Source organism: Oryctolagus cuniculus, chromosome 8 (genome assembly GCF_051225735.1).
Source record: "Oryctolagus cuniculus isolate XC-2025 breed Fujian yellow rabbit chromosome 8, ASM5122573v1, whole genome shotgun sequence".
NCBI classification, from domain to species: Eukaryota; Metazoa; Chordata; class Mammalia; order Lagomorpha; family Leporidae; genus Oryctolagus; species Oryctolagus cuniculus.
The window spans coordinates 62,300,496-62,444,674 of record NC_142874.1 but is presented as its reverse complement, the minus strand read 5'-3'; the positions used below and the strand labels follow the sequence as shown (position 1 = coordinate 62,444,674).

At 37.0% G+C, this 144,179-nt stretch overlaps 2 pseudogenes; both read right to left on the bottom strand.

The window, feature by feature from the left end:
- Positions 1 to 49,845: 49,845 nt before the first annotated feature.
- On the bottom strand, positions 49,846 to 50,953 carry LOC138843308 (large ribosomal subunit protein uL4 pseudogene; annotated as a pseudogene).
- Positions 50,954 to 51,217: 264 nt separating this feature from the next.
- LOC100348503 (large ribosomal subunit protein uL4 pseudogene) lies at positions 51,218 to 141,516 on the bottom strand (annotated as a pseudogene).
- Positions 141,517 to 144,179: the final 2,663 nt, after the last annotated feature.

Here is a 144,179-nt window from a genome sequence, read left to right as displayed (position 1 = left end):
ATATTCATTAAATAAAAGTTTAGAAAAAAGAAAAGAAAAGAAAAAAGGTATCCCATGTTAATGGAAAGCAAAAAATGAACATATGTAGCCATTCTAATATCTGACAAAATAGACTTTAACAAAAAAGCTGTTAAAAGAGACAATAAAAGGCATTATGTTATGATTAAGAGATCAATTCAAGAGAAAGATGTGATTATAAAAAACGCAAATACACTCAAATCTGGACATCTGGCTATTTAAAACAAATATTAATGAATTTAATTGCTCTAAAGCAATAATAATGGGAAACTTAAACACCCCACTTTCATCAATGGACAGATCAACTAGACAGAAAATGAGCAAAGAAACAACAGAGCTAATCTACACTATGTACCAAATGGACCTAACTGGTATCTACAGAACCTTTGATCCCACAGTTTCAATATACACATTCTTTACATTAGTACATGGAACATTCTCTAGGAAAGACAATATGCTAGGTCATAATGCAAGCCTCAGCATATTAAAAAAGTTAAATCATACCATGCATCTGTTTTGATTGCAATAGAATGAAGCTGCAAATTAACAATTCAAGAATCTTTAGAACACATGCAAACACATGGATACTGAACATCTTGCTCCTGAATGAACAGGGGCTCATAGATGAAATCAAAAAAGAATTAAAAAAATTTCTGGAAATGAATGAAGATGACAGTATAACATATTAAAACTTATGGGATACAACTAAAGCAGTGTTAAGAGGGAATTTTTTGGCAATTGGTGCCCACATCACAAAATTGGAAAGACATAAAGTAATTGAGCTATCAATGTATCTCAAGACTCTAGAACAACAAAAACAAACCAAACCCGAAATTAGTAGAAGGAAAGGAATAATTAAAATTAGTGAAAAAAAACACAATTGAAGCAAAAAAATTAAGTTAGAAAAGATGAGTGACTTGTAGAGCTACATTTTTAAAAAATAAACAAAATTGATATACCATAGGCCCAATCAACCAAAAAGATAACAGAGGGAGAAACCCAAATTAATAAAATCACACATGAAAAAGAGTTGTAAAAATGGATAGCAGAAATACAAGAAGAGTCATAAGGAGGTACTTCAAACAGCTATATGTCAACAAATTGGAAAATATTAAAGAAATTGATGGATTCTTGGACACATACAATGTATTAAAATTGAGTCATGAAGACATAGAAAACCTAAATCAACTTGGAGATTGAATCAGTAATAAAGACCCTCCCAACAAGTCAAAGCACAGTACCCAATGAAGTCTCTGCTGAATTCTACCTGAATTTAAAGAAGAAATAATACCAATTATTCTCAAACAATCCAAAACAATCGAAAGTGAGTTCTCTTCCCAAACTCCTTCTATGAGGCAAACATCACCTTCATTCCAAAACCAGCGAATTACACAGCAGAGAAAGAGAATTACGTATCAATATCCCTGATTAGCGCAGATGCAAAAATCCTCAAAAACCCAGCAACACATCAGAAAGATCACTCACCTGAACCAAGTGGCATTTTTTCCTGGTATGCAGGAATGATTCAAGATAGGCAAATCAATGAATGTGATACATCACATTAACAAACTGAAGAATAAAAATCATATAATTACCACAATAGATACAGAGAAAGCATTTGATAAAGTACAACATCCTTTCATGATGAAAACCTCTAGCAAATTGGGTATAGAATGAACATTCCTTATCACTATCAAAAAATTTATGACAATGTCACAGCCAGCATCTTATTGAATGGGGAAAAGTTGGAAGGATTTCTACAAATATCTGTAAACATGCAAGGATGCCCACTTTCACCATTGCTATTAAATATGCACCTAGAAATTTTAGTCAGAGCCATTAGGCAACAAAAAATAAAAAGGACTTAACATGGGAAGGAGGAAATCAAATTATCCCTATTTGCAGATCATATGATTCCTATAGAGGGAATCCAAACAGACTCCACTGAGAGACTACTGGAACTCATGAAAGCATTTGGTACACTGGAAGCATACAAAATTAACACACAAAAGTCAACAGACTTTGTATTCACAGAAAATGTTATGGCTGAAAAAGATCAACCCCATTAACAATAATTACAAAAAGAAATTAAGTAACAGCCGGCCCTGTGGCTCACTAGGCTAATCCTCTGCCTGCGACACTGGCACCCTGGGTTCTAGTCCTGCTTGGGGTGCCGGATTCTGTCCCAATTGCTCCTCTTCCAGTCCAGCTCCCTGCTGTGGCCCGGGAAGGCAGTGGAGGATGGCCCAAGTGCTTGGGCCCCAGGACCAGCATGAGAGACCAGGAGGAAGCACCTGGCTCCTGGCTTCGGATCAGTGCAGCACACTGGCTGTACTGGCCATTTGGGGGGGTGAACCAACGGAAGGAAGACCTTTCTGTCTGTCTCTCTCTCTCACTGTCTAATTCTGCCTGTCCAAAAAAAAAAAAAAAAAAAAAAGAAATTAAGTAACAAAATAAATTTAATAAAGGAGGTAAATGATCTCCACCATGAAAATTAAAAAGCATTAAATAAACAAATAGAAAAAGACAAAAAATCAAAAAATTTTCCATGTTCATGGATTAGAAAAATTAATGTCATCAGATGTTTGTACTACTGAAAGCAATTTACAGTTTCAATGATTTCCCAGTCAAGATACCAGTGACATTCTTTTCTGATCTACAAAACAAAGTGATGCTAAAATTTATATGGAAACACAAAATATCCTAATCAGCTAAAGCAATATTAAACAACAAAACCAAAGTCAGAGGCTTCACAATAACAGATATCAAGACATACCACAATGTAGTTATTATCAAAATAGTCTGGTACTAGAATAAAATTAGACATGTAGACCAATGGAACAGAATAGAAACTTCAGAAATCAATCCACATCTCTACAACTAATATTTGACAAAAGGGCTAAAATCAATACCTAGGGAAGGCACATTCTCTTCAATAGATGGTACGAAACAAGACCATTACCTCACACTTTATACAGAAATCATCTCAAAATGTATCAAGAATGTTAATCAATTACCTGATACCATAAAGTTACCAGAGGAGCATATTTGGGAAACTGCAAGACATTGCCATAGACAGACTTCTTGGAAATGGACCCCAAAAGCACAGACAACCAAAGCCCAAATAGACAAATGGGATTAAATCAAGCTAAGAAGCTTCTGCAATGCAAAGGTAGCATGCAACATACTAAAGAGGAAACCAGCAGAATGGGAGAAAGTACTTACAAACTATGCAACTCATATAGAATTAATATTCATAATCTATAAAGAGCACAAGAGATTCAACAATAACAAAACAAACAATCCAATTAAGAAATAGACAAATGACTTAAACAGGCATTTTTCTTTTGTTTTTATTTGACAGGTAGAGTTATAGACAGTGAGAGAGAGACAAAGAGAAAGGTCTTCCTTTCGTTGGTTCACCACGCAAACGACCACTATGGCTGGGACTGCACCGATCCGAAGCCAGGAGCCAGGTGCTTCTCCTGGTCTCCCATGCAGGTGCAGGGCCCAAGCACTTGGACCATCCTCCACTGCCTTCCTGGTCACAGCAGAGAGCTGGACTGGAAAAGGAGTGACCAGGACAGCATAAGGCACCCCAACCAGGACTAGAACCTGGAGTACCTGCACCACAGGCAGAGGATTAGCCAGGTGAGCCATGGCGCAGGCCTGTTTATCTTAATTTCAAAACGTGCCCCTCATAAAGAAATCTACATGGCTAATTCCTTATTAATTTTCAGGCTTGCTAAAATGCTGCCCATCAAGTATTCTAACTCAACTGTTTGTTTCTTGTAATATCCTCATTAGATAATCATTAAGAAATGATTATACAGAATTAACACAATAGATTTTTCCTTGCCTTCTTAGTATTAGCAATTGACAGTAATAACAAACATAAACAAGTAAGTACTTGAATTATCTTCAATGCTTTTCTAAAGAAAATATTTTAAAGTCTATATTTGGAAATGATCATTATGCATCAATACATGATGTCATGATTTAAAGTAATGTGATATTAGATTCCATCTTTTTAAATTTACAATAAGATTCACTTTAGTTCAAAGGAACATACCCAAGCTTAATAATAACACAATGATAGATTTAAAATGATTATAGCAAACACCAGCTACTCTTATTCCCATAGTTGAGTGTTCTTATGAAAAATATTGACCACACAATAATAATAATTTATTATGATTTTTTAAAAGAATAAATGAGAGGAGATATGAATGCTGTAGTCCATTTAGGAAGGCGTGAGCTAGAAGTATGTAGAAACATTAGTTATCGAGTATTCTATAAGTCCTACGCACATGAAGAGAGTTCCAAGATGGCGGAATAGGGAGGGAGCACACCGATGGTCCGGGAAGGGAAGGTTCAAAGAGGGGTGAGAATTTGTAGTTTCGGGGAAAGGGAAGCTCTTCTGAAATGGGGGAGACAGGGTGGACCTGCGAGGAGGACGCGGACGCCTGAAGAGAAGGACACCAGCAGGAGTGTGTACACACCAGCACTGGAAGCTGAGGTGAGACAGGGCACAAGCCCAGCACCACTGTAACAGCCACCGCCGCCCCTCCCCCAACCCACCCTGGGACAGACACTGAGACACGCATGACTGAGTGGGGGAGGAAATAGAAAACAGAACAGAGTGAGTAGCGCCTGTGGAAAGAATGCGTGATTCAGGGGGTCTAATTGAGGGACTGAACAATCCAGGATCCCTCCCCCAAGTCAGAGCTGCAGCGGGTGAGAAGCAGCCATCTTGTTTGTTTACATTTGGGCTTAAAGGAGAACTGCCTCGGACTCCTCACTAACCTTCAGAGGTGGAGCCCAAAGGTGGAGTGGAGCGACACGACACTCCTTGCGCAGGGGCAGGCAGAGAGGGAGGGCAGCTCAAAGCCCTGACACCAGTCTACTCAAGTTACCAGAAGAAAAAAAAAATGAATAGCGCCCGCGGGAAGAGAGCAGGATCCAGGGGGACAAACTGAGGGATCAAAAACACCAGGATCCTTAGGAGCCGCCCAACCCACAATCAGAGCTGCAGCGGGCAGAGTACAGCCATCTTGTTTGTTTACATTCAGGCTTAAAGGAGGCTGGCCTCTGCTCCAAAGGAGGAAGCAGCAGGGGTGGAGTCCAAAGGTGGTCTGGAACTACTTGACACTCCTCACGCAGGAGATGCTGTGAAAAAGAGTGGCTGACCAATGAACCCAAAGCACAGACACGTAAGGGCGAAAATAGGAACAAGGAAACTGGCCCCCAAGGGGCGGAGATTGGCACCTCAAAGCCCTGACACCAGCCCACCCAATTTACAAAAAATAAATAAATAAATAAGTAAAAAATAAACAAACTCTAGAAGGCAGAGCAGCCTGCTTACACTGGATATTGGTACAGACTCACAGCAGCCCATTGCAGAGGGAAATCAACCTGAAAAACCACCCATATGGAATGCCAAAAAACAAAACAAAAACCCACAATAAGAATATAGAAGAACATATAAACTCGCCAATGGAGCAGGCTAAACCAACCATAACAGAGGCTGAAGAAGAAGAATTTGAAACCATGCCAGAAAAAGAATTCAGAAAATTAATAATCAGATTATTTAGAAATAATGAGAAATAGTGTCGAGAGCTGAACGAAAAACAAGCCCAAGGATTAGAGATCCTAAAGAGAAGCCAGAATGAAATACTAGAAATGAAAAACTCAATTGACAATATAAAAAACACCGTGGAATCCTTCAGAAATCGAACAGATGAAAAAGAAGACTGAATATCAGAATTCGAAGACAAACTTCCAGAAATAATACAGTCAGTTCAAACGCAGGAAGAAGAAATTAAAAAAATTAAAAAATATGGTCGGAGACCTACAAGATTCAATCACACAGTGTAATGTTCGGATAATAGGAGTCCCTGAGGGGGTGGAAAGATAGAATGGATTGGAAGGTGTTTTCAATTAAATAAAAACAGGGCATACCAGAAGAGAAATTCACTGCGACACATTGTGGCAACACTCAGCTCAGTGACTCACAAAGAACAAATCCTAAAATGTGCCAGAGAAAAATGACAAATCACATTCAGGGGCAAGTTAATCAGACTTACCCCAGACTTCTCATCACAAACACTACAGGCAAGGAGACAATGGCATGATATATTTCAAGTTTTAAAAGACAAACAATGCCAACCTAGAATACTATACCTTACAAAGCTATCATTTATGAATGAAGGGGAAAAAAAGATCTTCCAAGACAAACAGAAACTGAAAGAATTTGTATCCACGTGTCCTACCCTACAACACTTGCTCAAAGACATGCTGCACACAGAAATACAAAAACAAGAACTTCACTACAAAAAAAAGCAAATGTAGAGTAACCTACAAACAAAGTTCAAAAATATATAAACAGCTCATTTAGGAAACATTAATGGGAAAAGACAGAACTTAACAATAATCACACTGAATGTGATGGTCTTAATTCTACTACCAAAAGACATAGACTAGCTGATTGGATCAAGAAAGAGAATCCATTTATATGTTGCCTTCAGGAGACACACCTTATCAGCAAAGATGCATGCAGACTGAAAGTGAAAGGATGGAAAAAGATACTCCAAGCTAACAGAAATCAAAAAAGAGCTGGTGTCGCCATCCTGATATCAGACAAAATAGACTTTAACATAAAAACTATTAAAAGAGACAGAGAAGGGCACTATATAATGATTAAAGGATGTATCCAACAGGAAGACATTACTATTATAAATGTATACGCACCTAATTACAGGGTTTCTGGCTACCTGAAAGAATTACTAAAGGATTTAAAGGGAGATATAGATTCAAATACAATAGTAACAGGGGACTTCAACACCCCACTCTCACCAATGGACAGATCAACCAGACAGAAATTCAACAAGGTAACAACAGAGTTAATTGACGCTATAGACCAAATAGACCTAATAGATATCTTCAGAACCTTCCACTCCACAGCCACAGAGTTCAGGTATTTCTCCCCAGTACATGGAATGTTCTCTAGGATTGACCATATGCTAGGCCATAAAGGGAGCCTCAACAAATTCAAAAAAATTGAAACTATACCATGCAGCTTCTCAGACCATAGTGCAGTGAAACTCGAAATCAACAACCCAAGAATCTCTACACCATATGCAAATATATGGAGAATGGACAACATGATCCTAAACAAACAGTGGGTAATCAAAGAAATTAAAAGAGAAATCAAAAGATTTCTAGAAACAAATGAAAATGATAACACAACCTATCAAAACCTGTGGGACACAGCAAAAGCAGTGCTAAGAGGAAAGTTTATAGCAATTGGTGCCTACATCAAGAAGCTGGAAAGGAACCAAACAAATGAACTCTCCGTGCACCTCAAGGATTTAGAAAAACAGCAGCAAATCAAGCCCAAATCCAGAAGGAGGAAAGAAATACTAAAGATCAGAGAAGAAATAAACAGAATTGAAACCAAAAAAACATACAAAAGATCAACAAAACCAGGAGCTGGTTCTTTGAAAAAATAAACGAAATCGACACACCATTGGCCCAACTAACCAAAAAAGGAGAGAGAAGACCCAAATCTGTAAAATCAAAGACAGTAATGGAAACGTAACAACAGACACAACAGAAATAAAAAGAATCATCAGAAACCACTACAAAGTAATGTATGCTAACAAATTGGGGAACCTGGAAGAAATGGATAGATTCCTGGACACATACCAGCTTCCGAAACTGAGCCAAAAGATATAGAAAATCTAAACAGACACATAACCATGGAAGAAATTGAATCAGTAATGAACACACTACCGAGAAAGAAGAGCCCAGGACCAGATGGCTTCACTGCTGAATTTTACCAGACATTTAGAGAACAACTAACCCCCGTCCTTCTCAAGGTATTCAAAACAATTGGAAGGGAGGGAATCCTCCCAAATTCTTTCTACGAAGCCAATATCACCTTAATTCCTAAGCCCTGAAAAGACACAACAGAGAAGAAAAACTACAGACCTATCTCCCTGATGAACAAAGATGCAAAAATACTCAACAAAATTCTGGCAAACCAAATCCAACTGCACATCAGAAAGATCATTCACCCGGACCAAGTGGAATTTTGGTATGCAGGGATGGTTCAATATTCGAAAGTCAATCAATGTAATACATCACATTAATAAATTGAGAAACAAAAATCATATGATTATCTCAATAGATGCAGAAAAAGCATTTGACAAAATACAACACCTTTTCATGATGAAAAACCTAAGCAAATTGGGGTTAGAAGGAACATTCCTCAACACAATTAAGGCAGTCTATGATAAACCAATGGCCAGCATCATATTGAATGGGGAAAAGTTGGAGGCATTTCCATTGAAAACTGGCACCAGACAGGGATGCCCACTCTCACCATTGCTATTCAATATAGTCCTAGAAGTGTTAGCCAGGGCCATCAGGCAAGAAAAAGAAATTAAAGGGATACAAATGGGAAAGAAGGAAGTTAAACTATCCCTATTTGCAGATGACATGATACTATATATAGGGGACCTGATAAACTCCTATAAGAGACTATTGGAACTCATAGAAGAGTTTTGTAAAGTAGCAGGATAAAAAATCAACGCTCAGAAATCAACAGCCTTTGTATACACAGATAATGTCAGAGCCGAGGAAGAACTTCTAAGATCAAATCCATTCACGATAGCCACAAAAACAATAAAGTACCTTGGAATAAATTTAACCAAGGATGTCAAAGACCTCTATGATGAAAATTATAAAACACTAAAGAAAGAAATAGAAGACGACACAAAAAAATGGAAAAACCTGCCATGTTCATGGATTGGAAGAACCAATATCATCAAAATGTCCATTCTCCCAAAAGCAATTTACAAGTTCAATGCAATACCAATCAAAATACCAAAGTCATTCTTCAAAGACCTAGAAAAAACGAGGCTGAAATTCATATGGAGAAACAGGAGACCGAGAATAGCTAAAGCAATCCTTTACAATAAAAACAAGGCCAGAGGCATCACAATTCCAGACTTCAAGACATACTACAGGGCAGTTATAATCAAAACAGCCTGGTACTGGTACAAAAACAGATGGATAGACCAATGGAACAGAATAGAAACACCAGAGATCAATCCAAACATCTATAACCAACTCATATTCGACAAAGGACCTAAAACCAACCCCTGGAACAAGGACAGCCTCTTCAACAAATGGTGCTGGGAAAACTGGATCTCCACATGTTGAAGCATGAAGCAAGACCCCTACCTTACACCTTATACAAAAATCCACTCAACATGGATCAAAGAACTAGAGATGCGCCACGACACCATGAAACTAATTGAGAGCATAGGGGAAACCCTTCAAGATATTGGAACAGGCGAAGAATTCCTGGAGAAGACCCCAGAGGCACGATTAATCAAAGATAAAATAAACAAATGGGATTACCTCAAATTGAAGAGTTTCTTTACAGCAAAGGAAACAGTCAGGAAAATGAAGAGGCAACCAACAGAATGGGAGACGTTATTTGCAAGCTACACAACAGATAAAGGATTAACAACCAGAATCTATAAAATGATCAAAAAACACCACAAAATCAAAACAAACAACCCAATAAAAAATGGGCCAAGGAACTCAATAGACATTTTTCAAAAGAGGAAATCCAAATGGCCAACAGACACATGAAAAAATGCTCAGGATCCCTAGCCATCAGGGAAATGCAAATCAAAACCACAATGAGGTTTCACCTCACTCCAGTTAGATTGGCTTACATACAGAAATCAACCAACAACACATGCTGGCGAGGATGTGGGGAAAAAGGGACACTAACCCACTGCTGGTGGGAATGCAAACTGGTAAAGCCACTATGGAAGACAGTTTGGAGAGTCCTCAGAAACCTGAATATAGCACTACCACAGGACCCAGCCATCCCACTCCTTGGAATTTACCCAAATGGAATTAAAGGGGAGAAAAAAAAAGAGCCATTTGCACCTCAATATTTGTTGCAGCTCAATTCACAATAGCTAAGACATGGAAACAACCTAAATGTCCATCAACGGATGACTGGATAAAGAAACTATGGGATATGTACTCTATGGAACACTATACAGCAGTAAAAAACAGTGAAATCCGGGCATTTACAACAAAATGGAGGAAGCTGGAAAACATCATGCTGAGTGAATTAAGCCAGTCCAAAAGGGACAAATATCATATGTTCTCCCTGATCGATGGCAACTAAACCAGCATCTAAAATGATACCTATTGAAGTGAAAGGGACACTGAGAGACAATGACATGATCAGCCCTTGTCTAGACTGTTGTGGAAAAACTTATTATTTTATTCCTTTTAGTATTTTTGTCGTTGTTGTTGTTGTTGCTCTGTTTGTTCTACATAAGACCACTGGTTGAACTCTGTAATCAATGCACAATCATTTTTTGGTGTTTAAAATTAACAGAAAAGTGATCTCTGTTAAACATAGGAGTGGGAATAAGAGAGGGAGGAGATATATAGGTTGGCACATGCTCACTCGGACTTACCTCCAATGGTGGAACTAGAAATGTGCCAGGGGATTTCAACTCAGTCTTACCAAGGAGGCAGGTACTAATGCCAGCACACTTGGTAAAGTGATAAGTATAAATACACAACTGATCAAAAAGATAGGGTATGTGTCGATGAGATTTCACAAATAAGACCAGTGTAAGCAAATATTGAAGGATAGAATTAAAAGGGAGAGAATGATCCTGTTGGGGAAACAGGACACACAGCAGACTCATAGAATGGCAGCAGTCCTGCCTCAGAATCAACCCTTGGGACATTCGGATCTGGCTAAAAGGTCCATGAGACTCTCACAGGCATGGAAAGCCATGACACGGTGGCAAAAACAATCTAAATGAAAGATCCTGGTGAACAAGACCCCAGCAGAAGGAACAGGCCATCAGCGAGGGAGGTGCCTTTCTCTGAAGGGAGGAAGGAACCTTCACTGTGATACGGCCTTGACTAAACAAGTTCAGAGTCGGTGAATTCAAGGGGTTTCCATAGCCTAGACAGCTCATAGCAAGAGTCTCGGGTGATTTCTGACGTCATAAATAAGAGTGCCAATTGTTAAATCAACAACGGGAGTCACTGGGTACATACTCTCCATGTAGGATCTCTGTCCTTAATGTGTTCTACTATGAAACTTAAAAACAACACTACTAGTCGAACAATACCCTATACCTTGTGTGGTTGTGTGAGTACAGCCTGTTGAAATCCTTGCTTAGTATATACTAAGTTGATCTTCAGTATATGAAGGTAATTTGAAATCCTTGCTTAGTATACACTAAGTTGATCTTCAGTATATGAAGGTAATTGAAAATGAAACTCGATGAAGGGTGGGATGGGAGAGGGAGTGAGAGACGGGAGGGCCACAGGAGGGAGGGAGGTTGGGGGGGAAGCCACAGCAATACCCAAGTTTCACTTTGTAAATTCACATTTATTAAATAAAAAAATAACTATATAACAAACAAAAAAAAAGATACAGAAAAAAAAGAACTTAATACTTTACCCTTTTAGTATTTTTTATGTTCTACTTAAAACTATTTGTTGAACTCTGTAATTAATACACAATTACTCTTAGGTGTTTAATTAATGCTATAACTAGTACTCAAATAGTATTTTACACTTTGTGTTTCTGTGTGGGTGCAAACTGTTGAAATCTTTACTTAATATATGCTAAATTGATCTTCTGTATATAAAGATAATTGAAAATTAATCTTGATGTGAATGGAAGGGGAGAGGCAGTGGGAGAGGAGAGTGTTGTGGGTGGGAGGGAAGTTATGGGGGGGGGAGCTATTGTAATCCATAAGCTGTACTTTGGAAATTTACGTTCATAAAATAAAATAAAATATAAAAAAAAATCCTATGCGCAAGGCAAGTAAGTTATTACATTAAATTGTGTTTTTGTTTTCTCGGAAGTACACATAGATTAAGTTTTTGTTTTGTTTTAATTTATAAAATAAAAAAAAATCTTTGAAAGTTAGAGAGAATGAGAGAGGGAGAAGGAGAAGGAGAGAGAGAGATAAAATGAGGTCTTCAATCTGCTTGTTCTTTCTTCTAATGCCCACAACACATGGCCAGGGCCATGGCCAACCCAGGAGCCCAGTTATCAATCTGATTCTCTCACATGTGTGGAAAGGATCCAATTACTGAGGCTGTCACCTCTTGATTCCCACAGTATGCATAGCCAGGAAAGTGTAAATGTGACAAGAGTTGTGCTGAAAAACAGCAAGCAGCCAGTTAGTTACATTAAGGACCAACTGTTCTACATTATTAATGTGCCCAGAGAGCTCCAATATTAGCTACTTATTGATAGTAATTTAGGTACAACATTTGGTAGACAGTACCTAATTTTGGCAGAAGCCTCAACAACTATGTGGCAGATTATTTCAGGGCATGTTGTTGAAGGAGTTGGATGTCAGCTACCTGTTTCTTATCTCACTTCCCTACCCAACAAAAGTAAAGAACATACAGCATACTCTACAAACGTGTGGCATGCTCAAACCTTAGCACAGTATCAAGAGGATACTTCGTGAATAACAGTAAATAAATGGCGCCGTGGCTCACTAGGCTAATCCTCCGCCTGTGGCGCTGGCACCTCGGGTTCTAGTCCTGGTTGGGGCACCGGATTCTGTCCTGGTTGCTGTTCTTCCAGTCCAGCTCTCTGCTGTGGCCCTGGAAGGCAGTGGAGGATGGCCCACGTGCTTGGGCCCTGCACCTGCATGGGAGACCAGGAGAAGCACCTGGCTCTTGGCTTTGGATTGGCGCAGTGCCGGCCATGGCAGCCATTTGGGGGGTGAACCAACGAAAGGAAGACCTTTCTCTCTGTCTCTCTCTCACTGTCTAACTCTGCCTGTCAAAAACAAACAAACAAACAAACGGTACACTTCTTCAAATATATATATATATAAATATATATACACACATATATTTTACATATATGTACAAATAGAGTTTACACATATTTTATGAAATGCCCATATCCTAAGCAGCAGCTAAACCACTGTCCATAATGTTTCCTTATAGATAACAAGTATTTAAAGGGGTGTCTGTTCTGATTTTGATTTTCTCCCTTAAACAGATAAAATGTAACAATGAAACTAATATTTCAGATACAGAATTGAGAATTTGAGTGTAAGCTAACACTTTCCATTTCTGGCTCAAGTTCTAATTCTCAAAATACAGAAGATCAAATTGCTTTATCACTTCTTGAATTGTAATTACAAAATTTGCGTTCATGACTCTTTATAATGATAATGTTAAAAGGTTAATGTGCTACCTACAATACCTTGAGATGCCAAATGGACAAATCATACACTAGAAAGGAGTCACTCATCTTCAAGTTCAAACTTTCCAGCCAAACACAAAGTTTTTTTGTTATAGAGAGCATTTTGTTGTAGAGAACACATTAGAAAATAACTGGATGGCACCATATGTAAAACATAACAACAACAACAATAACCAAATAGTCCCAGCGCTGTGGCTCAGTGGGTTAATGCCCTGGCCTGAAGTGCCGGCATCCCATATGGGCAATGGTTCTGGTCCCGACTGCTCCTCTTCCAATCCAGCTCTCTGCTATGTCCTGGGAAAGCAGTAGAGGGTGGCGCAAGTCCTTGGGTCTCTGCCCCTGCATTGGAGACCTTCGAAGAAGCTCCTGGCTCCTGGCTTCCGATCCGCGTGGCTCTGGCTATTGCGGCCAACTTGGGAGTGAACCATCGGATGGAAGACCTCTCTCTCTCTCTCTCTCTCTCTCTCTCTGACTCTCCCCTCTCCATGTAACTCTGACTTTCAAATAAATAAATAAAGCTTTAAAAAAAGACTGTAAAAACCAAAGAATTTCCTATGCATGGCAGCTTATTCAATATGCTACGTATTTAAAAATACTTAAAAAGATGTTATATATGGGTTCTCTGCAAATGGAGTCCACAAACATGAAAATGGAACCCTACAAATCATATCTAAATGCTACTTTTTGATAAAAAAAATAACCAAAATAGTCAGAAAACTAAAACTAAGTGAAGAGGGTCTTATGTTTGCCTTATCCATAAGCTATTTCAGAGGTCATATCTGCAAACTAGAAAGAGACTATAAAGTGTTGGAGCCCTAAGTGAAATAACTTTAATAATCACTATCACAGGTGACCATGAAGGATGGCAGAGAAGGCACGTCACCCTATAAATAAAACTATGAATGATGGAAGCTGATATATTGTCATCTTTTCTCAAAGTCATCTATTTCTTTTGAAGAAGCTCCAAAGAACTCCAAATAGGAGGATATTCTTAGAGTTATTTTTAGTTATATATCTCTCTTCAGATTAGTTACCAGTACTCAAATAATTCAAAAATTATTTTTGATAAATTGATTTATTGGAAAGGCAGAGTGACAGAAAGATGGAGAGAGAGGGAGGGAGAGAGAGAATCTTCCAGCTTCAGTTTCACCTTCCAAATGTCTGTAATCTGTAATGTCTAGGCTTGGTCCAGATGAAAACCAGAAGCCCAGAACTCCTTCTGAGTTTCCCATTTTGGTGGCAGAGGCCTTTGTAATTAGGGTGCATTCTGCTGCTTCTTCAGGTGCATTACCATGGTGCTGGACTGGAAGTGGTGCAGCTGTGATAACTAACACTCTGATGGGATCTCAGTGTCACAACGGACATCTTAACCTGCTGTGCCATAGTGCTGAAGCCACCGAAATTATAGAATGTATGATGTATGCATTTCATTTTATTAGGTGAAGTTATTTGAGAAGTTGACACCAAGAAGTTATGCTATACAAATAGTTATGGGTGGTACTCTGTGAAGGATTAGGAGAGATCAGGTGGTAGTGCAGAATCTTCAGACAGGACACAGAGCTGACCTTTGTGACAGAAAATTCAGAGCCTGCTGCATAGTTTTAGTAAATGTTGACCAAATAGGAGTTCTCAATTCAAATTCACATTTCTCCAATAACCCCAACAATTAGTCACTGGCCAAGAGCAACCTGAGAAAGTGTGGCCCACATGCTGCCATCTGGGCTCGCTGATGCAGTTCTGATTCAAGACCATTAGCAAAGCAAGAACTGAACAACAAATGAAAACCTAGAAATCACCTTAACTCTTAAGATACATTTATTAAGTTTGATATTTTCTTAAATATTAAATCAATACATACATGTACATGTATGCATCATTTTCTTTTTAATTTCAACAATTCAATCATATTACCATCGTATTTTACATAATTATGATTATTCTTTTAAAAATCAGCTAGAAAGACAAGCTAAAATATCCAGATTCAATTTCACCAGTAGATTCTTAATTTTGAAATCACAATGTTTAATTTGTGCTGTTCTTAGAACTTTAATTATAAAGTTAAATCATACTAATACTCATTTGGTACTTCTTAATTGAAGTCACATCATATGTCTGATGTGGCAGTACTAATTGGTATAATTAAATTCTAATATGCATCAGTAGCCTGATTTTAAAAAGTGAATAAAAAGCAGTCAGGAATAAGTTAGTTCTGGAAGCTGCATAAATGTAAAATACACATACAACCACATTCACATTTGTATCATACACAAACAACCCATCAATTGTTTTTCAAGATTATTTCACCAGATAACTTGAAATAAATATTAACACTGATTGTTAAGGTAAACACATGCATAAGACTTCATGATGAGCAATCAAATAATACAGCCAGAGATAAAGCTTTACTCTTTTACACATTTTTATGTTGGTCCAACCATGTGTGAGTCACTGCATTCCTTATTGCAATGTGATTTTTGTGAAGTTACAATTGGGTTACAAATCATATTACTGGATTGTCTGAGTAGATGTGGGTCAGTCCTGAGCTCCCACCTGGCTAAACAGGTTCAGATAAAAGCAAGAAAAGATGTTTTTTCCATGTATACAGATGTTCAAAATATCTGTTCTGAGATCTTTTGTTAAATGCTATACAGGTAAATTAAAAATGCATAATCTTGATTATGTATTTTATTTTGTTCTTTCTACTTAAGTTTTATGGGTTTCTCAAATATTGTATTTTAAATTGTATCAGACTAAAATATCAAATTAAATTACAAATCATTATAAAATCCTTCTTAGAAATATCTTAGGTTTTATTTCTAAACAATTTATATAGAAATTGTATTCAGATATAAATTATTATTTGAGCATAAATGCTAATGCCAATATCAATTCAATTCAAAATTTGCTTATGCAGACATGAAATGCATTTCCTCTCTTATGCAAATTTAAGAATCTGTGTGATTAGTCTCTGGATACAGCTTCAAGAATGGCTTCATGTTTTTGAGAGTTCTGCAACCATACCAGATCCCATACATATGATGCCCTCATACTTACTTTAATTCTCTTCTGCCTGCATCTTGAAATTTGTAACATTTCTGAGCAAAGCATTTCCTTATTTTCATTTTGCACTGAGTCTCTCAAATCATGTAGCTAGCCATGTATGAGCCCAGTATTTTTCATACAAACAGGTAGTGTAATGTACTAAAGATGTATAAAACTAATGTTTTTTGTTTTTGTTTTTGTTTTTGTTTTTGTTTTTTAATTTTTGACAGGCAGAGTGGACAGTGAGAGAGAGAGAGAGAGATAGAGAGAAAGGTCTTCCTTCTGCCACTGGTTCACCCATCAATGGCCGCTGCGGCCAGTGCGCTGCGGCCAGCGCGCCGCATCAATCCGAAGCCGGGAGCCAGGTGCCTCTCCTGGTCTCCCATGCCGGTGCAGGGCCCAAGGACTTGGGCCATCCTCCACTGCACTCCCGGGCCATAGCAGAGAGCTGGCCTGGAAGAGGGGCAACCAGGACAGAATCCGGTATGCCGGCGCTGCAAGGTGGAGGATTAGCCTAGTGAGCCAAGGCGCCGGCCAAAACTAATGGTTTAAAGCCTAAGAGAAGAATGGTCAGATCATTTTCTTTTCAAATAGTAATAATGAGATTGAATGATAATGTAGCCATTCTTAGAACTGCTTAATATTGCTAACTTTAGAAATGTGACATTTCAGTTTCATGTTTGCATGGAGAAGCACTGTCCATTTAATTTGCTACTGTACTTTGATTATTTGGTAATTATTCATTTTAAATGAATATTTTTAACTAGCTTATGGATATTAAAAGTTATTTTTTCATAACTTTATGGAATAAGTAAATATTTTTGGATTTATAAACAATTTAAATTTTTCTAAAGTTTTAGTGTTTTGACTTTAATCTGAGAACATATTGACAGGCAGAGTTGGTGAGCGACAGAGAGAGAGACAGAGAGAAAGGTCTTCCTTCCGTTGGTTCACTCCTCAAATGGCCACTACGGCCAGCGCACTGCACCGATCCGAAGCCAGGAGCCAGGTGCTTCCTCCTGGTCTCCCATGCAGGTGCAGGACCCAAGCACTTGGGCCATCCTCCACTGCTTTACCAGGCCACAGCAGAGAGCTGGACTGGAAGAGGAGCAACCGGGACAGAATCTGGCGCCCCAACTGGGACTAGAATCCGGGGTGCCAGTGCTGCAGGCAAAGGATTAGCCTAGTGAGCCACAGCGCAGGCCACAAAAAATAGTTTTCTAAGAGCATAACTATTTTTAATGATATGTGAAGTTCTGTAAAAACAAAATCACTAACAATGATCAAGATACATATTTGAAAATACAGGAAACAAAGAAAAAAATTCTTACCATTATAATTTACTGAATATTAAACATATTAAATACCATAATCAATATAGTGTCTACATAGAAATTTCTTGGTTGACTGTGTTTTTCAAAGAAATGAAGATAAGACTTGCAAGGAAAACAACTTGAGTTTAGTAATCCAGTCTACGAATATGTCAGTCCACTGAAGTTCGAGCAATGATAAAAAAAAAAAAAAAAATTGATGGAAAAAGAAGTTAGGACAGAAGAAAAATTAAATCTAGATAATATAATTTAACTTGGGGGTTTCTTTAAATTTTAAAAAGTGTTTCAGAAGCTGTTTTGATTTAAAAGAAAAACTCTTTATCAGAGTTCTCTATGGAAGTTGGAGATAGTTTCCACATCTTTTTAAATAGAGCACATTTTTCGACGTTCCAGTCATTTTTATCATTTCCAAATTTTCTAACACATTTTTTTCAAAATGTGTTTAACCTACAGGCAGAAACAAGAGAAAGCAAATTAGAACTAATGTTGTTGAAATTAATTTGGCTCCACAGAACACAGTTAAAATGATTTCGTTAAGTTGTACATATGCAGTGTACAAATTTCAGTGCAGTAGAACAAATCTGTAACTTATGTGAAACAAATATTAACATGTTAAGGGCATTATAAATTCATTACCTCTAATTAGCTTTCTAGTTCTCTAGTCCTTTGATTGCAGTAAGATTTCCCTTTAAAAATTGCTGTAGGGCATACCTTGGTAATCAGTTTAAGGTGGTCGTTAGAATATAGGTGTCCCATATTGAACTCCCTGAAGCTGATTCTCAGTTTTAACTCTGGATTCCAACTTTTGCCAATGCAAGACTGCAGGAGGCAACAGGTGATTGCTTACGTATTGGGTTTCATCCATCCGCATGAAAGGCCTGGATTGATTCCCCAACCCTGGCTTTGACCTGGCATAGCCACAATAATTGTGGGAATTTAGGGAATGAGGCAGCAGAGGGGAACTACATCTATCCCTCTGTCTCTCTGCTTGTTAACTAAAAACAAATCACTTTATAAAAGCGATATATTTCATTAAGTACAAATTACAAATGTAGGAAAAACTTGCAGCCAGCTATACCAATTTTAGTTCACAATACTGCTTTTATAATACTGGTTTATAATATAATTTTACAGATGTCCAAGCTCTGAGAGATTTTCATTGAAAAAAAAAAATCATTAGAAGCACATTAACTTCAATGACATCCCAGGGAGTGGCAACTATTGAAGTCATCAGAATGATATCTGAAGTCATTAAAACTGAGGAAGTGTGTTCAAGGTCTCAAGTGCAAGCATTTTTTTCCCTCACCAAAGCAACTATCAATTGAAACTCTGTGTCTCACGTTCTTGATTTATCGGTCATCTCAAACCCTCTACTATTATTCTTTCATCTCACAGCTCTATTTCTGCACCAGAACCAATTTCAGAAGCTTCATCCCACATGTTTTTATGTCTTCCTGGAGGCCCTAGCTCTGATGAGCAAACTCTTCTGTAGTTTTAGTGAAAAGTGGAACCCATGAGTTAGCTGGCAAATACTCCTCAATATGCTTTTCACTGAGCTGCTACTTTTTTGATCACTCCCACTTTACATATCTAATGATCAGCTGTTTGGGATTTTATTTTTAAATTTGTAGCTGCTATGCTATTACTGTCTTTTCACTCTGCAAACAAACAAGTAAACAAGTAAACAAGTCAATAGACATCACCAGTAAACTTTTCCCACTTATTGTTCATAACACATCTGTATAGTTTTCTACTTCCTATGGGTTTTCTAACCAGTTGTTTCTCTATGCCCCAGGACAATTTTTGCTTTTGGCTTGTAAAAACTTTCTATCCACAGAAAACCCTATTATTATTATGTATTTCTTAGACCTCAGACTGATAACTCTTCAAAATTTTATCCAAAAGTTTATTGACCACCACAATTGAAATTACTTTCTTTCTATTTTAGATAATTGCTCTCAATTTTTTAGAAGTATACTACTTTTTGATTATCTATAACTCCCATTCTGTATATCATCATTTATTCAAGACTTGCACACATACAGGTTTTTGACATCTTGAGGTTGCCAGTCTATGAATTCTACTATCTTCTCTTTCCCTATTATTAGCCTTCTCAATACTTCTCTTCCCTATTGGCCAGGAAAAAAAAAATGCATGTTCCATCATTATAGTAACTCCCCCTTTTTTTTTCTTAAGATTTATTTATTTATTTACTTGAAAGTCAGAGTTACACAGAGAGGAGAGGCAGAGAGGAGAGGCAGAGAGAGAGAGAGAGGTCTTGGGCCATTTTCTACTGCTTTCCCAGGCCATAGCATAGAGCTGGATTGGAAGAGGAGCAGCCGGGACTAGAACCAGCACCCACATGGGATGCCGGCACTTCAGGCCAGGCATTAACCCACTGAACCACAGCGCCGGCCCCTGGTTTTTTTTTTTTTTTTTTAAGTTTTATGTTTTTATATTATTTGTTTATTTGAATGCCGAATTACTGAGAGAGAATCTTCCATCTGCTGGTTCACTCCCCAGATGATGACAATGACCATGCAGATGCCAGGAGCCAGGAGCCTCATCTGGGACTCCCACATGAGTGCAGGACCCCAAGCAATTGAATCAGCCTCTGCCACTTTCTCAGGCACATTAATAGGGCACTAGATCAAAAAATGGAGCGGCTGGGAAGTGAACCAATAACCTTATGAGATGATGGCAAGGCATATGGTTGTTTAACCTATTGAACCACAGCACCAGCTACAGTTATTTCCTTTCAAGTGGTCTGTATTTCAAACATCCTGTTGTATAATCTCTTTGTGTCATGATTTGGTCCCCAAATTTATCACAATGGAAATTCTACAGTTATTTTTGTCACTATGTGATTAAAATTTATTTATCCATTCCACAATAAACCCAGAAAGAATAGATAATTGATTAATTTTTGTTTATCATAGCATGACTGGTGCTTAAAACATTTTGGCACATTGTTAGAATAAAATAATAGGATGATATTAAATTATTGAATGATTTCTGAAAATGATCTTTAAGTCCAATGGTGTTATTTTCTGCTAAGAATAGAGCTTTTACATATGTTCCTTTATAGTAATTCTAAATCTCATGGAAAAGAATACATTTACCTTTTGCTGTTCATATTCAATTCCTACTTATAATAATATATATTTAATGTAATGAATTTTAAGTTCTTATTACTCATTATTACAGATAAATAATGGAAGTTTTTCTCAGGCCTAGGAAAATGAAAAACTAAATAATAAATTCTTTAAGGGTTTAGTAAAACTACCTCAAAGTTAGTACACACTTCTTATAGTAAAGTTCTGTAATTTAGAATTTTGATTTGTCTTCACTGAAGTAAAAATCAAGGGGTTGGCAGTGTTGGTATTTTCTTGAGGCTCTGTGGAGACAATCCCTTCCCTTTGTTTTTATATTTTCTCTTTATTATATAGTAAGACTTTTTCCTATTTTTGGATTTTAGCTTTCACCATCCTTTAAAATTTACCATTTGTATGCCCGCTACTATCTTGGGAATACACAGGCTGTGACACCCTTCCTGTAGTACCATCTGGGAACTGTTTTATAAATATGAGATTTCTGAATGTTTTATTTCATTTTAGTTAAAAAAATTATGTATTTTAAGTACAATATAAAATAGAATCAAAGAACCTGGACAAAATCTTTAGCACAGGTAAAGCTTTATTTCTATTATTTGTAACATTGACACAATAAAATCAGGTAAATAAATTGTGTTTTCTCCTCAATTTCAAATCTAAAATTATAAAAAGAGTATAACTGCATTCAACTCTACTTATTATTAACTCAAAGGTAATTCCCTGGTTTCATGTTGACATCATTCAAGTCTCTACATTACTTATCTAACAGGAAGATATTTTTTTAACTTTTATTTAATGAATATAAATTTCCAAAGTACAGAATATTGATTACAGTGGCTTCCCCCCCATAACGTCCCTCCAACCCACAACCCTCCCCTTATCCACTCCCTCTCCCCTTCCATTCACATCAAGATTCATTTTCGATTCTCTTTAGATACAGAAGATCAGTTTAGCATACATTAAGTAAAGATATTTTTAATACAAATTGAGAATGATTAAGATCTTTGCTATTGCTGTGGTTTGAAAAGTGGACCAGTGGATCAAATACTCTCTCACTCTTGAATGAATAAAAAATTAAAACAAAATTATAATTTTTATATAATTAAAATTATAATTTCTGATTCCAAGTATGTTTTCAGAGATGCATCTTATTTAAGTAAGAGCAACTTAAAACTAAACTGATATATTATCCCTAAAGTCCAGATTTTTCTTCCATTACGAAAGTAAAACAAAGCAAATATTGCTAGACAAACATAAACCCTTGAATCTCCAAAGTAAATCACCAGAAATGGCTAAAATGCAGCATGTTTTCAATAGAATAAGGAAACCTAGGTAAAAAACATATTACATAATTTATATAAATGAAGATATGCAAGAATATATGAATACTTAATTCTTCTAGCTATAATGAGATTTTTTGTAGAATATGTGTGTCCATTGAGAAAATTATGTTAAATACATTGGTGTAAGTTAAAAATTGTTACTGTAACTTCTCCAAAGCAAATCTAAATAATATTTAGCTTCCATAACATATAGTGTCCTGATTTAGATATCATATTTTTCACTAATTCTCAGATGCAAATAGATCTTCTAATTTTTCTCTGAGGATGGGAGCTAAATCAGAAATCAGGATAAAACATATTGTTTCACAAATGCAGTCATCAGATAATTGTATTTAGAGAAAATATTCCTATTATCATTTATACCTGAATTCTCTAGCAACAAGAAATATCAAAATTAACTGTTTTCATATGCAGTCTCAGATATCTTAAATCAAACACAAAATTCGGTGTAATAAATAGCATGGTAATGGTTTAGAAGTAAAGATAGAATGGTGTTGTTCTCAAGAGAGACAACAAATCAGTAGAAGAAAGTAGGAAATCTCTAAATCAATTCACGCATGTTGCTAATTTTTTAAAACAATGCACATCAATTCAGTAGAGAAAGCATCAACTTTAAAGAAATAGAAGAGTTCCTAAAGAAACGTAGAACAATTGAAAAGAGAAGCCACAGATTTTGCAAACATTTTAAAGCATGTATCTGATTGGACATGCAAGGATTTAACTCAGTAACCTAACTTCCTCAAAAGCCAGAACATTCCAAAGAAAGGACTACCAATAAGATTAATTTGGCTGGATAATTATGACCTCAGAGTTTATGAAATATTCTACCTGAAGAAAGTGATTTTGTATATTTTAGACACTAGACCATATGGAAATTTTTATGAACAGCTATCTGAATGCCTGAGGCCTAGAGCCATGCTGTGCCCATTTGAACAGGTATGTTTACCCTAGCAATATTACTTACAGTGAGTGCTGTTTGCTCTGTGGAATGCTGATGTCTGAGCAGCTGAGATCAGTCCTGTTGGCCCCACATACTTCTCTTTTACTCGATAAAAACTTGATCCCAAAGCATGGACTAATTTACCTGATTGACAGAACTTCATTGTTGTGTCATATTACTGCCAGAAAATTGTGTCCTTGTGAGATTCCATTCAGAGGAGATACATGGAAGCTTATACCTAGTTTTTTTCTGGCTTTCTCCCCATGAACCTCTTGGTTCTACCTCAGGTAGTTAAATATACCTCTCAGCATGACAGCTTTTCAGAATCCTTTTTTATTCCAGGAAATCATTTAAGCCAGCAAGTAGTCTTCAGGAGAGTTAACACACATTCTTTATACATGACTTGTATAAAGCATACATATAGAATGGGTCTATGGTTCTTGATCTAAGTGGAAATGATTCTAGTTTTTCCACATTCAACATGATGCTGCCTGTGGGTTTATGATTATTTGCCTTGATTGTGTAGAGGTATTTTCCTTCCATACTCAACTTTATAAAATATTTTATAATGAATTCATGTTGTATTTTTTCAAATACTATGCATGTTTTGAGATAGTCATGTTGTTTTTATTCTTCATTTTTTGATGTTATGTTTCATGTTGATTCATTTCCATATATGGAACCATCTCTGCATATAAGGAATATATCTCACTTGGTCAGGATGGATGATCTTGTTATGTTGTTGGATTCATTTAGCTAGTGCTTTGTTGAGGATTTTTGAAATCTGAAAATAGATCTATCATACGAATAAACCATTCCATTTCTAGGAACATATCCCAACAAAATTAATTTTGAAAGATTTACCTGTCTCTGCGTGTTTATAGTAGCTCAGTTCTCAATAGCTAAGATACAGAATCAAAAGATTTCTAATGGCAGGTGCCGCGGCTCACTAGGCTTATCCTCCACCTGCGGCGCCGGCACCCTGGATTCTAGTCCCAGTTGGAGCACCAGATTCTATCCCCGTTGCTCCTCTTCCAGTCCAGCTCTCTCTGTGGCCTGGGAGTGCAGTGGAGGATGGCCCAAGTGCTTGGGCCCTGCACCAGCATGGGAGACCAGGAGGAAGCATCTGGCTCCTGGCTTCAGATCAGCAGCAGCGGCTGCTTGGGGGGTGAACCTACAGAAAAAGGAAGACCTTTCTCTCTGTCTCTCTCACTGTCTAACTCTATTTGTAACACACACACACACACACACTCAACCCTCTTAATTGAAGAGAATCAGTAGGATTAGAGTAATGAAAATAGGAGAATAAAAAAAAAAGATTTCTACTGACTGTTGACTGAATAAAGAGAAATGAGGTATATATGACGGAATATTACTAAAACATGAAAAAGAAATCCTATATTTTATATCAAAATTAAAGCTGTTCATTATACTGGGTGAAATAAGCCAGACCCTAAAACACTGACATCATATTTTTTTTCTTATTTGTGGTAGTCATTATATGGAGTATACAAAATTAATATATTTAATTGAAATTGATATTTTGGGATTAGATGGTTAATAGTCCTTGTTTATATTCTTGCTGAAAATTGGTCTTTCTACATGTTATTTTTTGAACTCTTTATTTCCTGGAGCATTAAGCCTGTGATTATAGTAAAAATTAAATATTAAAAAAGGAAAGAGGATGGAGGAAGGGATACAGGAAAGAAAGTATCATTATATTCCTACAATGTATATATGAACTGCATGAAAGCTCTTCTCTTTAAATAAATAATTTAAAAAAGAGAATATTTAAACGGCTTTCAAAAGTGAAAATATATATCACCTAATTTTTGAAAAGGCAAACTACCTAAATAGAAGGTAGAATGTCATGGTAGAAGATAAGGCAAATAAGAGCATGAAAATTTTTCAACATCCTTAGTTATCAGGGACTGTAAATTAAAAATGACAATGAAAAACTGTTAATACTTGTTAGAATCTTTAAAATGAAAGAAGAGGAAGAAGAAAGAGGAATATGAGGCAGAGGAAGAAGGAAGGAAAGGAGGAAGGGAGGAAGGGAGGAAAGGAGGGAGGGAGGGAGGGAGGGAGGGAGGAAAGGAGGGAGGGAGGTGTCGCTCCCCCTCTTCGTGGAGGAACGACACAGGACCCTGCGCTGTTCTTTCGTCTGCTCGGCCCTCCCCGGGTTTGCTGCTGGTTCTTCCCGGGTTGGCTACTATCCCTTCCACCTCCGTGGAAGGGCAGTTCCCCCTGGCCACATTCCCCACTTCCGCAGGGGAGCGGCACACCGCCGGCCGGCTCTTCTCGGGGGCTGCACGGGTTCCCTTAGATGTTCCCCATAGATGTTCCCGGTGCATGCCGTCTCTCTCCTCCTTTATAGTCCTTCTCTGCCAATCCCAACTCGGCTGCCCACACGCCGAGTACGCTGCTCTCCAATCAGGAGCAAGTCCTACAGTTAATTGGTTGAACTGGAGGCAGCTGTGCGGAAGCTGTTTACTTCTCTCCCAGCGCCATATTGTGGGAGAGCAGATGCATAGAATAAGTCTTAATTCCAGTAACAGTCTAGTCCGGTTTGCTCCCCACAGGGAGGGAGGGAGGGAGGGAGGGAGGGAGGAAAGGAGGGAGGGAGGGAGGGAGGAGAAAAACAACAAAAACAAAAAACCTGACCTAAGCAGATATTGTCAAGAATGTGGAGAAACTGGAACTGTAATTTAATTTTGGTGGACAACCGATATGTAAAACAGCTTGGCAATTTCTGAATAAGGCAAATATAGTCCAATGACGAAATCTAGTCATTTGTCTTTTGTGTATTACTGTCACTACTGCCTCCCCAATGGTCATAGTTGTTTTCTTTGTGATAGTTAAAAGTTGGACATAGCCTAAATATCCATTAACTAGTAAATTAAAAAAACAAATGTTATTGTGTAAATTAAATGGAGTTCTAATCAGCAATGAAAACATGAGTTATGTATAAATCCAACAACATAGATGAATTTTAAATAATTATGTTAGATAAAATAGGCTATGTGTAAAAACAGTACATGCTATCTATTCTATTTGCATCAAATTTTTGACTGCCAACTAATCTGTAGTACTGGACAGATATTCAGCAATTATATAGATATGATGGTAAGAGGGAAGTAGAGTTTTAAGAGTGAATGACATAAAATTATAGTGATATATCTTTTTGTTTGTTTGTTTGTTTGTTTGTTGACAGGCAGAGTGGACAGTAGAGAGAGAGACAGAGAGAAAGGTCTTCCTTTGCCGTTGGTTGACCCTCCAATGGCCGCCGTGGCCAGCGCGCTGTGACCATGCACACGGCGCCTATCTGAAGGCAGGAGCCAGGTGCTTATCCTGGTCTCCCAGGGGTGCAGGGCCCAAGCACTTGGGCCATCCTTCACTGCACTCCCTGGCCACAGCAGAGAGCTGGCCTGGAAGAGGGGCAACCGGGACAGAATCTGGTGCCCTGACAGGGACTAGAACCCATTGTGCCGGCGCCGCAAGGTGGAGAATTAGCCTACAGAGCCATGGCGCCGGCGTGATATATCTTAAAGTACAAGTTTTTATATTCTAGCTTACATGTAGCAATGATTTTGTGAATGTGTAAATATCTCAAGACATATCTTAAAATATACTCCAAAGCACTGCAGAACATATATGTCAATTATAGCTCAATAAATCTCTTAAAACAAAAACTCATTGAATACTTGAAATACAATATGGTAATAAAGGAGTTTGAAATAATAATTTTTCTTCTCATTAAAATTATCATTATTACTCAGTAAAATATCATAGTGAAATTCAATACTATATGCTTTTATAATTAAAAATGAAGTAAGCAAGTACGGTTCTTTCAGAAACAAATGTAAAAATATTACAAATAATTTCTTTCAATTTGGAATGCTTCACATGAATTACCACTTAAGCTTCTAGAATTATGATATAGTTGTACAAATCACCAGGAGAATAGTCTAAATCTGGCTTAATATTTAATTTAGTCACAATTCCTTAGAGATTTATATATTTATTTAAAAGGCATAGTGACAGTGAAGGAGAATGATAGAGGGAGTGAGAGATTTTCCATCCTCTGGTTCACTCCCCAAATGGTAGCAACAGCCAGGTCTGGGCCATGCTGCAGTCAGTCGTACAGAATTCTATCTCATTGTCCCATGTGAGTGGTAGGGGTCTGTCGCTCCCCCTCTTCGTGGAGGAACGACACAGGACCCTGCGCTGTTCTTTTGTCTGCTCGGCCCTCCCCGGGTTTGCTGCTGGTTCTTCCCGGGTTGGCTACTATCCCTTCCACCTCCGTGGAAGGGCAGTTCCCCCTGCCACATTCCCCACTTCCGCGGGGGAGCGGCACACCGCCGGCCGGCTTTCTCGGGGGCTGCACGGGTGTTCCTTCAGCTAGATGTTCCCCTTAGATGTTCCTGGTGCATGCCGTCTCTCTCCTCCTTTATATTCCTCCTCCGCCAATCCTAACTCGGCTGCCCACACGCCGAGTACGCTGCCCTCCAATCAGGAGCAAGTCCTACAGTTTATTGGTTGAACTGGAGGCAGCTGTGCGGAAGCTGTTTACTTCTCTCCCAGCACCACATTGTGGGGGAGCAGATGCATAGAATAAGTCTTAATTCCAGTAACTTAGTCCAAGTCCGGATTGCTCCCCACAGGGGTCCAGGTGGTAGAGCTGTCATCCCCTGCCTTCCCAGACACAGGCAAGACTCCAAGCAACACTCCAGAATGGGATGCAGGCATCACAAACTGCAGCTAAACCAGTTGTGCCTCAACACTGGGCCTCATTCACACTTCTTTCATAAAGATTAATTTACTTAATTGAAAGGCAGAGTTACAGAGAGATGGAGAGAAAGAGAGAGGTCTTCCATCCACTGGTGCACTCCCCAAATGACCATAAGCAGGGGCTGGGCCAGATTGAAACCAGGAGCCAGGAGCTGCTTCCTGGCTTGTCACATGAAGCAGGGACCCAAAGCTTTGGGCTGTCCTCCACTGCTTTCCCCAGGTGCATTAGCAAAGAGCTAGATTGAAAGTGGAAGCTGATAGGAGTCAAACCTATGCTAATATGTGGCATCGCAGACTGCTGTTTTACTAGCTGTGCTACAGCATTGGACTCATAGGCGTTAAAAAGGTCCTATGAATGCCATTAGGGGTATGTGTATGTGTGTGTGTGTGTGTGTGTGTGTGTAATATATTATGTTTTTAAAATAATTTAAAACTTTGCATAATTGTTCTTTGGATATTTTTAATCCATACCAAATTTATGGGGAAAATGAGTTTAAGTTAAGTTGTTTTAAAATGATACTTTGGTAATTATGCTAAAAAATTTGAGTAGTCACATGCATTTAGAAAAATTTCAGTCTATATATATGTGATATTATAAGTATCTACTTTACTAAAATTATATTTTTGTTTATAACTCTTTAATCCACCTTTCATCAAAATAACCAGCTATCCCATGGAAATATTTAACATAAAATTTTTCGGTCTAATATTTATTTAAAACAGGAGAATGTATGGTAGCAATCTGATTAAAATATGTTGAAAAATATATATACACATATTTTAATGAAACAACTATTATTCAAATATGTCACAGGAAATTTGAATAAATTAAATTTTTTTTATTGTTTTCATTTCACTTGAAAGAGAGACAGAGAGAAAAGAGAGCTACCTTCCACCTATTGGTTCACTCCCTAAATGTCCAAAGCCAGAAGCCTGTACAACACACAGGAGGGGGTATTGATTGCTCAGGGGTTCAACTACTTGAGCCTCTTCTGCCAACTCTCAGGGTACTTGTTAGCAGGAAACTGGGTCAGAAGCAGAGGAGCCAGGTCTAGAGCCAGACACTCTGATATGAGAAGTGGGCATCTCAAGTGATGATATAACCACTACACCAATGCAAATCCCATTTTAGGAAATTATATGGAGTTTAATATTAAAATAAAAACACATGAAAATATGGTACATCTAGTAAAATTTCCAAGGCCCAGAATTATGTCGTGATATGTGTCCTTATTTTTGCTTTATTTAGAGTTAAATACCATAACCAAGACAATAAATATTATTAAAGTAAGTATCACTCGCAAAGGCTTTTAGTGAAGACATTTTTGTTTCATTCAGGCTGGTAGCATTTATGACAGCATGTATTTACAGTGGATCTCAATACTCAAGTTGACTTACCCAATCTCACAGTCATGACTAACTCCATCTTGCACAGAATATTTGGTATATGACTATATCAAATACATATACTTCTTGAGAATTGTTTTGGAAAATAAAGACAAAAGTTTTATAAGAACACTAAATAAATCATAATAAAGTAATAAGATTTTCTGTAGAATTTGTATTATGTATTCTTATAAACTAAATTGAGTTGATCAGTTAAAAATTGTAGTCTCTAAAATTTTTGTTACAATATGAAATATAGTCTTCTGCAGCTAATATATACCCCAAATCAGTTTTAGACTCTTTATTACCATCTTATTGCTATATTTTAATAGGTTGTAAACTGTTATCATTATTTCTGTTTTAATTTCATGTTGTGTATTTAGTTTATTTTTGTGTTTTCCCCAAACATCTTACATTTTTATGCAAAAGTGGAGAAGGTAGACTCCTGCAACCCTAGAATTAAGGTAGAAAAATAAGTGTTTGGTTGTTCAAGTATTTTTTATGCTGACCTATTAGGGCATAAAAAATGGAAAAAATTACAAAATGAATTTAAGACTCTGAAGAAAAGTATTATAACTTTCTAGTTGGCTAGCCCTTCAGTGTACAGGGCCAAACAAGGCCAGGAGCTGGGAGAAGATGTGAACTTCAAACAAACTTAAGCCATGAAGTCTTTTGTTTCCAGACTCAAGTCTGGGCGCACAGACAGGCTTGATTTGAAGAACCAGGGTGAATCATATGGATATTAGCTTACATAACTGTAAGTTTATTGCCCATGTGTAGGAGCTAAAGGATCAAATTTGTAGGAAGAAGTTCTTGGCAAAATATGTGAGTCTAGACACAGACCCAGTATGACAATCAAAAATAAAAACAATAACCAGAATTACCTAATTCTGATTATTGTTTAGAATAGATCCAACTCCCTTTGAATTTAGGACACCAGATTTTGAAATTATCACATAGATACATACATCTCAAGAAACAGATGATGTGGAATTTATGACTCAAAAAGGAAATCATGAAGAATTAGTGTATGAGGGAAAACAGACCCAACTTTCTAATTAGATTTTTTAATATTTATTTATTTACTTACTTGATGGGAAGAGAGAGAGAATTTCCGTCTCCTGGTGTACTCCTCAAAGGCTCCAATATCCAGATCTGGTCCAGACTGAAGCCAGGTGTTAGGAGCACATCCAGGTCTCCCACATGGGTGGCTGCGACCCAAATATTGTGATCAACTTAGGAGATAAACAATCGTGTTGGGAAATATTATAAGAACATCTTCATTTTTTATGTGCAAACTCTGAATAGGATACAAGTCCACATGCAAATCTAACATCATGTTTAGCTATTATTTGTCCAAGAAAATATTTTAATAGATGATTACTTTTTCTTTTCTCTCATTGCTTTTAGATGGGCTCTTCTAAAATTCTGGGACTAGTACGGCCAGCTCGTTCTTACTGCTTGTCTTTAGGGTTTATAAATAATTCATTATATATCCAGTATATTTAACTTTCCTCCTTCCATTACATTTATAATAATAAAGTCAGTGTTTGCTTTAAATAAAGAAATGCATTCTTAGTTTTTCTTTTATTTTTAATTTGAACATAATAGTACATTTATGTGATAACATCTGGGAAAACATCAATTTTCTATTACTGAGTAGTATGTAACTGAGAAAAACAACAATCTAACAGCTTAACAAAAGTAACACATAGATTCAAAACTGATATTTAAGTATAAATGATGGAAATACATTTTTTCTGTCATTGCATTTTTAAATGTAGCCATGTGGCTTAGGTAATTCCACATTTTCAAATTAAAAAAATTATTGTTACCTATTTATAATTTATTTAAATATTAAATGCTTTCAAGTATAGAAGCATCTAACAATTCAAAGGAAGCAAAGTAATAATTTCATTTTGTGAAACATTCGTTATATATTACTCTTCTTGATGAAGTTTCTGAAGGCAGACTGTAGAGCAATTTTGAAAAGCAACCACAAGCATTCTGTGGAGAAGAAGTCACGTGCAAAGTGCTTTGTGTGGAAACCATATGCGTTTCAGGACTGGAAAATGCTTCCTTCAAGACCAAGTTTCCACCTCTTGCCTTTTGTGGATGCTCTGTTCAAACAGAAATAAAGACAGAGTCACACAGATAAGAGACAGAGACACAGTCGCACAGGTAAATGAAATAATGTTATAGATACACTAAGTAAATATTAATGTCTATATTTCTTTGAAAGCTATTTGTGACCAATCAATGTAGAGAGGATTTTAGCATAATTTATAGAAAATCATCAGATCTAGTAGATTGTACTTTCTTTTTTTTCTTCTGTATTAAACAGATGAGAGGCCAGCGCCGCGACTCAATAGGCTAATCCTCCAACTAGTGGCACTGGCACCCAGGGTTCTAGTCCAGGTTGAGGCTCCGGATTCTTTCCCAGTTGCCCCTCTTCCAGGCCAGCTCTCTGCTGTGCCCCAGGAAGGCAGTGGAGGATGGCCCAAGTGCTTGGGCCCTGCACCCCATGGGAGACCAGGAGAAGCACCTGGCTCCTGCCTTCAGATCAGTGCGGTGCGCGGGCCACAGCGCACCAGCCATAGCGGCCATTGGAGGGTGAACCAACGGCAAAGACCTTTCTCTCTGTCTCTTTCTCTCACTGTCCACTCTGCCTGTCAAAAAAAAAAAGGATGAGAAAGCAATATTGTCAAATTTTAAAAGCCTTTTTATCAAAATATATGTTTTGAATTTGTATTATTAAAGTAATATAAATTTGAATTAGTAGTTATCCCTTTTAGCTAACCTAGTTCTTTAAGACTGACAAAACATTTTGCATGCAAAAATCATCAATATAACTGCTGCAGATGAATTTTTGCCTAATTATTCAATCAAAAGAAAAAACGACTAAATGAACTAAACAAGTTAAACAATTAGATTCAGTTTTAACATTATGTGTCCTCTCCATATGCTTTTGTATTTTCAAGGTCAATCATTGCAGAGAAAGAATCCAATTACTTTTTAGAAGATAATGATATGGCACTTCATCTTGAATAAGTGTATTAGTAAATAGAGTGCATTAAAAATACCACCTTTGAAAGTAGTAAAATTATATTTTAATGTGCAAACAAGGGTTTGTCTTTAGTATATCAGAGAGAAAAAAGTACATTAAAAACATGAATATCCCCATGCCAAAATCAGTCTCACAGTGTAAAAGAATTAAACAAAATACACAAATATATCTTCACTCTTATTTTTTTCAACTTAATATTTTATTGATTTTTGTGACAACACATATATTTAATTTACATTATAGTCAAAGACCTAAACAGTGAGTTCAACAAATAAAAAAGCAAAAAGATTATTGTCCAATAGAAAAATGTATAAACAATAATTAATAAAAGATGTTAGTGTCACTCATGTAAATTTTAAAATAATCATGAAATCATTATAAATAATTTAATAAAACAGAGAATGAAAAAAATCTATGTGTATCTGTTTTGGTGCAAATCAATGCTTCATCAAACTTTGTCCAATAAGAATCATAATATTGTTATCCCATATGGGTGTTTGTTTGAGTCCCGGCTGCTTCACTTCTGATCTAGTTCTCTATTAATATGCCTGGAAGGGCAGCAGAGGATGGCCCAAGTCCCTGGGCATCTAGGACATTTAGGTTGATTCCACATCTTAGCTATTGTGAATTGATCTGCTCCTAAAAATTGGGGAACCAGTAGCCCTTTCATATTCCAATTTCATTTCATTTGGGTCCATTCCCAGGAATGGGATAGTTGGGTCATATGTTGAATCTATTTTTACATTTCTGCAGAGTCTCCACACTGTCTTCCATAATTGTTGTTTCAGTTTATTTACCAACCAACCATATGTTACAGTACCTTTTTCTCTACATGCTCACTAGCATTGGTTAAGTTTTTGACTTTTTCTTCCTAACAGGGATGAAGTGAAATCTTACTGTAGTTTTTAATTGCATTTCCCTAATGGCTAGTCAGCCTGAGCATCTTTTCATGTGTCAAATAACCATTTGTATTTCATCCTTAAAAAAAAAAAAAAAATGCCTGTTCATATCCTCTGCCCATTTTTGAACTGGATTTGTTTTATAGTTGTTGAGATTCTTAGTTTTTTTTTTTTTTTTTTTTTTACAGGCAGAGTGGACAGAGAGAGAGAGACAGAAAGAAAGGTCTTTGCCGTTGGTTCACCCTCCAATGGCCGCCACGGTCGGCACACTGCGGCCAGCGCTCCGCGCTGCTCCTAAGGCAGGAGCCAGGTGCTTCTCCTGGTCTCCCATGGGGTGCAGGGCCCAAGGACTTGGGCCATCCTCCACTGCACTTCCTGGCCACAGCAGAGCTGTTCTTTATATATTTTGACTGCTAATATTTTATTGGATATATAGCTTGTAAATATTTTCTCCCTTTCTATTGCTGTTCCTTCTCTTTGTTGATTGTGTACTTTGCTGTGCTTTAAAAACTTCTTACCTTTATGTAATCCAATTTGTCTATTTTTGCTTTTTTAACTTTTATTTAATAAATATAACTTTCCAAAGTACAACTTTAGGATTATAGCGCCTTTCCCCCCCATAACTTCCCTCCCACCCACAACCATCCCATCCCCGACTCCCTCTCCCATCTCATTCTTCATCAAGATTCATTTTCAATTGTCTTTATATACAGAAGATCAACTTAGTATATACTAAGGAAATATTTCAACAGTTTGCACCCACACAGACACACAAAGTATAAAGTGCTGTTTGAGTAGTGGTTTTACCGTTAATTCGCATAGTACAACACTGGGTTTGTGGCCTCACCTCAGAAAATTGAGTCTGAATCTTTGGTAATGAAGGAGAAAGAAATAACATGGCCTTCCTTCACAGGGCAAATTGGCCACCCAACTCCCAGCCAGTTCTCCAGGAGGCAATCAAAGCCACCGGAGACTGTGGAATTCTCCCTCAGTCAAAGCCACCAGTGGAGGGGGCTATGACAGTCTCTTCTCACCTCACCCAGGGAAGATGGCCCTTCCCAGCTGGTAGGAAAACCTGTAGATGCCAGAGTGTGTGGCAGCAACGTGCCTGTCCTCTCTCCTGCTGCTGTTCATTCTCCATTGGAAATTTTTCTTTGTTTTTCTGGTATCATTCTGTGGCTGAGGTTGATGAGACATCCCACTATTTGGCCATCTTGGATCACTGCAACATTTTATGTTCTTATAATTTATTTCTCTGTCAAATGTAAGTATTCTTTCCCCCTTAACTGAGTTTCTGTCATTGACTTTTCTCTTTTGAACTCTTCTTTTTAAATTAATGTATAGCCTATATAGGACAAACTAGAGAAAAGCGCACACCCCACTTCCATTTAGTCCTCCTTTAGCTTTCTCATATCAACAAATTCCCATCAGAGTGTATATGAAGCCTTCCTTTTTTGAATATAAATCATTCATATTTCTTTGCCTTTGAGTCATGCTGAGCTCTAGTTATGGTAGCTGACCCCCTTGTTATATCAAAAACTGTACAAGTAGCCTCAATTTATTCTCATTTGACTGGTGTCTTTCTCCATGTTCTGTAACAATTACAGACATGATACTAATTAAAGGTGCAAATATAGGAAAAAATTCCCTAAAATCAGGAACAGAGCAATGACATCGAACTCATCATTTGTCGTCAAAAAATTTCTCTAGGCTTTGATCAACATAAAAAGACAAGAAGTAGAGCTGAAGGGTATAAGGTGATGCTGGCTGCATAGAAAGAATTTTGGAGCATTCCCTAGCTTTCAATTGTTTTGAATAGCTTAAGAAGAATTGGAGTTAATTTTTCTTTAAATGTCTGGTAGGATTCAGCAGTGAAGCCATACAAGCCTGGGCTTTTTTTGTTGGGAGGGTCTTTATTACTGATTCAATTTCCTTCTTGGTAACGGGTCTCTTTACTTTTCTGTGTCTTCAAGGCTCATTTTAGGTGGGTTGTATGTGTCCAGGAATCTATCCAATTCTTCTTGGTTTCCCGGTTTGTTGGCATACAGCTCTTTGTAGTAATTCCTCCAACAATGACTGCCCAAAGTCCCAGCCAAAACCTGAGCCTGCCCATTCAGCCTCAGGATTTTCAAAGCTCTGCAGACTTAGTGTTTTCACAGTCCTGGCACACAAGCTTCTCAGTCATGAGCATCCAGCACCCCAATCAGTTCTCCTCACCAGACTCAGAAGTCTCCTCTAGGCTGGTTGCTGGGCGTAGACAGGAGCTGGCACAGCAGTTATGTATGTCCAAAATGGTGCCTGCTCTCCATTGGCTTGTTATAGGACACTGCTGCAGGGTGACTGGGGAGCAAGAAACTTGCCCCCCACTTTGATATTTTCTCCTCTACTTTGGCAGGTACACTATCTCCCACAGGCTTCGAAGCCAGTTTCCCCCAGGCTTTTCCTGCAGCTCTATCTCTAGTGACTTGGGCTGCTGCAGTCTGGTCTCATCTCTCTCCAGATCTGGTGTGGAGGCTCTCGTCTGCTGGGTTCCTGATTTGTGAGTGTTCACACCCTCCATGTATGTCTGCTGTTTCCCTCTAATTTGTAAAGAGTTTCCTCTGCTGTTTTCTCCCTAACACTTCCCTGAGATTGCACTCTCCACTTTTTTAAAACTATCTTCTCCTAGACTACTCTGCCATTAAGTCAATCTTGTATTGCTATTTTCTACATTTTGGTGTATGTTCCACATTTAAGCAATTATTTTACATTAAAAAAACTTGTTTCAGAATATCAATGTTTTAGACAAGAACCATTTTATGACAATTTGAATGTTTTTAAATTGTATGCATAATTTAAAATTGTGACTGATGCTTTTTCAGATATTTAACTTCAGAATACATATGAAATAATTAAGATGCTAGTTCCACATTAATTTAATTAGTATATATTTTTAAAATTTTGATTTAAACATAAGCTCAATTCATAATATTGACAATTTTAAAGAAATAATTCTACATTTTTATGCCTACATCATGGACATGTACCTGGTATTATACAGAGCAGAAATGCAAGGGGAAACCCAAGCTTTTATTTCCCAACATGTATCTGAATTGTAATGTAATCTAATATTTGGTGACATATAGGCACAATTTTAACCTTTTAAATGAAAAATGTATATGAGGGATGATGGGGTTAAAGTGACATAATAGTATTACGTTTTATTTGATAGAGACCACAGATGTCTTTAGAAAGCCAAAACTTGTTCACCTTGAAAGGATGACCAGAAATACCAGGCTTAACCGTTTCCACATGGGATGCCTAGTAAATGAGACAAGATATGTGTCTACATTTTTGTACTTTTTGAACCTAATTTCTTCTCTTTGTAAAGGCAAATCTGGTTTTATTCAAGTCCTTGATCACTTTTACAATTCTAGATACTCTCTAGGTATATCAAAAGATCTCTAAAAGAGCTTACTTTTTGAACAATTGTCACTTTTCCTTGTTGCTGATTTGTGTGTGTGTGTGTGTGTGTGTGTGTTTCTGGGGTGGGGAGGTGTTTTAAATTTAGTGTTCTATGCTCTTTGTGGTTGCTTCTAGAAGATAGACAAGTGTGCATTTGCTCTTGAATTTGCTTTTATTTTTTTTTCTTTTTCAAAATGCAAAAATGGAGAGACAGAAAGTGCCACAAGCCAGTTACTCCAAGACCCTAGGCATCCTGTCAAAACCTAGTGTGGATGAGCATCTAGAATACTTAATATTTGATTAATATCAATATGTTTATTCAATTGGTAACAAAATTTTAACTTGATTTCTAAATATCTAACCTCCAGTGAGGAATTTCAAAATAGAGGTCTCCATAAATATTATGACATGGGGCATCAATGTTTTTAACAATTCAAAGTTATTCTTGGTGTTTAATCAATCACATTCTGACCTTCTCCATAGGAAAGGAAAATGTAAATCTCCCAGACAGCAGTGAACAAACTGTCATAAAAATGAAACTGTATTTTCAAAAAGCTGTAGTTCTAAGTGCTGCTCTAAACCAAACTGTCATTTCTGTTGTTTCACATTATTAATAGAAGATACTTAACATTCTAGTTTTGAACATGAGAAAGAAAATACTATAAGTCCATCAATTTTCCAAAGTAGGAGGTCTGTGTATTTAGGTCATAAAAATAAATTGATGGTACAATTAAATAAGGATAATGCCTAGAGTGTGGGTGGCTCTTTACAAAGCTGTTGGAAGGGTGAGAAAGAAAACAAGAGACTACAGCGACCACTGGTTAGTGAGAGTGGAGATTTTATCAACCCTAAATTTCAAGTGCTACTTACAGGACAAATTTAGCCAGTATCAGAAAGAGAGAGTCTTGTCACTATGAGAGGAACAATAAACCACAGGGTAGGGACAAAGCCAGTCATCAGTTGAAAGGAGCCAGAATTCAAAATATGTTCATCTTATTTCCTGCCTTCTTAAGAGTAAACATCATTAACTCTCCCTCACCAAATTCATCCAGTAACAGGAAGAAAAGTGAGTCCCTTGTTGATGGAATTCAAACCAAGTAACAGAAAATAGAATGGGGAAAAGAGCAACAGAAGAGGAGTTGCAAGCAGCAGGAAGGTGTTGTACAATGTGAAGTACATTGTTGGGGTGGGCATTGAAGACTCCCATGCCCCATAGTGCTCTAGGTCTACTCAATTACAGGCCCCAGCTCCTTACGCCACCCATTTGCCAGTGCAGACCCTGAAAGGTAGCGGTGACAGCTAAGTATTTCAGCATTGCCAGACATGTAGAAGGCCTGGATTGCGTTCCAATTCCAACTTCAGTTCCCTTTTCAATCCCAGCCATTGCAGGAATTTTTGGAAAGAATAGGCTAAAGTGAGTGCTCTCAAATAGTTTTTAAAAAAATGTTTGTGACTGATTTGACCTCATTTACTTTAGTGTGCTAGTTTATGTTTAGCAATATTCTAGCCTTTTGGATATTAATTATACTCATTCAGAACTCCTCTTCTTCTTGCTCTTTATTGTTTGTCATTGTTATTCTATAGAACCTCCTTTTTGTTATTTTAGTTTTAATTTTCCTTCTGTATTTGATTGTTGCTTTTTAATTATTTTTTTAAATTTTCACTTATGTAAGGTGAGTTTCTTCTGAACAAAGCATCAGCCACTGAGCAACATTTTTGAAGATGGAAATTTTATGCTGCTATGACTACACTGCTCCATTTGTAAAGTAGCGCCCTTTTTGTCAGGTAGGGCAGATATAGCTGCTAGCCAATGTTCATCCAGATAGCTGCAGTGCGCAGCGCCCTTTCTTCCTACCCTACGTTCTCGCACTCTCTATACTCATTCCATATGTGACTCTTTCTTGTAATGCTCAAAAGATGATGATGATGATTTTGAGAAAAATTTGTTTAAACTACTTTTAATTTAAAATCATTTCTACTGGTATTTCTACTAAGAACTTTTACAGACTAAGAGATTATATTTAAAACATACATAGATAGCTAAAACCACTTATGAAAATGAGCATACTTGTGTAGAAAAGATGAAAAGTGTGTCAAGAATTATTTACAGAAAAATCAAGAGTAGATACAGGCAGGGGGGTTTGTGGGTGATCAATCAAATAATTAGATTCCTGCTGCCCACAGGGTAAACCTGGTTTGAATTCCCAGCTCTTGCCTTCAGCCTGGCCCAATCATGGTCTTTTGCGGCATATTAAGAATGGGTCAGTAGTTAAGACCTTTCTATTATTGTATCTTTGACACTCTCCACCCTTTGCATCCTAAGGTAAACATGATATTAAGTTCAAAAAGACATTTTTTATTTTCAAATATGAGAAAGAATATGTGGTATTTATCATTCTTGTCAGGTTTACTTCTCTTAACATAATGACAATTCCATCCACTTTATTGGAAATGACAGAATTTCATTCACGTTTATAGTTGAATAATATCCATTGTGTGTGTATGTATATATATATATATATATATATATATACCATATTCATATTTTCTTAACCTATTCATTGATTTATGGGCATCTTGGCTATTGTGGATATTGCTGCAATGAACACAGGAGTGCTGGGACTCCTCTTACTTGAAAATTTTGCTTCTTCAGGGGATACTCAGAAGTGAGAGAGCTGGGCAATATGGTAGATCTATTTTCAATTTTATGAGGAACTTTCATACTATTCCCTATAGTAGCTATATGTATTTAAAAATCTACTTAATCTAATGAATTTCCATTAGTAGTGACTTTTTTTTTTTGCTTTTCTCTTGCAGAGATCAGAATTCTCTCTTTGTATTGTACTTTTGAGAGTTTGATTGTAATGTCTGTCTGTGAGTTGCTTTTCTGGTCATGTCTATTTGGTGCCCTATGGGTCTCTTAGGGTTGGTTGCCCTTGTCATTCTCCAGATTGGGAAAGTGTGCAGCTACTATTTCAACTGTATAGATTCTCTATTCCTTTATTCCTCTCTTCTCCTTCATGGATTCCCATGAATTTGAATATTTATCTATTCAATGTTGTTCTAAACATCTCTGTGTCTGTCTTCATTCTTTATACATTTTTATTATCTATATGGGATATTTCAAATAATCTATATTCAAGTTCACATATTCCTTTTTTACTTGATTTTATCTGTTCTTGAGAGTTTCAACTGGATTTGTTTCATTTGACTTATTTGGAATTTCATTTCTAAGATCTTTTTTTCACTTTTTTTCAAGATATCTATAACCTTGTTGAATTTCTCATTCATATCATGCATTATTTTCCTGATGATTCAAAGAAAACAGTACAGGTCAGTCTCTAATCTCTTGTAGATATTTATGTTTCCTTAAAATCATTCTTTTAAATTCATCAGTCATTTCATTGGTCTCATTTTCTTTGAGATCTGTTGCCAGAGAGTTATTCTGTTCCTCTGGAGTCATCATATTGCCTTTCTTTTTCGCATTAACTATGATAATAAATTAATATTGCCCATCTAGCAGATCAGCTTTCTCGACACACTTGTATAGGATGGCTTTCATGATAATCTGCTTTCTGCTGGAGATGTGACCCGTGGTATTGATTTGGTAGACAATGTTGGCTTTGGTTACAACTGGACACTGTACCACAGTTAGTCTATAATTCCTTCAGCAGTAGTTGTTAGCTTTGGGGATTAGATTGAACCACCAATGAGCAACCACTTAAAGGGGAAGGGATGAGTGAGATCACAGCACTCTCAACACCCATCCTCAGTCCAGTGCAGATCTGGCTAAAAACAGTAAACCAAGGAGGAAGATATGGGAAAGATTACAGCATTCAGTCCTGACATCCACTTTCAGTCCCCGAATTTGGGATTGAACAAAAGTAATTGGTGTGTTGGAGAGAGGTGGGTAAGGGTATATCCATTTTCATTCCCAGAAGTGATACTATCTTACAGGTAGCCATCTTTTGGAGACAGTGGCATCAGTAGAAGAGAAACAGGATCCAAGTCTTAGAGAACAATTACCTGGAATTCACAGAGTCTGAAGTTGGTAGCTTCTCCAACCAAACCTCCTAACCCCTGTAGAACACAGCAGTTCCCTGGCTTGATTGCTTAGGTCAGAGTCTGTGGGATCAAATTGGTAACACAGACCACTGTCCTAGTCATAATGTAACAGAATATTTTCAGGGACAAAGGGATAAAAACATGCAGAAATGCCTGTCCTCTATTGCACATGTGTAGAGATAGTACCTCCTGTTTCAAGAAGGTATCAATTTAGCACACCCTGGCATTGGGGAGGTGCAGTGATGGTTTCTTCTCCAAGATGCATCTGTTATTCAGGTGCTAGGCAGCTCTCCAAATGGAACTTACAGTCTATAACAACCGTGGAACTCTTGTATCAACGTTTGCCAATATCTGCTGTGATGAGGTCTGTTTGGATGCCCTCATCACTACATTTCCTGCGCTCAGGAATCCTCTTGGCTAGGGAATAACAACTTCTGTTGCCATTGTATGTTGTTACTTTCTTTATATTGCTGTCCCAGGTTTCTGTTTCTTCCCTGGTCCACTCTTTTCCCTCACTGAGTTCCAGTGTTCTCCCTAGGATGTTAATCACAAAGGGCAGCTAGCTACGTATTGCTTTTGTATGGGAGAAAGTGAGTTGAAAGTCATCTCTTTTGGCCACTTTCTGTTGACACACTTTTTTTTGTTCAACATGTTTTTATAAAAGACATCCCTCTTGCTGCAATTAAATGTAATTTATTTATCTTTGGCACTTTGTAGTACTCCACAGTTAATATGAATGAATTGCTTTCTATTCTATTCTTTCACAATTGGGTAGTCTGAAATTTTGAGTGCTTAAGAGTAAAGTTGATATGAAAATATTTAAATGTATGTTTGGAGCAATCTACACATAAACTGATCTACGACAAAGAACTAACTAAAGAGTTTTTGAGGAAATGATATATGAATATTTCAAAATTAGATTCTAAAATTATTTTTTCAAATAAGATGTATCAATTTGCACCTCTTTCTGTGGTATATAAGATGTTATGAAGTCATACTTTTATTCATCAGCTTCACAAAGAAATGAAACTTTAATAAAATAAAATTGCCTACTACAATTTGAAACCACTTTAGATGACAATTTTTGACATCTATTAAATTTTAAAAATGTGTATTTTGAAGTAAATGTATAGTTTTGAAGTAAAATTTCCCTTAACCCATTGTAGATTCTAGAAAAATGCTATCGTGTACCCACAAAATGTTGAAAAATAATGTTCATTGTAACTTATAAAAACCACTCAAATCACTCAAATTACATATTCATTAAGATATTTAATAAAATATGGCATATCTGAATGATGTAGATTAACATGTACGGAAACAATAATACATATTAAATTGAAAAATAAAAATATATTATAATATCTGACTCCCTGCTAATGTACTTGGGAAGGCAACCAAAACGGCCCAGGTGCTTAAGCCCCTGCCACCCATGTGGGAGATCATGATGGAATTTCTGGTTCTTGATGTCATCCTACCGCAGATCTGAATGCTGTGGCCATTTAGAAGTGAACCAGTGGAAAGATTTCTCTCTCTCTCCAAGTCTCTGTTCTGTCTCTGTCTCTCCCTCTCTCTCTCTTCATCACTGTCCTTCAAATAAGCAAACAACTAAATAAACCATTATAAAAAAGATACAGATTGTATTTTGAAAAAAAGTGTGCAATCAATTCACACAATCATGAAATACTTCATTTTGTCTTCAGATATTGTGGGTAACTATCCACTATATTTTAGAGAATTTTATGTTAGTTTGCTGTTAACAATGCTAGCAAACTCAAAAACACACATTCAATAAAAGCACTCCATAAATCAGGAAATTCCTCTTGGAAAATCTTAGTTTGCCAGGAATCCTATCAGTGGTATGTATATAAAGAAATCTAGGCCGGTGGCGCGGCTCACTAGGCTAATCCTCCGCCTAGCAGCGCCGGCACACCGGGTTCTAGTCCCGATTGGGGCGCCGGATTCTGTCCCGGTTGCCCCTCTTCCAGGCCAGCTCTCTGCTGTGGCCAGGGAGTGCAGTGGAGGATGGCCCAAGTCCTTGGGCCCTGCACCCCATGGGAGACCAGGAAAAGCACCTGGCTCCTGGCTCCTGCCATCGGATCAGCGCGGTGCGCCGGCCGCAGAGCGCCGGCCACGGAGGCCATTGGAGGAAGACCTTTCTCTCTGTCTCTTTCTCTCACTGTCCACTCTGCCTGTCAAAAAAAAAAAAAAATCTATTTCCACCATGTTCATCGTTAAAGAAAATGAATTCGTTCTAGAACTGTAACTCATCTACATGGTTTATAGTAAAATGTGATGATCAACTTTTCTATATATTTGTGTAGTTGCTTTAAAGATGAGTGAAAGTACATAAACTACAGTGGTAAAAATGATTGAAGATGACATAATGCACAGAAGCTTTGCATTCTTTGATTTTAATACTGTTTATATTATATTCACTATTTTTACACTAGTCTTACATACTAGGTATTCAAAAATGTCATGAAAAATGCAGATGATGTAAAAACTGAGTGTAGTTTATTTTTTTACAGAAAAATAAAGTTTTCTTATAATTTCTGTTTTTTTTTAGATATTTATTTTTTACTTATTTGAAAGGCAGAATTATAGAGGAGGTCTCCTGCATGGGTACAAGGACCCAAGCACTTGGGCCACTTTCTGCTGTTTTCCCTGGTGCATTAGCAGGGAGCTGGATTGGCAGTGTAGTAGCCAGGATGCTGGTGTCACAGAGCGGGTATAACCTGCTACACCACAACACCAGCTCCACAAAATCACTTTTCCGTGAATCATTTTAAGCCCACTTCTATTACGTACATAATAAAATGAATTTACTATAATGTCCACATGTGATACTTTGTAAATATAACACATTGCTCTTGATGTAGGAAATATATGTATGCAATGTTATTTATTTTTGGAGCACAGCTGTCAGCAAATAGCAGCCCATTGAATCCATCTGTACTGCTGTCTGTAGAGTCTGTAAAACTAACAACACTTTTTAGAACTTTGAATAGTTGAAAAAATCGACAGGAGACTACTTTTCCATCATAAAAATTATAGGAAATTTAACATCTGTGCCTATTTATTATTTTATATCATAGTCATTTCCGTCTATTTACATATTTTCTGTGGTTAGCTATTCATGTCAGGAACCAATTTTTGAATCAGATCAACATAGATTTAGTTACAGATATATGGACTGTATATCTGTATACGTATTATATGTATACATATATCTGTATATATAATATTCAGTATATTCCATCCATTGATACATTTGATTTTTTTAATTTCAAACTTCATTATATAAATTTTCATTTCTTTTAAAGATTACAAAACCTGTTCTATGACAGGAATACAAGCAATATTGTTCCAAGATTATTCATGGATACATCTGAGAAAGCTTAGAATACACATTAATAATATAATTTGCAAATTTCCCAGATTAGACTTTTAAGTAATACAATTTAAACTATTCAGTGATATTTGATCCTTCACAAGCATTTCATAATTATGGCAGCAGTGCCAAGCATCTGATGCGATTTAACCACCAATAAAAGGTACAATACATAAGAACTCACGATATGGTAAGTTGGGCTTCTGGCATGCCTTACTTGAGAGAAACTAGTATAAAGTAAGATCATATATAATAGTAGAAAAATATTTGTGATTTTTTTCTTTTTTAAAAACTGTAGACCCCGCCCATCCCCACCCATGGCCAAAACTGTAAAATGATTACATCCCTTAGGTATATACCTTCCTTTTTATTTAGGACAAGAGAAAGTATATGTCTATAATTTTAAGAGTTAAAAAAACTCACCCCACAATCATTAAGGATGCTAGTGAATGGCAATACTTGAAGCTAGATATGTTTGATTTTATATTCTATTCAGTCTTTCCATTTTTTGCAGACTGGCCATTGATTAGCTCGAGCAATATTATACTTTTTTGATAGATTGACTATTTATATATATATTACTTTATTCATATTTTCTTTATATATTTTAATATATTTAATATGTATATGGGTAGTCAATGAACATGTTAACTAAATATATGCATAAAGCAGTAAAAATTGAGAAAAATAAATACACCTTTTATAAAACATTGTTCTAAAGGAGAAATTCTTTGGTGATAACACTCAATCTTTCTGATTTATTATTTTTCCAAAATCCATAGTTAAGTCATTATTTTTGGAATTCTGTATTGTATGGATTATTTCACAACTCTTTACATGCTTTAATTTTTTTTAGGAAATAAGAATCTTTTTGATATCTTGATGTCATATATTTTGTGTTTGTTTTATTTTTCATTTAAATAAAAACCTTGGAAAGAGAGAAATTATCAAAGAATGATGTAACATAGATGATAATCACTCAAAGAATTGCTTCTTCATTAAAATACTGATTTTTTAAATGGGTCATATTTTTATTCCATAGAAAATAATTATATTATTGTAGTAAGAATATTATGGGCTGAAATCACATAGGATATTCTGATAATACTACTTGTGAAGAAAAGTATTGAGGCTGTCTTAAGACCAAAGAATATTTGTTTAATAGTGTCAGAATTCATTTTAACACCATGAAAAGGGTATGTATTTGTTCAATTTTCACTCACTGCACAAAGCATTAGATAAAAGAAGATTTTCAGTAATAGCATTTCATTTTGAATCTTACCAATCCTTTTAGTTTTGGTGTAACAAAAAGGCTATTAGCTTTTACTCTGTTGTGTTGAATTTTGATGATTTCTGACAGTCTTCACTGAGATGCTCAGAGAAATGAGACTTGCCAGTTGAATAACTAAGATTTCATTAAATTTACCAGCAACAAAAAAAGCTGTTTCTGTCTCTTAACTTTTTGATATGTTGTCTTTCTCTAATCCTCTTCTCGGAATCTATTTTAAAAGCAGTAAAAAATATTTTTGTGTGTTCAGTGTTTCTCTGGTATCATGTGGATAGTCAATTCTTAACTTTAGACTTATTGCATTTACAGACATCAAAATGAGCATGAAAGTATTGGGAAATTTAATCTATTTTTCTATTAATATATAGTAACAGCAGCAAAAATATTGTGCAAGATATTGTATGGCATTGATGCAGAAGTTATACTCTTTAACACAAAGTGAGTGGGACAGATAAGATTGTTTTCGTAAGTAAGGACAGTGAGTATCTTCTTCAAATTGTATTCAAGTAAGTAGCTAATCTATTAGCAGTCCCAAATGTTGTAAAACTTCCATTTTCAAATAATGACCTCCTTTGTTTTTATATTTTATTGTTTGACATAAAAATATGTGTTTCTGTTATATTTGACAACTGCACAGGTTACTCACACGTTGTTATTGAAACCATTTTAAATTGAATATATCAGAACACAGAAAGAATTCTTGTTGAATCAACCTTAGGAAGAATATTTTAAAGAATTGGGATTCTGTAAAAAGTTTGTTATGATCTTGATTTTTAACATTCTTGGGTGATGAAATATATACTTTCAATAATTGAAGAAAAAATATACCTGGTTTTCTGCAAATCAGCATTATTAGACTGTTAAACAAATACTTCAAACTATGAAGAATGAAGGCATTGGTAGGAACTATGGATTGTATACTGTATATAATAGCTGATACATGAAAACTCTTTTGTTGTGAAACTTATCCTCTATTAAAGGATATGAAAGACAAAATTCACAAGTATGTTTTCTGTACCAGCTATTCTTAGAAGCACTTGTGAAACTCATAGCTTTTTGAATGTAATAGTGATTGGAGACTTACTGTTTTTATTGTTCCCATTTTACAGGTGAAGAACAGAAGGGTCATATTGATATCATTTAATGATGTCATGAAGCCAATTCTAGAGTGTTTTCCCTGCTTGTTTTGTCTTGAAGCGTGAGAGGGAGAATCAGCATGAAGTTGTGCCAAGAATACTGTAACAAGAAAGCAAGGCAAATGCTATCTAGGGGCTGCAAAAGTTTCCACTTTTAAGCTAATAAAGTAAGATATAATATGTGATCAAATAAAATTGACTTCTTATATGAGTTAGAGGACCCAGGATATGAATAAGCCAGTAAGAAATTAAGCATATTTCATATTTAAAACTAAAAGGAGAAAATTTCATTCAACTGTAGATATTTTGCTACCTCATTAGAGACACCTAATTCTCTTATAAATATCATATTTTCTTTTACTTGACAGGTAGAGTTATAGACAGTGAGAGAGAGAGAGAAAGAGAGAGAGAGGTCTTCTTTCCTTTGGTTCATTCCCCAAATGGCCGCCACGGCCGATGCTGCGCCAATCTGAAGCCAGGAGCCAGGTGACTCTTCCTGGTCTCCCACGTGGGTGCAGGGGCCCAAGCACTTGGGCCATCCTGCACTGCCCTCCGGGGTCCCAGAAAGCACCACAGATGCTCCAAGTCCCTGAGTTCTAGCCACACGTGTTAGAAACTCACATGGTGATCCAGACTCCTGACTTCAGCCTGGCCTAGGCCTAATTGTTGCAGCCATTTCAGGAGCAAACAGGCAAATGGGAAATCTTTGTTTGTCTCTGTCTTTCTCTATCATTCAGCCTTTCAAATAAATTTTAAAAATCAGAATAAAAAATAAAAATACACTGAAGGAGAAACCAACCAAAATGTCTTATTCATTTATTTTCATGTAAAATATGGTGTCAAGTCTATTACTTGAGAGTGCTATTATTTTATTGTGTCAGAACACAACTTTTTATAATTATGTAAAATAAACTGAGACTTTCAACAGCAGGCTGAACTGTATCTGTCTGTCAATCATCTATCATCTCCTTTTCTTTGATTTGTGTTTGTTTCTTTTCAAGGAATCATGGATCACAGTAATCAAGCTATGTAATGGGAAAACCATGAATAGCATCATCAACAAAATGAGATGACTGCACTAATGTAAAAACTGACAACACAAGAGTACTGGACTCATTATTTGGCCACATGGACTAGTATTGAGCAGGGCTAAAGGAAAAGGCAAAATGAACATAAGGGTTATATTGAAAGGTCCTATAATCAATGGAAAAGGAATAAATATCACACATAAATATCCTACACACAACAGATGTACCTAGAAGAAAAACACTTGGAAAAAAATAACCAAAGACATAAACGGGACAGATAATAAGAGAGGAAAAGGGAAAAAGTGAGAGGGAGAGACAGAGATAGAGATGAGATAGAGATAGTGATAGAGAGAGAGTTAGAGAGAGAGAGGTAGAGAGAAAGAGATAGAGATAGAGATAGAGACAGAGATAGAGATAGAGATAGAGACAGAGATAAACAAGTGGAGACTCTCACTTCGCTGCTTGACTCCCTAAAAGCCAGCCACAGCCAGGTATGGGCCAAGCTGAATTGAGGAGCCTGGAACTCAATCTCAGTCTCTCACATGGGTGTCAGGAACTGCTGGAGCCATCATTTGTTGCTCTACAGCATATGTACTAGCAGAAAGTTGGACCAGAAGTGGAGTGGGCAGGACACAAGCTAGGCACTTAGATATTGAACAGACTTCCAGAGAAGCAACTTGACCACTGCCTACTATCAGATGGCCTACTACCTTAACCACATGCCTATTACTCCCACCCCAAGTGAGGGTTTAGACAGAGAATAGGAAATGTTAGAAAATGAGCTAGAAAAAATATGTCAAAATTGAACTGAGAATAACAGCTGAGGTATCAAGAAAAATTAAAATCAATATATTTTTTAAAAAATTGTAATTAAAAATATTTTGAAGAAAAATAGTTGATAACTATTTGAAATACTGCTGAGACTTTGAGGAACATGAATAGTGTCCCTGTAGAAGTTATTGGTGGTCACTAACAGATTTCTCATAGGAGACAACAGAGTAGGAGATCACATTTGCACGTTAAAATTCCCTTTAAGAGATCAAATGTTCAGAGCACTGGTTAAGACAAAGTTTGGGACACCTTCTTTAGAGTGTCTGGGCGGGGATCCTATGCTTATTCCAATTCCATCTTCCTGCTTATGTGTACCCTAGGAGGCAGTAGTGGTGGCTCAGATATTTGAGTCCCTGCCACCCACATGGAAGACCCAGATGGAGTTCCTGGCTTCATTCTGACCCAATCTCGGTGTTAAAGATATTTGGGGAGAAAATCAGCATATAAGGAATCTAACCCTCTCTCTGTTTCTGTCTCTATTACTGTATCTCTGCCTTTCAAATAAATAGAAATAATCACATAGAAAACAAATGCTCTTTAAATTAAATACATGCATATACAAGGCAAGACTTCAAGAAGCCAAAAAGAAACCAGCAAATGGGCGGTTGAAAAGCTGTCCTTGGCAGCAGCTGGTGGTTTATAGAAGAAACAGGGTTCTGTTGAAACACTGTCAGTTACAGAAGATGGGGGGGTTTAGCTTTCAAGTGGGGGACACATTCTAGGTACACTTTAAAAGCTGTTACTTGACTTACTGCCTATCAAAGCTGATCATCAATAGTTATGGAATGAAAGTATATCACAGTGAAGGATAATGATGTATCTAATCTATCACTGAGATCCAATTAAAATGTGTAGTACTCACCACCTTTTTATATTAAATGGGAAATCATATGGTTTCAACATTTGCCGATCTAAATGATCAGTGTATTTTTAAAAGATATATTTATTTGAAAGGCTGAGTGACAGAGAGATGGACAGAGGGAGATAAAGATTTTCCATCCACTGGTTCACTCCTCAAATTGCTTCAAGAGCCAGTGCTTACTTAGTCAGGAAGAAGCCAGGAGCCTGAATGTCCATCAGAGTCTCCCATGTGTGGCAGGAATCCAACACATGAATCATCTTCCTCTGCTTTCCCAGGAGCTTTAGAAGGGAGGTGGAAGTGGAGTAGCCTGAACTGGAACCAGTGGTCAAGTAAGATGCTAGCATCACAGGTTGTAGCTTAACCTGTTGTAACAAACAGTAAGCCCCAAGATCTGTTCTTTACAGATAGAGAGACAGAAGATAATTTTCATAAAAATCATTTATTTTTCATGACATAATCACATATTCTTCTGAAGCTAGGATTTTTTTCTCGTCTCTTTGATCGGACCTCTATCCTTATTTTGTCCAAAATGATTTGACTTTTCTGGAATAAACAAATCTGAGTTTATGCAATAGGCTTGTTCTCTTTAGGGGCAGATTTCTTCTTGGCTGGCTTCTTGGTAGTGGCAGCCTTTAACCCTAGCACAGGTTTCTTTTGCATCTTGACACCAACAGCCCTAGGCTGCTTTCTCTACTTCACCATCATAGGCTTTCTGTCTGCAGCCTCCTGCTGGTCTGATTTGGCTGTTGGTGCTGCTGCCACCCTCTCTGTCGCTCCCCCTCTTCGTGGAGGAACGACACAGGACCCTGCGCTGTTCTTTTGTCTGCTCGGCCCTCCCCGGGTTTGCTGCTGGTTCTTCCCGGGTTGGCTACCGACCCTTCCACCTCCGTGGAAGGGCGGTTCCCCCTAGCCACTTTCCCCACTTCCGCGGGGGAGCGGCACACCGCCGGCCGGCTCTCTCGGGGGGCTGCACAGGTGTTCCTTCAGATAGATGTTCCCCTTAGATGTTCCTGGTGCATGTTGTCTCTCTCCTCCTTTATAGTCATCTTCCACCAATCCCAACTCTGCTACCCACACGCCGAGTACGCTGCTCTCCTCCAATCAGGAGCAGGTCCTACAGTTTATTGGTTGAACTGGAGGCAGCTGTGTAGAAGCTGTTTCTCCCTTCTCAGCGCCATATTGTGGGAGAGCAGATGCATAGAATAAGTCTTAATTCCAGTAACTTAGTTTAGTCCGAGTTACTCCCAGTTGCTCCCCACACTCTCCACTCAGAGTTTGTGATTTCCAGCCTGACGAAGAGTGTCATTCCCCTGCATGGTCTCTGCCTACGGATTCCACGTCCATGAGATTCTCAAATTCTTCAGCGGGTTCTTTTTCAGGACTCTGCAGTGAATCTTCTTGCATGGTGCTCAGAGGGATCTTTAGATCTCTGGGTTTTTCAAGATTCTACTAAGATCTGTATTGAACATCTTGTTTATGGGAAGGTTGTAGTTGCTCTTGAGAGAGCACATTTATGAAAAGTGCTGGACAATTCACCTAAGTTCCGGAAAGCACCTCCAGTCCAAATGCAGAAATTGCCTGCATGTCCATCAGGAACAAGCTTTAAGATGTAGTTTGTGCATTTCACAGAATGATTCCACGGATGTTTCTTTATGTTTCTTGATGATGCCATTGGCCTCATTAGATTTTTTTCATTTTATTCTATTTTATTTATTAAATTATTTATTTATTTTGACAAGCAGAGTGGACAGTGAGAGAGGGAGACAGAGAGAAAGATCTTCTGATCCAAAGCCAGGAGCCAGGTGCTTCTCCTGGTCTCCCATGCGGGTGCAGAGCCCAAGCACTTGGGCCATCCTCCACTGCATTCCCGGGCCACAGTAGAGATCTAGACTGGAAGAGGAGCAACCAGAGACAGAATCCGGTGCCCCTACTGGGACTAGAGCCCAGGGTGCCAGCGCCACAGGCGGAGGATTAGCCTAGTGAGCCGTGGCACCAGTCCATTGACCTCATTCTACGTGATGCAGGGTCCCCTGCACAGGACCCTACCATGGTTTCTCATTTTGCGCTTGCCAGCCCTCATTTGCTGAGAGGCTTAAACTGCAATATCGTTCCAGGCCTTAAGTTTCTTAAGAGACAAAACAGCCTCCTTGGTCTTCTTATAGCCTTCAACTTTATCTTCAACCACCAATACGATGACCTATAGATATGACCAGCGTTGGCAATGTTCCCACAGCCAGGGCAGAGCGGATGGTGTATGGCTTTGGGGATATGTTCTCTCTATGTGTCAAGGGCACCAGGTTTGTTTTGGTGCAAACATGAGACCTCTTCGGCACATATTCCCAAAAGCAACCTGGCTAGATCGATGAGTCCCAACACCTCGCACTGTGGAAATTTGAGTTACAGCTCGGCCTGCAATCCCATCACTCTGCATTGGTCTGGTGGCCTGCTAATTCTGACAGTATAGGACTGCCTGTCGTTTTTGCACAGGTTGGTGTGGATGAACAATATCTGGTCGAATGGGAGCCTTTAAAACGGCAGGAAAAACGACTTTTGCCAGATGATGACTCTTCTGAGACACCAGTATATTAGATGAGTACACACCATGGTGTGGGAGATGAGAGCCAGGCTACTCTTAACCTGGCGCCTAACTAGGATTTAAAAAGCATTTCTTGGGCCGGCGCTGCGGCTCACTAGGCTAATCCTCCGCCTTGCGGCGCCGGCACACCAGGTTCTAGTCCCGGTCGGGGCGCCGGATTCTGTCCCGGTTGCCCCTCTTCCAGGCCAGCTCTCTGCTGTGGCCAGGGAGTGCAGTGGAGGATGGCCCAAGTACTTGGGCCCTGCCCCCTGGGAGACCAGGATAAGTACCTGGCTCCTGCCATTGGGTCAGTGTGATGCGCCGGCCGCAGTGTGCCGGCCGTGGCAGCCATTGGAGGGTGAACCAATGGCAAAAAGGAAGACCTTTCTCTCTGTCTCTCTCTCTCACTGTCCACTCTGCCTGTCAAAATAAATAAATAAATAAAAATAAATAAATAAATAAAAAGCATTTCTTAATGTGATGGGTGATATCTTGTGAAATTCCATGATATACATTTTATGACGTTATGGGAATGTTAAAACATTTTCCTCTAAATCTGAGAACAAGAAAAGAGGCTGTGCTGATTCCCTAAGGCTGCGGTAAGGCATTGCCACAAACTGGGTAGCTTAAAGTAACACAAATTCATTCTCTCACCCATTTGGAGGTCACAAATTCATAATCAATCTCACTTAAGGTATGAACAAGCACACCCTTGCTCCAAAGATTCCAGAGAAGAAATATTCTAGAAATATGGCTTCGGAAACTACTTTTTTGGGTTACCATTTTTCATCTTCAAAGCTAATAGTATACCATTTCCATATTTCTCTCTGCTTCCATTATTATATAATCTTTTGCATTTAGTCTCAAATCTCCTTTACTTCACTCTCATAAATACACTTAAAATTACCTTCAGAGCCCACCAAGTTAATCCATGGTAATCTTGCCTCTCAAGCCTCTTAACTTAATAAAATCTGTGGTTCTCTTTGCTATGTAAGTAAGATTTACAGGTTGTAGGAACTAGGGACTAGATATCTTTCGGGGCCATCATTCACCCTACCATACTTGTCCTCTTTCTGATTCGACTAAGCATAACACTTTTCTGAGCAATTTTAAGAAAGTTTTCTCTGAAGAAGAAAACTGGTGTTCTGTATTTGTGGGGTTTGTAAGATGAGGGGAATTTTAAGTCTGTTTAATGTGGTATATGAGAACATATTCATATGACAGTAGAAATAAAAGAGATACAAATTAAAATGATGCAGGAGAGAGCTTTGATGATAATAAACATGTAAGGAAGAAAGTTTGGATTGAGTGTTGAATAGAAATTATGGGATTACACAATTATTTCACAATGCTTCCTGGATCGATCCTAATTATCTTTCTGCCAAGAAATATTGACAGTGAGTGAATATGAAAGGACTGAGATGAGTTTAAATGGATAGGGCAATATAGGAAATTCTCAATGATTTAAGTCGAATACTATAATTAGAAGGCATTGAAAGAAAGTAGGCATATGATGCTTAGTAAAAAGCCATCAATATATCAAACAGGAAGATGAAAATGGGTTATGTACTTTCACAATTTCTGTTCTAAAAAACTAAAACTGGCACATTGAGGAAGCAACCCTTACATCCTATTACTTTTGTACTAAATCCCTTCTTTATCTTCTGTTGGGTCATATTGTGTAGTTTTGATGTTGTATATATACACAAGAAACTTCCATACATTTCTTTAGTGACTAAATCTCTATCATAAATTAAACTTTAATTGCTCAAAGAAGGAAATTAGAAGAAAGGGATAAGTGTGCTAAATACAGATAATTTATAATAACATTGTAAAACTTAATCAATAAGGTGCCAGGATGAGAAAGACAGGAACTTGATGACAGCACCAGTAATATACAAATGTAATAAAACTGAGTACAATAATTTGATCCCATGTTACAGACGATACAACAAATCAGGACCAGGATTTTTGGTAGATAAAGTTTTTGGAATACAGTTCTAACATTTTTCTTACATATTTTGTATGATCTACGCACCAGATTTTAGTAGTTATAACAGAGATTATATGGCTTACACAATCTAAAATAATTGGTACCCATCTCTTTGCGAAGAGGTTTGAAAACCACTGCCCTCAGAAATCTCAAGTTCAAGGTTATTCATGAATCATTTTTGCTTAGAGTGAATTTTGCTTAGAGTGAATATGTGTGATTTCTTTCCTAATGACAATAATTGTTAGTACCTCTAGACAGAAGATTCCAATTATTTTAAGGTTTCATTATTAGAAATGGCTCATTTAATTAAGTCATAGTTGTAACTTCAAGTATAATTAATTAGTGAAGGTATATTGCTTTTATGGGATATAATTAATAGGCAAATAGGTTACTGCTCTGTAGCAAAGTTATAATTTAAATGCTTGTGGCTTTGTAGAATTTAAAGATAGAGTCTGTTTATTTTTAATTATGTCTCATATTTTCAGCTGATGTGACAAAGCTCTAGTGTAGCACATTATTCATGTTTTCTGGTAATTCATTTAGGCATGATAGTTGGATAGGAGAAAATTTGTAGTGATTTGGGGTAGAATCACATAAGTGTACCTAAGAAGGTATCAAAGGAAACATCATATATTCATTTAATAAGTTGTGTTGTCCTTTAGAAAATAAAAATATTTTTCCTTATCAACACACAGGTAGACATATATAATGAATCTAACATTTCTAGATGAAAACGATTGAGTTTATTAATGATACATGACACTTGATTTGTGGAGTTTCATATGTTTTATACTCCATAGATGACTACACCAATTTGAAGTATCAATTATTACATTAAAAATTTTTAGGACACAGATGACAAATAATTACAAGGACACATAATACAAGTTGTACATTGACATTAAAGCAGCATGGGAACATCTTACTTTGTCATTATTTTTTGTTTCCAAAATGTGATAAGGGGTTACAGTTATATGTGCAAATATTTAGGGGAAAGATTATGAAAAAATAATGAAGAGACCTTTATGCAATGACCAAAATAGCAGTTAGGCTTCATAAAATATACTTAGTTCTGAGTAATAAGTGAATAGGATACTCATTATTTGAAAGGCAGAATGTGAAAGGCAGAATAAGGGAAAGAGGAGAGAGAGATAGTGAGAATGAGAGCACAATAAAGAAAGAGAGAAGTTCTTCTACCTACTGTTTCATCTGCCAGACACTTGCAGCAGCAAGGACTGGGATGGGCTAAAGCCAAGAGCCTAGAACTCAATCCAGGTCTCTCACAGGGTGGCAGGAATGCGAACAGTTGAGTCATCAAACAGCTGTCTCCCAGGAACTTTTCTGATGGGTAATTTCTTGCCATACATATTCATTCATATCTATATAGAAAAATGTCCATTGTGTTTAATTTGTTGAAATCAGCAACAAATATAAAAGCCTATTTTCCCAGGTTAATACTTGACAGGCAAGTGAAAGTTATTCATACTTAAGCAATCTGTTTATGGCCTTCATGGTGACCCTTCCACATATTTCTGTCATATCAGAATCATTATCAGAGATATATCACTGTGTATAAAAAGGCTGCGTTTATGGAAAAAATGAGGTTAGATTCTGATGTTGCTGTAGCAGCATCAACAGAACTCCAAGCAGACCATTTGCATGAGTTCTTCTACCACTGGCTCTCAACCCTCACGATATTGTTTTGGACTTGTCTATCATGACTCAATAAAAAACACACAACATATCCAAGCAATTACTATTTCTTTATAGCAGTTCGATTATATCACAAAAATAAGCAGGAGGATAACACACAACTTTTAGATATTAATGGAAAACTAAACTCATTTGGATCTTTGACACTTCACAAATCCATCATGTTGTAAAAGTTCTACTGATAGGCCATTTGTCTTCCTTATACCAAGATCCACGAGATAGTCAGAACATTGAACATTGATTCAGTCAAAGAAAAGGAGAATGCCATAAGGAAAACGGTGACTCTATTTACAGAAAGAAATAGTCACTTCAATTCTACTTATATTTTTATGATCCAGGAAAACCAAAGACTACGAGTAGTTGAACAGTATATAAAGGTATTTCCCAACAGATGAGTCCACCAGCAAAATGAAATTTAAGCAAACTCAAATTTTATCATTTTATATATGCATTGTATATATGCATTGTCTCTTACATTTCAAAAGTAGTTACTGCAGAATCATCACTAGAGTCTTACTATATTAGGGCAATTAATATTCGTTCCTCACTTAAACAAATTGCATGTTTCAATGACAACACTTTTTTTTTTTTTTTACTTTTCATTCACACTGAAGTCCGATGGAGGACTGTACTTTCTGGAATTCCTTAGAGATTCAGTTAGATCTTCCGTATTAATGAATAACAGAAGAGACAAATGCAAGAGGATTGTATAGGACGCTTACAGTCCAGCCTAAAATTGACAAACAAAATTTTCACTTATGTTTTATTTACTAGGTAATGGTCCCAACTTACCTGTACTTAATGCTACAGACATGGCATTTCCAAATTTTCCAAAAAAGAAAAATAATGTGGCCAAAATCTCAACAATAGCTATCAAAGTCAGTCATCTGTTGCTGACTAGATGTTTTAACATACATCCCATTATAGAACACTTCTAGTTCTCTTTTCAAAAAGAAAATAGCATAATTTTCCCAAGGTCTTGCATCCAACACATAATGCACTATATCTGGTCATGCATAGCCTTCATAATCATATGCAGATAAGTTCCTCATTTTTCAGTGAAATCTAAACTCAGAAAACTTATTATTTGCCAGATGTACAATTTACAATAGTGGAATAAGAACAAGATGACAGCAGTAATTACTCCTCTATCATCTGTGAAGTATGCTACCTTGGGAGTGACAGAAATTATTTAAGATCTAATTCTCCTGGAAGAAATTCTCTTTTCATCTTTTTTTAAAAAATATTAATACACAGAGGACAAATTTCATGTATTTCATAGATAACAGTTCTAAGAAGATAATCACACCTCCCTTCCTCTCTCAATCCCTCTCTTTCATTTCTTTATCTTTCCTTTAATTTTTGCAGTGACATACTTTCAATATAATTTATAGTCACAGGCATAGTGTACCACTAACCATAATGTTCAACAATGAAAAGAAAGATCACGAATGATTAAAAATATTAATAAATGCTGGTGCGAATGTAGAAGGAAAGGTCCTAATACTTTTGGTGGGAAGGTAAGCTAATGCAACCATTATGGAAGAAAGTTTGGAGATTTCTGAGAAATCTGAAAATATATCTACCATATGACCCAGCCACCACACTCTTGGGAATTTACCCAAAGGATGCAAAATCAGCATATACAAAGGACATTTGTACTCTCATGTTTATGGCAACTCAATTCACATTACTTAAGATATGGATAAACCTATATGTCCATCAACTGATGACTGGCTAAAAAAATGTGATATGTATACACAATTTCATACTATTACACCATAAAATAAAATGAGATATCTTTTGTAACAAAATGGATGCATCTGGAAACCATTATCCTTAGTGAAATAAGCCAGCCCCCAAAAGAACAATATCATATTTTTTCTCTGATACATGGTAGGTAATATAGAATACAAAAAGAAAAAGAAAAACAGAATGAATGAAGAAGAATTCCTCTTACTTTATGTGCACTGTGATTTCATTCCTACTGTCGTGAAAAGTATACGAGCATTTCTTATATAAATCTTGGTGACATTATTGTATTAACACATATATAAGCTTTGAACAAAAAGGAGAGTAGAAAAACAATTATTGGAAAGGTTTTCTTTAGGATATGCCTGTGTATATCCCTTTATCCTTTTATCCTTTCATTTTGATATAAAATACTAAATCATTTTAGTGCTTCCAATATACTCTGAATAATATAATTAGATGGCATGCATATTCTTATTCACATACACTGGTAAGTGACATACTCAGAAGCTTACATTTCAGGAAGAGGAGGATAGCTAATTGACTTCCCTTCTCTTCCACGTACTAGCTCCGAAGTCTTAAGGAAATCACTGAGTTTCTGTCCTTCAGCTTCCTCATCTTAAATGTGCTGAATAGTAGCAAGCACCTTTCAATGTTCTTATGAAGATTAAGTAATCTATATGTATAAATGCTGTATGTTTTTATTAAATTTGGCTATGCCATAAACAAGAGTGTCAATTTGTTAAGCCAACAACAGGAGTCACTGTGCACTTACTCCTCATGTAGGATCTCTGTCCTTAGTGTGCTGTACTTTGTGATTTAATGCTATAACTAGTACTCGAACAGTATTTTTCACTTTATGTTTCTGTGTGGGAGCAAACTGTTGAAATCTTTACTTAATGTATGCTAAACTGATCTTCTGTATATAAAGAGAATCGAATGATGTGAATGGAAGGGGAGAGGAAATGGGAAAGGGGAGGGTTGCGGGTGGGAGGGACGTTATGGGGGGGAAGCCATTGTAATCCATAAGCTGTACTTTGGAAATTTATATTCATTAAATAAAAGTTAAAAATAAAAAATAAATAAATGTGGCTATCAAATTTATTTTATAGATTAAATGTTATAAAATGTATACATTAAAATGTATTAATTTATCAAATTGGAATAGAAATTAATTAGCAAACATAAAAAATAGGTTGATAGTGACAGGAAAAAGGAGAATTGAGCACACGATTTACTGTCCCCAGTAAAATTTTGTTAACAACTTATAAATATGTGTCTCCTGTGAGAGTCTTGCTTTAGTTCATAGGGATTTTAAGACCACAATACACTTTGTATAGGTGATAACGGTGTTTTATTTTGTAATGCAGGCAGCAATGATTATGAAAAAGTATCCTAAGAAGAAGGAATGGCATGAAGGTGGGTTAAAGTGCTTGCTCATTCCTCTAATTTTGAAAGAGCAAACTGAGAACCTAAAAATATATTTGTTGAACAATAATCCTCAGTTGATCTTTCATATTTGTGTACATCTTGCAAGGAGTGAGGTATTAGCCTCACTCTTGTTCTGTATTGTTTTTCTATTGTGTAGTGGACAGCCTTGAAAGATTGAATTAGTATTTATTTACCGATCCAATAACAGATTTACTTATGTTCCAGTATCATTAAGTTGCTGTCTTCCTCCATAGAGAACATGAAACTGATTTGCTTAGTACCCATTATTTAAAGATTTGAGTTGCTCATGTTTATTAAGAATTTCCCAGCTGTAACTAAAACTGTGTGGATAGCACCTATTAGTGATTCTTGGTGTCATCTCTATTGGACTCATACAAACATGAAGCTCATAAAATTATGTACTATGATTAAAGTAATAAAGATCCTTCATCTCAGAACAAGGAGCCAGAATCTATGAAACTGAGGTAAGATAACTCATGAACTCAGATCCTACATATTTGTTAGAGATATTATCTTAAAACTGCATCTGGGGCCAGAATTGTGGTTCAAGATCACTAGCAATCAGGGAAGTGTAAATCAAAACCACAATGAGGTTTCACCTCACCCCCGTTAGAATGGCTCACATTCAGAAATCTACCAACAATAGATGCTGGAGAGGATGTGGGGAAAAAGGGACACTAACCCACTGTTGGTGGGAATGCAAATTGGTTAAGCCACTATGGAAGTCAGTCTGGAGATTCCTCAGAAACCTGGATATAACCCTACCATAAACCCAGCCATCCCACTCCTTGGAATTTACCCAAAGGAAATGAAATTGGCAAACACACATGCTGTCTGCACATTAATGTTTATTGCAGCTCAATTCACAATAGCCAAGACCTGGAACCAACCCAAAGGCCCATCAACAGTAGACTGAATAAAGAAATTACGGGACATGTACTCTATAGAATACTATACAGTAGTCAAAAACAATGAAACCCAGTCATTTGCAACAAGATAGAGGAATCTGGAAAACATTATGCTGAGTGAATTAAGCCAGTCCCAAAGGGAAAAATATCGTATGTTCTCCCTTATCGTCGACAACTAACTCAGCACCAAAAGGGAAACTTGTTGAAGTGAAATGGACACTATGAGAAACAGTGACCTGATCAGCTCTTGTCCTGACTGTTGATGTACAATGTAATACTTTATCCATTTTAGTATTTTTTTTTGTTCTAGTACTATTGGTTGAACTCTGTAATTAACACACAATTATTCTTAAGTGTTTCAATTTTAACTGAAAAGTGATCCCTGTTAGGAATTTGGAAAACATTATGCTGAGTGAAATAAGTTAGTCCCAAAGGGACAAATATCATATGTTATCCCTGATAGGTGACAACTAACTGAACACCAAAAAGGAAACCTATTAAAGTGAAATGAACACTATGAGAAATGGTGACTTGATCAGCCTTTGCCCTGACTGTTGATGAACAACTTAATAGTTATGCCTCTTAGTAGTTTTTTTTTTTTTTTTTGGTTTGTTCTACTTAATACTTTTGGTTGAATGCTGTAATCAATACACAATTCTTCTTAAGTGCTGAAACTTAACTGAAAAGTGATTGTTGTTAAATCTAAGAGTGGGAATAAGAGAGGGAAGAGATGTGCAATTCAGGACATGCTCAAGCTGACTTTACCTCAAACGGTAGAGTTAGAAACATACCAGGGGATTCCAATTCAATCCCATCAAGGTGGCATGTACCAATGCCATCTCACTAGTCCCAGTGATCGATTTCTGTTCACAATTGATCATAATGATAGGACTAAGAACCAAAGGGATCACATAAACAAGAATAGTGTCTGCAAATACTAGCTGATAGAATAAAAAAGGGAGAGAGCGATCCAACATTGGAAGCGAGATACACAGCAGACTCATAGAATGGCAGATGTACTAAACAGCACTCTGGCCTCAGAATCAGCCCTTAAGGCATGTGGATCTGGCTGAAAAGCCCATGACAGTATTTCAGGCATGGAAAGCCAAGACACTCTGGCAAGAAAAAAAAAATAAATAAATAAATGAAATATCTCCATGAGTGAGATCCCAAAGGAAAGAACAGGCCATCAAAGAAGGAGCTAACTTTCAAAGGGAGGAGAGAACTTCCACTCTGACTACAACCTTGTCTAAATATGATCATAGTCGGTGAACTCAAAAGGCTTTCACAGCCTTGGCAACTCATGACAAGATCCTAGGGTGATTACTGATGCCATAAACAAGAGTGTCAATTGTTAAGTCAACAACATGAGTCACTGTGCACTTACTCCTCATGTAGGATCTCTGTCCTTAATGTGCTGTACATTGTGATGTAATGCAATAACTAGTATTCAAACAGTATTTTTCACTTTGTGTTTCTATGTGGGTGCAAACTGTTGAAATCTTTACTAAATATATGCTAAGGGCCAGCACTGTGGCTCAATAGGCTAATCCTCCACCTAGAGGCGCCAGCACACCGGGTTCTAGTACCGGTCATGGTGCCGGATTCTGTCCCGGTTGCCCCTCTTCCAGGCCAGCTCCCTGCTGTGGCCAGGGAGTGCAGTGGAGGATGGCCCAAGTCCTTGGGCCCTGCACCCCATGGGAGACCAGGAGAAGCACCTGGCTCCTGCCTTCGGATCAGCGCTGTGCGCCGGCTGCAGCGCACCGGCTGTGGCGGCCATTGGAGGGTGAACCAACAGCAAAGGAAGACCTTTCTCTCTGTCTCTCTCTTTCACTATCCACTCTGCCTGTCAAAAAAAATGCTAAACTGATCTTCTGTATATAAAGAGAATTGAAAATAAATCTTGATGTGAATGGAAGGGGAGAGGGAGCGTGAAAGGGGAGGGTTGCGGGTGGGAGGGAAGTTATGGGGAGGGATCCATTGTAATCCATAAGCTGTACTTTGGAAATTTATATTCATTAAATAAAAGTTAAAAAAAAAAACTGCATCTGGGGCCAGAATTGTGGTTTAGACAGTAAGGGTGCTGTCTGCAATACCAGCATCCCACATGGACAATAGCTCATGTCCCAGCTGCTCTACTTCATATACAGCTTCCTGCTAAGAGTCTGGGAGAGGATGACCCAAGTGCTTGTTCTGCTGCTACCCATGTGAGAGATCTAGGTGAAACTCCTGGCTCCTGGCTTTGGCCTGGCTCATACCTGGCCCTTTCAGCTACTTGGGAAGTGAGTGAACCAATGGATGGAAAACATTCTCTCTCTCTCTCTCTCTCTCTCTCTCTCTCTCTCTCTCTTTCTTGTTTCCCTGTGTCTCTGTTACTCTGAATTTCAAGTAAATAAATCTAAATGAAATAAAGTAAACTGTTTTAAAACTGCATCTTTGGCCACACACTCTTTGGAAAAGTTACGTATTATTCTAAGGTTGATTAATATCCCAATTAATTGAAAGAATACCTTTACATTTCTTCCCAGATGTCTGTAACTTTTGGGTAAACAAGATATATGTAAAGTCCCTTAAAACTATCTACCCATTTTTGATATAGAAAAGAAAATAACATAAAATAAACCAAGCATAATTTTAAACTTACATTTACTTTTCAAAATAATTGTATTGTTTCGTGGATGTCTTTATCATCAATGATACCTTGAATGAAAACCATGCTTAAGCAATTAGCATGACCAAAATGAATTTTGCTAATGTATTATAAATTAGAGGGGTGGACAGCCACAGATTTTAGAATAATCTTGCATAATTGTTCTTGGAATTTGGTTGTGTGACATTTCTTTCTCTCTTTGGGGACATACATGTTTATAAACAATAGATACTCTTCACTAACTGAGTCATTAAAAGTTCTGGTGGTCTTAGTACATAAAATAAATTTAAAATATCACAACAAATTAAGGGAAAAGAGGCATGAATTTACATCTTTAGAAACAACATTTTGCTAGCTTTCTCAGACAGGAAACTAGATATTCCAGCAATTTTTGCTGTCTCCCTTGGAGTAACAAAATATCTGCCCCATGTTTGATATAATTGTCAATAATTCTTACTCAAGAATGATTATTATGTTGTGTATCATTGCAACAATCAAGAGAGATGATGTTGATGGACTTTTTCATGAGTTCATTCTAGATCCCATGTGACTTTCAACTTCTTTCTCTCAAAACCCCATCATAAGGTTTCATCCTAAGTTGAAGGGACCTCAGCAATACATCTGCCCTACAGTTTGGGCAGAAGTTTAAGAAAAAAATCATGTTTGTCATGATGGAGAGAAACCGAAATTGATGCCCATGATATTCATACTACACTGAATTGAAATGACTCCCTGGATGGGAAGCTGTAAGATGCAATTTTCTACCTCTGGTCATATGTCCTTAGGATTCAATTACTGAAGAGAATAAAGGAGAATGCATAATAAGGGCAATTAGTATTCTCTATTACAAAGAAGTTACTAGGTCGTTTTCAACTTTCATTATAAAAAAAGGTTATTTGCAATTGTTCTATCAAATTGGAAAGGTATATGCAGTTCAATAAGAGTAAGAGTATCAATAATGGTAATAATGAGATATACTACAAAAGAGACATAAATTGTAACTATAGTTAAAATCTAATCATTATGTTACTATAATGCTCTTAGAAAATAAATGACTTAGAGAAAAGTCACATTTGATTGCTATCAGTTACATTGACTTAAAATTTTATAAGCTGCTGAAGACTTTTCAAAGATAAAATAATTCAGGTTTACCAAAGATCAATAAATTTTCACTTATTTTGGTCAATCTTTTGAAAATTATTTCTTTCTCAATCAGAGCTAGACAATAGGTACCATATTTTCCTAAAACATAAATGTTTATAATAGTTGAAATTCTATCTGGAGTAGAGAAATGATTTAATATATCATGCCTGAGTAAAGCAATGTAAAAATTTATCCGTAACCATTTATAAGTTAAAGTGAAAAGGACTTTAAAAAAATAAAACTTCTAATGATCTTAAACTAGAGAACTTATAATCTGTAACAAAAAGACTGTTTTGACTGCCTTATTTCCACTTTACATTGTCCTTAAATAATAAATCAATAGCAAAGTAACTTCAGCTGTAGTTTCAGTTTAATTTCTATACTCAAGGTATGAAACACAGTTAAATAGGAACATATAATTTTAGAATAAAAAGGACCCTTAGAGATTAAATATTCCTATTATTTCATTTATGCATGTGGAAAAAGGTTTGACAATCTTATAAGGGTCAAACAACTTTAAAAACCACATAGAATATCTGTATGATAAGATGCATATATTATTAAAATTTATTTATTTGTGAATATATTTATAAGTATCTATTAAATATTTAAATATAATTTTACAGTATGAGTTTTTGGGGAAGGTTTAATTTAATTCAATATTTCACAATTTTAATTTGTCTTCCAAATATTTTATTAATACACATTTTATTAGTGGCAAGGATAATTTACAGTGGGAAGGAAAAATCATAAACTCAGATTGTTTCAAAGTTTAATAATGGATATGTAAATTTGGAAAAATATATTCTTGTCACATGGAATTCTGCTACAACTCCATAATAAAGTTGATTAGCCTTTGTAAGTAAAAATAAAAAAGCATTGATTCATAACAATATTTTAACCATCCAAATTTACTTATAAATAGTATTAAAATATATTAGTGATATAAACAGCAATTTTTTACATTTAATTTTACTAATCTTGCAATAAAATGCATCATTGCTAAACCCCACTTCTGATATAAATGCATAGTTCTCCAGGCCTCCCTAACTTTGGTGATTCATAAGAAGAATGTCAGGGGCCAGCGCCGTTGCTCACTTGATTAATCCTCAGCCTGTGGCGCCGGCATCCCATGTGGGCGTCGGGTTCTAGTCCCGGTTGTTCCTCTTCCAGTCCAGCTCTCTGCTGTGGCCTGGGGAAGGCAGTGGAGGATGGCCCAAGTGCTTGGGCCCTGCACCTGCATGGGAGACCAGGAGGAAGCACCTGGCTCCTGGCTTCGGATCTGCACAGTGTGTCGGCTAGAGTGGCCACTGGGGGTGAACCAACAGAAGGAAGACCTCTCTCTCTCTCTCTCTCCCTCTCTCTCACAGTCTAACTCTACCTGTCAAAATAAAAAAAAAAAAAAAAAAAAAGAAAAAAGAAGGATGGCATGCTTAAGTCTGAAATGGAAAAGGTTTATTATAGCAAGACGTGACAAAATCATTTCTAGTTCTAGGCTACTAATGCAAAGTAAAAACAATGACACATAAATAGAAGTGCAGTGATGTTCTGTATATACTAGTTCCAGGTTGACATATACATGTTACAGTGGATCAATACATATATGTTAGCCTTAAATTTTGAGGATTAGAAATCATCTGAAAACATTTAAGCGAAAATAAAAATCAGTATTACAACCGCTACCACTACTACCCTACAGATTTGGACAGTTCATTAAAATGTGAAATGGGAAAGAGGTATTTTGCTATAATTATACTGAGCTATTCAATTTAATAATAGGATTACCAATTCTTTGTATTGAAATTTTGTGAACACCCAGAATACCAGCTTTAAAATCATACTCGGAGGCCGGCAACGCGGCTCAATAGGCTAATCCTCCGCCTGCGGCGCTGGCACACCAGGTTCTAGTCCCGGTCGGGGCGCTGGATTCTGTCCCGGTTGCCCCTCTTCCAGGCCAGATCTCTGCTGTGGCCTGGGAGTGCAGTGGAGGGTGGCCCAGGTAAATGGGCCCTGTACCCCATGGGAGACCAGGATAAGCACCTGGCTCCTGCGGTAGCCATTGGATGGTGAACCAACGGCAAAAGGAAGACCTTTCTCTCTGTCTCTCTCTCTCACTGTCCACTCTGCCCATCAAAAAAAAATTTAAAAAAATAAAAATAAAATCATACTTGGTACATAAAGAAACAACATCACTTATAAATTTTAGATAAGAGCTTGTATGTATACATGAATGGCATGGTCATATATACCTTTACATGTGATAGGTCCTCAGAAGATTCATGAAATGTTTAATCTAAATGCATATAATTTGATATATATGCATATATATATATATATATATATATATATATAAATACAGAGATTCTAGGCTTGGCTGAGCCCATATCCAAAACTGGAAATCAGTTGAGGTCTCCCATGTAGATGGCGGTAGCCCAATTACTTTGAGCATCACTGCTTCCTCCTAGATTGTTTTGGAAGGAAGCCAAAATCAGGAACTCTGGGTGGATATTGAACCCACACACTATAACATGAGATGTAGATATCTTAATTAACATCTTAATAGCTAAGTCAAACACCCAATCCTAAACTCCTCATCTTTTAATACAATTTTTCTATAAATTTTCTAAAGTCCCCTCATATACATTTATACACATACAGGTGTTTTTGTAGAAATGATGGTCTTTAAAATTGAAAATTTGGGGATTTTTTAAATAAATTATAGTTTGCCCATAAGATGAACATATACTCATTGTAAAATATTGTTAAGAATGGTTTTTCATTCTTTGTAGCTAGTTTTATAGAGCAACTTACTCTATGCTGTTCAAATGTCTAGGGGCTTTGGTAAAAGCCAATAATAGATAACAGGAATGTCTCGGCTTGATGGAGACACAATTCTAGTATTACAATTAAGCCAATGAATTATATTACACATTATAATTGGCAGTTTGCTGGCTGTTGTTAAGTTCTATGGCTAAAAATGAAAGCAAGCAAGAAAAATGTAGCAACTGAGAGACTGGCTAGTAATAGTTATTAGATTCTGAACGGGGTAGTTGCTGAAGGTTTCATTGAATGTTTCTGTATGAATGGTTATGAGACAGTGAGCTGAAAGCATTACAGAGAATAACATTTTCAGGAAGTAGAAGCTCCAGATTAGGCCATGGGATAGCTACGTACCTGTAATTTTCCAGTAAGGATGCCAGTGTGATGGAGAATAGAGACCTAATAGGGGATATGATTGCAGGGGGCTTAAAGTAAGTGGTAAGGATTTTGCTTTTTTCTTTGACAGGCAGCTGACGAATGGTTGGAAATTGAAAAACAGTAACATCTTTAACAATTTGCCATGTCACTTATGATAGCTTTGTGAAAATAGATTACAAGGAAGCAAAAAAGAAAGCAGGGAGATTAGTGAGGAAACTATTGTGCAAACTCTTCCTAGAGCTGCTCTACCTATAAAATGTAAACTGGAGCTGTTCTATGCAAGGTAGATGCATTTTAACTCTCTTCAACAGATATGAAATTCCTTGGAATTGCCAATGTTTTTCTTGAACAATTGGAAACAGAGAGTCGGAATGACTTACTGGGTATGGATTTGGAGAATTTTGGAGATTAGAGGGTAGATAATACCAATATTTTACTCCTAGCATGCTTAGTTCAAAATCAGTATTTAATTGTACATTTTTTTAAAATATTTTATCTATATAAGGGAAATAAATTGCACATATTTCATATATGTAGTTTTAAGAAAAAAATGATACTTCCTTCCCTACTTCATTCCTATCCTCCTTCCTCCTCCTTTTCTTATTTTTCCTTCAATTTCACCATGACATACTTTAATTTACTTTTTAGTCACAAGTCTAACCTTCCACTAAAGAATTTAGCAAGTAGTGAGTATAAAAACCATTGCTCCTGAAAAATATAGTCAAGGGCTATTAACAATAATAAAATCTCAAAGTGTCAATTTAGCTCATATACCTTATATTTTTGTACTCTTTATATTATTAACCACAATTCAGAGAAAATATATGAATTTTTCTTCTTGTGACTGGGTTATTTCTTGAGGAATAATGGTCTTCAGTTACATCTACTTTGATATGAAAGAGAGGATTTCATTCTTTCTATAGCTGGGTAGTATTCCATCATAGATATAGATATACAGATATCAATATGTGTGTATCTGTATATCTATATCTATCAATAGATAGATAGATAGATACCTGACGATTTCTTTGTCCAGTCATCAGTTGATGGACATCTTTGTTGATTCTGTAACTTAGCTATAGTGACTTGAGATTCTATAAACATTGGGGTTCAAATAACTCATATGCTGATTTAATTTCCCAAAAGTGAGATTGCTGATTTATATGGTATTGTGATGTTCAGTTTTTTTAGGAACCTCCATATTGTCTTCCATAATGGTTGTACTAGTTTACATTCCCACAAATAGTAGGTTAGGGTGCATTTTCCCCCACATCCTCACCAGTATTTGCTATTTTTTAAATTTTTGTGTCATTTGTATTGCCTTGTGGGCTAGTGATCCTGAGCATTTTCTCATGAGTCTATTGGAAATTTCATCCTTTGAGAAATACCTGTTTTAATTGTTAGCACATTTTTAAACTTGAGTGCTTATTTTGTTGTTTTAGAGTTTGTTGAACTCTTTATATATTCTGTATGTTAATACTTTATCAGATGTGCAGTTTCCAAATATTTTCTCCCATTTTAGCTGTTGTCCCTTTAATTTATTGAGTCTTTTCCTTTGCTGTGCAGAATTTTCTTAGCTTGATGTAATCCCATTGGTATATTTTTGCCTTTATTTTCTGTGCATCTAGGGTCTTATCTAAGAAGTCTTTGCCCATGCCAATATCTTGCAGCATTTCACCTATATTTTCCTCTAGTAATTGTATGCCTTTTAAAAATAGATTAATAGTTATAAAGAGAATATCATACTTTTTAATCTTCATCCAGATTTAAAAATAATGATAAGAAATTATATCAATACCATAAGAGTTGTTGAGGTTAGGCAATATAGCCACTTGTGATCCTATTGATGTAGTACTTTTTTTATTTTTTGACAGTCAGAGTTAGACATTGAGAGAGAGTGAGACAGAGAGAAAGGTCTTCCTTCCATTGGTTCACTCCCCAAATGGCCACCCCAGCCAGTGTGTTTTGCCGATCTGACGAAGCCAGGAGCCAGATGCTTCCTCCTGTTCTCCCATGCAGGTGCAGGGCCCAAGCACTTGGGCCATCCTCCACTGCCTTCCCAGGCCACAGCAGAGAGCTGGACTGGAAGAGGAGCAACTAGGACAGAATCCAGCACCCCAACTGGGACTAGAACCTGGGGTGTGGGTGCCGCAGGCAGAGGATTAGCCTAGTGAGCCGTGGCGCTGGCCGATATAACTCATTTTGAAAAACGAAAAAAAGTGTTTCTCTATTTTAATTTATCTGAAGGCAGAATGAAAGAATAATGGAGAGAAATGGAAAGTGTCGCTCCCCCTCTTCGTGGAGGAACGACACAGAACCCTGCGCTGTTCTTTCGTCTGCTCGGCCCTCCCCGGGTTTGCTGCTGGTTCTTCCCGGGTTGGCTACTATCCCTTCCACCTCCGTGGAAGGGCAGTTCCCCCTGGCCACATTCCCCACTTCCGCAGGGGAGCGGCACACCGCCGGCCGGCTCTCTCGGGGGCTGCACAGGTGTTCCCTCAGATGTTCCCCATAGATGTTCCCGGTGCATGCCGTCTCTCTCCTCCTTTATAGTCCTCCTCCGCCAATCCCAACTCGGCTGCCCACACGCCGAGTACGCTGCTCTCCTCCAATCAGGAGCAAGTCCTACAGTTTATTAGTTGAACTGGAGGCAGCTGTGCGGAAGCTGTTTACTTCTCTCCCAGCGCCATATTGTGGGAGAGCAGATGCATAGAATAAGTCCTAATTCGAGTAACAGTCTAGTCCGGATTGCTCCCCACAGATCCCCCTTTCTTTTTATTTTTTAGCGTTGATACGCGCCTGTCTTCGGTGTCCCGCGGCACACACTCTGCTCTACTTGCTAGAGTTGCCACAGGCTCTTACAAGTCCTATCAGGCAAACCGAATCCGGGTCCTCTCATTGCCTTATTGTGGGGGAGACTTATTAGTGTTGGTTCGTGCCTATCTTCGGTGACCTGCAGCTCATACTCTGGTCGAGCTGCTTGCTGGCGCTTACCGCCTTAAATCAGGCAGACCGAATCCAAGCTTTCTCATTGTTGTATTGTGGGGAAGCTTTACTGATGTTAATTCGTGCCTGTCTTCGGTGACCTGCGGCGCATAAGCTGCTAGCCGTTGCAGGTGCTCATCGTCTCACTAATCGGGCAGACCGAATCCAAGCCTTCTAATTGGCATGTTGAGGGGAGGCCTTATTTTTCTCTATTTCTCTATCTCCGGGCATTTCTATTTCTCCCATTTTACTTCTGTCTGCCAACATTCCTATTTCTCTTTTACTTCTAAACTTCTGTTTCTCTTATCCCCGCAGCTTTCCGGCACCTCGCCCCGCCGGCGGGTTCCCGGCTCTGCGCTGCTTCAGCCCGCGCGCCTCTCTCATCTGCGCAGCTTCCCGGCTTTGCGCGGCTCGGCTTCGCGCGCTCCGCGGTCTCCACGCTTAACCCTTTCGCGTCTGAACCACAGCCTCGCGCCAGCCCCGTTCCCTATCTATTCACGCCCCGTGCTCTCTGCACGCGGCGGCTTCCGCGAGTAACACAGCGTAGCTTACGTGTCCGCCACTAGCATTCAATCTAAGTTCCCCGGGCTAGCCTGGCGAATTCAACCCAGCGTACGTCTCCGCCCCACGATTTGGCTTCCCGTCCTTTGCTCCCCGGGCTAATCAGACGGATCCCAACCTGGCTCACGTTTCAGCTTCTGGTTTCAACTTTTCACCCCCTATTCCCGGGCTAACTTGAGAACCCCAAAGTGGCTTCCGTTTCCGCCTCGGCCTGCCCCCTGCGGCTTCAATTTCCCTAACATTTTTCTCTACCCGGTATGTTTCCCCAAGCTTTCCTCCAACGATATTCCTCCCTCATTTCTCCTGGCCTCTCCCCACAGTCCGCGTCCGAGTCTGTTTGTTCTAGCTTTCACTTTTGCTTTCGACCTTAGAGATTTCTCCCAGCTTCCCCCCGTAGTCCGTATCTGAGTCTATGCCTAGGCTTTCAATAGCTTCTTCCGGCACCCTTTTCGTCCGGCTTTTCCCTAGGCTGTTTGCTAGTCTCTTTCTCCGGTAATTTTCCACTTCTTCCCGTTTCTTCCCTCCTAAGTTTGCTATCCGTCCTAGGTTTCCTAACCGAGCTAGGTTTCCTATCCATCCTAGGTTTTCTATCCGAGTCACGGCACCATTATGTCGCTCCCCCTCTTCGTGGAGGAGCAACACAGGACCCTGGGCTGTTCTTTCGTCTGCTCGGCCCTCCCCGGGTTTGCTGCTGGTTCTTCCCGGGTTGGCTACTATCCCTTCCACCTCCGTGGAAGGGCAGTTCCCCCTGGCCACATTCCCCACTTCCGCAGGGGAGCGGCACACCGCCGGCCGGCTCTCTCGGGGGCTGCACAGGTGTTCCCTCAGATGTTCCCCATAGATGTTCCCGGTGCATGCCGTCTCTCTCCTCCTTTATAGTCCTCCTCCGCCAATCCCAACTCGGCTGCCCACACGCCGAGTACGCTGCTCTCCTCCAATCAGGAGCAAGTCCTACAGTTTATTAGTTGAACTGGAGGCAGCTGTGCGGAAGCTGTTTACTTCTCTCCCAGCGCCATATTGTGGGAGAGCAGATGCATAGAATAAGTCCTAATTCGAGTAACAGTCTAGTCCGGATTGCTCCCCACAGAAAGAGAGATGAAGGAGAGAGAAATCTTCTATCCAATCATTCACATTCTAAATGCCAGCAATAATCAGAGTCAAGCAAGGTGAAAACCAGGAGACAGGAACTCTATTGAGGGCATTCATGTGAGTTGCAGGGTCCTAAGAACTTGAGCCATCATCTACTTATGGTCTTGCCAGACATATTAGCAGGACCCGGATCAGAAGCACAGGACTCAATCCAGCATGTACGCTATGGAATGCAGGCATCTCAAGTGACACCTCAATATAATGTACCAAACCGCCCACTTATAGCTTTTTGAATAATAAAATCTCATTAACTTTATAGTCATAAAAGATATCATAAAACTAGTAATCATAAAGTTAGAAATCAAGAAAAAAATTAATTATTTATGTAGCACTAAAATGGAAAATAGGTTTACTAATTTTCAAAACATTTAGCTAAAATAGTGGTATTAAATTCAATTTTGTTAGATATAATGAGTTTAGCTACATTCAAAATGCATGGTGCTATTTTATTTTTTCATAAAAACCTATGTACATTGGAAAATAACATAGTAGTCATTTTGTATTTTCACTTTTGAACTTTTAGAAATGTAGTACATATAAATGCATTTTTAAATTGTATAATAAACATCCAGAGTGATTTTTCAATTAACTTATCTATACATATTTAAACTTGAATTATGCATATTAATGCTTAGAAAACCAGAAATTTTAGGATCTTTGTGGAAATTAGATATCACATTTTGCTAAGTATCATCTATTTCTTTTAAATTTTATTTAATAAATACAAATTTCCAAAGTACAGCTTTTGGAATACATGGATTTTTCCCCCCATAACTTCCCTCCCACCTGCAACCCTCCCATCTCCCACTCCTTCTCCCATTCCAGTCACATCAAGATTCATTTTCACTTATCTTCATATACAGAGATCAATTTAGTATATCTTAAGTAAAGATTTCAACAGTTTGCACCCACACAGAAACACAAAGTGCAAAGCACAGTTTGAGTTCTAGCTATAGCTTTAATTCACATTGGAAAACACATTAAGGACAGAGATCCTACATGGGGAGTATGTGTGCAGTGACTCCTGTTGGTGACTTAACAATTGATACTCTTGTTTATGGCGTCAGCCAGATCCAAATGTCTTATGGGATGATTCTGAGGCCAGAGTGCTGTTTAGGACTTCTGCCATTCTATGAGTCTGCTATGTATCCTGCTTCCCATGTTGGATCGTTCACTCCTTCTTAATTCTATCAGTTAGTAATAGCAGATACTCATCTTGTTTATGTGATCCCTTTGACTCTTAGACCTATCATTATGATCAATTGTGAATTTGGGAGGATTCCCTCTTTTTTGATTGTTCTGAACAGTTTGAGAAGAATTGGAGTTAGTTCTTCTTTAAATGTCTGGTGGAATTCAACAGTGAATCCATCTGGTCCTGGGCATTTTTTTGTTGGGAGGGCCTTTATTACTGTTTCAATTTCTGTCTCAGTTATCGGTCTGTTTGGGTTTTCTATGTTCCTGGTTCAATTTAGGTTGGTTGCATGTGTCCAGCAGTCTATCCATTTCTGATAGATTTCCCTGTTTGCTGACATACAACTTGTTGTAGTAATTTCTGATGATTCTTTTTATTTCTGTGGTGTCTGTTACATTCCCTCTTTCTTCTCTGATTTTATTGATTTGAGTCTTTTCTCTTCTTTTTTTAGTTAGTTGGACCAATGGGGTGTCAATTTTGTTTATTTTTTTCAAAAAAACCAGCTCTTTGTCTGATCTTTTGTAATGTTTTTTTGGATTCAATCCTGTTGATTTCTTCTTTGATTTTAATTATTTCTCTTTTCCTACTAGATTTGGGTCGGGTTTGCTTCAGTTTTTCTAGATGCTTGAGATGTATTGATAGCTCATCTATTTGGTGCCTTTCCAATTTTTTGATGTAGGCACCGATTGCTATAAACTTTCCTCTTAACACTACTTTTGCTGGATCCCATAAGTTTTGATATGTTGTGCTGTTATCCATATTTACTTCCAGAAAGTTTTTGATTTCTCTTTTGATTTCTTCTATGACCCAGTGTTCATTCAGGATCATGTGGTTAAGTCTCTGTGGGTTTGCATATGCTCTAGGGATTCCTGAGTTGTTAATTTCCAGCTTCATTCCACTGTGGTCTGAGAAGCTGCATGGTATGATTCTAATTCTTTTGAATTTGCTGAGACTTGCTTTATGGCCTAGTATGTGGTCAGTCCTAGAGTAGGTTCCACGTACTGCTGAGAAGAATGTAAATTCTTTAAGTGTAGGCTGAAAAGTTCTGTATATATCTGTTAGATCCATTTGGGCTATAGTTTCAATTAAATCTGCTGTTTCCTTGTTGATCTTCTCTCCAGTTGATCTGTCTATATCTGAAAGTGACGTATTGAATTCCCCCAGTACTATTGTATTGTAGTCTAAGTCTCCCATTAAGTCCCTTAACATATCTTTTAAATAAACTTGAGCACTGTAACTAGGTGCATATACATTTATAATAATTATATCTTCCTGTTAAAATGATCCCTTAATCATTATATAGTGCCCCTCTTTCTCTCTTAACAGTTTTTGTGTCAAAGTTTATTTTTATGATATTAATATGGCTACACCTGCTTTTTTTGGTTTCTGTTGGCATGGAATATCTTTTTCCAACCTTTCACTTTCAATCTGCATGCATCTTTGTTATAAAGATGTAATTTTTGTAAGCAGCAAATAGATGGGTTTTGTTCCTTAATCCATTCAGCCAGTCTGTATCTTTTAACTGGGGAGTTGAGGCCATTTACATTCAATGTGACTATTGCTAAGTAGCAACTTTGCCCTGCCATTTTCCCCAAGATATTTTCTAATATATGCTTTGAACTTCCTGTGATCTTTTACTGGGAGGTTTTCTTCCTTTACCTTCTTTTATATTAATGGCCATGTGTCTGTGTTCTGTGTATAACACATCTTTAAGCATCTTTTGCAGGGGTGGATGAGTGGTGACAAATTCTTTCTATTTCTGTTTGCTATGAACGGTCTTTATTTCACCTTCATTTACAAATAAGAGCTGTGAAGGTTATAATATTCTGGGCTGGCAGTTTTTTTTCTCTCAATACTTGGTCTATATCTTGCCATTCCCTCCTAGCCTGTAGGGTTTCTGATGAGAAGTCTGCTGTGAGTCTGATTGGAGATCTTCTGAGAGTAATCTGATGTTTCTCTCTTACACATTTTAGAATCTTTTCTTTATATTTTACTGTGCTGAGTTTGATTACAACTTGTCATGGTGAGGATTTCTTTTGGTCATGTTTACTGGGCTTTTATGAGCTTCCTGTACTTGGATGTCTCTGTCCTCTAAACCCAGGAAGTTTTCTGCCAGTTTCTCACTAAAAAGGCCTTGTAATCCTTTCTCTCTCTCCATACCTTCAGGAACTCCTAGAACCCAAATGTTGGTTTTTTTAATAGTATCCTATAGATGCCCATCAATATTTTTTTATATTTCTAATTTCCTCTTCTTTTCTTTGGTTTGACTGTATAATTTTCTGTGCTCTGTCTTCTAAGTCTGATGTTCTCTCTTCTACCTCACTGATTCTGTTTTTAAGACTCTCAAATGTGTTTTTCATTTGTTCTATTGAATTCTTCATTTCATTTTGGTTTCTCCTCAATATCTTAATTTCAAGTTCTACTAAATTCCTCATTTCATTTTGATTCCTTCTTAAGATTTCGTTTTGACAAGAGAGATTTTCTGTCTTGTCCTGTATGGATTTCTGTAGTTTGTGCACTTTTTTTTGACAGGCAGAGTGGATAGTGAGAGAAACAAAGGTCTTCCTTTTGCTGTTGGTTCACCCTCCAATGGCTGCCGCAGCCGGCATGATGCAGCCGGTGCACCGTGCTGATCCGATGGCAGGAGCCAGGTGCTTTTCCTGGTCTCCCATGGGGTGCAGGGCCCAAGCACTTGGGCCATCCTCCACTGCCTTCCCGGGGCACAGCAGAGAGCTGGCCTGGAAGAGGGGCAACCGAGAAAGAATCTGGCACCTCAACCGGGACTAGAACCCAGTTGCTGGTGCTGCTAGGTGGAGGATTAGCCTATTGAGCCGTGGCAACGGCCGCATTTGTTTTTGATAACTTCTAAATGTTTTTATCATAAATTTTTTGAATTCCATATCTTGCATTTCTTCTATCTCATCATCTCCATATCTTGTAAATTTGAGTGTTATGTTAATTTGGGAGCATCATGATGTCTTCCTTGTTCTTGTTTCCTCGGTTTTTGCATTTGTTGTTTGGCATTGTGGAGATATTCTTTGGTTTCTTTTTTTCTAACTGTGGTGGCTTTTCTTGTTATATACTATGACTCTAGATTAAGAGGACTGTCTGCTTTGGTGAATCTCTAGAGGCTTGTGATGGGTGTGGCCAGAGAGCTCTATTCAGTTCTTCAGTGTTAAGGGTGTGCCAAAGGTGAAACACACATTTTTGGCATGGTAAATCTCTCCCTCTTTTTTCTTAATCCAGATGGGGAGTAATTCTGCTCAGCTGAGCTCTTCTCCTTGATGGCAATCAGTGCCCAAACACTAGCCCCAGTGGGAATAATATTTGTCTGCTCTGTCCCAAGGACCACACAAAGGATATGTGCAGTCCTCAGTGTAAGATCAGATTCCCCTGCAATGTCTCCCACTGGGTTGCCAAGGTTACTGAGTTTGTGGTGTCTTCCACTGAGAGAGTGCGTCTCAGGCACTCCATGAGTTCTCCCACACACCCTCCATTTTTTTTCACAGTTCCAGTTCATAAGCTCCACACATTCACTATGTCTTAACCTCCTGTTATTTCTCCCCACCGGAGTCAGGTTTTTCTGCTTGGCTGAGGGTGGGCGCAGCCCTGAGCTGGCGCAGCTGTTAGGTATGTCCAAAATGGCACCTGCTCTTTGTCTTGTTTGCCTTTGTTAGATGAGTGGAGAGAGAGAATCGTGTCCGTACTGGTCCCTTTTATTTATTTATTTATTTTCTTTCTTCTAATTATCCTAGTGAACTTTCCTCCACGGGGCTTCAAGCCTCGTTCCCTCTAGGCTCTTCCTGCTGCTTTTCCGCCAGTGTCTCTGGCTACTACAGTTTCACCTCACCTCCCTTTCCAACGATGTTGTGTAGACTCAGCAGCTGGGGTCCCGAGCCATGGGCACCTGTGCCCTCCACGTAGTTCCACCATGTCCCACTAGTTCTGAAAGGTTTTCTCTGCATTTTTCCCCTAACTCTTCCCTGAAACTACAGTATCTCCACTTTTATTAAAATATCTTTTCCTGGACTATCAGTGCTTGCCCTCTCTATTTAGCCATCTTGGAGCCGCCCACCACTAATTATCATCTTAAACAGTACCGGGATAGCAATGAGAATTTTTAAAAACATCTTATTTCTGTTCAATGCATAGGTAAATGGATTATCACTACATCTCTCAGTATGGCTGCAGGTTGCTGTTCCAAAATATTTAGGAAATGAATAATCCAGTTTCCAAGTATGTCTTGATGTAAATATCCAGGGCACTGACTTCATAAATAGCACCCTAATCAACTGATAAAAAGTAAAATATAATCTGTTGTATCTGTTCTTTTGTAACTCACTTTGTACAGAAGTTTCTGATATATATTTTTCTTTCAATATATTCCTGTATTATGTTTGATGAGAAAATTTACCAAATGACATTCATCAGCTCTTTTAAGATGAATGATAAAGACTTATTTTCAAAAAGATTCGTATACTGGAATCTAAGCATTAAGGAGCCTTCCATGAAACTAACATCACTATGATCTGACTGTAAAGTTGAAGTTTTGACAACTTCTCAACTACTTAATATGTGGTATAATAGGTAACTTACTTTATATCTTGCTATGTTTAATGGAGCAAGAAGGGGACTCTAGAGGATTCTAAAGCTAACATTCTTGAAGAAATTTATAGAATTCTTCTAAATGAAGTGTTTTAATGCCGGCATATGTCATTATACCCTTACATATCACATATTGTTCCTTCAGTAGTTACTTGTTAAAACTTTAAATTTGTATTCATTTATTTTATTCATTTTATTTATTTATTTATTTATTCAATCCAGGTATATCACATGATATCTCACATGGGTGGCCAGGACCCAAGCACTTAAGCCATCGTCAGCTGCCTTCCAAGGTGGACATTAGGAAGAAGCTGGCATCAGAAGCAGCCTTCTGTTGTTTCAGCCCTGGTATTTTAACTCTAGCAAAGCTGCCTAAGGCAATTATATAAAAAATGAATAAGGAATATTTAAAAAGTGGTAGTTAACAACCTTAAAAAATTGTTAGGGAATTTATTTTCTACAGGTATCCTTTTTTTTATCTTTAGATGTACATTTTCTTGACCTCCCATTTAATTCTATAGTAGCATCTTTTTCAATTTACTCATCACAATAAAATCTGTCTGTTAAACCTGAATTTCCACCACCAAGATTGTTGCCTCTTAAAGAGAATAATGTTGAAACTCCTAGACTGGTATTTTTTACTTTTATTTTTTCTTGCTAACCAGAAAAGCTCTTACTGCCAACTGTTCCTCCTCTGATACTGCAAAGCTTCTGGTTGCTCTTAGAGAAACATGTTCTCTTGTCGATTAGCCAGCAGTAGACCTCACAACCTAAGTTTGGTAACAGAAAATGATTGGTTTCTCTGGCAACTGGATACAATATGCTTCATCTATTCCAAAATTCATCAATTTTCTGGTCTGCTGATGTCCTCCTTCATTATTTTCAAGAGTTGACACAGTCCATTTTGTTTATCCTTACTGCTATTTTCAGATGAATTATTAGAGTGGAACTTTGCTTTTTTTTTTTTTTTTTGAACTTTGCTTTTAACACAATATTACTTCTTGTTTATATTTCCAAAATAGCACTGCAATAATAAGACACACTTAAAAATCAGGTATATCATCATTAGTCTGTTTCACATGGAAATATAAAAATAAAAGTGAACGGTAGAGAATGGTGTTTTGAATATCTAGACAAATAATACATTAAAGAGGTTAAGGCAGGTGTTGTGCAGAGGGCTTAGAATGTACTTTGTGAGAGGTTGTTGTGTAGAGGGTTTAGAGTACCTTGTGCGAGGTTTAGCTCCTCCACCTATGATGCAACTCCTTCCTAATATACCTGGGAACACAGCTGAAGTTGGCTGAAATTACTGGAATTTCTACTAGGCATTCAGAAGATACTGATGGGGTTTCTGGCTCCACCCTAAGCTGTTGTAGATATTTGGTGAGGTAACTGGTGGATGGTGAATCAATCTCTCTCTCCTTTACAAATAAATAAATAAATCTTTTAAAATTAAAACAGGTAAAAAGGATAATGAAAGGCAAATCATTTCACTTAAGGTAAGACACTATTGGTAAAGAATTAAGGCTATTCAACCACTGTTTGCAAATGAAACCAAAAAGTGGGGGTTGTGCAGTGATGCATCAATGAAATTCTAATGTTTCTTACCTTTTATTCAAAAACTATTTCCTTTCATGTAAGTATAAAATTAAACAATCCATATTTTGGCCATTTTTCAAGCATTATAAATATAGATACTAAAACAGATACCAAAAGTTTTTGCTTTTTACTAAAGTTAAATATAAAAGTGTAAATTAACAAAATTAATAATTTATATAAACTTAATCTGATAGCTTTTATTTCCTTTGATCCTATAAATCAATTCATATTCTAAATTTATTTCTAAACAAATGACAAAATTAAAAAAAAATCCACTCTGTCTGAATTTTTGCAGATACTTCATTCTCCTGCATGATTTTCCTTTTTTCTATTTCAGGCATTTTACAATAGTTAAGTATGTACATTGGCTTTTATTACACACAGGTTCATTATCTCTTAATCTCACCCACATCTTAAAATAATGTGGAATGTTTCAAACTACTTACTCCCTTCCTCAAACTGTTCTGATTTAATTGGACCAAAGTGAGACCAAGAAATGAGTATTATTTAAAATCTCACCATGTGATTCTACTATAAAGCCAATGTTTAGAGCCATGGGTTAGATCTTTAAGATAAATACACATTATTAGTTGAAGTGGTTTTAAAATTGGATAGCAGTAATCTTGATCGAAAGGGGACTGCTTATAATAGAACCCTGCTTTGGGCCTTCATGTACTTAAAATGTTCTTCTGTTTTTATTCCATTAAATATAATTTTTTATTCATTTTCTTCAGCATTTAGGATTCTAAGACGCATTACAGATTTCACAAAACTTGCATTTTCTAAATGTCAACACTCTAAAATACCATTTATTTTTAAAAATAATGTTTGCTTAAAATCCTATTGCTCTGTCAAGAGTCAATTGAACTTAAAAAATATAATTATTAGTTATTCAGCAAAAACAGAAGGATTTTAACCAACTGTGTCGAAAGAAATATTTTAACACTGATTTATTTTTACTAAGTGACTGAGTTTTCCTTTATGTTTTATGCATAAGCTTATCTGGTTTCCTTCATTCTCTTTAAAAATGATTTAAATAAAGAACTGTGATTATCTGTAAAACTGATTGCTCAAAGTAATTAATCATTTTTTATGAAATTACCAGGGTAAATTAAGAATCTTATAATTAAAGAGTTTTCTCTTGTGTAAATGAAACATGCTGAGAGACTGTGTTGGGTAATTACTATTTCAAAAACCAATCAAATTAAGTCCTTGTACACTGGACTTCATATATCTGTATATCACTATATATATATATATATATATATATATATACACACACCATATATTTTCTAACTTTTTCAAAAAATATTGTTTCCTTTTTTCACGGTTTTAAAAGAAATCACTAAAAATCAAAAGGCACAAGGAATTTTCTTTAAAAATGTTTATTTATTTATCTGAAAGGCAAAGTTACAAAAAGCAAGAGAAAAATAGACAGAAGGAGAAAGATCTCCCATGTGCCAGTTCACTCCCCAGATGACTTCAACAGCTAAGGTTGGACAGCACAAAGCCAGGCATCAGGAACTTCTTCCAAGTCTCTCAGGTGAGTGCAGGGCCCAGGAATTTGAGTCATCTTCTGCTGTTTTTACAGGTGCATTGGAGGGAAGCTAGATAAGAAGTGGAGCAACCAGGACATGAAGTGCTGGCCATATAGGATGCCAGTGTTACATGTGGTAACCTAACTCACTGTGCCACACCACTGGCCCTAACGAATATTTTCTAAAATTATTTGACCACCTGTAAAGCAAAATCCTATTTCCTATTGTTGAATGTTACTAATTGGAGTGACTTGTTCTTGCATTAGGTTATTTGTGCGATATACTATTTCTGTTATATCTTATTGTAAATGAGCATTCTTGTCCTTCTTCTCATGACATATATTCAAAAGAAACTCAAGTTGATGGTGAATAAGTGAATATTGTATAACTGTATTTACCAAAACACTGTTCTTAATTATGTAATACTCTTGTGGAAAAGTAGTTTTTTAAAAAATAAAATGCAACTTGGACTTTATAATCATTTTTGTTAAGCAGGTTAACCTGGAAAATCTTACTATACTAACAAATTTGCCTTAAAATTTTAGAAATTTAATTATATATGTACTCCTAAAAGTATAGAAAGGCAAAGAAAATGGCCTATGCTACATCCACACTTAAAACAAGCATGAGCTGAGTTTTCTACATGAAAATGGAGATAGGGACAGTGACTTAAATATTTGAGTTTTATCAAATCTCATCAATGAAAAGATGTTGAATAGTTGCGTCCATAGTAAAAATTCAGACCAGGAAAATACTCATGAAATCAACAGAATATAATGCAGAAATTTGTCTGGGAGTACTGGAGAAATTGGGATGGGAAAAAGTGTATTTTCCCTGAGAAGTTATAAACATCAGGACTCTGCATCATGTGTTTTATTAGCTTCAAATTTATATATCACATAACCTTAAACCATGAACCATCAAATATACAAATTAACCTATAAATATTTTTTGACCATTGATACTGTGAGGGTTGGTGTAGAGAACATACAAAACCATTCTAGAAGCCAGTGCCACTGCTCACTAGGCTAATCCTTAGCTTTGCGGCGCCGGCACACCAGGTTCTAGTCCCGGTTGGGGCGCTGGATTCTGTCCCGGTTGCCCCTCTTCCAGGCCAGCTCTCTGCTGTGGCCAGGGAGTGCAGTGGAGGATGGCCCAAGTACTTGGGCCCTGCACCCCATGGGAGACCAGGAAAAGTACCTGGCTCCTGCCATCGGATCAGCGTGGTACGCCAGCTGCAGCGCTCTGGCCACGGCGGCCATTGGAGGGTGAACCAATGGCAAAAGGAAGACCTTTCTCTCTGTCTCTCTCTCTCTCACTGTCCACTCTGCCTGTCAAAAAAAAAAAAAAAAAAGAAAAAAGAAAAAGAAAAGAAAAGAAACAACCATTCTAGAGCATGATCTGAAATACCTTTTCCATGAAGAATTAGATAAAAACCCTTTCAGATCTTGTTTGTCATTGTAAAGAGCAGCCATATCAAGCTAAAAGGACAATCCACAAAACAGAAAGGGTAGACATGAAATTATTCAGAAGACAGAATATGAACGGGAAGATAGAACACATGAGCAGATGAAAGCCATGGACGGCAGAGGCGAAGGGCTCAAGCGACATTTAAGAGGAGTTCCAGGAAGAGAGGAGGGAAACAAGAAATGGTTTGTAACTACTCTGGGATGAATGAATAGTTGCATAAGACCCATAGACACACATTCAGATGAAAAAGACATGTTCGTTAACTTTTTTAATCTTACTTTTTTTTTTTTACAGTATCAGAGAACTGTGGAAGCAGTAGATAGAAGCACTAAGAGGAGAAGGAAGCTGATGAGCTGAAGAGCAAAGTGCTTTTTAGAGAATCACTTTGCCAAATTTAACACAAAATAGTAAATAGAATATATGATTAATGGAGGACAAATGTTAATATATATGTACACGTGGGTAAGTTTAAAGAAACATTTGCAATATTGAAACAAAAATAAAGTAAAATGAATATTTAGGACAGGTCAATCAATATTTATGCTGTATAAGGTATCTGTGTGTTATGCTGAATACATTGATATTGATCCGCTTTAAACAATAAATGTAGTAGAAAAGACAGAAAATGGACATATTTAAGCAATTTCATTGGAAGTCAAAGGAAGAAGGATAAAGTCACAGGAAACACATGATAAGAGCTAGAGTAGATATGATCTCAAGAAAGATGACTATCACATAACTGGGAGCATTTTTCCTTCTAAGACATGCTATTTTTTTTCTGATAGAATACTCAGATGAAAGAAAAATTAAAGTCTATGGCTGAAAAACTATAGGGACTCTGGCCAGAGACTGACCCGATACTAAGCTAAAATAATAAAGCTAAGACAGTTCAGTGAAGCATTAAATAATCATGAAAAAACACATAAGCATATTTGCCCACTGATATGAAACCATAGAATGTTCAAAACTTTAAAGAATAATTATGCTTATAGTGTTTTATGGAGCAAAATGCGAGCCTAAGGATGCAAGTAGGGAAGCACAAATATGCAAATGACAGATTTGTAAAATGAAGCACCTCCTCGATAAGTATGGGTATTCAGCATAGGAGACAAGATGCCTACATCCACATGAGAGTACCTCGTGTGTCTGGCTTCCGACTCTAGCTTCCTGCTAATGTTCAACCTGGGAGGGAACAGTTAATGGCTTCTGTAGTGGGGTCACTGCCCTGTGCTGACTTGACTTCTGTCTCCAGGCTCTGGCACTTGAGAAGTGGATCTCTCTCTCTCTCTCCCTTTCTGCCTTTCAAATATATTTTAAAAATAAAAAGGAAACAATAGAAGAAGTCAATAAGGAAAAATAAAATATTGAATAAAAGTTAAAAGATAAAAAGCAGAGTTGATCTCTCTAATGTATGCCTAACATTCCCATGAGAAGAGAGAGCTAAAAGGACACAGGCAGAAATGAGAAAGCTAGTGGATAGTTCTTTTTCAGTACTGATGAAAGACAAATACATGCAAATTCAAGTAGATTCATAAATGCAAGAAGAGTATGAAAAGTGGAATAAAGAAAAAAAGACAAAGAAAAATACTTTTAAAATATGTTTATTTAGGGCCGGTGCCGCAGCTCGCTAGGCTAATCCTCCGCCTTGTGGCACCAGCACACCGGGTTCTAGTCCCGGTTGGGGCGCCAGATTCTGTCCTGGTTGCCCTTCTTCCAGGCTAGCTCTCTGCTGTGGCCAGGGAGTGCAGTGGAGGATGGCCCAAGTACTTGGGCCCTGCGCCCCATGGGAGACAGGATAAGTACCTGGCTCCTGCCATCGGATCAGTGTGGTGCCGTCCGCAGCGTGCCAGCCACGGGGGCCATTGGAGGGTGAACCAATGGCAAAAGGAAGACCTTCCTCTCTGTCTCTCTCTCTCACTCTCCACTCTGCCTGTCAAAAAATAAAAAAAATAAAAATAAAAATAAATACGTTTATTTATTTGAAAGACAGAGTGACAAGGATATAGAAAATAAAGAGATGGAGAGTAGATATAGAGATAGAAATGATAATGATAGAGTGGAAGATTGGGTGGGAGAGTAGGTATAGTAAGAAGAATCACCATGCTCCTAAAGTTGTAATTGCAAAATGTATGAAATAAAAGGTTTCCGGGGAAAAAAAGAGACTGATGGATAGATAGAGGTGATAAAGATGGAAATAGACAAGACAGAAATGGACATTGAAATGAAGGTGATGGAGAGATATAGAGATGGAGATAGAGATAGAGATGATAGAGATAGATAGAGACAGAGACAGAGACAGAGATAGAGATAGAGATGATAGAGATAGATAGAGATGGAGATAGAGACAGAGACAGAGACAGAGATAGAGATAGAGATAGAGATGATAGAGTTAGAGATGCTAAAGACAGAGATCTTCCATACAGTGATTCACTCCCATAATGACATTAGCCAGCTTGGGTAAGGCTGAAGCCATAAGCAAGAAACTGCTTTTGGGTCTCCCATGTGGGTGGCAGACACTCAAGGGATCGAGATATCATCGAATGCTTCCCTGGCATATTAGTAGGGATCTGAATCAGGATCACTGTAACCAGGACCTGGACCAGCACTCAGCTGTAAGATAGGGTATCCTAAACATTGGTTTAACCTTGTGGATTATTCATCATCCACAAGAGAAAAAATCTTAAAAGCAACATTTAAGACATACTATCTCTAAAGCTACAATTAGGTTGACAAATATTTAACAACAGAAAAAATAAAGTGCTGTAAAATGGAATAGGTATAATCTGTTAAAATTACAGAATTTGATATCTATCAAAATATATTCCAATAACAAAAGTGAAGTTATCACCTCTGATAAATTACAATTGGTAATTTTCCATAAATCAAAGCCCATCAAATGCAATTCTAAATACCATAATAAAAATTGAGGGAAAATAATGTATAGGCATGTTCTGGCATAAAGAAAAAAATTCTGTAAAAACATGTGCATAAGCTAAAATCAATTTTCATTCATTAAGTAATATTTTTATTGAGACAACAGGCGGAGCCAAGATGGCAGAATAGTGAGGGCGTGCACCGATAGTCTGGGAAAATTTAGATTAATAAAAGTGGAGTTACGGTAGCCTCAGAAAAAGGATCAGGAAAAAATTCCAGAGGAAACTCTTCCGGATCTAGTGGCTGTGATTCAGAGGACCTACGGGGAGAGCAAGGTTGCCCACCACGCAGAAGCTGAGCAGCAGGAGCCGCATGGTCTGCACGCCAGTGCGGGAAGGGGAGTAGATGTGTCACAGAGGACCAGCGGGGAGAGCAGGGATGCCCAGGGCTCCAAGTCCAAACATTGGCGCTGGAAGGGGAGGTGAGCTCAGTAACCTGGATGTTGGTGGGGAAACGGCGGTCAGAATCTAGAGGGGAGCGGGCTTGAGGCGGGAAAGTTTACAAGGCTGACTACAGGAGAGAAGAAAAAAAAAAAAAGGTGGGGAGGTACTGGTACAGAGGAGTTTCTCTCTCCACCAACCTTGCAAAGGCTAGCAAGAGACAAAGAGCAGGCCCCACTCTGGATATGCATAACAAAAGGGGAGAGCTAAGGAACTGAGGTGCTACAATTCAGTAGCCCAGGCAACCCAGTGGGAGTCTGCAGGAGAAACTGAACTGGCACAGACTCTTTGGGTAGAAGCCAGAGATCGGAAGCTAAATACCATCAATTCTGCTCAGCCATGTGGTATTACTTACCTCCTGAATAAAAAAATAAAATAAATAAATAAATAAATAAAAAGAGATTTACTGTGGGGAGCAACTGAGACTAGACTAAGTTACTGGAATTAAGACTTATTCTATGCATCTGCTCTCCCACAATATGGTGCTGGGGAGGAGTAAAACTTCTACGCAGCTGCCTCTCACCAATTTGACTGATAAGCTGCAGGAGCTGATCCTGCTCCTGATTGGAGGAGAGCAGCGTGCTCGGCGTGTGGGTAGCAGAGTTGGGATTGGTTGAAGAGGACTATAAAGGAGGAGAGAGACAACATGCACCGGGAACATCTGAAGGAACACCTGAGCAGCCCCTGAGAGAGCCGGCTGGCGGTGTGCCACTCCCCCGCGGAAGCGGGGAAAGTGGCAGGGGGAGCCGCCCTTCCACGGAGGTGGAGGGGTCGGCAGGCAACCCGGGAAGAACCAGCAGCAAACCCGGGAAGGGCCGAGCAGACAAAAGAACAGCGCAGGGTCTAGTGTTGTTCCTCCGCGAATGGGGGAGCGACAATTTACCATGCATAATCTGAGTGTGTCACCTTTGCACACCCTTAACACAGAAGAACCAAGCAGAGCTCAGAGGCCACACCCATCTCAAGCATCCAAGGCTCCTCCAACAGCAGGCAGTCCACTTAACACAGACATAGTATAAAAAAAAAAAAAAACTCACAGTGAGGGAAGAAGAATTAATTAAGCCAAGCAACAAACACAAAAATCAAGGGAACAAGATAAACGATGACACTATGATGCCTCCAAATAAAAACACCCCAAGCCAAGATTATGAAGATGATGAGATAGAAGAAATGTAAAATGCAGATTTCAAAAAATTTATGATAAGAACATTTAGAAGTTTTCAAAAGCAAATCCTTGAACTACAGAAATCCTTATTGGACAGGATTGAAAATCTCTCTTCTGAAAATGAAATTTTAAGGAAGAATCAAAATGAAATGCAGAAACTAGTAGAACAGGAAAGTGTGATAGTGAAGAGAAATAAAAATGAAATGAAGAGCTCAATAGATCAAATGACAAACACATTAGAAAGTCTAAAAAACAGAGTCAATGAAACAGAAGAGAGAATATCGGACTTAGAATACAGAGCACAGGAAAACATACAGTCAAACCAAAGAAAAGAAGAGGAAATTAGAAATCTAAAAATTATTGTTGGGAATCTACAGGATACTATTAAAAAAACCAACATTCGAGTTCTAGGAGTTACTGAAGGCATGGAGAGAGAAAAAGGATTAGAAGGCCTTTTTAGTGAGATACTAGCAGAGAACTTTCTGGGTTTGGAGAAGGACAGAGACATCCTAGTACAGGAAGCTCACAGAACCCCTAGTAAACATGACCAAAAGAGATCCTCACCACGACACGTTGTAATTAAACTCACCACAGGGAAACATAAAGAAAAGATCCTAAAATGTGCAAGAGAGAAACGTCAGATTACTCTCAGAGGATCTCCAATTAGACTCACAGCAGACTTCTCATCAGAAACACTACAGGCTAAGAGGGAATGGCAATACATAGCACAGGTGCTAAGAGAGAAAAATTGCCAGCCCAGAATATTATATCCTGCTAAGCTCTCATTTGTGAATTAAGGTGAAATAAAGACCCTTCTTGCAAACAGAAATTGAAAGACTTTGTGGCCACTCGTCCATCCCTGCAAAAGATACTTAAAGATGTGCTACACTCAGAAACACCGCCATCAATATGAAAGAAGGTAAAGGAAGGAAACCTACTAGTAAAAGAGCATAGGAATCTCAAAGCATATACTAGAAACTATCCCCGGGAAAATGGCAGGGCAAAGTCACTACATATCAATAGTCATATTAAACGTTAATGGACTTAACTCTTTGGTTAAAAGACACTGATTGGCTGATTGGCTTAAGGAACAAAACCCAACTATTTGCTGCTTACAAGAAACACATCTCTCTAACAAAAATCCATGCAGACTGAAAGTGAAAGGTTGGAAAAAGATATTCCATGCCAACAGAAACCAAAAAAAAGCAGGTGTACCCATATTAATATCATGAAAATAAACTTTGACACAAAAACTGTTAAGAGAGAAAAAGAGGGGCACTATATAATGATTAAGGGTTCAATTCAACAGGAAGATGTAACTATTATAAATGTGTATGCACCTAATTACAGGGCACCGGTCTATTTAAAAGATATGTTAAGGGACTTAAAAGGAGACTTAGATTCCAATACAATAGTACTGGGGGACTTCAATACTCCACTCTCAAAAATAGACAAATCATCCGGACAGAAGATCAACAAGGAAACAGCAGATTTAATTGACACTATTGCCCAAATGGATCTAACAGATATTTACAGAACTTTCAATCCTACATCTAAAGACTTTACATTCTTAGCAGCAGTACGTGGAACCTTCTCTAGGATTATTCACATACTAAGCCATAAAGCAAGTCTCAGCAAATTTAAAAGAATTAGAATCATGCCATGCACCTTCTCAGACCACAGCGGGATGAACCTGGAAATTAGCAACTCAGGAATCCCTAGAGCATATGCAAACACACGGAGACTGAAGAACATGCTCCTGAATGAACACTGGGTCATAGAAGAAATCAAAAACTTTCTGGAAGTAAATGAGGATAACAACACAACATATCAAAACTTATGGGATATGACAAAAGCAGTATTGAGAGGCAAGTTTATAGCAATAGGTGCCTATATCAAGAAATTGGAAAGGTACCAAATAAATGAGCTTTCAGCACATCTCAAGGACCTAGAAAAACTGCAGCAAACCAGACCCAAATCTAGTAGGAGAAGAGAAATAATTAAATCAGAGAAGAGATCAACAGGATTGAATTAAAAAAAAAACATTAAAAAAATCAGCCAAGCGAAGAGCTGGTTTTTTGAAAAAATAAACAAAATTGACATCCCATTGGCCCAACTAACTAAAAAAAGAAAAGACCCAAATGAATAAAATCTGAGATGAAAAAGGAAACAAAACAACAGACACCACAGAAATAAAAGAATCATCAGAAATTACTACAAGGACCTGTATGCCAGCAAACAGGAAAACCTATCAGAAATGGATAGATTCCTGGACACATGCAATCTACCAAAATTGAACCATGAAGAAATCAAAAACCTAAATAGACCCATAACTGAAACAGAAATTGAAACAGTAATAAAGGCCCTCCCAACAAAAAAAGCCCAGGACCAGATGGAATCACCAGACATTTAAAGAAGAACTAATTCCATTTTTTCTCAAACTATTCAGAACAATAGAAAAAGATGGAATCCTCCCAAATTCTTTCAATGAAGCCAGCATCACCTTAATCCCTAAGCCAAAGAAAGATGCAGCACTGAAAGAAAATTATAGACCAATATCCCTGATGAACATAGATGCAAAAATCCTCAATAAAATTCTGGCCAATAGAATACAACAACACATCAGAAAAATCATCCACCCAGACCAAGTGGGGTTTATCCCTGGTATGCAGGGATGGTTCAACATTCGCAAATCAATCAATGTGATTCACCACATTAACAGACTGCAGAAGAAAAACCATATGATTATCTCAATTGATGCAGAGAAAGCATTTGATAAAATACAACACCCTTTCATGATGAAAACTCTAAGCAAATTGGGTATAGAAGGAACATTCCTCAATATAATCAAAGCAATTTATAAAAAACCCACAGCCAGCATCCTATTGAATGGGGAAAAGTTGGAAGCATTTCCACTGAAATCTGGCACCAGGCAGGGATGCCCACTCTCACCACTGCTATTTAACATAGTTCTGGAAGTTTTAGCCAGAGCCATCAGACAAGAAAAAGTAATTAAAGGAATACAAATTGAGAAGGAAGAAGTCAAACTATCCCTCTTTGCAGACAATATGATTCTTCACTTAGAGGATCCAAAGAACTCTGCTAATAGACTATTGGAACTCATAGAGGAGTTTGGCAAAGTGGCAGGATATAAAATCAATGCACAAAAATCAACAGCCTTTGTATACTCAAGCAATGCCACGGCTGAGAAAGAACTGCTGAGATCAATCCCATTCACAATAGCTACAAAAACAATCAAATACCTTGGAATAAACTTAACCAAGCATGTTAAAGATCTCTACGATGAGAATTACAAAATCCTAAAGAAAGAAATAGAATAAGAAACCAAAAAATGGAAAAAACTTCCATGCTCATGGATTAGAAGAATCAACATCTTCAAAATGTCCATTCTCCCAAAAGCAATTTATACATTCAATGCAATCCCAATCAAGATACCAAAGACATTCTTCTCAGATCTAGAAAAAATGATGCTGAAATTCATATGGAGGAACAAGAGACCTCGAATAGCTAAAGCAATATTGTACAAAAAAACAAAGCCGGAGGCATCACAATACCAGATTTCAGGACATATTACAGGGCAGTTGTTATCAAAACAGCATGGTACTGGTACAGCAACAGATGGATAGACCAATGGAAGAGAATAGAAACACCAGAAATCAACCCAAACATCTACAGCCAACTCATATTTGATCAAGGATCTAAAACCAATTCCTGGAGCAAGGACAGTCTATTCAATAAATAAAAGTCTACATCAACGGTAGACTGGATAAAGAAATTATGGGATATGTACACTTCAGAATACTATACCGCAGTAAAAAAAAAACAACGAAATCCAGTCATTTGCAACAAAATGGAGGAATCTGGAACACATCATGCTGAGTGAAATAAGCCAGTCCCAAAGGGACAAATACCATATGTTCTCCCTGATTGGTGACAACTGACTGAACACCAAAAAGGAAACCTGTTGAAGTGAAATGGACACTATGGGAAACGGTGACTTGATCAGCATAGTCCTGACTGTTAATGAACAACTTAATACATTATCCCTCTTAGTAGTTTTTTTTTTTTGTCTGTTCTACTTAATATGACTGGTTTAATTCTGTAATTATCACACAGTTATTCTTACGTGTTGAAAAGTAACTGAAATGTGATCCCTGTTAAACATAAGAGTGGGAATAAGAGAGGGAAGAGATGTATAATTTGGGACATGCTCAAGCTGACTTGCCCCAATTGGTAGAGTTAGAAACATACCAGGGGATTCCAATTCAATCCCATCAAGGTGGCATGTACCAATGCCATCTCACTATTCCAAGTGATCAATTTCAGTTCACAATTGATCATAATGAAAGGACTAAGAGTCAAAGGGAGCACATAAACAAGTCTAGTACCTGCTAACACTAACCGATAGAATAAATAAAGGGGAGAGTGATCCAACATGGGAAGTGAGATACTCAGCAGACTCATAGAATGGCGGATGTCCTAAATAGCACTCTGGCCTCAGAATCAGCCCTAAAGGCACTCGGATCTGGCTGAAAAGCCCATTAGAGTATTTCAGGCATGGAAAACCAAGACACTCTGGCAAAAGATCTCTGTGAGTGAGATCCCAGTGGAAAGAACAGGTCTTCAAAGAAGGAGGTACCTTTCTCTGAAGGGAGGAGAGAACCTCCACTTTACTATGAACTTGTCTAAACAAGATAAGAGTCAGAGAACTCAGAGGGCTTCCATAGCCTTGGAAACTCATGACTGGAGCATAGGGAGATTACTGATGCCATAGACAGGAGTGTCAATTTGTAAAGTCAACAACAGGAGTCACTGTGCACTTACTCCTCATGTAGGATCTCTGTCCTTAATGTGCTGTGCATTGAGATTTAATGCTATAACGAGTACTCAAACAATATATTTCACTTTGTGTTTCTATGGGTGTGCAAACTGTTGAAATCTTTACTTAATGCATACTAAAGTGATCTTCTGTAAAAAAAAAAAAAAAAAAAAAAGAAATTATCAACTCCCAACTTGACTCTCACTGGGATTAAACATGACAATAGGTCTGATCTGATTTCATCATCATTTAAAAAAAAATCATGTATTATTTTTCACTTTATGTTTCTGTGTGGGAGCAAACTGTTGAAATCCTTACTTAATGTATACTAAGCTGATCTTCTGTATATAAAGATAATCGAAAATGAATCTTGATGTGAATGGAAGGGGAGAGGGAGTGGGAAAGGGGAGGGTTGTGGGTGGGTGGGACGGTATGGGGGGGAAGCCATTGTAATCCATAAGTCGTACTTTGGAAATTTATATTCATTAAATAAAAGTTAAAAAAAATAAAAGTAAACATGAGGGGCTGAGACTATGGCATAACAGGTAAAGCAGCCGCTTGCAGTGCCAGCATCCCATACGGGTGCTGATTCAAATCCCGGTTGGTCCACTTCTGATCTGGCTTTCTGCTATGGCCTGGGAAAACAGTGGAAGATGGTCCAAGTCCTTCAGCCCCTGCACACATGTGGGAGACCTGGAGGAAGCTCCAGGATCTTGGCTTCAGATCAGACCAGCTCTGATCATCGCAGCCATTTGGGGAGTGAGCAAGCAGATGAAAGATCTCTTTCTCCCTCTGCCTCTGCCTCTCTGCAACTCTGCCTTTCAGATAAATAAAATCTTTTAAAAAGTAAAAAAAAAATTAAATCTTTAAATAAAACTTTTTGATGTGCAGGCATTGTTGTGTTTGGGGTTAAGCCATTACTTGTGACATTGAGATACCTTATTAGATTGTTAGATTGCAAATTTGAGTCCTGGCTGCTCCACTTTCAAACCAGCTCCCTGCTAATGCATTTGGGATAGAATTGAAGAATGACCCAAGTTGTTGCCCCTGTGAGAGACCTGGAAGGGCTTCCAGGATCCTGTCTTCAGCCTGGATCAGCACTAGCTCTTGTGGTCATTTTTGAACCAATGAATTTTGGAAGATCTCTCGATAGATAGATAGATAGATAGATAGATAGATAGATAGATAGATATATGTCACTTTTCTTTTCAAAATAAATAAATCAATCCTTAAAAATAAATCCTGGCAGGCCCCAAATAGTGATATAGAGCAAGAGGAGTAACAACTTGTCAAAAAGGGAAAACACAGGGTGGTGTCTGCTCTTCTTTCTTGTTTGGACCACTCCTCTCACCCCTTGCTCTTGATAGCAGCACTTCTCCTCCAGTGTACTTCACATCCCCCTCTGCCCTGGTGATGCCAGTTGTAATATTTTTTCTACAAATTTATATCATTAGGCATAAAAAAGCCAAATATCTTCTCAGACCCCAATCCTTCACATGATTTGATTTTTTCTTTGCAGTCATTCGGTTGTGAAGCCAAAGGTTCCTTTTTGACTGCATCACTTGGTTTCAGACAACGAGCTTTAAAAGACAAAGACTTCATGCATTTTTTTTTTGCTGATAAAAATACAAATAATAGTTAATTTTAAAATATCTCTATGATGGAATACAAATAGGATGTATAAGGTGGGAAAGAGAAGCATTCTAAAGATGTCAATTCTCTGAGTTTCTTGACTCTGGAAATAATCGATTGAAAATTTTCAATTTTGCTAGAAGACAATTAGATATGTATCATAACAGTGTGAGAGTTAAAAAAAACTGCATATGAAGAGTGGGTAGAGATGAAAATAAAGCTTCTAAGTCAACAAAGCTTCCATTTGGAAATATATGAAATAATACAGAATTTTAAGAAACCAAAGCAAATTAAACCAAAGTCATGTTTGTCAGAATTTCTACTACAGAATATTGAAATAAAAGCAGCATATTTTATACAGGCTTGACAACCCCCTCAACATTGTATATGAAAAGGCTTGAAGATTAAAATATTAAGAAAAGAAGATTATAACATATAAAGTTATGAATAGTAGATTCTTTTTTATTTTCTTGAGGAAGCAATGGGGACAACTAAAACAGGTAAACTAATAAAACATATTATTAAACATATATGCAGGAAGGCTAACATTGTAGCATAACAGTAAAGCTACCATCTGCAATGCTAACTCACATTTGGATGCTGGTTTGTGTGTTGGCTGCTTCAGTTCTGACCAACCTCCCTGCTAATGGCCTGGGAAAAGCAATCCAAAATGACCCAAGTACTTGTTCCCCTTCCATACCCATGGGAGACTGGGATGAAGCTCCTGGCTCCTGTCTTCATCCTGGCTCAGCCTTGGCCATTGTGGCCACCTGGGGAATGAATCAGCAGATGAAAGATCTCTCTCTCCCTCTCTGTCTCTTCTTCAAATTCTTTCAAATAAATAAATAAACATCTTTTAAAAAATATACAGGATACAGGACTTATACTAGGAAAGTATGTTGGTTATAGGCAACAAATTACTACTAGGAAAGTTTTTTTTTATATATACATATATATATATTGAAATTTTAAAGTTTCCAATGGGAATGTATTTTCAAATACCAACATAAGTTGGTCTCAGTCTCTTATTTGCAAATCAGGAATCACCAGAAGACATTGTGGAAATTATTTAGAGATATGTTAGGACAAATATTTACTTTCAAGGTATTAATTAAAATTTTATTCCTAGATTCTCAGTTATAATGTATGTGAAATCAATCTAAAGGTATTTTCAAGTAATCAAAGGTTTAGGATGTTTACAATGAAACTCCTATCTTAATGTGGGCTTAATGAGGCATGGAGGTCCCTGAGACACTCTGAAAAAAAAAATTATACCATTAAGGACAAGATATTTTGACTGCTAAAACATAATGCAAATGCAAATAATAGATCTATATAGACACAAATTCTGAATATGAGGATTTCTTGGCAGTGAAGTATTTTAAATATTAAATTATAAATTAAAATTAAAAATATATATGAAGAAGCAATATAGGAAGTAAGCATGTCCAAATCTCCTTATTTTATCTAACAATAATCTAATAATTTCATTCCTGGTTTTGATAATCAGAAAATTATATACTGTCAAATATACCTTTCCTAACTAAACTGTAGGATTCTAATAGGTGGATTATATTTCTCACAGTGTGTTGCAAACTGCCTCAACTGGAGAGTCATCATGCATATCGAAATGCACAAAGACCTGGAGAAGTTCTCACAGCAAGAAAAACAATTTAAGCATATCCAATCCAGTGTGCTAGGAATGAATTATTTTAGTTAGCATTATTGGTTGGAAACAGTTGAAATTGTAATTTTAAGCAAGCAAAAGTGAACGTATTGGAAAAGCTCAACATAGAGTTGGCAGAAAAGGGGAACCATGTTCATCAAGAAACAAGGAACAAGTCAGAGCCAATGCCAGGAAAAAGAGAATGGTGTGTTTCTGATGTGGCCTGTGAATTCTCAGTCATTGCCCTGGTCAGCGCCACCACACATGCACAAGCATTTACTGGAATGCTGCTGGGTCTACCATGACTTGTCACTTCTTACCTTAACATGGGAGTCCAAAAATCTATGTGGCTACATGAATGACTTCAAACCCTGGGCTTATTTCTTAACCTCTGAAAGTTGTAATCGCCAAGAATAGCAATTTCTCAGCCTTGCTTGAGTCTCTAGTGCATATTTTAGCTTAAGAATGAAAGGAAGAATAAAATCTAGTGAGAAATGGCATCAGTGTTGTTAGGCCTTTTATATTGACATTGCTACATAAATGAAAGTGTTGAGAAACTTAACAAATGTCCCCTGTTTCTTAAATGAACTCATATTCTCCTTCAAACAGAGCTTGCATTTAGTAATACAATCACATTACTCCTTATGAAACCAAAATCATTGGCACTCGGTTCCCAAAGGAGAAAATGCCACATCACATCAGGTGATGTGTGGCATTCAGTTTCAAGGCCAGGACCTCTGACCAATGTAGATTCCTTCACGTCTTATGCCATGTTGCAATTTGATTATGCTGCAAACTCCAGCCTAAATGGTAGATACCTCAGATAGTATTTGTGGATATTAGTAAAGAAAATGCAACTGTTTCTACAGCCAAGGAGAGGATGGAAATTTAATATATAAGTAGTTACTTCATTCTTCTTTTCTTCCATTGCAACAGGTTGTAGTTGATATTAGGACTTCTTCACTATCTGTTTCACATTTGTTTTGCCCACCAACAGGTTTTTCAAATATGGTGAGGAAAGCACACCTTTATTTCTGAATGATTACAAATTTTGTATCACTCTCTGTTTTCTATCAATTTTTAACATTAAATAATATTTACTATATTTACTTGAAACGAATCTGTGGGCACCCCCACCATTCACCCTTCAGAGAAGTTATAGACAGGAAATTGGTAGAGGGTTTCTATGTTGATGTTTGCCAAAACATGGATAACTATATATTTGAAAATAGGGGGTGGAGCCAAGATGGCGGAATAGTGAGGGCGTGCACCGATAGTCCGGGAAAATTTAGTTTAATAAAAGGGGAGTTACGGTAGCCGCAGAAAAAAGAACCAAAAAAAAAAAATTGCAGGGGAAACCCTTCTGGATGGAGCAGCCGTGAATCGGAGGACCTACTGGGAGAACAAGGTCGCCCACCGTGCGGAAGCCAAGTCGCGGGATCCAGCCGCAGAAGCCCCAGGGTCTGCGCTCCAGTGCTCCAAGGGGAGTGCATGCCACACAGACAATAGCGGGGAGACTTGGGACGCTCAGGGCTCTGAGTCCACACATCGGCGCTGGAAGCGGAGGTGAGCTCAATAACCCGAGACATTGGTGGGGAAACGGGGGTCAGAATCTAGAGGGGGGCCGAAAAGTGCAGCAAACTCACTACCGGAAAGAAGGAAAAAAAAAAGCTTCAGGGTTTCTCTTCCCCCTAACCTTGCAAAGGTTACAAGGCTGCAAGACTTGAAGAATTCCCAAGAGACAAAGAGCAGGCCTCCTCTCTGGATTTACATATCAATGGGGGAGAGCTAAGGAACTGAGTCACTACAATTCAGTAGCCTAGGCAACCCAGTGGGAGTCCAGAGGAGCCAAAGACTGGAAGCTAAATACCATCAATTCTGCACAGTCCTGCCCTGCAGTGTTACTTACCCCCTGAATAAATAAAATAAATAAATAAATAAAAAGAGAGAGATTTACCATGCATAACCTGAGGGTGTCACCTTTGCACATCCTTAACCAGGAAGAACCAGGCAGAGCTCTCAGGCTGCACCCATCTCAAGCCTCCAAGGCTCCTCCAACAGCAGGCAGTCCACTTAACACGGACACAGTATAAAAAAAAAAAAACAAAAAAACAAAACAAAACAAAAAAAACAAACGCACAGTGACGCAAGAAGAATTAACTATGCCAAGTAACAAACACAGAAATAGAGGGAGCAAGATCAACGATGACACTATGATGCCTCCAAATAAGCAAAACACCACAAGCCAAGAGTATGAAGATGATGAGATAGAAGAAATGCAAGATACGGATTTCAAAAAATTTATGATAAGAACATTTAGAAGTTTTCAAAAGCAAATCCTTGAACTACAGAAATCCTTAATGGACAAGATTGAAAATCTCTCTCGTGAAAACGAAATTTTAAGGAAGAGTCAAAATGAAACTCAGAAACTAGTAGAACAGGAAAGTGTTATAGTGAAGAGAAATCAAAATGAAATGAAGAGCTCAATAGATCAAATGACAAACACATTAGAAAGCCTTAAAAACAGAATGGGTGAAGCAGAAGAGAGAATATCGGACTTAGAAGATAGAGCACAGGAAAACATACAGTCAAACCAAAGAAAAGAAGAGGAAATTAGAAATCTAAAAATTATTGTTGGGAATCTACAGGATACTATTAAAAAAACCAACATTCGAGTTCTAGGAGTTCCTGAAGGCATGGAGAGAGAGAAAGGATTGGAAGGCCTTTTTAGTGAGATACTAGCAGAGAACTTTCCAGGTTTGGAGAAGGACAGAGATATCCTAGTACAGGAAGCTCATAGAACCCCCAATAAACATGACCAAAAGAGATCCTCACCACGACACGTGGTAATTAAACTTACCACAGTGAAACATAAAGAAAAGATCCTAAAATGTGCAAGAGAGAAACGTCAGATTACTCTCAGAGGATCTCCAATCAGACTCACAGCTGACTTCTCATCAGAAACCCTACAAGCTAGGAGGGAATGGCGAGACATAGCACAGGTGCTAAGAGAGAAAAATTGCCAGCCCAGAATATTATATCCTGCCAAGCACTCATTTGTGAATGAAGGTGAAATAAAGACCTTTCATAGCAAACAGAAATTGGAAGACTTTGTGGCCACTCGTCCGGCCCTGCAAAAGATACTTAAAGATTTGCTACACTCAGAAACACAGAAACACGGCCATCAATATGAAAGAAGGGAAAGGAAGAACACCTACCAGTAAAAGAGCATGGGAAGCTCAAAGCATATACTAGAAAATATTTCCGGGAAAATGGCAGGGCAAAGTCACTACGTATCAATAGTCACATTGAACATTAATGGTCTGAATTCTTCAGTAAAAAGACACCGTTTGGCTGACTGGCTCACAGAACACAAACCAACTATTTGTTGCCTACAAGAAACACATCTCTCTAACAAAGAGGCATGCAGACTGAAAGTGAAAGGTTGGAAAAAGATATTCCATGCCAACAGAAACCAAAAAAAAAAAGCAGGTGTAGCCATATTAATATCAGACAAAATAAACTTTAATACAAAAACTGTTAAGAGAGACAAAGAGGGACACTATATAATGATTAAGGGTTCAATTCAACAGGAAGATGTAACTATTATAAATGTATATGCACCTAATTACAGGGCACCGGTCTATTTAAAAGATATGTTAAGGGACTTAAAGGGAGATTTAGATTCCAATACAATAGTACTGGGGGACTTCAATACTCCACTCTCAGAAAGAGACAGATCATCCGGACAGAAGATCAACAAGGAAACAGCAGATTTAATTGACAGTATTGCCCAAATGGATCTAACAGATATCTACAGAACTTTCAACCCTACATCTACAGACTTCACATTCTTCTCAGCAGCGCATGGAACCTTCTCTAGGATTGATCACATACTAGGCCATAAAGCAAGTCTCAGCAAATTTAAAAGAATTAGAATCATACCATGCAGCTTCTCAGACCACAGCGGGATGAAGCTGGAAATTAGCAACTCAGGAAACCCCAGAAAGTATGCAAACACATGGAGACTGAACAACATGCTCCTGAATGAACACTGGGTCATTCAAGAAATCAAAAGAGAAATCAAAAACTTTCTGGAAGTAAATGAAGACAACAACACAACATATCAAAACTTATGGGATACAGCAAAAGCAGTATTGAGAGGCAAATTTATAGCAATAGGTGCCTATATCAAGAAATTGGAAAGGTACCAAATAAATGAGCTTTCAGCGCACCTCAAGGACCTAGAAAAACTGCAGCAAACCAAACCCAAATCTAGTAGGAGAAGAGAAATAATTAAAACCAGAGAAGAAATTAACAGGATTGAATCCAAAAAAAACTTTACAAAAAATCAGCTAAGCGAGAAGCTGGTTTTTTGAAAAAATAAACAAAATTGACACCCCATTGGCCCAACTAACTAAAAAAAGAAGAGAAAAGACCCAAATCAATAAAATCAGAGATGAAAAAGGAAACGTAACAACAGACACCACAGAAATAAAAAGAATCATCAGAAATTACTACAAGGACCTGTATGCCAGCAAACAGGAAAACCTATCAGAAATGGATAGATTCCTGGACACATGCAACCTACCTAAATTGAACCAGGAAGACATCGAAAACCTAAATAGACCCATAACTGAAACAGAAATTGAAACAGTAATAAAGGCCCTCCCAACAAAGAAAAGCCCAGGACCAGATGGATTCACTGCTGAATTCTACCAGACATTTAAAGAAGAACTAATCCCATTTCTTCTCAAACTATTCAGAACAAGTGAAAAAGAGGGAATCCTCCCAAATTCTTTCAATGAAGCCAGCATCACCTTAATCCCTAAGCCAGAGAAAGATGCAGCACTGAAAGAAAATTACAGACCAATATCCCTAATGAACATAGATGCAAAAATCCTCAATAAAATTCTGGCCAATAGAATACAACAACACATTAGGAAAATCATCCACCCAGACCAAGTGGGATTCATCCCTGGTATGCAGGGATGGTTCAACATTCGCAAATCAATCAATGTGATTCACCACATTAACAGACTGCAGAAGAAAAACCATATGGTTATCTCAATTGATGCAGAGAAAGCATTTGATAAAATTCAACACCCTTTCATGATGAAAACTCTAAGCAAATTGGGTATAGAAGGAACATTCCTCTATATAATCAAAGCAATTTATAAAAAACCCACAGCCAGCATCCTATTGAATGGGGAAAAGTTGGAAGCATTTCCACTGAAATCTGGCACCAGGCAGGGATGCCCACTCTCACCACTGCTATTTAACATAGTTCTGGAAGTTTTAGCCAGAGCCATCAGACAAGAAAGAGAAATCAAAGGAATACAAATCAAGAAGGAAGAAGTCAAACTATCCCTCATTGCAGACGATATGATTCTGTACTTAGAGGATCCAAAGAACTCTACTAATAGACTATTGGAACTCATAGAGGAGTTTGGCAAAGTGGCAGGATATAAAATCAATGCACAAAAATCAACAGCCTTTGTATACACAAGCAATGCCATGACTGAGAAAGAACTGCTAAGACCAATCCCATTCACAATAGCTACAAAAACAATCAAATACCTTGGAATAAACTTAACCAAGGACGTTAAAGATCTCTACGATGAAAATTACAAAACCTTAAAGAAAGAAATAGAAGAGGATACCAAAAAATGGAAAAATCTTCCATGCTCATGGATTGGAAGAATCAACATCATCAAAATGTCCATTCTCCCAAAAGCAATTTATAGATTCAATGCAATCCCAATCAAGATACAAAGACATTCTTCGCAGATCTAGAAAAAATGATGCTGAAATTCATATGGAGGCACAAGAGACCTCGAATAGCTAAAGCAATCTTGTACAACAAAAACAAAGCCAGAGGCATCACAATACCAGACTTCAGGACATACTACAGGGCAGTTGTAATCAAAACAGCATGGTACTGGTACAGAAACAGATGGATAGACCAATGGAAGAGAATAGAAACACCAGAAATCAATCCAAACATCTACAGCCAACTTATATTTGATCAAGGATCTAAAACTAATTCCTGGAGCAAGGACAGTCTATTCAATAAATGCTGCTGGGAAAACTGGATTTCCACGTGCAGAATCATGAAGCAAGACCCCTACCTTACACCTTACACAAAAATCCACTCAACGTGGATTAAATACCTAAATCTACATCCTGACGCCATTAAGTTATTAGAGAACATTGGAGAAACCCTTCAAGATATTGGCACAGGCAAAGAATTTCTGGAAAAGACCCGGGAGGCATAGGCAGTCAAAGCCAAAATCAACTATTGGGATTGCATCAAATTGAGAAGTTTCTGTACTGCAAAAGAAACAGTCAGGAGAGTGAAGAGACAACCGACAGAATGGGAAAAAATATTTGCAAATATGCAACAGATAAAGGGTTAATAACCAGAATCTACAAAGAGATCAAGAAACTCCACAAAAACAAAACCAACAACCCACTTAAGAGATGGGCCAAGGACTTCAATAGACATTTTTCAAAAGAGGAAATCCAAATGGCCAACAGGCACATGAAAAAATGTTCAAGGTCACTAGCAATCAGGGAAATGCAAATCAAAAGCACAATGAGGTTTCACCTCACCCCGGTTAGAATGGCTCACATACAGTAATCTACCAACAACAGATGCTGGCGAGGATGTGGGGAAAAAGGGACACTATCCCACTGTTGGTGGGAATGTAAACTGGTCAAGCCACTATGGAAATCAGTCTGGAGATTCCTCAGAAACCTGAATATAACCCTACCGTTCGACCCAGCCATCCCACTCCTTGGAATTTACCCAAAGGAGTTTAAATTGACAAACAAAAAAGCAGTCTGCACCCTGATGTTTATTGCAGCACAATTCACAATAGCCAAGACCTGGAACCAACCTAAATGCCCATCAATGGTAGACTGGAGAAAGAAATTATGGGATATGTATTCTTTAGAATACTATACCGCAGTAAGAAAGAACGAAATCCAGCCATTTGCAACAAAATGGAGGAATCTGGAACACATCATGCTGAGTGAAATAAGCCAGTCCCAAAGGGACAAATACCATATGTTCTCCCTGATCGGTGACAACTGACTGAACACCAAAAAGGAAACCTCCTGAAGTAAAATGGACACTATGAGAAATGGTGACTTGATCAGCATAGCCCTGACTGTTAATGGACAACTTAATACATTATCCCTCTTAGTATTTTTTTTTGTCTGTTCTACTTAATATGACTGGTTTAATTCTGTAATTATCACACAGTTATTCTTACGTGTTGAAAAGTAACTGAAATGTGATCCCTGTTAAACATAAGAGTGGGAATAAGAGAGGGAAGAGATGTATAATTTGGGGCATGCTCGGGCTGACTTGCCCCAATTGGTAGAGTTGGAAACATACCAGGGGATTCCAGTTCAATCCCATCAAGGTGATCAATATTGATCAATAGTGATCAATAGTGATCACTATTCCAAGTGATCAATTTCAGTTCACAATTGATCATAATGAAAGGACTAAGAGTCAAAGGGAGCACATAAACAAGTCTAGTACCTGCTAACACTAACCGATAGAATAAATAAAGGGGAGAGTGATCCAACATGGGAAGTGAGATACTCAGCAGACTCATAGAATGGCGGATGTCCTAAATAGCACTCTGGCCTCAGAATCAGCCCTAAAGGCACTCGGATCTGGCTGAAAAGCCCATTAGAGTATTTCAGGCATGGAAAACCAAGACACTCTGGCAAAAAGATCTCTGTGAGTGAGATCCCAGTGGAAAGAACAGGTCTTCAAAAAGGGAGGTGCCTTTCTCTGAAGGGAGGAGAGAACCTCCACTTTGACTATGACCGTGTCTAAACAAGATAAGAGTCGGAGAACTCAGGCGGCTTCCATAGCCTTGGAAACTCATGACTGGAGCATAGGGAGATTACTGATGCCATAGACAGGAGTGTCAATTTGTAAAGTCAACAACAGGAGTCACTGTGCACTTACTCCTCATGTAGGATCTCTGTCCTTAATGTGCTGTACATTGAGGCTTAATGCTATAACGAGTACTCAAACAGTATATTTCACTTTGTGTTTCCATGGGGGTGCAAACGATTGAAATCTTTACTTAATGTACACTAAACTGATCTTCTGGAAAAAAAAAAAAGAAATTATCAATTCCCAACTTGACTCTCACTGGGATTAAACATGACAATAGGTCTGATCTGATTTCATCATCATTTAAAAAAAAATCGTGTATTATTTTTCACTTTATGTTTCTGTGTGGGAGCAAACTGTTGAAATCCTTACTTAAGGTATACTAAGCTGATCTTCTGTATATTAAGATAATCGAAAATGAATCTTGATGTGAATGGAAGGGGAGAGGGAGTGGGAAAGGGGAGGGTTGTGGGTGGGAGGGACGGTATGGGGAGGGGAAGCCATTGTAACCCATGAGTCGTACTTTGGAAATTTATATTCATTAAATAAAAGAAAAAAAAAATTCCCAGGAGTGGGAAAAAAAAAAAAAGAAAATAAACAAGTATAGCTAAAGTAGCTCCTTGGGATGGCTGCATCAAACATAAGAGTGCCTGGTTCAAGACTAGGCTCCTAGGATTCTGATCCAGCTTCCTGTTAGTGTGTATCCTGGGAGGCAGAAAGTGAAAGATCAAGCACTTGGGTCCCTGCTACCTACTTGAGAGACAGATGGAGTTCTAGGCTCATGGCTTTGACCTGGCCCAGACCGGACTCATGTAGGCATTTAGGGAGTGAATCAGTAGACATATCACAATCTATCTTTCAAATAAAATGAAAATAAATTAATAAAAATAAAAGTTTTTACTACAGTGTTGAAATAATGGTTCTCCTGATTGTAAGGACCAAGAAATGAAGACAGGGACCCAGAGGACACAATTTAGGCAAATCCTTGAGGTACAGTGTATGTAGTGCCATGCAGATGGCATGTGAAGCACAACAGCTTTACAAAAGACAGAAAAACTCACTCCCACTACACAAAGCATATTTGTTTCTTGTGTTTATTTATCTTTGGTTCTGCCTTGGTATCAAGGTCTGTAGTAAAGCAAAGGTAAAGTAAGGGAAACAAAACAGAAGTCTTTATTCAGGTTTGCATTCCACATTTACAGCAGATATTAATCATGACTGTGTTGGCTTTTCACAAATGTGAATCCAGGCATTGAGGATATCTTCAGAGTCAGAAGTATTTTTTAAGATTTATTTATTTATTTGAAAGTCAGAGTTACACAGAGAGAGGAGAGGCAGAGAAAGAGAGAGGTCTTCCATCCAATGGTTCACCCCACATTTGGCCGCAATGGCCGGAGCTGTTCCGATCCAAAGCCAGGATCCAGGAGCCTCCTCCGGGTCTCCCACGTGGGTGCAGGTGTCCTACGACTTGGGCTATCTTCTACTGTTTTCCCAGGCTACTGCAGGGAGCTGGATCAGATTTGGAGCAGCCGGGTCTTGAACCGGTGTCCATATAGGATGCTGGCACTGCAGGTTAGGGCATTAACCCGTTACACCACAGTGCCTGCCCTGAGCCAGAAGTATTAACATAACTTCTTTGAAAGTTTCTCAAGCAACCACTTTATTTTTCTAGAAACCTCTTATTTAAGGTATACAAACTCCATGCATTTCATATACACAAATTTAGTAACATAGTGATTCTTTCCATCCTGCCCACACTCCCACCCTTCTTCCTCCTCCCTCTCCTAGTCCCATTCTTATTTTTCAATAAGGTCTATTTTCAATTTACTTTATACACATAAGGTTAATGCTATACTAAGTAAAAAGTTCAGCAAATAGTATGAAACAAAAGAAAACTGCTCCTCAACAGTCAAGACAAGGGCTGTTCAAAGTCATAGCAACTATGTATTTATAAAGCTTTGGAGTTTGACCTCACATGAGAGAGGTAGTCAAAGTTTTGCAGAAAATATATATTATGAAAACCTATGCACAGATTTCAAAAGCTTTTTCATCAAAATAAAATTATCAGTTAATTCTTCCTTCCTATAATTTTTTTTAGTCTCTCTATATGTGTACATATAGGAGCATAACTTAGGATAGATTTAATGAAATTGTGGTTTTAAAATAAATACAGATTATAAGTAATACTTTAATATTTAAAAGAAATAAAAGAGATGTTATAGTTGATTTCCTAGGACTAACGTGCAATGAGGAAAAGAAAAAAATCTAAGACCATAAGTAAAGACATGGAGCAGATAAGAAGTAACAAGGATGACTACTTCTTCATCCAATTACAGAAATTTTCTTTCAAACTTCAGCCTTGGGGTCAGCTTTGTGGCTCATCAAGTTTAAGTCATGGCCCACAGAACCAGCATCCCATATGGGTGCTAAGTTTGAGTCCCAGGTGCTCCACTTCCTATCCAGCTCTCTGCTAATGCTCCTGGCCAAGCAGTAGAGGATGGCTGAAGTCCTTGGGCCTCTGCATCTACATGGGAGACCTGGAAGAAACCGCTGGCTCCTGGCTTTGGTCTGGCCCAGCCCTGGGCGTGGGGCCATTTGGGACGTGGATCAGTAGATGAAGATCTCTCTCTGTCTCTCCTTCTCTCCCTCTGTAACTCTCAAATAAATTAATTAACTAATTAATTCTCTCTGGTGGCCATTGCTCTTATTTCATTTTTGAGATTTCATATTATCTAATGCCTTTAAATGATGCATTAAACTGATAATATGCTTATAATGACAAAACTGTAAATTGCCATCCAAATAAACTTGGAAAAAATATATTCAAAGAGGTCAAAAATAGCACAGCAGAGAAAAAAATCCTTTCTAAAAATTTTTGTTTTCATTTATGTGAGAGACAGAAAGAAAGACGGACAGAGCTCCCACACACTGGTTCTGTCCCCAAATGTCTACAATGGCCTGCATACAGAAGTCTAGAACCAGAAATTCAATGCACATTCGCACATAGATGGCAGAGAACCAACTACTTGAGCTGCGTCTGTTGCTCCTCAGGGGTAATGTTAGCAGGAAGCCAGAGTCAGAAGCTGGGGCTGGGAAATACTCCAATGTGGGGCACACATGTCTTAACTGCCTGGCTAAATGCTCATTCCAAGGGCGGGGTAAGGGGAAGAGCTATGAGTTTCACAAGTGCTCATTGATTAAAAAAAGTAAAACTTTTCTGTATACCGTACACTGCTTTGTATGTAATACTGATGCACATGTAAGTAGTTAATAGCCAGTTAATCTCATACTAATTAATATATCTCCTCAAAAATGATTGAATTTCAAATGAACTAGGAAAGCACTTTTAAACATCAAGGATATAATTTAGCCATGCTTTATAATTATTGATTAATAAAATACAAGTAAATTTATATTATGTCTGGTGTTATATTAGTTTATAGAATAATTATTTTAATCTTTCATTAAATGTAAAATTATCATAGAAAACATCACTGATTCTATATAAAGTTAGTGGACACATAACAGATTGAAGTAAAATATTGATTACAGAATGTGTAAAGAATTTAAACAGTGTATTAAACTCTTCCTTTGTAACTATAAACTGCTTTAAGAACAAATTTTGATTACGTAAGTGTATACAAGGATAAGATTAATTTTTTCTAGTCCTGGCAATGCTTTATCACACTTGGAAAATGACTGGAATACTCCATCCCAATTATACATCATATCCTCCAGACCATATCACTAGTATTTTCACCTCAGCTGCATTCATAAAGATTAGTAATTGTGGAACACACTGCTCATGACTCTAAACAAGTAGCCTGAAAATTCTGGCTGTACAGCTTTCATCTGACACCCAATAGCTGTAAGGCCCAGTATATTACTTCTTTCTTAACATATCTCTCACATGAAGGCACCTTTGCAAGTAGCTAAGAAGTTTTCTGTATACAATAGATCAACCTGGCAAGTAATACGGAACACGTGAAAAAGTCAACATGCTTTAAAAACAGGCAACAGACATCCACAGTCCTGACTTAATTTAACAATAAAGAACCCCTGGTGTCACTTCCCTAGGAAGGAGGACTTCTAGTCGTTCATATGAAGGTTTGTGTTACTGATAAGAACTATTTGTATGAAATGCTTTGTAAATCATATGTGGATAAGACACACGACATTTGCGTTCCCTAATGCAACAAGTCCTTCACTAACCCGATCAGGTCACCTTCTTATCAGTGAATCAGTATGTCTGGTGGCAATGCTATGAACTAAATAGCAGAAGTCCGAGTTTCCTATAGAATATTTGAGCTGAAAAAGGGAAGAGATTTATCCTAATTGGCTTAGCACACGGCGTACATCTGTGTTCTTTGAGATGGGATGAAATTTCCTGATTGACCTGTGCTGCATGGGTGAGGAGTTATGTTCAAATATTGAAGAGGGAAAGAGAGCTGGATTGCTAGGCTAGACCATTAACAGTACACATCAAATATAAATTGAAAAGCTACATTTCATATTATTGTGATGATTCTGAAATAGTAAGTACTGTTTCTCTTATTATGATTCTTTGCTTTAAAGAAATAATATGAAAAAAAGGCTATTTGGTTTAACTATTTTTATGTTCTCCTAAACTAAATATATTCAAATTTTTTATTTTATTAAACTATATTGGAGTTCCTTATTAAGTTAATCATTTTGCCATTTCAAATATGTGAAAATACCGTGATTTCCCCCTAGTGGATTTTACTTTACCTTTCTATTCTTTAAACTTAAAACTATTATTCAAAAAAATGACTTTCATAAACTTGTCACTTGTTAAATATGTCATCTTCATTAATATTGTAGTTTCCAGCATTCTATAAAGCCTGAAAATACACTATTTATAAGGAATTGGTAATATTGTTTCAATTTAACCTTGAAAAAGTAAAAAAAAAAATCAGTCTCAATCCAATAGCCACCAAAAGATGTCACAAACTGCAATCTTAGTGCTAGCCTGGCAGACACAATCTACACAGGACTTAATCAAAATAAGATTAAAAGTCCATAGCAATTTCCTTGAGTGGCTAGTCACATATCCTCCATTACAGTTACCAACCAGCCTGCCCCTGGGGCCTATTTCAGAAATAAATTGCTTCGTAGATGAGCTGATGCAGAAAAAGGGGAAAAAATGTTTTCTTGAGACTATATCCAGATTTTATCAAGTTATATAGGAAAAATTCAGTCTTTATTCTGAAATGTACTATTTTTGTTTAAAGTAATTTTAAGTTTATTAGCACCTTATTATATATTAGTTTGTATAAGCTTACTATCTGACTTTGTATCAGATTTAATAGGTGGTATTAGATATTTAATAAGGTAGCAACAGCAGTAACACAGGATCAATTGTCCACAGAAAAATTATAATCCATTATTAAAAGATTTGCATAATGATTTTATTAATGTTACTTAGAAGTCACAAACATTGAATCATGCCAGAGAAGTCTGCAAGGGATACCATTATCGCAGGTGCCTCAAACAGAAACTTTCCGAAGGAGATTGTGGCATATCAGGTTAAGCTGTCTCTTGAGATGCTCATATTCTATACCAGAGTCCCTGTTGGAGTTCTAGATACTTTGCCTCTGATCCCAGTTCCTGCTACTTTATTCCGTGAGGCAGAAAATAATGGCTCAAGAGCTTGAGGCCCTGACACTCACATGCAAGATCAGAATGGAAGTCTAGGCTCCTGGCTTCAGGGCTGCCCAGCCCTGGCTGTTCGGAACATTTGGCCAGCAAACCATGGACAGAAGGATAGAAAATCAATTTCTTTCTCTTTCTGTCTCTCTATCTGTCTCTCTCTCTCTCTCTCTTTCTCTTTCTCTCTCTCTCAGATGAAAATAAATGTGTAAAAATTTAAAAAAGAGAAAAGAAACTTCCTATTGGGGCATACTTCTAGATTTTCTTCAATTAGACAGTAGAAAATTTCTAAATGTTTATATGACTGAAACTTCAGAAGGTCTCATTCTGAAACTTCAAATTAGAATGACCCAGTTTTGTTGATTAAGCATAATTTATCTAGATCCTTTTATAGAGAAATTATCAACTAATAATAGATGAGTAACACTAGATTGTACAAGACACTTTATGGAGTTTTAATTTGTATATATTTCCTCATTTGATTGCTCCCAAAATTTCCGAAAACATGTTTTGTGGCTATATTTATACCAACAAGAAAACTACAGGTCATTCACATGGTTAGCTGATGTGATGGGGACTTCATCAGGGGATTCTGACATGCAGGACACTTCAAAGTAGATCCTTATCTTCCCAGGAACCTCATCTTTGCTCAAGAGACATGATCTGGTGGGAGTCCCTTTAACTTTGGGGCTAGAGAATAAGGAAAAGTTCTCTTGACTGGGGAACCTGAAGTGATACTATCGCCTTTACCTTTAGCATGGAGAAGGCCCCTTTTACTTGGGAATGTGATATAGCGAGGACGCTGTCGACCTTGACACACCATCTGATGTGAAGCCATTTATTATTAACTCTTAGCTTAGAGGTCACTCCTGTTTCCAAGGGAATCTGCCGTGTTGTGCTTCTGTTTCACTGGGGGTGCATGACATGCAAGGGACTCCTTCCCTGGGGGATGAAGAGGGCTGCTGAGAGTCCAGTGATGGCAAGGAGACTACATTACAGTCCTCACTTCCCAGCTAAGCATAAGCGCCTTCTCCTGACCTCCTGGCAGGTAGTAGCCAGAACCTGCTACTGTGCACCACCTATATCTTTGACATTTCCTACAGTGAACACGTGCCTAGCACCACATTTACCACCTGGTAAGAATACAATCCACCATCTACCCAGGAGGGCCTCCTTGCTCTAATCATGCTTTGTATCTGAGGGGTGACGAGGATGAGGGGCTGACCTCAGAAGCCTAAGCAATCGGGGCCATCCCCTATTAGAAGGACCCACAAAACGTTGTTGATCAGCTAAATAGATGGGGATCAGGTCTGGACAGATCCTGATATTTGGACCTCACAGGGGCTGTCAGGAAGGACAGATGATTCCCAAAGATCAAGGATGAGGACAGGAGTGAGACATCCACCAAGTACCACACTGACTTCTCAGCCTCTTGGAAAGCCCAGGTTCCATACTGGTTGCTCCCTGTCCCCTCCTCTACTCAACTCCAAGAGCTGTGTTGTCACAAATTGAAGATCAACACTTTCTGTGCAGGAGCAGAACCAGGTGGGTCCTAGAAATACAATTTGGGACATGCTCAATCTGACTTGCCCAAATGGTAAAATTAGAAACTTGCCAGGGGATTCCAATTCAATCCCATCAAGGTGGCATGTACCAATGCCATCGCACTAGTCCAAGTGATTAATTTCAGTTCACAATTGATCACACTGAAAGGTCTAAGTGTCAAAGGGATCAAACAAACAAGAATAGTGTCTGCTAATACTAACTGATAGGATCAAAAAGGGAGAGAATGATCCAACATGGGAAACAGGATATACAGCAGACTCATAGAATGGCAGATGTCCTAAACAGCACTCTGGCCTCAAAATCAGCCCTTAAGGCATTTGGATCTGGCTGAAGAGCCCATGAGAGTATTTTAGGCATGGAAAGACAAGACACCCTGGGGAAAAAAAAAAAAAAACACCTAAATGAAAGATCTCTGTGAGTGAGATCCCAGTGGAAAGAACAGGCCATCAAAGAAGGAGGTACCTTTCTCTGAAGGGAGGAGAGAACTTCCACTTTGAATATGATCTTGTCTAAATAAGATTGGAGTAAGCAAACTCAAAAGATTTCCATAGCCTTGATAGCCTTGGCAACTCATGACAAGAGCCTAAGTTGATTACTGATGCCATAAATAAGAGTGTCAATTTGCTAAGTCAACAGGAGTCACTGTGCACTTACTCCTCATGTAGGATCTCTGTCCTTAATGTGTTGTCCAATGTGAAGTAATGCTATAACTAGTGCTCAAATGGTATTTTACACTTTGTGTTTCTGTGTGGGTCCAAACTCTTGAAATCTTTACTTAATATATACTAAATTGATCTTCTGTATATAAAGATAATTGAAAATAAATCTTGATGTGAATGGAATAGGGAAGGGAGCGGGAGATGGGAGGATTGTAGGTAGGAGGGAAGTTATGAGTGGGAAAGCCAGTGTAATCCATAAACTGTACTTTGGAAATTTATATTTATTAAATAAAAGTTAAAAATACATTTTTAATACAACAAAATATTTATAAGTGGGTGCTAGGTTCACGACTTAGCTGGGCAAGTGGCGGGTGGGAAGTACCACTCTTACCCTTGCCTTCTCAGAGAACTGTTAGTGAGACTTGTGTTGACTTCCTTATGCTCCCTAGTGTGTTGGCTTATATTTTGAGAAAGAAAGGAAGAAAGGAAGAGAGAGAGGGAGGGAGAGAGAAAGAAGGAAGGAAGGAAGGAAGGAAGGAAGGAAGGAAGGAAGGAAGGAAGGGAAAGAGAGAGAGAGAGAAAGAAAGAAAGACAGAAAGAAAGAAAGAAAAGAAATAATGGAGGGAGGTGGGAGGGAGCGAGGGAGGGAATGAAGGAAGGAAAGAAGGAAGAAAGACAGACTTGCTCCTACATTTTCATGCTTATCTTGATTAAAGATATTTCACAACATTATCAAGAAGTACCTTAGTGTTAATTTAACTTATTTTACAAATTTATTTATCCTTTAAAATACCTAGAGCTAATACTACACATAATACTACTCAACAATACTTATTGAGGATTATTGAAGTAAAAAGCACCATGGTAAGTTCTGTGAGGAATACAAAAACAAATGCGAGTGTCACACTAATCAGAATACTTTTAGTCCAATAAATGAAGAAAAGGCCTTGCTATGAAAATAATTAAAGTGGCAGGCATTTAGTCCAAAAGTTTAATGCTGGTTAAGATATTCACATCCCACACTGAAATGTTCAGATTTGAATATGATTCCAGGCACCTTATTCCAGCTTCTCTCTCTCTCTCTCACTGTTTCTAGCTTCCAAATAAAAATAATAATTATTATATTAAAATAGTGCACGAAATAAAGCACATTTTGACCTTTAGTTAATTCTTAGAATAAGTTATTATTTTCAGAAATCAATCAATCTGAAGAAAAGAATTGTTTTGCTTTTTTTTTTTTTTTTTTTGTGAGTCACTAGCTCTATTCAATTGCACATACCTGGTGTGTCTGGTCTACAGAGGCTAATCATCATGTAATAGTTTTTATGCTTTTTGATGGGAGGTTAGTTGGTGCTTTGAGGCAAAGCTGAATGAGTTTCCAATAGCCTGCACAAAATTACAAGAAATACAGACACACAGTGCCTGAGGTTATTCTCAAATGAAGTTAGATTTGAATTGCATCCAATATCCTTTATTACAATGTGTAGATGCTCTAGGTAAATACAATAGGTTCTCTTTGCCTCTGTAGCTTCAGCTCCTGTTATTGTGTTTAAATATAATTTCTATAATGTTAACTTCATTGAAAAAACTTCACTAATAGCATTTTTCTATAATAATCTAATGGAAACTGGTTTGTAGAGCAAAACAAGGAATTCAATGAAGTAACTATTGAATAATAAACAATTTTAAAAATTGATTTATTTATTTGAAAGACAGAGTTACAGAAAGAGAAAGGGAGAGATCTTCTATCAAGTGGCTCACTTCTCAAATGACAGCAATGGCCACGTCTGGGTCAGGGAGAAGCTTGGAGCCTATTACTCCATCTGGATTTCCACATGAGTGGCAGGGGCCCAAGCACTTGGGCCATCTTCCGCTGCTTTACCAGGTAGTTTAGCAGGGAGATCGGAAGTGGAGCGGCCAGGACTCGAATGAGCACCCACATGGGATGCTACACCACAACACCAGTGCCTAAATAGTAAAATTTTGCCAATTGAGATTGCTGTCATAAAGTATGTAAATTGTTTATTTTAAAACATATCATTCTGACACTAAATTAAAAGCATAAACAAGTTAGAAGAATAATAAATCATCTGCAGAGAATAAGGTGTTTTGAAAGATGACATTACATCACTTTTATCTCAATATAAATAAAAAGACTACATTTACTTTGAATTTTAAACCATCACTACATACTCACATACAGTTTCTCATTGTTCTAATAGGAAGTTCATGCAGTGGTAGGCTAATGTAATAAAAAAAAATCACAGTTATTGATTTAAGAGAAGTTTGTATTTGACCATAGCTTTGTGAGCTCTCAGCCATATAATTTTGATTAAATTGCACAATTTGCATTTCCAGTTCCATTTTTGGAAAGCAGTAATAATATCAATTCTCTTTGAAGATCTGTAAGTAGATTACAAACTATCTGTATGAATCCCCAGGCCATGTTTCTCTATAAACCAAAGATTGTTATTTGGTAGCATTCTTATACTGGTTTTAGCTGACAAAACACACTAAAATGTAATATATATGGATTTGTTTAAACATAATCCACAATAGTATCTTTTGTTTATGACAACTGGTTTCTCGTCAATTAGTGTGAATTAATAAGGGTTACTGCATTACTACACGGTGAAATGCAAATTTACATCTTAAGTGAACATTTCTGGAGACTTCAAATCAAACAATATTAACCCACATGTACCTCATCTATGAAAACTGAATCTGCTCTGAAGTACAGCAAACTAGAATATGAACTAATTGTGGTCATGGCAAATACTTTATCAGTGACTTCTGGGGAGAAGACAAATTCTATGAAGTAACTGAGAAATATGACTTTATTTTCTTTAAGAATTGTTATCAAATAATACAAAGTAGACCCTATGAACTGCAACATTACCCATTTCTATCGCTCTGGTCAATTTTCCCATGATGCAATTCTCACACAGTCTGAGGAATTAAAAACAACCCCTACCATTGGCTGTCATCTCAGACCTGCAGCATGATCCATCTTCCTCCTCAATCGCTATCGTATTTTCCTCTGATTTCAGTGACAAAATACAAGTATTTAGAAGAAAACTTTCTAATATAGCTACTCATCTATCAACCACTCTCCATCTGTTCCAAATCCCTTCTCACCTTAAGCACACACATTGCTTTTTTCTTGTCACAATAGATTAGCGGCCGTCACTCTAATCTGAAACCCATCAGACCACTTGTATACTGCATCAGGTCTTCTTTAGTCCAATTCAAGGAATCCCTCAATTAACAACTCTCACTTTACCTTGAATTACAGATTTTGCTCTCCCTTCATCCTGTGTTACCTTTTAACCTTCCAGCATAAACCCCGATAGCCACTGAATGAAGGGCTTTCCAAGCTCACTGTCTAAACATATTTTCTTTGAACTTACATCAAATGCATTCTAATCAGTTTTTAAATACTGTCGCTTTATTAACATTAAGCTTGATGAGATTTATCAACACTTCATTCTACCAAATTTACTAGTCAGCTCTGACTTTTCATTGCTTTCGGTATCTACATTTGGCAAAATTTATTGTTCTCTCTTTACAGTTATTTCTTCCCTGGGCTTCTCAGGCATAATAAGCTCCTAATTTTGTTTAATGGCAAGGATTCTCTCTGTCTCATCTTTGATATGGTTCTCCTCTTCATGACTATCTCTATATAGTAAAGTGCCCAGAGATCTGCACACGCACACACTAAAGTTAGATGATCTTGTCCTGTATATTGACGTTAATTCTACTGATTAACTATGACTCTGAATTGTAAACCCTCTTTCATGATACCCACATTTTCATTTAGAATGCTTATTGAACATTGGTAATTGGATTTCAAATGAGTATCTCATTATAATGTTTGACTCTTTCAATTTACCTCTCCCCAATTCTTCAAAAATTTCATTAGTTGCTATGGACATAATGTTAGAAATCATCCTCACTTTGTTAACTTCCTTGACAACACAATCCAGACTTTTTTACAGGACTGAAAATATTCCAAAGAGAAACATGATTCATAACCTCTAAAAATTATCCAACTAATGAACATTTTTACTTACCTGTTGTCCTAATTAGGTTTCCAAATGGATGTCTCTTATTTCTATTTTGTCTTCTTATGGTTAACTGTCCATGAAAGACCAAGAATCATTGTTTTGAAACAAATCAAAGCATGTAATTTTCCTAGTCAAATCTTCCACACTTTAGGATAAAATGCATTTTTTTTCATTTTCATTTTTGCTGTCCTATCTGATCTGACCCTAGATTACTCTTTGACCTCATCTTCTGTCAATCCTCCCTTTGCTCATTCAGTTTCATAACAACACTTTCTGCTTTTCTGGACTATACCAAGCCTTTTATCTTTAGTGAATCTCCTCTGTTTGAAATGTTGTCCCAAAGTTATGAAATGGCTTATTGCCTCCTTTTCTGCAGGGCTCAATATAACTTTATTAATTCCTAATTGTGCATTACCTACATTGTTTCTTAGACGATTTGATAATTTTCTATATAACACGTATTATTTCTAAAACATTTTATATATTTATGTTGACTTGTTTATATGCTTTATTCCTCTAAAACGTATCTTTATGATTAGTTTTGTTAAATTCACATAATATTATATCTCCAGAACTGAGAGCAATGCCTGAAAAGAGTGGTTACTCATAAAATATTTATTAAATAAATTAATAAGTGAAAACAAACTGGAAGATAAGCAGGAAGGAAAGCTGGGTGGTTGTAAATTGACTTAGGGATTAAACAAAGAAAAATTAACTGAAGCAATAAGAGGTTATGTAATATGTTTAATGATGTGCAATTGTCTGCTATTATGATTAATTTAATACAAAATCTGTGCAATTACAAATCTGCTTTCATTTCACTTTGTCTGTCTCTCCAAATTAGTGTGCTTACAGTTAGTGACAGAAATCTCTTTTGCTTTGCATCCCATGGAAAACTTTTGTATTCATAAAATCTGTTTAAAAGAAAATATACTATAGGGCTACGGTCTGGAATAGCAGGTAAAGCCACCACCTGCAATGCCAGCATCCTATATGGGTGCCAGTTCAAGACCCAGTCTTTCCACTTCCAATCCAGCTCCCTGCTGATGGTATGCAGGAGCAGAAGATGCCACAAGTGCTCGGGCCCCTGTACCCAAGTGGGAGACCTGGATGAAACTTCTGGACCCTGGTTTCAGCTTGGCCCAGCCCATTTGGAGAATGAACCAGCAGCTGGAAGATCTCTCTCTCTCTCAATCTCTCTCTTTCTCTCTCTCTCTCTCTTTCTCTCTGTGTAACCCTTTCAAATAAACAAATAAATATTTAAAGAAAAGAAAATATACTAAACTTGAAATGGAGAACTGATCACAGACATATAACAAAGTAGTGATGGGTAAATTTGAAAAGGTGGAAGTATGATATATTCCCTTCAGACATTAATGTGGATATGTATGCTTGCAATCATGCAATACACTAATTAAATCAAATATCATGTGTAAGAAGAACTTGTCCTGTACTGACAGCTATCCTGAATCATATATTAGCCCTCTCAGAGTAATATTGAAGCATCTCTATTTGCTTTGCTTATAATATCTGTTCACTATAAAGAATTGTTCCACTGGGGAATAATTTCATAAGCCATATGTAATTCAATGTGAAATTACTTGCAATAATCTATTTTAATTACATTTCATGCTATGTAAGCTTACCTTTAACTTTTCAAAAAAATTCAGTAAATAAAAATCTGTTTTCAAATTGAATTATATGACCAGTTACTTTTTTGCTAAAAGTATTCAATATCACAAAATAAATGTTTGTTGGGGGCTGGCACCTGGCTCACTTGGTTAATCCTCCATCTCAGCACTGGCATCCCATACGGGCACCAGGTTCTAGTCCCGGTTGCTCCTCTTCCAGTCCAGCTCTCTGCTGTGGCTCAGGAGGGCCGTGGAGGATGGCCCGAGTGCTTGGGCCCCTGCACCCACATGGGAGACCATGAAGAAACACCTGGCTCCTGGCTTCGGAACGGTGCAGCGTTGGTCGTAGCAACCATTTGGGGAGTGAACCAATGAAAGAAAGACCTTTCTCTCTGTCTCTCTCTCTCACTGTCTATAACTCTACCTGTCAAATAAATAAATGTTTGAAATATTTTTTTAAAAATAAAATATTTTGTATGTCCTTTAATCCATAATGAAGCTATTTTCTTTATAAATGTTCAAACATGGACTTTTAAGAGTTCATATGTGATCAAAATATGTGACTGTTTACTTTCCAGTTCAATGTTCAAAAGTGGTAACCATAATAGCAGCAATATTTCATTGTACATGTGCTACCTCTGCCTTTCAAATTAATAAATAAATAAATCCTAAAATAAAGGTATCATTCTTTCTATTCCAAGCATATTTTCCCTGGTGGTATATCTCCTAGGCCCATCTATGTTGTGGCAAATGGCAAAACCCCCTTAGTAGTCCATTGTATGGGTGCCAGGTTTTCTTTCTCTTCCTCCCTCCCTCTCTCTCTCTTTCTCTCTCTCTCTTTCTTTCTTTCTCTCTCTCTTTCTTTCTCTCTCTCTCTCTTTCTTTTCACCAGTTTTATTTTTTTTTCTTTAACCATTCATACATCAGTAAACATTCAGGCTTTTCCACACTGGTAATCTTTACCATGGTTTATTGCCACCAGCTGTGTCTTTTCACACTTTAATAAACTCGTAATAAAATATAATATTTGACTCAGGAAATATATGTAATTTTTAGAACAAAAATCATTTTATGTTGATTTTTTTATTTGTATACTCTTCAGGGCTTAAATTTATCAAGATAGAGAATTCCTGTTGTAATCTTCAATCTTTTCAACATTTTTGACAGAATTCCTTAGCTAAAAAAGCAATGATATGTAGGCAAACTTGTAATTGGCATGTTTGGGCTCTTGATGGATTCGTTGTCATGAAAAGGAGACCTCACCACCATTGGCATCTAATTTTTGTACTTCAATTTATTTCTTTATTTGTTCGTTGATTATTCAGATTTTTAGTGATATCATAATTTCCTACATGTCTTCCATGAAGGTAGGAATTGCATCAAGATGTCTTTCTCCCCATATTTGCTGTGCCCCGGTCAGTCAGGCACAGAACTGGATGCAACTGGCTCTCTCTCACAGGCTCACATTTTTCACCCTACCTACTCTAGCTTATTTTTATGCCTAAAGATAGTGTTCTTCCCATGTACTTATGTCAAACATCATTAATCCTCTAGCTAGAGTATTTACATAACTGTATAAAATAGTGATCAATGAATATGAGAGTAAAGACAAAAATAATTCCTCAGAAAGCCAGAGTTCTCTGGAAAGAATTATTAAAAATAAACCTCTAAAAGATATTGGATTATGATTCATAAACTTGAATTTTTTGTGTTTTTTTGATAGCCTACTATCTTTAGATACATTACCCCTGTGACTCTTGAAGTAATGAGTGCATTTCAAAAAATATCACTGAAAATCATAGATTACACAATGTGAAGAAGCAAAAGGGCTCAGTGAATTCACATAGAACATTAAGACCTGAGTCATATATCAGAAAATTGGCAAATAAATACTTTTATGTGTTTCAGCCTCAAATCAATTATTTAGGAGCTGTTCATGGAAGTTGCTTTATAAAGAGTTATTTTTGGTAGAATGATTTGTATTAAAACAATAAAATATCTCTCTTCCCCTCCTATATGCTATCTTGAAAATGGTTAATATGGTTTGAGAAATTTTCAGAATTTAAAAAGTAGTATAACTTCGAAGCTTTAAATTTATTTGTCATTTAAATATGAGAGATTTAACATTTTATCCATGTAAAGCTTTGCTCTATTTCAAACTCAGTCTTGCCTTAGCCTGGACAAATGGCAGTAGAGCATGGGAATAAAATTTTTCTTATTTTTCCACTTTGCTCTTACATATTCACCCAATTCTCTGCTACTTTTAAATTTACCATGTCAGAATAAGGAGAGGAAAGGACATTAAAATTCTTAATTAACACATATAGTTTACAATCAGCAATAGTGTTTTCTGGAAGGTAAGATGTGTATACCTTATTCTTCTGTGGGGCATGAATAGCTATTTTATTTATTTATTTGACAGGCAGAGTTAGTGAGAGAGAGAGAGAGAGAGAGAGAGAAAGAGAGAGAGAAAGGTCTCCCTTTTCCATTGGTTCGCCCCCAAGGGACCACTGCGGCCAGCACGTCACGGCCGGCTCGCTGCGCAGATCTGAAGCCAGGAGCCAGGTGTTTCCTCGTGGTCTCCCATGTGGGGGCAGGGCCCAAGCACTTGGACCATCCTCCACTGCACTCCAGGGCCACAGCAGAGAGCTGGACTGGAAGAGGAGCAACCGGGACAGAATCCTGCACCCCGAACGGGACTAGAACCCGGGGTGCTGGCACCAGAGGCGGAGGATTAGCCTCGTGAGTCATGGCGCCGGCAATGAATAGCTGTTAATTATGAAAACACTGCACATTGGGGCATGTCAACTCTACTTCCGCATTTATTTGATTTGGTCCCTGATAGCCACCTTCATCATCTGATGTGAGAACTGTACAATTCATCTTATGATCAGCAAGTTATTCCAAATACTTCTCTTACATTTGATTCTTTCAAGACAAGCTACGTCTAACTACCAATTCATGTGTTCTTGTCTAACCAAGCCAGATTTTTTATACAAACCCAATTTTCATTGTAACTCAATCTGCTTAGGGCATTCTAGACAAACTCAAATGTTTAATGTGGTATAGGAATGAGTCAGATGTCAAGCCTTCAGTCATCCTAGAAGTGTTTCACACTGTTACAGTCTTCTTCAGTTGACACTCAGAGACAGGAGCACTGGCTACATTATCCCTCAGTAAAAAATTTCCTCCAAAAATGTCCCTTTATAAGTAGAAATTCAGGAAACAAATTATGGCCAAAATAGTTTCAATAGAAATATTATAATTTATTGGGATATAAATATCATTATTGGATAAAATAGTATATATTATTTTGGGTCTTTACAATATTTGTTGAAATTCTGAGATTATTGAAGGAATCATATCAAACATCTAGTTAATTTGGTATTACTATTAATTTTGTATTTTTTGTAATTTGTAATTACCATTAATTTGGTATTACTATTAATAATTTATACTTTACCTGCATGTAACCAAATCATTTGCCAGATCCAGTTATGGCATCATGGAAATCCACCAGGATAAGCATCAAATGACTCCCAGAGATAAAGATATTTTTGAAACTTATGTGAATATTACTTCAGAAGCTTGATAAAATTAAACTATACCTTTATTTGTAAGAATAGACATGGTAACAAAATATTGTGAGAAAATAATTGGTTTGTTACTCAAATTTTCTGAATAATGAAGTAGCTCTAAAATTTTAACACATGGTTTTTATTATGGTAAGTCATGTGAATGACTTTTTAGTACTACTGTCATAAGCCATTTATACTGGCTTATTCATCAAGCATAGACATCAGATTATTTTAAGCTTATATCCACTAGGTAGTAAATTATTTTCTAAACATTTTTTATTCAAAATAAAATATGCATAATATGACTATATTTTATCTGTGTATGCATGAGAGAAGAGAAGAGAAGGTGAAAGAGAGAGAGAGACACATCAATTCTGAATGGTTGAATTAAAATATCTGGTACTTAGAGTATTTAATAAATGTCTAATTAAAATATATTTTATATTAAAATATTGTATTGGTGAAATAATCTTTCATTTGAGAAATTTTTTGTAGTCCATCAGTTCAGGTTATGTCATCTTCTGCAAACTTTAATATAATATACTTTATTGATTTTTCAAACATGTCTCTGTGTATAGGCTCCATGATTAACAGATATCTAGCAATTCATAATTTAATGCCTTCTCATCAAATTATCTAATAGATAAGAAACATTTTTCATTAAGTTTCACCCATAATTTATTGTTAAATATTGTTTGTATAGTTGTATTAGAGAAAAATAAGATAGATTTGACAAAGTGAGATATATAATAGATGGAAATTCAAAAGGCCTGATTCCTTAAATCCTTTCTTAAAAACTGACCAAAGAGTCACATTTAACTCAAAGCTAATTAATAAAAGTAGTAAATATATCAATCAACAAACTCCTCTAATAAAAAAAGGAAAATAATAAGTGTGAGGAAAATAGAATCCAGTTAGAATGAGTTTTCTTAATATAACGTTGAGGATTTTGATTAATTGATTTTGAATAGTATCAATTCCTTTTCTACACATTGTTAGCCTGAATTTGAGTCTTTTTGCATGAAATCTTTAGAAAAAAGTGAAATATAATTCTATGGTGATATTTAAGCTATTTACTAGAAGTTTGCACTTATTATATCTTTATGTTTATGAGATAATGTTTTTGAGATAATGTTTTTTCCTTTTTATGATAACTAATATTTAAGATTTTATAAAAATACCTGGTTTGTACTATGTCTACAAATTTTTAAAAGCTACTCTTAGCTTCTATGTACGTATACAGATTAATAGATAAATCTATATCTCTTACAAAAAATAAATAATAATTCTGTAAATTGTACCTCCATATACAATTTTTCTCTCAGAGAAATATCCAGCAATTTTCCAAAATATAATTTTATTGTTCTAATGTTTTAAATAAAATCATATAAGTGTTCAATTTCTTTTTTTATTTTATCTAAGTTATACAATATTCTTATATTTCATATACACAGATTTAGGACAATAGTCATATTTCCCCCCATTCTCCCTCCCACCCACGCTTCAACCCTTTTTCCTCCTCCCTCTCACATCACCACTCTTAATTTTTTCAAAGATCTATTTTCAGTTGACTTAATGATCATATAGTTAACACTACACTAAGTAAGCAGTTTCTACAAATAGCATGAATAAAAAGATAAGAAAATAGAAAAAAACACTGTTCCCCAGAGGAATCGACAAGGGCTGTAAACAATCATCATATATGAATATGCATATTCCACTCCAATACATTACATTTCAGGTACTATATTAATTACATTGGATCAGGGAAATCATATGATATCTCTCTTTTTGAGACTAGCTTATTTTACTAAGCATAATGGTTTGCAAGTATGTTGCAAACAGGATTTAATTTTTTTTTACAGCTGAGTAGTAATTAGTAGAGTATATATATATATATATATATATATCATAATTTCCTTACCCAGTCAACAGTTGATCGACATCTGTGTTGGCTCCATATCTTAGCTATGGTAACTTGTACTGCAATGAACATGGTGGTGCAGATAACTCTTTCATATACTGATTTAGTTTGTGTAAATTCCCAGGAATGGAACGGCTGAATCATATGGTAGGTCTATATTCAGATTTCTGTGGTATCCATATACTGCCTACCACAATTGCTCTACCAGGTTACATCTCCACCAGCATTAGACTTGAGCCATTCAATCTGGAGTGAGGTGAAACCTCTTTGTTGTTTTGATTTGCATTTCCCTGATGGCTAGTGATCCTGAGCAATTTTTCAAGTGTCTGTTGGCCACTTGGATTTCCTCTCTTGATAAATGTCTGTTCAAGGTGTTTGCCCATTTCTGTACTGAATTATTTTTGTTGTTGTTGAATACTTTGAGCCCTTTATATATCTTTGATGTTAACCCTTTATCAGTTGCATCATTTGAAAATATTTTCTCCCATTCTGTTGGTTGCCTTTTGAATTTGCTGAGCTTCTCAACTTGATATAATCCCATTTATGAATTTTGGCTTTGCTTGCTTGTGTTTCTGGGGTCTTTCTAAGAACTCTTTGCCTATGCCAATGTCTTGTAGAATCCCCCCAATATTTTCTGATAATTTGGTGATATTGGGTCATAGATTTAGGTCATTGATCAGTTTGAATGGATTTTGTGTAAGGAGTTAGGTATGGGTCTAATTTCAATCTTTTGCACATGGAGATCCAGTTTTCCCAGAAATATTTGTTAAAGAGACTGACTGACCTTGATCCAGGGATTGATTTTAGCTCCTTTGTCAAAGCTAACTTGGTTGTAGATTCGTGGATTGATTTCTAGAGTTTCTATTCTGTTTCATTGGTCTACCATGTCTAACAGACACTATCTGTTGTTTTAACAGTATCAGGCTGTTTTGATTATAACTGTCCTGTAGTATGTCATGAAATCTCTGGTATTATGATGCTTCTAGAATGGTTTTTGTTGATAAGATTTCTTTAACTATTCATACTCTCCTGTTTTTCCATATGAATTCCAGTACCTTTTTTTCTATACCTGAAAAAAATGTCCTTGGTATTTTGATTACAATTGCATTGAATCTGTAAATTGCTTTCAGTAGTACAGAAAATTTGATGATATTGATTCTTCAAAAACATGAACATGGAAGATTATTCATCTTTTTTATGTCTTCTTCTATTTCTTTCTTTAACACTTTATTATATTTATCATAGAGATCTTTGAAATCCTTAGTTAAGTTTATTCCAAGGTATTTATTTTTATAGCTATTATAAATCGGATTGATCTTATAAGTTATTTCTCAGTCATAGCATTCTCTGTGCACACAAAGGCTATTGATTTTCTGTGTTAATTTTATATCCTGCCACTTTACCAAACTATGTTGTGATTTCCCACAGTCTTTTGGTGGAGTCTTTCGGATCCCCCGTGTAAAGAATCACACCGTCTGAAAATAGGGAGTGTTTGACATCATTTTTCCCAATTTGTATCCCTTTGATTTCTTTTTCTTGCCTAATGGCTCTGGCTAAAACCTCCAGAATTATACCAAATAGCATTGGTGAGAGTGGGCATACTTATATTATTCCATATCTTAGGGAGAATGCTTCCAGCTTCTCCCCATCAAGTAGGATGCTTGCCATGGTTTTGTCATAAATTCTCTTGATTGTGTTGAACAATGTTCCTTCTATACACAATTTGCTTAAGGTTTTCATCATGAAAGGATGTTGTATTTTATCACACGCTTTCTTTGCATCAATTGAGATAATCATATGGTTTAGTTCTTCATTTTGCTTATGTGATGTGCACATTGATTGATTTGCAAATGTTGAACCATCCCTGCATACCAGGATAAATCCCATTTGGTCTAGTTGAATGATCTTTCTGATGTGTTCTTGCATTCAATTAGGCAGTATTTTCTTGAGTATTTTTGCATGTATGCTTATCAGGGCTACTCTCAATGCCTAGGTATTAGCCTGCAGTGTGTTCCATGCCACCATATGAACTGCACAAATGATCTGCATATTCCTAACTAGCACAGCAAGCATGTGGACCTGCTTCCGTTGATTGCCCAGACACCCAGCTACATGCTTCCACAGTCTCCTGGTTCAGAGGTTTCTGTTTGCCCTGCCAGCCTGCCCAATCAACAGAAAGGCAGATGTTCCCAGAGACAGTTCCACCTAGGTGTCTTGAGCCTGGGAGGCTGTGGGCACGTTACCATCTTTCCTGGTTGCTCAGCTGCCTCCCAGCCAGGCTCAAGGTCAGTGGGGGACTGGGGACTGTTCCCTCCACTAGAATCGCTGAATCACATGGATACATAAGAACTACCTGCCAAATGTTGTTCCGCCACTGCCAGCATTACTGCTGTGAAGGTGGTGTCCTGTCTCAGGCAGTTGCAACGTGCACACACAAAGGCTTTTGCAGCTGCCACACAGAACAAAAATAGTGCCTTCCCTTTCTCTGCCAGGCAGCAAGCACTGCTGTGGGGAAGTTGGAGCAAGACAAAAATCCCCTCTCTCCTTCTACTGCATCCATGGGCAACTGCTAGCCCCCATGGCTCCAGTACAGTCTCACACAACACTCTCCCTCTAGTTACATTGCCACGGGTTGCTGCAGTCCAGTCTCACTTCTGTCTCCAAGTTGCTGCCTGCTCCTGCTCTTGACCCCTGCAGTCCTGGGTGCTGCACCTACATTTGTGCTGTGTGTCTGCAACCTCCACATAGGTCCATGGGGGTTCTCCTCCTCTTGTAGGATTTTCAGTGCAATTTATAAGTGTACAGTTTCATACATCTTGATAAACTGAAACTTCCATCACTGCAAATTGGAAAATGTCATTGGGCTCATTCAAGCTACAGTCCTCTTCCACTTCAGAGGTAAACCCCTATAAATTCTGCCATGAATTATGTACCTTGAATAAAATAATGTACCTTGAAATTCCAATAATCGAATGCCTATAGTGATGATGATGTGTACCTGTGTATCTGTTTTCTTTTGTTTTACATAAAAGATTTGAGCTTTGTCCACACGATTGCTTATATCATTTGACTATTTTCTTATTATATTTGTGATGCGCAAGTATTTGTTAGAGTCTATTCATTCATTCTCCTAAGAAAGGATATTCAGATTGCTTTCAGAAAGAGCTCTTACAAGTATAGCTCTTACATGTATTGTCAAATAGGTTTTGTGTAAACATATGCTTTTGTTTCTGTTGGATGAATTCCTAGGAGTGAATATGCTGTGTTATAGGGTAGACATATGTTCCACTTTTCAAACAACAAATGCATCATTTTCCAAAGTGTTTGTATCATTTTTAGAGTTTTACAATAATAGACAAAAATCATTTTTCACATTTTTTTCTCGCTCTCTCTTTATACATAGTTAGTTTATTTTTTGTTTTAAAGTTGATATTTCTGGTGATCTGAAACAGCATATCATTGCATTTTGCACACATTTTTCTCTTCTCTAAGGGTGCTGAATACATTTTCATATTCTCTTCAGCCACTTGCAGTTTTTCTTTTGTAAAATATTTGTTCAAGACTTTTGCAGAATGTAGTGATTCTAACTTGTACTTCATATTCTGAAAACTCATCACTTTTTACACACATATAGGATAATTTCTCTAAGTCTGTGGCTTAAAGTTACATTATTCATGTTTTGAAGTTAAATAATTTTAGTGAAATCTATGATTTTTTCAATTTTATCCTAATTAATGGTCATTTCTTTGTTAAGAAATATATCCTACCATAATATTTCAAGACATTGTTTGTGTTTTCTGTATAGGTATATGTATCTGTATCTGTATATGTGTAGGTTTGACTTTGTTTTCTACTCTATCCTTGTTAAGTGCATGTCACAATGTTTGATTATAGCAACTGTGTAGATTTTTAAAAATACCTGTAAACTCTTTTCTTTTCAATTTTTGACTATTCTAGGTCCTTTGCATATCCAGAAGAATTTTAGAAATATCTTATATCCAATGCCATAGCTGAGAAAGCACTGGTGAGATCAGTTCCATTCACAATACATTATTTATTTAGAATAAAATTTAAATGCCTTTGAATAAGTTTAACCAAAGAGGTAAAATAATTATACAATTAACTTAGAAAACATTAAAGAAAGGAAAACAAGAAGACACATGAGAAATGGGAAAAATCTTCCATTTTCATAGACTGGAAGAATTAATATCATCAAAATGTCCATACTACTGAAAGCAATTTATAGATTCAATGTAATCCCAATCAAACTATCAATGGCATAATTCTCAGATCTAGAACAAATAGTGTTAAAATTCATATGAAAACACAATAAATTTTGAATAGTTAAAACAAACAAATAACTAAAACAAAGTTGGAGGAATCACAATATCAAATTTTAAGACATATTACAAGGCATTTGTAATCAAAACCACCTGGTACTAGAACAAAAATAGACATGTAGAACAAGGGAACAGAATAGAAATACTAGAAATCAATTGCGGCATCTACAGCCAACTAATATTTGACAAAAGAGCCAAAATTAATTCAAGGAGAAAGGGCAGACTCTTTAACAAATGGTTCTGGAAAAACTGAATCTCCACATGTAGAACTATGAAACAAGAAGCCTAACTTACACCTTATAGAGACATCAACTCAAAATGGATCCAGGATCTAAATTTACAACCTGACTTTGTCAAATTACTAGAGCAGAACATTGAGGAAATTCTGCAATATATTTGCATAGGCAAAGACTTCTTGGAAATGACCTCAATAAAAGCAAAAATAGACAAATGAGATTACATCAAGCAAAGAAATTTCTACACTGCAAAGGAAACAAAAAATAGGAAGAATGAATCAGCACATAGGAGATCACCCTGTTTGTCTTCTAAATAAAATTAAAATAAATAAATAAATAAATAAATATTTTAAAAAGGTTAAAAGCAAGGATATTGTATGTTTTCACTAAAAAGAAATGATAAGTCTTTCAGGAGATAGATATACGTATCCTACACTGAGTATCAAGCAGAGTATTCATGCATTGTAATATCAAATGACACCCCAGAAATATTTAAAATTTTAAATGTTAAGAACTGAATAAATATTATGAGATACAATTAACTCAAAAAAACAAGGATTAAATATGAAAATGTTAATTACCATGTGGTAAAGAGTTGTATCAGAAAACAAATATCAAGCAGTAACAATATTTTTTTTATTTTTGTTTCTTGTTTCTAGTGAACTGAGTATTATAAGAGCAATTTCCTCTACTTTTTTTAAAGATTTATTTATTTGAAAGAGTTTCACTGAGAGAGAAGGAGAGGCAGAGAGAGAGAGGGCCTCCATCTGTTGATTCACTCCCCAGTTGGCCACATGGCTAGAGATGCGCCAATCCAAAGCCAAGAGCCAGAAGCTTCTTCCATGTCTCCCACACAGATGCAGGGGCCCAAGGATTTGGGCCATCTTCTACTGTTTTCCTAGGCCACAGCAGAGAGCTGGATCAGAAGTGGAGTAGCCAGGACTCGAACCAGCACCCATATGGGATGCCGGCTTTACCCGTAACATCACAATGCTGGCCCCTTTTCTACATTGTTTGTGAAATATAAAGAGTGGGGGAAAGGCATTCTGTGAAGGCTTTGATCTGGCACTACCTCTATCTCAGGAGAGAAAAAGTCATTGAGTATAGTGGACTGAACAGTTGTGCAAAGAAATATTCCATGTTCTTATCCCTGGAATCTGGGAATGCAAGTAATAGCTTATGTGGCAGAGAGTATAATTGAAATGAGAATTATAGATGAAGGGATTTGTCCTGAATTATTCTGGAGGGTCTTTATTTCAATGGCAAATATCCTTGTAAGATTAAGGCAGAGAAAGATTTCACACACAGAGGAGGAGGAGTTAATGTGACTACATGAGAAGGATTAGACCAGCACAGCTGCGAATAAAGGAGTCCCAGTAGCTACTAGAAGCTATAAGAGGCATAGGATGGATTCTCCTCCGAGAACAGAGCGAGTGTGGCCCTACTGGGTTTTGAACTTCTAGTCTCCTGAATTGTGTTAAAATGCATTTATGCCATTTAAAGTTATCCACTTTGTGTTAATTTGTTGTCACATGTTAAGAAACTCAGACAATGGAAGGAATGAGAGCTCTCTGACAGTCATAGCAACTCCCTAGTAAACAATGAATGATTGATTCCCAAATTAAAGTAGAAGCTGAGTTCTCACATTAGACATCGAAACAAAGATTTTTGAAGGATGCTGCTGATGTTTCTCTTCCATGTTATTTATAACATGATAAACACAGAGGGAGAAACAGAGGAAATTGTGTGACCAAAATGTAAAAAGCAATAATGAAATCTACTATTAAATACAAAGAATAATTTTACTTTTTAAGATTAAAGTGCTAGTGTGCTTATTTGTCCTGGCAGCTAAAAGAGTGGTTGGGACACTTGCACCCCATATGAGAATGCTTGGATTCTAGACCCTGGGAGGCAGCAGTGCTTCTTTCAGTAACTGGTTTCCTAGCAACCACTTGGGAGATATCCTTCTCTTCTCCAGGCTTTGGCCTCCACCTAGCTCGAGCTGCTTCAGGTATTTGGGAAGTAGATCAGCATATAAGAGATTTCTATGCCATTGTTTCTCTCTCTCTCTCTCTCTGCTTCTTCCTCGGATTGTCTCTCAAATAATAAATAAATGATCCTTTAAAATATTTTTCAAAAGGTTAAGTTGGTACAGAAAGAACTCATGTTAAATACAAAGATTATTCTTTCCCCAACCTGCATGTATTTTAGCATACTACTTAAGCAATACTTTTTTTTATTTTTCATTTCTTTTCTTTTTTGATTTTGACCTTTCTTTACTCAGACTTATAAAAGGAAGAAGAAAAGGAGAGAAAGAGAGAAATAAAGACAAAGGAGGATAGAATAAAAAAAGAAGAGGAGAGGAGAGGAAAAAAAGAAAAAAAAATAAAGAACAGGCATTTAACCTGGAATTAAGCTGCCTGCTTCCCACATGAGATTACCTGGTTTTGAGGTATGGCTGCAGCTCTTGACACCAGCTTCCCACCAATGCACACCCTAAAATGCAACAATGATGACTCAAATAAGTGAGTTCCTGCCACTAACATAGGAGACTTTTGTGTTCCTGTCTCTAGCTCCAGCTCAATCCCTGGCTGTTGCTGGTCTTTGGAGAGTGAACCAGTGGACAGTTCTCTTTCTCGGCCTCCGTAACAAATTATATATAAACGTTTCAAAAAGAAAAAGAGAGAGAAGAAGGAGGTACTTATAGAGTAATGGTAACAAAATTAACATTAGTAGCTGGATCATGGTTCTCAATTTAGAAGTTCTTTCAGCTAGAACTAAATTAATTTCTGCTATGTGTTATTTCGTTATGGGAAGAGATTAGCATTAATTTGTTTCTCCGTAGACCTCCCATTTTTATTCCTTTAGGTTCATCTTATAAGTGATACTGTGGAAAGAACAACGGATATTGAGAGATATTTTTAAAATGTATACATTAGGTGTTAGGTAATTTTTTTTGGCAATAATCAATAGTCTTTGATCATGTCACGATATATAAAGAATATAAAACTACAGGTGACTTTATTTCCCCACACTAATCTTCCACACAGTATTAGCGTGTAAAAGGAGATAGATTTTTATTTTGTTTATGATCTTTACTTAATGCGGTTGAAAATAAATAAGTTTATTCTCATCAGTTATGAACAAATTTAATATATTCACTGGTGAATCAATTTTCCATTCATTAGAAAATTCAACATTGGGACTTCTGAGCAGACTGCTCAAAGAGCTGTGTTTTCAGTTTATCAAAATAGAACATAAAATCTTTGTCCTCAAAGTAGAACAAATAATACAAGTACAAATAAATGTATGTTTAAACAAATTGGCAAATTTATGAGGCAAATAGCATGTTGTTTCAGGGAGGATAAATGTTTGAGTGGTTATATTTCAATTACATTAAGATCAGGTTGATTAGAATAAGCCTCTGAGGGTGTCTTATTTGAACTGAGAAATTGAAAGGAAGAGTGTGCCACTGTATTGATTATAAGTGGTGTGGAAGTCTTCTCAAAGAGTTCATTGAGGAATAGAGTAGTAAATAAATAGCTTCATAATGAGAGTTTGTATTGATCTTATTCTGGAAAAATATGTCGGATTTGGATAGAGAAAGGGCAAGAGGGAGGCCTTCCTGAATGTGATCAATAATGTTAATGGCATCAATCTGCCACTGATAATTCTTAAAGAGAAGTATTCTCTTCACCTTTAAGTTTCATGTTAAGTAGTTTTCCACTAGCCCAATGTTAAATTCAGACAACTGTATGCCCTCAAGTTTATTCATTCAATTTGGATTCCCTGTTAACTCATTCAGATATTTTTACAGTGTATTTAAAAATTTGATGTAATTTCACTGTGGTCCAGCAGTACGCAAGGCAAGTCAGGCATATGCACCTCCCCTATTTTTTATGGGTCTGAAATACCTTTTGTCTAGAAAGATGTAATATTACACAAAAAGATCTATTTGACAATTTATAGTTTGCTTTTTTATCTGTTCAATTGTTCCCAGGTATTCTTAGAACAGTAAAAAGAACCTTTTAAGAATAATAACATGCCTATTACCTTTAATTACTCTCTAGCTCTTTAAGTTAAAAAAAACTCTCATTTTAGGTTTAGTTTTTGTCTGAATAGAACATTTTATATCTGAAACCCTTAATGGAAGGGCTTTCCTATTTTGCACAATGTTCTTTTCTATTTAATGTGTTCTCTAAACTTAACACATTATTGAAAGTGCTATCCATCCACCTGATCAGTCTGAAAAGATGGAGAAACAGACAAGTGAAGGTTATTATCTATTCATATTTTATTCTGTTAATGTTTCTGTTTCACAAATAAATGTTGAGAACAAAATATATATTTATAAATCTGCCTGTTTTATATAGTAAGATTTATGGAAATTAGAATAGAGTGAGAAATTAATCAAGGGACATAAGCAATGTGTGTATATTATTTGACTAATTTAGGTTCTTGTCTCTTTAAGTAAAATGATGTAATAAGTAGAGAAAAACAATGAACAAGTTGGGGAACTACAGAGATAGAGATAAAATGAAAGAAAAAAACTGGGACTTTCACCATTTTTCAAAAGTTTTAAAAATGTCTAAACATATGCCAAAACTTTTATATTGTACATTTTATTTTTTCCCAAATACATAGTATTTACAAAAGCAATTAGATAGACTTTGGGTTTCAGGGTCATGGTTGCAAAGGTAAAACACACATTGTTTGACCACCCCAGGAACCTGAGAACAGCTTCCTAGTGGTCAGAATTCCTCTTAAAATTATTTTTCCTAATAAATAAAAGAAAAAAATGTGAAATTTATATACCAAGAGGGCTATAATAGGCCAAACCAAAGATTGGCATCTATCATTATCATGTGTTTAAAAGCTGTTAGGTAGAATTCTGTGTCCAGTTCATCTTAAGTGTAGTCTTGCTTCAGGTCCAAACAAGAGTTGTAATAAAATCCTAACTGTGGCTCATAGGGAAATTCAGCCTGTGACTCCTGCTCAGATCTTGTAACTGTTTTCTAATCACATATTTATTTGACTGAGAGGGAAAGAAAGATTAAAAAAAAAAATGATGGAGGGTGCACCCATTTGCTGGCTTACTCCTCAAAATGATTTTATGAGGCAAACATGCTAAATATACAAAAACCATAAATTTCAGTCTATTACTTCTGTAGTAATATGATATGATCTATGATAGTGATTGGAAACTTTCTATAGGACAAATCAAATGCAATATTAGAATTTTTACCAAATAGGAAAATAGTTGTTTTCTAAGAAATAGAGTGAAACCCATGTATAACCACGGCCACTGTCATTTTTAGAAAAAAGCAGAATTATTTCCTACAACAGTGAAAGGGAAAGTAATTTTCAAACACTCAAGGATAATCATGGGTCTCAGAAGGGATCTCAGTAAGCCAGGATTGGAATACAGCTGAATTTAATCTGTGCAGCTATATCGCCTGCACAAAGTATTACTTGAAGAGTTCTAAAAAAAAGTTATTTTTTCCAATATTTACTCTCTTATTTTCATTTCTGTTTGGATGGCATAGAGACAGAAATGAAAGAGCTTTTCCACACTTTGGTTCACTCACCAAATGCTTGCAACAGCAGTGGCTTTACCAGGCCAAAGCTGGAAACTCAGGAATCCTGAATCTCCCAGCTGCATGGCAGAATCCAACTGCTTGAGACATTGTTGACTCCCAGAATGCTGACCAGCAGAAAGGTGGATCAGGTGCATAGTTGCTGGGTCTTGAATCAAGACACTGGTTTCACTATGTGAGATGGGCATCCAAAGAGGTGGCATAAACACTGAGCTCATTGCTGGCCTTAAAAATTCAAATATATAAGGCTGCTTATTCTTTGTGTGTGTGTGTGTGTGTGTGTGCATGTTGTTGTTGATGTTGCCTTACCATATACCTTCACAATCTTAAATGTACCTGAGGCAATAGTCTCTTAGTAGAGTTCTTTGGATCCCCTAAGTAAAGAATCATATCATCTGCAAAGAGGGATAGTTTGAGCTCTTCCTTCCCAATTTGTATTCCTTTAATTTCTTTTTCTTGCCTAATAGCTCTGGCTAAAACTTCGAGAACTATATTGAATAGCACTGCTTACAGTGGGCATCCCTGTCTGGTACCAGATCTCAGTGGAAATGCTTCCAACTTTTCCCCATTCAATAGGATGTTGGCCATGGGTTTTTCATAGATTACTTTGAGTGTATTGAGGAAAGTTCCTTCCATACCAAGTTTGCTGAGAGTTTTCATCATGAAAGGGTGTTGTATTTTATCAAATGCTTTCTCTGCGTCTATTGAGATAATCATATGGTTTTTCTTCTGCAGTCTGTTAATGTGGTGTATCACGTTGATTGTCTTGCACACACTGAACCATCCCTGCATACCAGGGATAAATCCCACTTGGTCTGGGAGGATGATCTTTCTGATGTGTTGTTGCATTCTTTTGGCCAGAATTTTATTGAGGATTTTTGCATTTATATTCATCAGGGATATTGGTCTGTAATTCTCTTTCAATGCTGCATCTTTTTCCGGCTTAGGAATTAAGGTGATTTTGGCTTCATAGAAAGAATTTGGGAGGATTCCCTCTTCTTCGATTGTTCTGAATAGTTTGAGAAGAATTGGAGTTAGTTCTTTAAATGTCTGGTAGAATTCAGCAGTGAATCCATCTGGTCCTGGGCTTTTCTTTGTTGGGAGGGCCTTTATTACTGTTTCAATTTCTGTCTCAGTTATGGGTCTGTTTAGGTTTTCTATGACTTCCTGGTAAAATTTAGGTAGGTTGCATGTGTCCAGGAATCTATCCATTTCTGATAGATTTCCTTGTTTGCTGGCACACAAGTCCTTGTAATAATTTCTGATGAGTCTTTTTATTTCTGTAGTGTCTGTTGTTAAGTTTGCTTTTTCATCTCTGAGTTTATTGATTTGAGTCTTTTCTCTTCTTTTTTTAGTTAGTTGGGTCAATGGGCTGTCAATTTTGTTTATTTTTATAAAAAAAACAGCTCCTCGTTTGGCTGATTAGAAGAGTTTGACAAAGTAGCAGGATATAAAATCAGTGCGCGAAAATCAACAGCTTTGGATACACCGGCAATGCCACAGCTGAGGAAGAACTTCTAAGATCAATCCCATTCACAACAGCTACAAAAACAATCAAATACCTTGGAATAAACTTAACCAAGAATGTTAAAGATCTCTACCATGAAAATTACAAAACCTTAAAGAAAGAAATAGAAGAGGATACCAAAAAATGGAAAAATCTTCCATGTTCATGGATTGGAAGAATCAATATCATCAAAATGTCCATTCTCCCAAAAGCAATTTATAGATTCAATGCAATACCGATACCAAAGACCTTCTTCTCAGATCTGGAAAAAATGATGCTGAAATTCATATGGAGACACAGGAGACTTCGAATAGCTAAAGCAATCTTGTACAACAAAAACAAAGCCAGAGGCATCACAATACCAGATTTCAGGACATACTACAGGGCAGTTGTAATCAAAACAGCATGGTACTGGTACAGAAACAGATGGATAGACCAATGGAACAGAATAGAAACACCAGAAATCAATCCAAACATCTACAGCCAACTCTTATTTGATCAAGGATCTAAAACCAATCCCTGGAGTAAGGACAATCTATTCAATAAATGGTGCTGGGAAAATTGGATTTCCACGTGCAGAACCATGAAACAAGACCCCTACCTTTCTCCTTACACAAAAATTCACTCAACATGGATTAAAGACCTAAATCTACAACCCGACACTACCAAATTATTAGAGAGCATTGGAGAAACCCTGCAAGATATAGGTACTGGGAAAGACTTCCTAGAAAAGACCCTGGAGGCTTAGGCAGTCAAAGCCAAAATCAACTATTGGGATTATATCAAATTGAGAAGTTTCTGTACTGCAAAATAAACAGTCAGGAGAGTGAAGAGGCAACCAACAGAATGGGAAAAAAATATTTGCAAACTATGCAACAGATAAAGGGTTGATAACCAGAATCTAGAAAGAAATCAAGAAACTCCACAAAAACAAAACAAACAACCCACTTAAGAGATGGGCCAAGGACCTCAATAGACATTTTTCAAAAGAGGAAATCCAAATGGCCAACAGACACATGAAAAAATGTTCAAGATCACTAGCAATCAGGGAAATGCAAATCAGAACCACAATGAGGTTTCACCTCACCCCGGTTAGAATGGCTCACATTCAGAAATCTACTAACAATAGATGCTGGAGAGGATGTGGGGAAAAAGGAACACTAATCCACTGTTGGTGGGAATACAAACTGGCTAAGACACTGTGGAAGTCAGTCTGGAGATTCCTCAGAAGCCTGAATATAACACTACCATACATCCCAGCCATCCCCCCCCCCTTTGGAATTTACCCAAAGGAAATTAAACTGCCAAACGAAAAAAGCTGTCTGACCATTAATGTTTATTGCAACTCAATTCACAATAGCTAAGACCTGTACCAACCCAAATGCCCATCACCAATAGACTAGATAAAGAAATTATGGGACATGTTCTCTATATAATACTATACAACATTCAAAAACAACGAAATCCGGTCATTTGTAACAAGATGGAGGAATCTGGAAAACATTATGCTGAGTGAGTTGAGCCAGTCCCAAAGGGACAAATATCATATGTTCTCCCTGATCGGCGACAAACAACTGAGCACCAAAAAGGAAACCTGTTGAAGTGAAATGGACACTATGGAAAACGGTGACTTGATCAGCCCTTGTCCTGACTGTTGACGTACAATGTAATACTTTATCCCTTTTAGTATTTTCTCTTGTTTTGTTCTAGTACTATTGGTTGAATTCTGTAATTAACACACATTTATTCTTAGGTGTTGAAATTTTAACTGAAAAGTGATCCCTGTTAAATATAAGAGTGGGAATAAGAGAGGGAGGAGATGTACAATTTGGGACATGCTCAATTGGACTTGCCCCAAGTGGTGGAGTTAGAAACATGCCAGGGGATTCCAATTCAATTCCATATAGGTGGCATGTACCAATGCCATCTCACTAGTCCAAGTGATCAATTTCAGTTCAAAATTGATCACACTGATAGGTCTAAGAGTCAAAGGGATCACACAAACAAGACTAGTGTCTGCTAATACTAACTGATAGAATCAAAAAGGGAGAGAATGACCCTTCATGGGAAGCAGGATACACAGCAGACTCATAGAATGGTAGATGTCCTAAACAGCGCTCTTGCCTCAGAATCAGCCCTTAAGGCATTTGGATATGGCTGAAGAGCCCATGAGAGTATTTTAGGCATGGAAAGACAAGACACTCTGGAAAAAAAGAAAAAAAAAATGAGAAGACCTAAATGAAAGATCTCTGCAAGTGAGATCCCAGTGGAAAGAATGGAACCATCAAAGAAGGAGGTACCTTTCTCTGAAGGGAGGAGAGAACTTCCACTTTGACTATGACCCTGTCGGAATAAGATTGAAGTTGGCGAACTCAAAAGGCTTCCATAGCCTTGGCAACTCATGACAAGAGCCTAGGGTGATTACTGATGCCATAAACAAGAGTGTCCAATTGTTAAGTCAACAACAGGAGTCACTGTGTACTTACTTCCCATGTGGGATCTGTCCTTAATGTGTTGTCCAATGTGAAGTAATTCTATAACTAGTACTGAAACAGTATTTTACACTTTGTGTTTCTGTGTAGGTGCAAACTTCTGAAATCTTTACTTAATATATACTAAATCGATCTTCTTTATGTAAAGATAATTGAAATGAATCTTGATGTGAATGGAATGGGAGAGGGAGCGGGAGATGGGAGGGGTGCGAGTTGGAGGGTAATTATAGCGGGGGGGATCCATTGTATTCCATAAACTGTACATTGAAAATTTATATTTGCTAAATAAAAAAAAATGTACCTGAGGCAAAGCAGGTACAAGAAGGGTCTACAGGAAACACAAAATAAGAATGATTATGAAGTACTGTCAAGAGAAAAGGGATACTGTATAGAATAATTTCTTTCCTGATCACATTGATCAAAATGTATATTACCAAATACCATCAGTCTATCATATTCTATCACTTCTCAGGTTATATAAAAAATGTGGATAATGAAATGTATACTACTTCCTTGTAACATTTAAAATACTAAGCGTGCTTTGTTCATAAATTTCTGATTTGATTTAAAAGCTATTTCATATATATTTTCTTGATATAAAACAAATATATTAATCCATATAAGCAGCTGTTTCTTTGTTTAGAGGAATTACATCCTGATAATATAATAACTAGATTTCTTGGCAAAGTATATTTTTTATATACGAAAAACTTGAAGGTAACAATATCAAGGTAGTAATATTCTACCTAAAGGTTAACTACCTAAAGTGTTAACTTTTCTCAGTCTGATGACTGAAATTCAAATTTTAGAGTGAATTGAAAACCGGTATGGATAGAGACAAACTTTATAAGTGTCCATGGAAGGTTTTCCCTCACCTAGAGAGATAAAAAGAGATAATTATCTTCGGTAAAGATATCAAATTTGAGTCAAATATTTCTAAACACTTATAATCAGAAGAGTGAGAAAACTTCGTTTTTTTAAGAAATGATAGAAGGACAATGTTAATGAAAACTGTGTTGATAATATTTGATCATTGCTCAATTATAATAATTTAATAACAATTTACATTTTACTACTGGACATCTATTCATTGTTTTAGAGGAAGTACAGAAAGAAATTAAATATATCAGGGGCCGGTGCTGTGGTGCAGCGAGTTAAAGCTTCCATTGGTTCAACCCACAAATGGCCGCCACGGCTAGAGCTACATTGATCCAAAGCCAGGAGCCAGGTGCTTCTTCCTGGTCTCTGACTCGGGTGCAGGCACCCAAGCACTTAGGCCATCCTCCACTGCCTTCCCGGGCCACAGCAGCTGGAGTGGAGGAGGCGCAACCTGGATTAGAACCCGGCGCCCATATGGGACGCCGGTGCCTCAGGCAGAGGATTAACCAAGTGAGCCAGGGTGCCGGCGCTGAGATTTCTTTCTTTTTTTTAATGTAAGCACTTAATACTATCAACTTCCCTCTTATTGCTTTTGCTGTATCCCACAGGTTTTGATATGTCATTTTCATTTTCATTTATTTCAAGAAATGTTTTACATTTGCTTTTTAATTTCTTCAGTGACCCTTTGATCATTCTGTGGCAAGCTGCTTTATTGCATGCTTTTGTAAATGTCTATTATTCTTCTTGTTGTTGATTCTAGTTTTCTTACTTTGTGATCTGAGAATATATACCAGAAGATTTCAATTTCTATCATTAACTGCAGCAAGCAGTTTATGGCCCATTAGCCAGTGATTTTCATATATTCAATCAAAAAACAAAATTATACTCATTCATTTACATATTGTCTACAATAATTCTTGTACCACAACAATAGAACTAGGTAGTTGCAATAAAATATGTGGCCCAAAAATCCTAAAACATTCACTATCTAATCCTTCAAAGAAAGTCCATTGACCCCTGGCATTTCATCAATTCCATTTTAATTATTGATATTAATATTAATATTGAATATTTATATCTTTTTATTGAACAATTTCCACAGAGTTTCTTAATTATATTGTTACTTTCAAAACACTGACTAACTTTTGGCTTTAATTCTTGAAACTTTTTCCTTATACTTTTAATCATTGCGTAAACATTTATTATTTTTTCATTGTTTATTGAATTTTTTATGTCTTGAAATCTATTCAAAACTTGTAAAATTTCAATTTGTTGTTTATTACAATTCTGCTTTCTCAAGAAATGCAACATTTCAAAATGTAATATATGTCCTACTTTCTAGTGCAAAATATTTTCTGATTTCCACCATGATTGCTCTTGGGTGTTGGGTTATTAAGAAAATTTTAGAATTTCTAAATAATTTCATATTCCTGTTACTTTATACTATTAATTAGAGCTTTATTATATGGTGACTGGTTGTCTTGCTATGTATGTCGTTAATGTTTTGAAATTTATTGAGAAATGGAGGCTACTTTCTTTGAATCTTCTATGTATTCTTACTAAATATTTTTTCAAGTATTATGTTACCCTAAGTACTCAATACTGAGTTTTCATACTTACATGTCTTTACTCATTTATAAAAATCCACAATGTAAAATCAAATAGAAAGGTTAAGTTTATTTTCTTGTAAAAAGTTTTTGCAACCCGTACATATAAAAAGTCTTTAAAAGCCATTGTAAAATATATGTAATGAAAAATTACGCATGGAGTTCAAAATTGCTGCACCATAATAAGTGTATATAAATTTCAAGTTTCCATAAATATTTTGAATTCTTGTCATACAATGTTAAATATTATAACTAAAATTGTAATTTAATTACTTCCTACTATAGTATTGCCATTTTCTTTTTATGAATATTTAAGTCAACTAATCACGAATGAAATTTTCAGTTATATACTACTGGGGAAAATACTCTATAAATAATCATCTCTAGATGTTATATATTTTTTCATAAACAATGTGTTTATGATTTTATTTGAGAGGCAGAGAAAGACTAAGAGAGGTCTCAATCACTGGTGCATTCCTCAAATGCATAAAATGAGTGGATCCGGAGTGGATCTGGACAAGGTTGGTAGCTGGGAAGTTCCTAAGTGGCAGGAACTGATCTCATGGAGTCACTACTATTGCCTCCCAGATTCTGAGTTAGCATTCATCTGTAATGAGGAGCCAGAGCCAGGCATCAAATCTAGGCATTCTGATATGGGACAAAGGCATCCTTACTGGCATCTTGATTGCTAGGCCAAATGCCCAAAAGCCCTTACATTTAAACTGAAGCATTTAGTCCATTGCTCTTTATTTCTATTGTAGATATAGATATGAAAAACATATATTCTCTCTCTTTCTTGTTTTTGATATAGCTTTTAACTGATACATAATTATCTATGTTTATGTGGTACAGCATGATAATTCTCCAGGATATGTACAGTGTATAATGATCAAATCAACATAATTTGCATTTCCATCTTGTAAAACATTTATCATTCCTTTGTGTTGGGGACCTTCAATTTCTCTTGTCAGATTGCTTATACAATATATGATAAATTATTGTAGACTATAAAGGGACCGGCACTGTGGCGCAGCAGGTTAAAGCCCTGGCCTGAAGTGCCAGCATCCCATGTGGGTGCTGGTTCTAGTCCTGGCTGCTCCTTTTCCAATCCGGCTCTCTGCTATGGCCTGGGGTAACAGCCTTGGGTCCCTGCGCCCACGTGGGATACCTGGAGGAAGTTCCTAGCTCCTGGCTTCGGATCGTCGCAGCTCTGGCTGTTGTGGCCAACTGGGAAGTAAACCAGCGGATGGAAAACCTCTCTCTCTGTCTCTACCTCTCTCTCTGTAACTGTCTTTCAAATAAATAAAATACATCTTAAAAAAATTATTGTAGACTACAGTCATTTTTGTGAGCTAGAGAAGACTAGAATTACTCAACCTATTTAATAATATGTTGATACCTGTAATCCCAAGGTTCTCCCCAGCCCTTCCTAGCCTCCATAAATCACTTTATTACTCTCTCCTTTTTTTCTGGAAACCTTTCGTAGCCTGAGAACTTTAAACTATTATTATGTTAATAGCACATATTTATGAATTGCAATGTGATACTTACATATATGTGTCCACTGTATTATAATGAAATCCAGTTATTTGAGATTTCTATCTCCTTAAATATTTTTAAAATTTTTGAGTAATTTCTATTTTTACTTTGCTATTTAAATATATTTTATTGAATCATATTTTGCTTTCATGCATGCATAAATAGTATATAGTACCAGTCAAAAAGGATGAGGGCATTGTTCAAAGAAAAAATCCAAATATTTCTATAATCTCAAAACTGCTTTATGTAATTTTATTTTTTTAATACCTAGTTTCACGGAAGCCATTCTTTTTCATAGCCAATTTCTTTTGTAGAACTTAGAAACAAATGTATGATGTTAAACTCACAGACTACACATGACAACAAATTTAATGAACATAAATCCCTGTGAGATGGTAGGAGATACTAGGTAAGCTGATTATATAAGTAAATCCAAATACTTTAGGAGCCAATATTATTAATCCATACTTAGTTTTTTTAGCTTTATTTCCCATTATTGTGTTTGTATTTTTGTTGTTTGCAACTGTCAGCATTGTAAATAATCATGAACTACTAAAAGTTTATTAATTGTATTTTGATAAAAATTTTATAATTATGGCATTTGTGGATATATTGTTCCTCCCCTTCCTGTGATGGCTTTATCTTTGAACTGAGCTTCTGTGGCTTAGCGGATTGTTTGCTCTTTCGGTGAATAAGAGATGTGTGGTAGGTGTGAATAGAGAGCTCTGTTCAGTGCTCCAGTGTGAGGGGAGTGTCCAAGTTGAAACCCAAGTTAGGTGTGGAAAATCTCTCTCTCGCTCTCGCTCTCGCTCTCGCTCTCTCACTCTCTTTAACAGGCAGAGTTAGACAGTGAGAGAGAGAGACAGAGAGAAAGGTCTTCCATTGGTTCACCACCCAAATGGCCACTACGTCTGGCGCGCTGCGCTGCGCTGATCTGAAGTCAGGACCTGGGAGCTTCCCCCTGGTCTCCCAGGCGGGTGCAGGGCCCAAGCACTTGGGCCATCCTCCACTGTCTTCCGGGGCCACAGCTGAACTGGAAGAGGAGCAACTGGGACAGAACCGGCGACCCAGGCGGGAATAGAACCCAGGGTGTCAGTGCTGCAGGAGGAGGAATAGCCTAGTGAGCTGCAGCGCTGGCCTCTTTTTTTTTTTTTTTTTTTTTTTTTTTTTTTTAAATCATAGGTTTGGTTTGATCAGCTATGCTGGTGTAGTCTCATGTTCCCCTCATCTCCTCCAAGGAGACTAATGCCTGAGCACTAGCCCCAGTGGGTACAATATTCATCTGTGCTGCCACAAGAACAGCACAAAGGATCCTTGTATTCCTTGGTGTGAGCATGGATCCAACACAATGGCACTCAGCAGGGAATCAGGGAGCCCTGAGCTTGTGGAGCCACCCACAGTGATTGCTGAAGACCCAGTCACACTCTGTGTCCTCCCACAAAGCCACAATATTTTCACAGACTCAGCACACAAAGCTCCTATAGTAAGAGCACCCAGCCCCCTATCAATTCTCCCAGCCAGACTCAGGTGTCTCCTCTCACAGGGTTGCCAGTTGCATGGACACAAGCTAGTGCAGATGTTATGTATGTCCAAAATGGTGCCCACTGTCTCTAGGCAAGTTATAGGATTCTGGCACGAATGACTGGGGAGACAGAAACATGACCCCCTTTTTTTTTCTTCTAGGCTGGTGGGTACACTGTCCCCCATAGGGCTCCAAGGCAGACTCTTCCTGGCTCTTCCTGTAGCTTTATCGCCGGCGGCATGGGCTGGGCAGTCTGGTCTCACCTTACTCACCAAAGCTGGTGCTGAGCCTCTTGGCTGCTGGGTCCTGAGCTGTGAGTGTCCACGGCCTCCACATACATCCCCAGTGTCCCTCTAATTTGCTTGGAGTTTCCTCTGCAGTTTTCTCCCCCCTGATATGGTGCTCTATCACTTTTTTTTTTTTTAAAATATCTTCCCCTAGACCATAAGCTTCTTCCCTATTTTGCCACCTTGGAATCTCCCCTTTGGCATTTCATAACTGGATTTATTGTTTTTGTTGTTGATGAGTTGTTTAAGTTGCTGATATATTCTGAATATTAATCCTATGTCAGATAGCTAGCTTGCAAATATTTTTTTCCCATTCTGTTGGGTCACTCTATTGAACATTTCCTTTGCTATGCGAAAGCTTCTAAGTTTGATATAATCCCATTTGTTTAGTTTTGCTTTTGTTACATGTGCTTTGGGAGTTTTGTCCAAGAAGTGATCCCTATATAAACGTATTTGAAGAGTTCTCCCTACATTTTTTTCCAGCAATTCATAGTCTCCAGCCTTAAATTTAGATGTTTGATCTGTCTTCAGTTGATGTTTGTATATGATGAGAAGCATGTATCTAATTTCATTTCATATATATATGAAAGTTCTTTATATTATATATATATATATATATATATAGGTCCTTGGTGATTTCTTTCATCAATACTTGATAATTTTCATTATAGAGATCCTTCACTTCTTTGATATAATGTATTTGATTTGTTTTTTTTGGCTATTGTGAATGGGATTTTGTTCTTCATTTCTCTTTCAGTAAGTTCATCCTTAGCATGTAAAAAACTACTGGTGTTTTTAATGTTTATTTTGTGAACTGCAATTTTACTGAATCAGGTTTCAATTTTAACAGCTTTTTGGTAAAGTGTTAAATTTTTTGATGTATAACATTATGTCACTAAAACGTGGAAAATCTGACTTCCTCTTTTCCAATTTTTGATGTTTATTTTTTTCTTCCTCATTTGTTCTTGTTAAAACTGAATAAGAGTAGCAAAAGTGGACATCCTGTCTTGTTCCAAATCTGAGGGTACATGCTTTCTGCCTTCCCCCATTCAGTATGATATATGTTTTTTCCACAAGGAAGCTTATTGTATCTTTAATGAATAAGTATTAAATTCACTGATATAGATACGAGCATTGCTCAAAAATGTCAATATTCGAGAACTAATGACTGAAAAATATCAGCCACAGAAAACAATTTTGTAATGTACCATTTTTAAAGTAGTTTTTGATATTAACTTGTTTTTTTATTTTTATTTTTTATTTTTTTAACTTTTATTTAATGAATATAAATTTCCAAAGTACGGCTTATGGATTACAATGGCTTCCCCCCCATAACGTCCCTCCCACCCGCAACCCTCCCCTTTCCCACTCCCTCTCCCCTTCCATTCACATGAGGATTCATTTTCGATTTTCTTTATATACAGAAGATCAGTTTAGCATACATTAAGTAAAGATTTCAACAGTTTGCTCCCACACAGAAACATAAAGTGAAAAATAATAGATGATTTTTTAATGATGATGAAATCAGATCAGACCTATTGTCATGTTTAATCCCAGTGAGAGTCAAGTTGGGAATTGATAATTTCTTCTTTTGATATTAACTTGTTTTATTGAAGCCTAAATGATCCCTTTAAGTCCCTATGTGAAATAAACTATACATTACTTTATAGCATTTGTGGACATTGAGACTAGTCAAAGACTATTGCTGTCTTTATTTTTTTTTCTTTACAGAACCAGTTTTCACATGTTTTTCCTTGATTTGATTATACTGGAAAATTAAACTATTAAATGAGTGTAGAATTGTCAAATCGATTAATTGTGAACCAGTGGTACAAATTGACTTCTCTACAATTTGTGGATGACTTATATTTGAGCAGAAAATTTAGAGTGATCATTTCACCATGTGGTACATATTAAATGTTAAGACAAATTTCATTGCTTTGTCAATAATTGTGCTAAGATTTTGTTCAGACACATGATCAGAAAACTTATATTCGTGCTTGTGTTTTAAGATAATTTTAGTTATAAAATACATTTCTCAATATTAAGCTTGTAATCACTATCTTCCATCAGTTCATTGAAGTAACTTTATGTGCTACAAGGGGAAAATGAAAATAAAACAATCAACTAAAAAATAAAGGATAGAGTTGGGTGTTTAACCAGCAGGCAAAATGGCAGTTAAGATGCACATATCTCAAAGAGAAGCATCTGAGTTTGAATCCTGAATCCCAATTTCATTCTTGCCCAGCCCTTACTAGTGTAGTGAATGGAGCTCTGTCAGCCTCTGCCTGTCTCTGTCTCTCTATCTCACAAATAACAAATAAATACTAAAAATATAGTCTGAATGAATGCTGAAATGGACTTGCATAAAAATAATGTCTGTCTCTGATTTATACTGACATATCAAATCCTGTAACAGCTTCTATAGAATTCTATGTACTTACTCATATATTTTGAGTGAATTCATTTTAAAAGTTATTTTAGTAGTATAAAATTAAGAAAGACACAAATAATAATGTCTAAGTTTACATAGGAACAAAATTAGAGACAATGGATTATTTAAAAAATAACTATATCTGTAAATATTCTAATATCATTCCATAATATTGAAGGAAACATGGCAAAATTTTAAATATTTCAAATTAACAGTAGCATAGAAAATGAGAAATTCAGTTAACATCAGATTTTTCTTGGTGAACAAAATTTCTGTATAAAC